This window comes from Melospiza georgiana, chromosome 1, assembly GCF_028018845.1.
Source record: "Melospiza georgiana isolate bMelGeo1 chromosome 1, bMelGeo1.pri, whole genome shotgun sequence".
Lineage (NCBI taxonomy): Eukaryota > Metazoa > Chordata > Aves > Passeriformes > Passerellidae > Melospiza > Melospiza georgiana.
The window spans coordinates 75,984,097-76,128,275 of NC_080430.1; the positions used below are offsets into that span (position 1 = coordinate 75,984,097).

The window sequence follows — 144,179 nt, forward strand, 5'->3', positions numbered from 1 at the left end:
TTAATTTTTCTTGGAGGTCTTTAATGTCTCCAGAACAGTAGTTCACACAGACCACATGCTTTTTCTGAAACACTGAGCAATTTCCCAGGAGACCTTGTTTTGCTCCACAGTACCACAAACAGTTTTAGGCAGCTTGACATAGACTGAGTTTTATCAGTGGTCTAATTTCTCTAGGATTTATATTCTCCTTAACGCCAGCACGGGTATTTGTCCTTGGGATAAATTGCACATAGGTGGAATTTTTAATAAAAAAAAAAATTTCATTAGGATTATGAATGGCACTGTGGTTAAAATTGCAGTGATAATATATATTTTAAAGCTAATCAGTAACATGTACAATATTATCAAATTCTTTTCTCACTCTCCCTTCATCCCTAACTTGAAAGAGGAACAAATTCAATTTAATCTTTTAAGAAGCTTGGCAGAAGGTATATAAACTGAAAGACAACAAGACAAATAATTTAGAATTGATAAAAGAGAAGTGAGCCTTGAAAAAAATCCCAGAGGTTAGTTTTAAAGGGATGCAACTTACACTAGGGAAAATCTAGCAGCCCCTGGTAAGCTATTCCCCCACTGATTCTGGCCACAGGTCTGAAGGATAAACAATCATCTCATTTTTCCTGACATGAAGGACCCTTTGGGTGCACTAGTTTTGCAGCTTAGCACAAGAAAATTAATTTTGCAATGCAAGCTCTTCAGACTCATGCAAATGAAATTCATTTAATTGAGCCCCCTTTTTAACAATCCTATCACTGTTTTAGTGTGCTATAAAACATTCATTTGCAAAATAAAGAGCAGCAGAGTGGTTCTTAGGGCTTAGTTGCAGGAGAAGAGAGTGCAGTTCCCCTCATACCTTCTCAGAGGGAAAAGGGCAGAGGTGTAAGAGGAAAGCAGGTGTTGAAGCAGGATTGCACCAGGGATCTTGTTTGAAGGGACCAACAAAAGGGTGGCTGCTCCTTTTTTAATCACAGAATCACAGAATATTTTGATTTGAAAGGGACCCACAAGAATCATCAAATGCAGCTCTTAAGAGAATGGCCCATACAGGGATCAAACCCACAACACCTGTGAGATTATCACTGTGCTCCAAACTGAGTAATCTCAGAGAAACTGAGCCAATCTTCCTGTCAATGTGTGAGGAGAGGAATTGTGACAGGCAGTATGGTAAGACCAAGCCAGTGACTGCGAATTTTATGGCAAAAGAATTGTTAATGGCACACTGTATGAACGCTGAACGCACTAAGATTACAGCACAGGCATTTCTTTCATTCTTTTCAGTACTTACACTCTAAGCTTTGCTCAGAGTCATTTTCATAAACAACTGCATAAGTTTGGAAAATTACATTTACAACAGAAAATCAGCAAACCCTATGTCAAAACAGTAAAATAACACAGCTCTATAAAAACGCTTTGTTATCTATTTGAACAGATAAGAGTGCCTCAAACCTGTGGATTTCCTTAGTACAATACCCTCAGCTCTGCTTGACATGACAGGATAGAAGAGAATCACCATCAGATCACTAAATACATCAGTTTATCCTCAAGGCAATGCTGTAACTTATCTGCATATGATGAGGGTGATTTCTTAGTAGCAACTGGACAGCAATGAAGTTTGAAAATTTGTACTGAAATTTGAGCAATAACAATTCTTAATAATTCTTTAGTCTTCATGTTATTTGACCAAAATATCTACAATCAAAATTACAGACAGAGTGAGTTTCTAGAAATAACTAAGGTTGTTAAAAATGTTATATTGTTATTTGTAAGAGATAGAAATTATTTGTTAACAAAATCAAGAAAAATGTTGCCGGCACCTTAATTATTGCAGCAAATTACTTGGAGCTTGCATTGCTTATACCCATAATTTAACGTTTTCAAGAAAGATGGTTTGCTTTGTTTTAATTTATTTATTTAGTTTTCCATACTGCTACAGCAGAGGTAGTTTTAATTCTAAATTTTCTTCTTTATTTTTTCAAAAACAAACTTTTAAATGGGATGTGCACAACAAGTGAGGTCCGAAATGCTACCAGTTAGCTTCTGTGGCTCATCTTTTCAGAGCAATGACTTTGGATATATTTTATTTTAACTCCAGTAACTTCATGAGTTTTGCTCTTCCAGTGGGTGCATGCTTCTGGCCATTCTTTTAATTAAGTAAGAATATTTCCTAAAGACAGGAGAGCCCCATAGAGAAAGAAATGGGAAATTGGTAGGATTTGAATAGATTTATGTGAGTGCTGTGATTTGCAACTTGACAAAATGTGCAAGTCAATGGAAATCTTTTATTATTACTTTACCTTCCTGACCAATGTGTGTAACAGTCGTTAGACCTGAATGCAGTGGTTAGAGCTGGGAAATACTGAATGTCTCCTGACAAGATGGAAGACAGCTCAACATTGTCAAAGGTGTGCTCCATTTTTGCAAATGGTTTAATGATGTATGAGGAAAACACACTCATTTATGCACAGGTGGTACTTGTACTTCAAAAAGATAGCAGCAATAACAAAAACAAGGAAACCAACAAAAACAAGCAAAAAAAAGCCCCAAAACCCCCCCTACCACTGCCAGCAGAAAAAACCAGAAAACAACCCAAAAAAACAAAAAATGTAAATAATACTCCCCTTCCTACCAAAAAAACCGCCACAATCAAACATAAAGATACAAAATAGATCCATAGGAAAAACTCCTGCTGCTCAATTGGTAGGCAGTGCACTAAAGTTCTGCTGTTATGTCAAAGAGCAGAAGGCACACATTGCATTCCCACCAACCAGGGCAAGGTGGCAACAATCTAGCTTGGAACAGGTTCCTGTTCAAAGTGGTCTGAGATCCATTATCATCTAGGGAAGATACAGCACACAAAGGGAAATTCTCCTCACTTATATGACTGAGACAAGTAATTACAGAAGTCTCATAGTGCTGTTCTTTCCCATTCCTTCCACTCACACTAAGAGATCTATGACTATTTAAACTGCAAAAGGGAACCATAGAATAGTTTAGTTTGGAAAAAGTCATCAACCATTAACCCAGCACTGCCAAATTCACCACTAAACCATGCCCCTAAGCACATCTCTATAGATTAAATACCTACAATCTGCTTCCTGGGGCAGCCTGTTCCTGTGCTTGACAACTCTTTCCATGAAAAGTTTTTTCCCAATATCCAACCTAAACATACAGCCAGTAATGTAAATCAGTGTCTTACAGCATGCTTTCAAAGCATCTAGCATAATATGTTGCCAGGTCCTACAAAAGCCCACTATTCACCACAAAAATAGAAACAGGTAAGAGTAAAGGCTGATTGTGACAACGCACTATTGGAGATTCACTCAAACACAAGTTAAAAAAAAAAAAGCTGCATCTAAACTACATCTTGTATGTCTGCTACAGCAATTTGAATATTTTGCTGTTTAGAGGGACTCAGAAACAAAGTACTCCAGCACTCCATCTGGCCTCCATCCAAAGAGGATGCCTATTCAATACAGGATGATATTTTGAAGCTTGAGTTTTTCTGTGCCTCCTAAAATAATTCTGTGCCTCTTTGAGCAACCTATATTGCTTTTCACTAAGATGCTAATATCTTTTGGATTTTGAATAAATAAATTTGAATCTGCATAAATTTTGAATGCTTTATTAGACAACAAGATAACCAGATGATCAGGCTGCACATTTGGATACATTTATCTAATCTGTTTTCCTCTCATTTGCCGCTTCTTTTTATTCTTATTGTGATCTATTCTCCCTCCTGTTTGTTTTTTGTTTTTATTTTTCCTATCCTTATACCTAATTTAAAATGTTTGGAAAGCAAAAGAGATACTGAATCCATGTCGTGTAAAGACAATATGTAAACAAAATATGTAGCACTTTTTTATTAACCTTTACAAGTTCACCTGCTGCTATGTGCACACTTACAGAATGTGGTAATGAGGTTTCTATTAACCTCTTGTAGTATCCAGAAGTTCAGTATAATTTTGCCAGTATTCCCTGTGATATTTGCAAAGAACACTTTAACTTACATAGAGCCTCCCAAAATGGGAACTCTTTTAAAAATTGTGCTCCTCTGTCTGCAGTAATATTTTCCAAAAATGCATGTATATTAGAGAAAAATTATTTCATAGAACTTGAGGCAACATATTTTTTCTAGTTAAAATAAATCACGTTAAATCAATCAAAGCTTTATGAAAATAAAGTACGGGAAAGCAAGCACTCTGTAGTTTACAGTCCCATAAAAGAGAGTATAGGGTTTTCATAATAAAAGAATAGAAATGTAAACATGAGAGCACATAATTAATTCTCTTGCTTCTCTTCTCCCACCAGAGAGGAATGCCAGAGTTGACTGAAAGAGAATTTTTGAAGATGTTGGGAGTGACTTTAAAAAACAATCAAACAAAAATTAAGGTCAAAAAAGATAATAATAAAAAAACCCTAGAGGAATAAACATGGTATTTTTCTTTCAATGCTTTGCTTATTTTCTACAAAAAATATTTTAATATTTATATTTTATTTAATTAGCAAAATCTCAATCATATGCATATATCTTATGCATGCACATCTAGTAAAATCTATCTATGAATTCACTAGAATTAACTGTTTTGACCAGGTCAAACTATTTAATATCAATGATTTTTTCTCTCAGTATTGATACATTTCTATTATCTACATGGCTATCTTGTAATTCATCAATATGGCAAACCCAAGCTCTGAGGTAAAACTGCCCCTGGTATGTTTTAATAAATAACAAAATGCTAAAATCTTTTTTCTTTACCTCTTTTTTGGCTGCATTTTCATTCTTCCCTCCCTATCATGATGACTAGGAACATACTTGGGTAAAAACCTGGGGAAATTATCTACCTTGGATAATTGGCATCATGGATCACAGTCTTTTCAGACCTCTGGGACCTAGAGGACAGGATTCATCTCACCTACCATAAGCAGTTGGAAGGTAGGCAAACAGTTGACTTTCTCAGCAAGGTTCCCTCCATAGTCTGTGAGAGCAAAGAAATCCAGATGAGGTTGCTTAGCAACTTGAATTTTCTTCAAATACCTATCTTAAAATGGGATGAATTTTCCTCTGGAGACCTCCTTCTCCTTCCACTGATTATCCATGAAATAACTTCAAGTGGCTGTCTAACTTCTGGACCAGAGGAAAAGGTGGAATTAATTTCATCTCAAGATCCAATTACAGCACAATCAGAGTTCTGGTTGTGCTCCAAGGACTACAGTGGAAGAAAACTTGAATATTGCTGCTCAGAAGGTGAAGAATTTAATCTAGATAACCTCAAGTAAAAAGAATATATATTTCCCAAACTGGGGAAGCACAATGGCATGTTCTGAGAAGATTATGCATTTTGGCACTGTTTTACAGCCATAAAAAGAGAGCAATCCAGAGGAGGTTTGGGAATTCTCTGCGCCGACAAAGATCATTGTTAATAGACTTATTTATCCCAATTTAAAAAGAATGAAAGACAATTTATTCTGTTTTGGTTTCATCCTTTACCTTGTTGTATCAAGGGGCAAAACATCATCTGACAGAGCTTTGTTTCATTTTAAAAAAAGGTACTGCTCCTGCTTTTTACTGTGTTTGAAACCAGCTTCTTCTCCAATGTTAGAAGAAAACAACTCTCCTCCCCCGATTTTCAGTAGCTTTTCGCAGCTGTCAAATGTCACACACTCTGAGCAAAGAATTTAGGCATGAAGTTTATGAAGAAATGACAGTTAAATAGTTAGCAGTTTGTCTTAATCAATATTTGAATGCACGTACAAAGCTCCTAAGGACTCTAGCTATGGAATTAAGGATGGAAATTTCATGTGGAGCTAAAGTGCTTTCTAACTGCTCTTTAGCAAGTCACAAATATTGCAGCATTTATTTTCAGAAATTTTCACTCTGTCTGTAGTTAGAAGGTGATGTTTACACTGCAGAGCACTTGTGCCTCTTCTGAACCACAAGCATTTCCACAGTTGCCCTGAAAGGGTTGGGTGGAGTTATTTATTTTGTGTGTGTGTGTGTGTGTGTGTGTGTGTGTGTGCGCACCTGCACGAGGCTGGGAGCACTTTTGGATCAATGTGTCTGATCTAAGATGAGGGATTTGCTGTGGCCCACTAGAGACATGTTTCTCTAGCAAGAAAGGTAAATTGGCTTATGTTTGTCCATGTAAATGACACAGTTTCTAAAAGGCATTTCATGCTTTGCTCATACACTTCTTCGTGGGTTTAGTCTTCTCTTCTGTAAGCAGTGCACATGGAGGTCCACTTTGTGCTGCAATGTATGCTCCTTTGTACTGCCCAGGAAAATTTCATATTTTTATCAATATTTAGGAAGCCTTATCTTTTTAATATTTAGAGGTGGGGGGGATTTTTTTTTTTTTTGTTGAAATTGGACCTAAGTTATCCAAATCAAATTATTGCCTTGGCTTTATTTCTTGTACCAAAAGAATATATTACTTCCTTATTTCATCTCTGCAGATTAAGCTAATTTGTTTTACAAGAACACTTTGAGAAATTGTATTGCTGTTGCAATTAAGTGGTTAATTAATGTAGAAATGCCAAGAAATTTTCCATTCAATATGATTTTTCGAATTTCTCTGAAATGAGAAGTCTTATCCCCAAGCATAGCAGTTTCAAAGTATTTGCAGAATAAGACACAAACAATATCTAGATCAGGTCAATTAAAGCAAAGTTAATAATTTTGAAAGATTTAATTTCAGGCAGGAATCCTATGATCACTGTTTTGCCCCCAAAGCATGGATAAAGAAAATGAAAAAAAAAGCAACCAAGATTTGTCAATACTTTCAGTGAAAGAGCATTTCCAAGAAAAAAAATTGTATTAAAGACTGTGACCAGGATTAGTTACCCATGCAAAAAATCATTATATAAGACCAAAAAATAATTTTCTAAGTCAGTTTATAAAAGAATTGTGACTGGAAATTCAGCTTGACACTCATACTTTCATGTACACAGCTTTTTTTTTTCACTTTCTCTTCATGTATTTGTACTTTCCATCTAATACTTGTCAATTTTATTTTAGTATACTGCACTTCACTTTTTGTGCATGTAATGAATCATTCTTCTATGGTCATTTTGGCAAATTGATAGAAAATCTGAACAGTTAAATTTTTATACATAGTTAGATTGGGTTTATGTACTTTCAGAATCTTCACCAGTTTTAAACTGATTGAATGCTTGGAGAACATGAGGGCTTTGCTGCTATAAAATCTGGTCTGATGTTTTACAACTTCGGTTCAGCAGAACCTAACCCAGATTTATCTAATTTTAATATTTCAAAACAGCATATAGGCAGACTGAGGAAAAAAAAAAAGCAAGATAAGAATGATCAATACGATTGATTTATAGATGACTAAAAAAAAAAAAGAAAAAATAAATTTGAAACTACTAGGTATTTATATGAATTTTTTAATGTATTTAACCCACAAAATCAAAGTAACTGTCAAGGTAACTAATTCTTGAATCTTGACTTACTGAGATAAACAAAGTTTCTCATGGAAATAAAGGGACAAGAGGTTCATGTATGTAAATATGTATCTGCATGGCAAATAAATCAAATAATTTCGTGCCAACTATCTAAATAAATTATTGGGTTTTTAAAAAGCTGAGGAAAAAAATCACATTTCAAGATTTAATTTACCTTAAAATGCTGTAAGGAGAAAATACTTATTAGGCTATAAAACTGATTACTGCACATGTTCATAACTAAAGCTTTTAGTACTGTATTTTTCAAATCAGAAGTACAAGCGACCCTGGAGATATCATAGCCTAATCCAATGATCTGTGTGACACAGATTGCTTTATGCATATGTTTTTACTTCATTGTTTTTAAAAACAGCTCAGAGTTTAGCAATGTCTACTTGTTTTTTATCATGTTTTGGTCTTGATATGGGTTCCTTCCCACGTTCATGCCTTCCCTCCTCTCATGTCTTTTTTGGGAACTTGAAGTCATATACAGAAATATAACTCCACTTCAAACAAGACAGAGTGGCTGTTCCTTGCATAATTTTATCAAAGGAAGAGGCTCAATTATGGGAAATAGAAGATTTCTTATTCTCTCTTATGTCCTATCATTTGGATAGTATACGCATAGGCTGGGGGAGCCAAAATCTCATGCTGATTTAGTGATAGTTGGGAGGAAATTGTTAAAAGCAGAAGAATGGTGAGGAGGAGGATATAGATTCTCCCAGGTGCAACTGGGAATGCCAAGGCCTAGAGAATAACAGTGTGGGAAACCTCTCATATTACGCCTACTGCTGTTTGTCCTCTCTGTTTTGAGAAGAATCTCAGTGTGGAGATGATGTAGGTGTTTTGAGAGACTCAAAGGCATTCTCACAGACATGTTTGAGCTCCTTGTCTTGGGAGAAAGAAGCCCAAAGCTGAGGAGATTTCAGGATGGTGGCAAACCACACATGCACAGGCCCTTGATAAGTGTGTGCAAACAACAGGCTCACTGCTCACTAGGATAAGCCGAGCCCGATGGTGGCTGTGTTCTGACTTGGATGTCGCCGTCCAGGTGATTTAGATCCTCTAGTCAGGGAGTAAAGAAATAAATTTACTCTGTGTTTGAGCCGTGATTTTGTGGTTGTTCCAGCTGCCTGCCTGTGTTGACTCACACAGTAATGTTCCAGCAATCTTTCTAAGTCATACACTTGATCATATTTTTTAACAAACGGATCATTTAAAGACTTTCAAAGAAAAATAGAAGAAAGCTTGGGGAAAAGCTGGAAAAGAAGCTAATAGCATTCTTCTAATTAAAAATACAGATTTTTTTATGACTAGTTTTTAAACTAGTGGTAATCATTCAATCCAGTTTCTTTATGTTTCATAATCTTGAAGTCTCTGGTGAAAATTAGCAAAGCTGAAGTTACAAAATTTTTGGCATTGTTCTTGTGAATCTCTGGAAGCCTTTATTTATCTATATGTTTCTTGATTGTACTATTCTGTTCATCACTGTTCTTTTTTGTCGTCACACAGTCTCTTATTTGAGAAAGATTAAATACATATTTAAGATTTATAACAAAGGAAAAAACTCATATTGAAGTGTCATAATTAAGAGAAGATTTACTACCAACTGCAGGCCAAGTTTTCCTTACAGATCCTAGGACATGTGGGAACAGAGATTTGTGAAAATTCAGGTCTGCCCTGGCTTTTCAGAAGTATTGGAAAAGATGAAATAGCAGTCCCACCAGCAGACCTAAACATCATATTCTGACTAAATATAGATGGAAAAACCTAGGGATAAAAATAGATCATTACTCTCCCCTTCTGAAGTTTTATTTGCACTTAGTTCTGCTTAAACAAGTTAAGTGTAAATATGTCAGGAAAAGAAAAACTGATGGGAAAAAGTGATTGAACTCAGAATGATTTAACATGGCAACCAGCCCAACTCCGTGTGCTCTTCTGAGTGATCTTAGCCTCTGTGAAACAAGGAAATGTTTAGAATTTCAATGAAGATTAGGTATGTAATCACTGCTTCCTGCTTTCCATGGATGCTAGCAGACAAATCTTTGTGAAGGTAAAGAAACAAAGATGAATAGGGGTGAAAAGAGAAGAGGCCTGATTCCAAGAGACTTCATAAAATATAAAAGTGAAGTACAGCCTGTCTTGCAATAGAAGTGTTCCTGCCTTTTCCTTTTGGTGCACTTTCTGCTTTTCCATCTTTTTCCACTGCCCACTCTTTTTCAGAAGGAGAATTTTGTATTCCTCCCCTATACAGAGTAGCCTTCTGTGTGTCAGAGCACAGCCTTAGATTTCCACCCATCTCTCCCTATTTGCTGTCACACCTACGCTTTTTCCTTTTTGGCCTACTTTTGATGTATATTCCACTTACAGTGTATATTGCAAAACTTTTTATCCCCATCATGCAACACTATTTGCATTAGAAGTGCTCCTTTTTTCTGTAAATATTTCAATATTTCCTCCCGATAGTGGTTACAGTGCTGCATTTAAAAGACAATAATAAATAGCTATGAGAGAGCAGGCCTTATGCTGTCTAATAAAGTTGTTTGTTTTACTACAAACTTGTAGATGGCATCAGCATCAAATGGAGCCATTTCCATTTATCTGAGTGTTCTATGACTGGTATTGAGCAGACGTATGCCTACCTTTAAACAAGGGCCAGTTCCCCAGATGCCACTGAATAACCTCAAGAAAATATTATGAAAAGGTACTTTGTTCATCTTTGCAGTTTCAGGGATTCCTTAATATCTGGATGGTCTCCTAATATTGATTAGAGTAGCCACAATGTTCCCGAACAGAAGCCAAAAGAATGAAAAAAAAGCAGTACAATGAAAAAAAGTAGAGCCATTACTCATGCCTTTTTATCATCCAGACATCTTCCTATTAAGAAAATACCTTTTAGGATCTGCAAGATTTAAATCTGCACCAGGACCTTAGGACATCAGAAATATACACTTGTCAGTAGCTTTCCTTTTTGTTCTCCCATATATTTACTGGGACAAAAATTCTACTAAACATTTTTTTTACCAGTAGTTCCATTGCTGAAGTGGACATAATGTGGAATGAAAATACTAATTAGAACTTTGCTTTATATGTTTTACCTAAACTACAGTAATTGATTTTGTTCTAGTTCTGGGTTTAGCTTTCTGATATTCTAATATTAGACCCAATTCTGCACACTGTAACACATATGCAAATATTACTTTCATGGACATGCAGCATTCAGAGAAGACCTAGTTTGTTCAGATCCCAATTTAACTGCCATTAAATTCAATGGAAAAGCTCTGACTGGTGTCTGTAAATTTCATCAACCCCTTAATAATTTCACATGGGATCTAATCGTGAATTAGTTCTCACTTTGTGCAGTGCACTCTGAATGTGAGTCTGTTGAGCTCCTCAATGATAGTACTAAAGCAATAACAAGAGCCTAAATAAACCCTTGGATTTCTCACTTGGCTATTTGATGCAAATCTTCCTTTTGTTGTAGTACAGTTTCAGCACCAGATTAAACCCACATCTTTTTTCACTCCAACTACTGAAAGCACAGCCCAAATAAAATTTCATAACTAGCCTCATGATTCATCTTTTTAAGAAAGTGTTGGTACTAAATTAATTATGCTACAAGACAACTGCACCTTGCAGCATTTCCTGCTATTCTGCTGGTGCCCACAACAGATATCATCAGGGTTTGTCAGTACAGAAAGTAATGGCAAGCAGTTTCTAGAAGTTCCATCACAAATTTTTATCTTATGTCATAGACTGTAATAGTCTTTAGCACCCAGAATCCACAAAAAAAGCACAAATAGCAAAAAAAAACCCGAAAAAAAATGAAAAACAAAACAAAAAAAAAAAAAAAAAAAAAAAACAAACAAAAAACCAAACCAAAAAATCCCTCAAAGCTTAGGATACTCATTGTTCTTTAGTAAACAATGTTATTCTTTAATTGAAAATGATAGCTCAAGCAAACCACAATATTGTGTAATATTGAACATCCAGTGTCATAGTAGTGATCAGCGATTACTTGTACTCAAACAGGCTGCACCAGAAACCAGGAAATTCATTATTGTTGCTGGCAAAACTGTTTATTTCTGTGAATGACTTGAACATTATTAGTCACAATTCCCAAAACATCCCTTGCAACTTCGTATTATGTTCACTTTCAGGTACAGTGACAAGCCTATCATTATCATTAGCTGTAAGTGACGTTAGAGCTGTAAGACTATTGAGCACACAGGGAAATCTCACACACGTTGCTTTCTTTCACCTTAAAATCATTTGTCACTGTAGTAGCATTAGACGATAATTTTGCATTCTCCAATGTGTATTGCACACCAATGACACTGTGTTGCTAGTATAGATGTTTAGAGTAATTTGTTTTTCTCCATATGATCCACATGTTAGGGGGTATACCTTTACCCCTGTTATTAAAACAGACCAAACTGAGCTGGTTACATGAGCCTCTGTATTTAAGCCTCAGTTAATAAGTGGGTGCTTAACAAAGCCCTCCTCTCTGAACCCTCCCACTGCATTCACTTGCAAATCAGTGTTTGGCTGGCAAAGCCGCCGTGCTGTCCCCCCAGCCCCAAACCTGCTCCCGCTGAGCACTGCGGCTCTATCAGCAGCAACATCTCTCTCGGCGAGGGGCAGCGACGCCTCTCCTTGCGAGGGACGCTTTTTAATAATCAGGGGCGCTGAATGGAAACCAATCAGACAGAGAGTCCCTTTGGCTCCTGCTCGCTGCCTGCCTGACTTAAAAGTGATGCCGGGAGAGAGGGAGCCCCGGTGAGAGGCGAATGCGTTCGGCGCTGGAGGCACGGGAACATGCAGAAGGCTGGATGCAGGTAGAGAAGCAGCGCTGAACGGACAGAACTGGGCTCACACAGACAGCCTGGGTGAGTACATCAACTTTCTGTAGCATGAGAACTGCCGGCAACCAAAAGAACAGATGCTTTCTGTAAGAGTGTGCAAAATGTCGAAGATGCCGTACAGATACTTTTTAAGCAAGGGGGAGTGGAGGGGCAGTGTCAGCAGAGCACACTGGGGATATTTCTCTTACAGAGTTCCCAAAAAGATCCCAACTCATTAAATTGCTGAAATCTAAACTTCTGATACTGTAGATGTGATGACTACTTGTGTACATTAAAATATTAGCAATGTATATGCTGTTTGGAAATACTGTTTGATATTAATCAGTTTTTCCTGCCATATAGTAGTAACAATATAGCCTAACTTTCGTGCAGGGTGCTTTTTCACCTGTCCAGATAGAAGCTATTCCCCTTTTCTTTTTTTCCCACAAATGTGTTTGTCAATACATCTAATAAAAACAACCCTGGTTAAGAAGGATGAAAAAATAGAATGTCTTTGTTGCTACTAAGAATGAAGTATTAATGTTTTTTTTGGATTTTCTTTAGTGAAACTAGCAAAATTAGTGGGGTATTTTTAATATGTTTTACAGAGGGAGGTACAGCTCAGGGTTCAGAAAGATTGAGAGCCTAGGCAGATGTCCCTTTGGATATCTGTGGCAGAAAGTCAAAGTCAACAGGCTTAAAGTGCAAGGATGCTTTCCAGAAGTCCTTCCAAACTACCTTGTCAGCCTAACATGTATAATCAGAGAGTCCCGCAGAAAGCAAGGCAGAAAGCATAAAAGGTCATACTGACCACTTGACACTGAAGTAACCAGCAGAAAACAAATGAATGACATTTTGCCTTTTCACATGCAAGAAACATGCTGTCACATGTGTTCAATTTCACTTTTTGAGCTTGAAAGAAAGAATGATGTACATGAATTAAAAGGTAATTGATATCCCTTCCTGTTGTTAGGCAATATGGATACAGCAGCCACTCACCTTGTCACAGATTTAAGTCATAGCTCAGAAAACAGAATGGTATTTTCTTAAAATACTTCCCATTTTCAGCAGACAATTTTGCAACCAATGTATGAGTCTTGCTCTGATTAAAGGGATAAAAGTGATAAAACTAATATTTTACTGAAACCACAGCAGGATTATGCTTCATTGCTCAGTACTACACTAGCTACCCTTGCTAGGGATAAAAAAGGATAAAAATGCAAGTGTAATACTTGCACTAGTTTTGGAGATGAGATCAAAAGGTTTGTTAAGTAATATTAGTCATAGTGATGGGAATTACCAATGACAGATCTTTAAAAATCATTGTCTCCAAGTAGTTCTCCATATCTGAAAGGATAATTTTATTCCAAAAATATAGTGAACTAATTAAATATTCAGAAGATTTGTGTTATAATTTGTCTATGACGATTAAGAAATTTATTTGTGAACAATGTTAGTTGTTTAAAAAGGCGTATTGCTATCTGTATGTCAATCTGACAGATAAAATATATTGTCCTGTCATTTGTGCTTCACTGTGTAATGTAAATTCAAGGGAGAATTATATCTGTTTACAGCTAATATGATTTACTATTAACAAAAATATAAAACATTATACAGTCAAATGTCTGGGAAATAAATAATTCTTGGTTTGGGCTTTTTTAAGTTAGGTAAATTAGATTAATTTTAAATGGAAAAATGTAACTGTATCTGTATCAGTGCTATTACCACTTGTACCTAAAACAGTTGCCAAGTCTTTTTGAACTTGATGGAGTGAGTTCAAGAATCAAAGTTTTTCATATGTTTATTGCCTGAACAAAGTAGAGTTTTTCATTTCAGAGATTGTCTTGTAGCCATTATTGTAGAATGTTATGCTTTGTGTGTAACTGGTACATCTCACCTAACCACAAAAAGAAGTTTGGTGATGCAGTTCACAGAGAAAATGTGGGGACACCTCTGCCATATGCTTTGAGCAGCTCCATGTTAAAATTGCTTGAAGCTTTCAGAATTTTCATGCTTTTCTGCAGAAGTGACCATTCTGAAAAGGGTGTCCTCCTCTCCAGACAGCAACTCACATACAGGGATTTCTGCTCTCCTCTCACCTGGCTGTTGCTCCACAAGGATGCTGATCTCAGCAGCAGTTGCATGGAACTGGCAGAGACGCCCTCTCATCATGGGATCAACCAATAATGATGATTTCATTCCCTGACCTACCCACCAAAAAAAATGTAATAATTGAAATCCACTGGTTTAAATGTCATGACCCATAACACTGCTGAAAGTTAATTCTGCTTACACAGCTTACAACTTAATTCTGACATTCTCTTACCTCTGGCATCAGTAATTGTTATCTGAATCTGCACAACATGGGTTGTAGGGAATCTACTGACAGAAGCATTTGAGAAGTAGAGCCAGAGAGAAACAGGACTGACAATTTTCTCTGAGGATGAGTTTGTTCAGGAGATATCATATAAGAAAACTGGGATACGTAGGCTAGACTATGAGACAATATAGATGTTTAAAAGTATGTGTTTCTTCCATGCAGTCAGAGCTATTTAACTGCAGAAGGTAACTGGAGCAAAAATCTAGAGAAAAATGCATCTCCCACACATACCAGAATGGGTTCAGAATTTCTAAGGCTTGCAGCAGGTGTTATATTCAAATGTTATCTGCAGAAGAACTAATATTTTAAAATGAATAGAGTTGCCCAAGTAAAAGCTGCCTGCATTCTCTGTGTGAGGGAATTTAATAAAATAATTCATAGGAATAAATCCAAAATTTTGTGAAAGGTGGTAGGAGGAGAAGGAAAATAAAGCAAAGGGAAATGAAGAAAAAGAATTTTTGCAAAAGCAATCAGAGTAATTTCTCTTCTTGCCTTTTAAACACATAGGAAATTGCTGAATGTTAAAAGAAAAGTTATTTTCCTGACTTTCAGTGACTGATCCTGATAAAAAATACCCCAGTGGCATCAAGGACTACTTGCCGAGCATGACTGAGCAGGAGAGGCATACCTTGATCAAATCATACTTTGTGTCTGCAGTGCAAAATCCTAGCAAAACTGAGACTTGGTTACTTCTGGGAAAATGCTACTAGCTTCAGGAAAGAGGAAAAATGTTGCAGCTCACTGCAGCTCAGAGGAAGGCCCAAAATATTTTAGAAAAAAATTATTTTTTAACACACAGTATGTAATTTTATTACAGAAATGTCAGGAAGTGAAGTATGATGTTTATAATCTCTCTTCTGAAATCTTGGGAAGATTACAAGAGGACATGGGTGGCATTGTTGTTATCCCATAAACACACAGTGCCACACAGAGACTGTCTCAGTTACAGAGTACCTCTGTGTCAGAGACAGGAATAAAATGGGGGATCCACTTTTCCAGTCCTCCAAGTTCTCTGTAGGATTACATCAATGTTCAAAAAATATATTTACCTTGAATCCTTAAATAACACCATCAATAACCACAAATGTTTCTCAGAAAATATATTTCTGCAACTTCAAAACTGAGTGCTTTAAGTGGTGTCCAGTGTACTCCTTTGCTAGCACCTGTTAGCAGTAACAGTAATAGCAACATCAAGACATCATCACTTTGGATTCTGTTTCCCTATCTCAGAAAAACATTTTTTTCATAATATGTTATCTCTTGATATGCATATATCAAGGAGGTTTAGGTAAGTACAAATTTTATAGATGCTAGATGGTGTTCAGGTTGCTTTGTCCTCAAAGGCTGTATTTGAGAGAAAGAAGGACCATCTTCATAGAAATTATGCCTGTAATGATATTGCAATTTTGGGCCATGCATGTTTGCATGTTGGTACTAAAGGATTCAATTTTCTAAAAAATACTGGCAGCATCTCACCATTGTGCATAAATATGTTGAGAAAGAGCTCCTAAAGCACTTGCCCAGATTCAAAACATGATCTTCATAAATTACACCCAAGAATAGATTCTGTGAAATATAGAAAATTGTGGATAATGCATTTGTATTTGGGCATAGAAAGAGTAGGCCCTTCCATCATTTAAACAAATTGCACAACAGCTCTCAGAAGGAGATTATCTGAATTTGTGCATTTTTAATAGTTCGATTGAAGTCAATTAATGATGTATGCAAGCCTTCTGGCAATATATACAGGTATAATTAGATTTAGCCATTATTTTCAAAAAAATATGATCTATTATATTGATAATCAATGATGCACAACCAACCAGTGGCTGACATTCATATTCCGACACCCCTTAAAAAAAGGATTCAATAAAAACATCAAGTTGTATAAAAAGTGTTCAATAAAGGAAATTTAAAAATATAATGATCTAAAAAACTCAGCTTAATATCTTACTAGAATAATTGGCTTTTATTTCCTTTGTACTCCATCATTCAATATTTGCTCCTAAGGAGATGAAGAGGCAAAGCAAAAATGGGCTGAGTTGGGTATAAGGGTGAAGTTAATCCCATTGCTTCTGGTTTTAAAGAAAAAATAGGCACAGAACAAGTGAAATTTAGCATTTTAAAATCCAGAAGTTTTATGTTCTGTATGATTTGAAGGTTTCAGTGGTCTAATCACATCCGATTTTAACAGATAAAAATAGCCCCAGTGTATGAACAGAACTGTTATATATATGCACCTTTGTACATGTACACATGCATCTAGAGACATAAACTGAAGTATAACTCATGCAAATGCTAGAGAAAAATAATGCAATATTTGTAGAAAACGATATATTACAATGGGTTTGCTTAAGTTTATAGTGCTACATTCTGGCTGAATTTTCCTGCTTACTTTGTTGTTTATTCCAATACTTTCATATGGTTTGCATTATTCTTTGTTATTAGCTTCCATACTAGTGGATTTAAATATCAAGCTTTGCACTGGGAAGCTATTGTAAAAATGTTCTTAATTCTTAAACCGCAGATGCTGGCTGCAGGTAATCTCATGGAAATAGTTTTGCCTGTGTAGCAAAAAGAAAAAAAAATCAGGAAAACATACTTATTTCAAAAGGAAATTCTTGTAGTTGTTTAAGCTATTTGTCAGGAGAACTGTTTGTGCTTGTGCTGTGTTCCAGAACCTGTATTCAGACCGGGTAACATTTTGCAATAAGACTGGTCCCACTGAAACCAGCAAAATTACTTTTGTGCATTTCCCTTACCCTGAGTAAAAATGAGTGTGGAATCTGTGTTCTTATGCTATCTGATAAAAAAAGATTCTATTTTCCTCAGAGTAAACATAAAAATATTAAATTGCAGAAAATATTTTCCCATTTCCTGGAAGATTTACAACAATCCTTACATTTGTTTCCAAGATATAAAAGGTAAAAATGAGAATTCAGACTTGTAAGAAAAATGGATTTCGATGTAAATAATGTAGTCTCTTCATTCTTTCCTGTTATCTTCAATCTATGGCTTTACTGCAACTGAGCTTGATCTTGCTCTTAATGGCTTCAAATTTGTGTTATATATGACTTCTTTCCTAGTCAAGACAGCTATCTCGTTGGATTTACATCTTTTCTAGAGTAAGATAATAAGTAAAAGCCCCTGTGTTCTAAATAAAATTAATTAATCTCTTCAAGTTCCTTCATGGAGATAGAACAATATTGAAGGTAATTGTTCTTTGCTTAGTAGTAGTAATAATAGAAGTAGCATCAAGGCTTAAAACTCACATATTAGTTGAAGTACTGATTTAGTGATACTTTAATTACATTTGTCCCAAGCTTCTGGTCCTGCCTGCTCTTCCAGTTATTGTCTTCTTGAAAAATCTACTTATGGTACCAAACCATCCCTGCAGTAAGCAGAAGGACCTTCAAATTAAAAAATGTATTGTGCTTAGTGTTCTTATAATCACTTTTAAAGGCAATTAAAGAAAGGAAAGTCTCAAAAAGGTTGGTACAACTGCTGTCAGCTATCACTGGCCAAAAGAATCTACTGGTTGAGAATCTTTCCCTGAAGCTTTCATTCAGGAAGGGAAAAAACATAATTTAGCTCAAAAATGGGAGTGAATTAGGAAGTCGCTAGATGCACCACAGAGTGCAGCTTTTGCAAAAAAAAAAAAAAAAAAAAAAAAAAAAATTAAAAAGTATTTATCCCTACAAGGTTGAATCTAAGAGATAAAGACTTAGGAACATGCCTAGTGTTGCACATTTAGACACATAAATGTGAGTACAGCTAGAATGAAAGATTTAGCACTTCTGACAATGACACTCTAATAATTTATTTGCCATTTGAATTTGTGTTTAGGAAATTCACATTTACATTGCAGAGGAAAATTTTCTAACACCTCCATACAATAGAGATACAAAGAATTTAGAAAATATAGGATACAGAAAAAAAAACCCTAAATGCAAAGAATAAACTTCTCAAATATACAAAGGCCCTCTATGGTTTTTTTTCCTCTCACCGATGTGTTGAGACTCTACATAACGGTGCTCCCCAAACCAGAAGCCTACAGGCTGAATAGTTTTTATAACTATTTTATGTTTGCAGAGCAGACATATGATTAAATAGAGAACTTCACTGTTATATAGAGACCTAGGATCATGGTTCCCTTGATTACCCAAGAGAAATACTGTGTAATTCTAGCAATACATAAATCCTGATTTCAAAGGAATATACAGCTGAAGATTTGCCAACAGTTGCACACAAGAACAAAAGGTTCCTGTGCAGTTTGTGTACTGGTCTGTGTGTGTACCATACTAGGAGCAGAACATACTCATAGTTTAACTGTTGGTTAGAATGAAAATGAGTCTTAAGGATTACCCAATACAGGATTTAAGTTCCTGATCTCATGACTTGAAATGAATGTCAACTTGTATTTAAAAAGTATTTCACTATTTTTAAACTGGCAGATAAATTTTATAAACTCAGGATAAAGTGATATTTTTCTGCAAGTGTGTGTAGTTTGAAATAGCGGCTATGTCTTAGGCATCTGACTGAGAACTTTTCTAAGATTTACATGTGGGGGTCCCAAATAATAAAAAATATGGGGCAGAAACATGGATTGAGTAACCCAGGGTAATTGTTGAAGAACATGCCTAGAGCTACTGGAAGAAACCTTTTCAACCTGATTGAAAGCATCTCTAGTTCTCGGAAGGAAGGAAGGAAGGAAGGAAGGAAGGAAGGAAGGAAGGAAGGAAGGAAGGAAGGAAGGAAGGAAGAAAGGAAGGAAGGAAGGAAGGAAGGCGTCCTCTCCAAGAAGAATGGATTCACAAAGCTGAAGCAGCATAAACATTTCTGGATTACTTATTTTAAGTTTATTTAAAATGCAATACTGTGGGTAGCTACAATAATAATAGAACCAAAATGATTGTTGTAGTTTATGTCTTTTGTTCACAAATAGTATCAGAATCAATATTTTTTTGGACTGAAAGCTGAACTCTGAAAATAAAATATTATAGAGGAACATAAATAAGGAGACATTGTGGTGGAATGAAAAAATAAATGAGTCACATAAATTTTCTGCTTCCTTCACCTCTAGTTAATTAGCACTAATTAAACTTCATGCTAGTCAGCCTGTGGGTCTAGTAGAAAATTTAAAAAATCATGAAATTCCATTGCCTGTGGTGAAAATTTACATGTATTTGTGTATATATGTATCTCTATCAGTATCTGTGTTGATATAGTTTTATCATTATTTTGATGTAATTTTAGAGACTCAGGTTAGATTAAAAGATCTAGGGATCTAAGTATACTTATATCTCTATATATATCTACATATATACCTACATATGTCAGTGTAAATATAGCTGTAATGCGTAATGACAGATATGTATTTTTAAATTTTTTTGTTGTTTTACATTGTGCACAACATCTCTGTTATGAAAGTCATGCATATATTTGCATTGTAACTTTTCCAGAGCTATATTCTGTAGTTACTAACAGCTAACCAATATTCTTATGTGCCGAGTTGAGGAGGTCTTTGCAGGTCCAGATTTTACTCTATAACTTCAGACCTAGAGTGGTAAATATCAGAGAAAAACACAGAAAAACATCTGCTCTCTCTATGCTGCCATTCCAGAATTATAGAATGGTTTGGGTTAGAAGGGAACTTTGAAGTTCAACCACCTTGCCATGGGCGGGGGCAGCTTCCTCCAGGTCAGGATGCTCAAAAGTCCATCAAACCTGGCCTTGAACTTTTCCAGTGATGGAATATCCACAAATTCTTTGGGTAACCTGTTCCAGTGTCTCAACATCATTGCTGTAAAATATATTCCCCTCATGTCCAACCTAAACCTTCTTCTCTTTCAGTTAAAAGTCATTATCTAATATTGAGTTTCATCTACCAGTGTCCTAAAGTCTTTATCTACAAAACTGTTCTTAATCTCTTAATCCCACAGTCTATAGTCATGCTGAGGATTGCTCCAGTCCAGGTGCAGCACCTTGGACTTGGCCTGTTTGAACTTCATGAGATTTGCATAGGCACATTCCTGAAGTCTGTCAAGGTCCCTCTGGATGGTGTCACTTCACTTGGGTGTATCAACTGCACCACCAGCTTGGTGGCATCTCCAAACTCACTAAATTGTGTGCTGTCTTCTCACCATCTGTGTAGTTAAAAAAGGCATTAAATGACATCGGCCCCAGTAGAGACCCTTGAGGGACATCAGTCTCTACTGGTTTCCACTTGGACACAGCCATTGACTGTAAATCTTTGAATGAAGCCAAACATTTGATTCTTTCTCCATGTAACAGTCTAACCATCAAACCTGTATGCCTCCAATTGAGCACCATGACTCTTGTGGGGGTGTCAGGGGCCTTACAGAAGTCTAGGCCTTATGATATCAGAAGGTACCTCGTCCACTGATGCAGTCAGTCCGTCACTGAAGGCCATGAGATCAGTCAGACCGTGAGATCAGTCAGGAAGAGTTTGCCCTTGGTAAAGCCATGTTTGCTGTCTCTAATCACCTCCTTGTCTCCCACATGGTTTAAGACATCTTGCAGGATGATGTGTTTCATAATCATACCAGGTGCAGAGATGAAACTGATGGGCTGGCAGTTCCCAGGGTCCTCCAGTTCTTTCATGATTTCTAGAAAATAATTCCACTTCATTCAACAGATTTGTTTTGAGGCAAAAATTCCATGAAAGAGGAACTTTTGACTAAATCACATTAATAAAATTACATGGCATGACTTTCAGTGAATTACTTAAATACCTCTGCACTTTGTATCTCAGTTAAAATATTGACAAAATTTGCACCTTCACAAAATTTAAGCTATAATTTTGACATAGAGTTTTAAGCTTCCTTTCCAGTTTCTCAGCTCATTGAGCAAAGGTTCAAGAAACCTGAAATCTTTTTTCTATGATGGAGTTTTTTTAATACTTCATCCTTACTGTATGATCATCTAAATGATCAGCCCCAAGGTAAACAATACCTCTGTTAACTTTAATTTTAATGTCCCTTCACAATGCAAATAAAAGTTGTCTTCTTATTCCTATTTCAATTAATTGGTCCTGAAATTTAGTTTTATCCTGATAATTGAAAGGTCAAATAATGTGAGCATGCTCCTTTTAAACAGAAATTTCCATCCCAGTGACCAAGTATCTGAAGAGCAAGAAGGAAAACATAGACATGTTCTTTGGTTTTTTGCATGTAGTCTGTAGTGGCTCATTCTAAGGCACACTGAAGGAAGCATGAGGTTTCCAGCATTGCCAAAGAGCATCCAAGATTTTTTTTTCTATTTATAAAAAAGAAAATGGAAGATATTAAGATTTAAAGATAGTGTAGTCATAGGACAGAGTCATCACCTCCATATACATGCAATTATTTTTCCAGGTGTGGTTGACAACAGCCTCACCAATACCACCAATACCAGGAAAAAAAAAAAAAAAAGGTATTTACCCTGAAATATAATGGTGTTCATCTTTGAAGGCAGCATGTTTTGTTACTTATTTCCTCAAAAAATGAAATGATACCATATGGTATGTTAGACAGTTGAGACTGGAAATTGATTTATCTTAATAAATTTTAATACTTCACCAGCCACATTCTTTAATGCTATGAATGGATGTTAAAACTTCTTGGTTATCTCAGTGAGAATTTAAAAAGTATTTGTCAATGTTCATTTGTTTTACTGCTGACAGTTCTCTGAAATTACATGCGAAGGGTATTTCAACACAATCATGGTTAAAACCATCAATATTTAAAAGCAGAAACATACCAATGTTTCCCTTAGGTTATATGTGTGTGTATATATATGCATGTATCTATGGGCTTAAATAGGTGTAATGAAGAACTTGAAGTTGAAGGTCTTACTTGTGAGAGTCAGGCACATTATAACCTCATTGAGTTCATCTGGTAGTGAGCGGGAGCACCATGAGATCTCAGTAGAAACTTAATATGTGTGAAGCCAGTTACAAAAATTATTACCTGCACGAATTGCAGCACTATCATAGCACTTCCAACATTTATCTCTTTTCATACTGTGTACCCTTCCCTAGGGTGTAGCTTTACTACCTTCTTGCACAACCAGCAACTGGTCTCTCTGTGTTTCTGCTGTGGTTTGAGCCGGAGGGCTATTCAGTTTTTTGGGGTCAGAGGAATTTGTTGATTTGAAGAGAGGACAGTAAAGGGTTCAGATGTATCTGAGTGATCCTCAACCCAATGGAAGTGAGGAAAAAGAAGGTGGAACCCTTCGCTAAAGGATGATCTGTCAGCAAAAATTCCTTTTCCTGTGTTCTGGAGACCAAACGGGTTTATCAAGTACAAGAAAAGATGCTTCTCCCTGTTCCAAGTCTTCCTGACCTGTTGTCCAAAAGAATTAATGCCACTATCATGTTTGTCTTAACACTTTATTGATGCTGAAACCAGGAAAGAGTGAGAAGGGTAAGGGTAATTACTGACATTTGTACTCCATCATGAGGAGGACTCCAGAAAAGGAAGGGGATCGGGCTAAGCATAGGATCCCACCTGGCCTAAGGACATGCATCCATATCACTGGATATCCATAGCTTGCTGTGCTATTACAGCAGTCATCAACAAGTCAAGTTACATACTCCTCTATCACATTTATTCCCAACAATAGTGACTACTTGGCACAAATTATAACTAATAACTACTAGAAATATTGTTAATATTTCTTTATTCCCCTGCCATGGAAAATATTGCCTATTACTTAAATGAAAGTCAATTGTTATTTTTATATTAGACGCTGAAGCCAGCTCTAGTAGAACAACACAGCACTACCTAGATGCCTAGGGATACACTGGTTTAAGCAGTTCTTACCCTGTGAGTCTGCAAACTTCTCAGGAGCCTGTTTCTAAGAGAACTACACAAAAAATATATAGCCCAATTACAAACAGCTTGAAATTTTTCATACAGAATTGCACTTTCCTGACAGAAAATATTTATAGTATCTGTAATCTGTAGGAATCAAAAAGGAGCAATTTAGAACCATATGTGGCTACTGCATTTTCAACAGATTAGAGGTTTGCAAAAAAAAAGGTATGTGGCCTAAGTAACCTTTTTTTTTTGTTAGACCATAGACTGTAAAAAAGAAAAAGGAAGAGATTATAAAAGAACAGGGAGTAGAGAATTTTTTATTCATATTTTTGTTGGGATTGTGCTATCACTAAGAAATCTGAAGGACAAGAGGATAATGAGGAAGTCACAGACAGTGCAGCTTTAAAAACAAGCCATTTGAACCCTTCTAATTTTAAAATGAAGCTATTAACAAGTTCCAAAGCTTGCATGGATATAATCTTGCATTGTTTAAATTTAGATTTTGCCTTAAACGCCATCTTTTATAAGAATAACCAAATGATTTTACTTTTGAAGTCCTGTTAATTTACTGGTACAATGGGAGAGTGAAAACAGTCATAGTTTATTGTTCAGAAAAAAATATTTGCTGGCTTGAACAACATGTTTTTTCATTGACCTCAGACTAAAATACTGAATTTAAATCTTGAAGCAAGAAATAATACAACATAAGAAAATCATACAAATAATATGAGGACATCACATGCATTGTCTTTATAATAATACAGTTCTATCTCACGGATCTGAAAGAATATAGCTGTTTTATTAGAGACCACAGAAATTAGTATTCCAGTGGTGACCCTCAGAAATTGCCAATTACCAGTCAGTAATTGCAACAAAGTATTTTAAAGTGTTCTATGACAGCAATCAAGTATAAGCTTCAGGTAAACAGCAGAAGTGCGCATAGTTCTGATGGAAAACTCATCATGTTCTTGCTGAATATTCCCATGGACATCGGTAACATTTAGATCCAATCTTGATAAAGGGAGGAAATATTGTCACAGTCATTAAAAGGCCAAGCAGAGGACTTGAGGGCTGCAAAGGGACAGAAAGGGCAGAATGCACTGCACAACTGAGCACCAGCTTTTTCACAACAGCTGAAGTTCCTGCATGCACCAGGCTCCACGAGCTCGGCAATAGCAATAAGTGGGGAAATGGTCAACATGGTTGTGCAATCATATTAAACTATTAATATTAAACTATTACAAATCTTCCTTTCTGGTCTCTTCACATCCTTCTCCCTGCATAGGGATTGGTATGTGCACAGAATCCACATTATTTGTATCATGTCCATGTGTATGAAATGTGAGTAGATAGATAACATTAAATGAAAAAGCCAAATATATTATATATATTATAGTATATATTATATATATATACTATTATATATATATAATAGTATATATATATTATATATATATACTATTTGGATTTTTTTAATGTGTTTTCTTCTGCGCAGAAGTCATCAGTATTCAAGCAAACAAGTGGAAAAAATCCATGTTGCTTTCAAGGTAAATGTCAGACAAAACTATTGCAAAATGCCAACAGATAGTGATTTCTGATACAGCAGAGGATAAAGTTAGATGAAAATACAGATAATATAAAGAGGCTTCTTTCTGCATAGGCTGGCAGAGAAAGGGAAAGTATATCTTCTCAACTATCAAAATGAGATTGCAATATAATTTTAATGTAACTTTAAATGAGATAAATATAATATAGTGAACATAGTGTTTATAAAAGTAGTACGTTCTTTTGTTAAAATAAAATAATAGATTGAAAAAATTGCTATACATGAGTACGACATAACAAGAACAATAGACAAACACAAATTAAACACAGGGCTAAAATTCATCAGTTTAAAAATTCAAAATCAAATGTATACATTACTAATGTGTTGAAGAAGCCATGACTTTAAAAAGCATTAGAATTTATAAATTTTGAAAAAAAATTCATTAAAAGGTAGAGACAGAGGCAAAGTGAAAAAACCATAGAAATGCAACAGCAACCTGACTGCAAGCCATTGGAGACAGCAGAATGTTTTTACTGACTTAGCTAAGAAGAATGTTCTCAAATGTCGTGCAAACACTAAAAGAGAGAAAAATATCAGCGGTATTATGCACATGTGGGCAGAGCAAATGCAATACATGTAGGTAAGAGAGAAAAAAAGAACAAAATTCCCCTACAAAGATTAATTGGTTATTGAAATAATGTCCTATGTAAGTGATGAAGAAAAAGAGAATGGAAATAAAGAGCACCTTACCATGTTTAACCTTGAAATGCAAACCAAAATGGGATCTACTGAAATAAATATGTTAGAAAAATGCAGAATACATGGCTTTCAGAAAGAAAATATAAAATTATAATTTTATACATTATAGAAAAATCACTAGAAATTGGGAATTCTGTTTATGAAGTCACTACCTAAATTCCTATTAAAGCCACTTTTTAGTGTAGGTGTAGATAAAACCTGCATTAGAATCAGAAAATAATTAAGTAATCTTAGTTCACTGTATGACAGAGGACTTTTATCATTAAAACAAGATGATAAATTGAAAGTATGAATGTTATTGACTTGATTACGGAGTATTTAAAGTAGGTCTGATGATACATGAAAGAACTTTGTTGAACATAAAGTAAATATGAATATATTTCCAAATGCTAAGAGGGAAAACAAAAAGTGAAAACATGGCTAGAGTAAGCACTTTTGTTTTAATTACATTCCCAGTGATCACACACATCCAAATGACGAAAGTTTTACACATAATATAATTTTCTACGTATTTTCTTTTATAATTTTAGCACGTTCAGGGTGATGTTAGCAGAAGTGTTTTCTTATGTATTCAAGACAAAAAGGGAAGGCCCAAGACAAGAAATAAGTTTACCCTCAAATTCTTAATTTATTTTGTGACTACTTAATGACATTTTTTATGGTATGAAATTATCGGCTCTGCAAGATTACTCACTTTCTTTATGACACAAGTGGGAGATGGATCCAATATGGAAATTAGATGATGTATTTAATTTTTGTATTAGATAGAACTGATTTTATTGTTTCATATGAATTATTAAAACATTTCATGTCACTATGAAAATGACAAAGTCGAAAGTTGTTTTCATATTGTGAGGCCATATAATAGAAACTCATAAAATATCAATAGTAAAACTGAAAAATTTGACTTAAATTTGAAAATATACCAAGTGTAGAATTTTCCTTTCTTGGGAAATTTGAAAAAAAATACTGGTGATGAGAGTAAATTATGGTGAATTCTTTATTTTGTTAAATTCTTAACAAATAATAACTTTATGAAGATTAAAAACTTCTCATTTTTGTAAATTTTGAGTTCAGATATGTTGGTGGAGAAAATTACCTGGAGGCCAAGTCACAAGCTGTTACGTCAAGGTGCATCATAGGCTGGATTGACTGCTTGCCACAAGAAGATAGGAGATAAGCAAAAACTGTCTAATGAATTTCAGAGTGGAGAAGAAAATGCCTAGATGCTTTTTTTCTGCTTTTTTCACCTATTTTTAGGTGGAATCATGCTTTATCCATTTTCTTTTCTTAAAAAAATCTGCAGTCCTACTTGTCTACTTTGCAGTGAACTCACATCATAACCTCAATAACATAGCAGTTTTCCTAAAAGTTATCTATATATTTTATTAGAGTAGAAATTTTTATGTGACATCAGATACAACGGTGGTAAATACCAATTTGTGTGACTGATGGTTATTCACAGACAAATGTTATCTTTAAAGTTTCACAGAAAGTAGCAGAGGCTCTAAAAATACATTGAGAAAGTACTGCTGTTCCAAATATTTCCAGTAAGAAAAATCTTGAAACAAATGAAACAATAGGTCCAGTGTAACAAAGACTTTTGTCAGAATTTCTGAGCATGTATAAAACTAGCTTAATTCATGGACTTGCTGATATTTTGCAGCTATGAAAACGTCAGACCCACATTTCTTGAGGTGTGTAACTGGAAAGTGTTTCTAACAGACAGCCATGATTCATCTAACAAATAAATGCTACAAATGGAATGTTTAACTTTATACTCTTCTCTGAAGAACACTTATTCTCCTTTCCTGCACCTTTGTTGTTCTCAAGTGTTTGTATCCCCTCTCTTCTCCTTTTTCCTCATCTTCTCGGTGCTTTCCTCATCTTCTCACTTGCTCTTTCCCTTTCCGGTACTTGCCTTCCTCTTTTTCTTATTTATTCAGCATTCATCTCACTAAAGACAAAAAAAACAACAACCAAATCAAGAAGAAACTGAGGGACATAATTACATTTAAATTACATAACATATTATTCTATGAAGTTTAATTTAGGCATAAGAAGAAACATACTAGAAGAAATCGCATTCCATACAAGGGGGAGCATACTTTTACATTTACGCTTTCATCCACAGAATATGCATTTGGACTTGCATCTCTGGAACTTTAACTTGGCATGTCTTTTCTCATTGGCATGTCATTCTCATTTACAGACCAAATAGGTCTGTAAAATCAGCATTTATTTCCAGCCAATACATTGCTACAAAATACTGAGATGTAGTCACAGACAAACCATAAAGAGAGCTTCCCCTTTGTAAATCAACAGGAAAACCAAACTGATACTTTAGTCAAAAAATATTAGAAAGGGATTAAACAACTATCAATACTCCTCTGATGCTGAGAATACCATAAGTCTTCCCTCACAAAGGGTTACAAGGCTGTGTTGGAATCCCAGTGTGGCGCATGAAACTCATGAAAAGAGAATGCTGTGAAGAAACTGTGAAAGTAAAGCACACATTATTGATCGCTCTGTGCTTTTCCATTCTACTCCTTCAGATACATTCTTGTCCACTGACCTTTCAGATATGAAAGCAATCTAGCCTATGTTTTCCAAAATACAGGCAACACCTTTATAAGTGCTGTGTTCCTCTAATCAAATGTTTAATAACTGGAAGTCTTGTCAGTTATATAGAGTGATATTTTAAGTCAATCTCACTTTTTACAGAGACACGTAATCAAACTATGTTTAGAAAACACCCTTAGGCACTTTCATTTGATATTTATATGTATATATATTCCATTTCAAAAGATGTGAAATAAATAAAAAGAGATTATACTTTTTTCTCAAAATTGGTAGAAATGCATGTGGGTGAAAGCAAGAGCAAGAAAATTTATTTCAACTTCTTCTTTTTTCCATGACAGGATGTTTGCTAAAGCATATTTGTCTTTACTGTAAACATTTCACTCAGATGCAGTAAAATTATTAGCATGTATTATCTAGTTCTGAGTTACACTTATTAATAGAAAACAAACAAATAAAAGACACCTCAAAGCAAGCATCATCTTTAAGAAAGAGGAATAATAAGAATTTAAGCAGCTTCACTGTCTCAAAAAGTGCAAAGGTATAGTATAATGTTATGGCTCCCTCTTTTGGATAACAGATATCTAGTATGCAATAATAAAAAAACTCATCATGTCTTTAACATCAAAAAAAATCTCCACAGGGTGCTATTTTTCCCAAAGATTTTGCTTAGAAATTATTAATGAAATCAATAAAAATATGCTTTTATAAGTTTCTTGCAAAATGCAAATATATTATAGGTGTCAATTTTATAAAACAGACACACATTTCCAAGATATCTCTGTAGTTAGAATATTTTTGAAATATGTTAAACATTAGTCTATCAAGTACCTATAAAAACTGGAGCATGAAAATCTGATGGATTGCTCCTTATTTTAGCAGTCTTGTTAATACTAAATAGAGAACAATAAAAAGATGATTGATGAAAGCACTTAATAGAACTTACCTTCTAAAAAAGTGACCAGAAAGGGACAAATTTTACTCTTACACTATTATTACTTCATTTTTAACAGTGAGTGAAAAATGAAATGAATGGTCACTTGGGTTCTTTTTTTGGAATTTCCATTTTAAATGCAACATATTTAAAAATCCACACATTTATATGCATTCATTTTGGGAAATTTTTGAAGATACCATTGAAGAAGAAAAAGAAATTTAACATTTTTAAAATTTAAAAAAAATTATTGTAAAACAAAATTCTTTTTATTAAGTGTTAAGAGTGAGGAAAGAGTAAAACTGTTGAAAGGCATCAGTTGATACAAAATAGGGACTCCTGACAGAGGTTAAACTTCCATGGCTTAAGATCTTTTTGTAATGCAAGATTAGCAATCATTGTTGGATTTATAGATATTGTTGTATTTAATTCTGAATTTGGATTTTTTTTCCCCAAGTATTGGAAGCACACCACCATTCTTCTGCATAACTCCAGGCTCAATTTTCTTCATGTATCTCTGCTGCTGTGAGACAACTGGAAATGTTTTTTTAAAAAAAATGCTTTTGCACAATTCAGCAGCACTATTCAATTACTTCAGCAGCGTCAGCTAGAAGGCAGAGTTTATTTCACTCAAACCCCCCTCCTATGGCTTCCTTATTGCCTTTATTAAAAATATTGATGTTGGGCAGGAACATATAAATGAATGGATTTAGAGGTTTTGTTTAGCACTTTCTATTACTAAAATATCCATTCCTTTACATTCATTAAGATGTTAAGCTGTACAATTATAAAATTAACTGGATTTATATCAACTAACTTAAAATTATTGCATGATGCTCATTTTGGTTACACCATTGCAATGTGTTTTCTCTTCTCAACACCAGAACTGCAACAGGACAATTGCATTTGATATGCTGGGTCATTATTATTCATTCTATTTGTTAGTAACAGTTGCTATAAAATGTTTATTTTATAATCAACACTGCAGTAATGAGATTTAGATGAAGGTATATCTTTCCCATGAAGAACTGCCTGTGGATAGTGCATATAATGACAGTGTTTCAGAGTTAGGATAAACAAGGCAATTTAGCAACCCTTATTGAAAATAGAAATTAGGCTGTTTCACTAAGTGATGCTGCATACTCCCAGCCATACCACTGAAACAAAACAGCAACATTTGGCTGTAATAAAGATTGCAGAATCCAAAAGATAAAAAGAGGGAAGAAATTCACTTGTACAAAGCATAAGTTTGTTTCATTTGCATTATCTACTCCTATTTAAACCAAGAAAAGATTAGAAGATTAAAAACTATATCCTGACACATTGCTATGAATAGATTAACTATGCACCTTTTTTTCCTTTTATATGCTTGAGTTAATTTGTTTTCTATGAAGTCACATATTTATGACTTGTCTTAGCCGTATGAAGCCCAGATAAAGATATGTCTCCTCATATATCAATATCCCTTGATTTTTTAGGAATGAAAGAAGGGAGCGAGACTATCACAGGCATTTGAGCTTATGCAAAAAAGTTTTAAAGCCAAAGGTACTTTGCCTTTTCAGGCAAAGCTAGGCCAAAAGTACTAGACCAGAAACCACAAAGCAAATGCTTTGCTATATAAACTCTTTTGATCATATTTCTACTCTTTTTTTTACTCTGAAACTGCAAGCATATACATGGTTTCATGTAGTTATAATTTTGCTTTTTACTGACTTTTAACCAAAAGGACAAGTACAGGAGGCAATTCTGAAGTGCTGTCTGAATAGCCCTCTGAGTGTTTTGAATTAATCCAAATAAATCACATGAAAGTCTGAATGTTCTGGAAATTCATGCTGAGATATAGATTATTAAACTCTCAGTTCTGGTTCAGGCATTACTAAGGAAAGTATGTCACATGCCATTTTAAAGTTGACTTGTATTTTAAGAGAAATAAGCTAGTTATTTCCTTCTCTGGTAGCTAGAAACAAAACAAAATAGCAAAACAGATTGCAAAATAGTTGGTATAAGCAATAACAACTACATCATCATCAGAGCACAATTAATTATTAAAGACATATGCAGGTGACATATTTTTCTACCTTTAGATTCAGTTCCAGGTGGGTCTGAATTATTTTGAAATTTCCTGCCATGGGAGCAACAAATAAATATGTTTATAAACATATGAAGGCTTCACTAATCATACAAATTTGAGGAGGCCAATTTCAGAAAACACTACAGGAGATCTCAAAACCTCATGGGGAAAAATATAATCAAATTTTCATTATGAAATTGAACATTAAAACCAAACTCTGAGCTACTCATTTTTCTTGGTAGCCTTCTCTGCAGGACTTTCAAACACCAGAGGGCCACAGCCAAGCTATTAGCCCTTGGGAGAGAATATAAATATAACCTCTTAGGGAACAAATTGCAGAACAGGCTCCACTAAAAAAAGCATATTTACCTAATGTCCAGAGCTATGCATTAGTGTGATACCCTTTCTGTCGTTTCATCGGAGAATGGAGAAACAATTTAACAAACTGCTATGATTAAAAGCTTCTTTGAGAAGTTCCTTGAAACATTTTACCATCAGCATTGTGTTTGTGAATACCCAGTGTTCTGCGGCTCATTTGTCACAGTTTTCAGGGGAAAAAAGACAAGGAGTATAATTCCTAAAGGAATAAATGCTACATAGGGTTGTTTATTTGTTTATTTATTTATTTGACCAGGGGCTCAGCAGAAGATTTCATTTCAGTACAGTGGGATTTCAAGTTGGCAGCCACTTCACATATACTACCATGAATCCTAAAAACGTCAGTGTTGAAGCTGCTAAAATATTCATTATTTTCTCTAACTTTTCACTTGAATTTCTTTGTTACTTGAGTGTTTCAAGGTATCAAAAGCAATACTAAGTTTTAAAAAACTGTTCCTGCAACTTGTTCCTGGTAGAACTGAAACTACACCTGGGCCCCAAATGAGTGAAACTGTTAACAATACTCATAAAGAACATAATAGTTAGACACATGGGGTACTGGGGAAAAGTCAGTGTAGCTCTTCAATAGGAAAGTGCTGCCTCCCAGACCTATTCAAGTTCTCTGAGGCGTCATTAAGCATACAGGTATCTTTGATCTCTTTGATATGATAGAGTTCTGCTTCCAGAAGGCTTTTCACAGGGTGAATCACCAAAAGATCTTAAGCACCCATGAGCTAGAAGTGAAGGTCCCTGCATATATCAGTAATGCATTATATAACAATTATTTTATAAGTTATTTTAATTTAATTAATAAACAATAATTAAAAAAAAAGATAATCCATTCATTTGATTAAATGACAGAAACTGGCAGGGAGAAGTAAATAATGAGTTTTGACATTGAAGTATCTGTTTCAGTGTTCCACAGGGACCTGTACTAGAGCCAGTACTGCACATACCCATAAATAAACTGAAAGCAGTCTTGAATATCAAGGTGAAAAGCGCTGCAAGTGACATTCAGCATGTGCTGGGATTAAATTAATTTTCTTTACAATGGCTAGTATGGAACTGTGTGTTGGATTTGTGGCGGAAGCAGCGTTGATAATGCAGAAGCATTTTCATTACTGCTGAGCAGGGCCTACCCAGGGCTAAGGCCTTTCCTGCTCCTCACAGCCCCCCAGCAGTGAGCAGGCTGGAGGTGCACAACAAGCTGGGAGGGGTCACAGCCACAACAGCTGACCTCAACTGACCCTAGGGCTATTCCAGATCATGTGGCATCATGCTCAAGATACAAACCTGGGCGGAGAAAAAGAAAAAGAAGGGCGTTCGGCATAAAGTATCTTGTCTTCCTAAGTAACCATTAAATGTGGTGAGATGGAGACAGATCTCCTGGAGATGGCTGAACGCCTGCCTGTGGGAAGCAGTGAATTAATTCCTTGTTTTTCTTTTTTTTTGTTTGTAGCTTTTGTTTTACCTAGTAAATTGTGTTTATCTCAACCCATGAGTTTTCTCACTTTTGTATTTCTGGATCTCTCCCCTGTTCTAATTATGGGTGAGGTTTAGCTTCCACCTGGGGATAAACCACCACAGCAGAGCATCATGAAGTTAAGTGGGTGTTTAAAGGAATCTTATGACTGTGGTTCTACTAACACACTTCAACTCTGAAACTTTGTAATGTACTTTGTATGTAACTTTTCAATGCAATTATAGACTCTAACGTTATTTTATCTTGTACCAACTGTCACTCTCCCAGAAAACTCCCATCATGAAATTTGATAGACAGTATGGATGTGGTAGACACACCTTGGACTGAGGTAGGGAGAAAATAAGGAAGTTTAGTCATTGATTTGAGCCTTGCTATGCCAACAAAACTCTACCTCACAATGGTCTAATAGCTACAGGAGTTTGACATACCTACATTTGAAGTCTATACAATAAAATGAGTGGGCATCCAAATGATAAATGACACAAATTCTTATGAAACTACGTGAAATCACACACAAGGCAAAACCCAGACTATATGTTTAAAATAATAAATTCTTTCTACTGCCATTGGGGAATAACACCATAATGTGACAAGAGATAATACAGGAAAACTTTGGCCCAGGGCTGTGTGGTCAATAAAAAAGCAAGGTATGCCATATATCATGATGAAATTAAGTAGAGAAGGCGATTAAGCTGCTGTTTATAAATTCATGAAGCAACAAATTATGATTGCTCATCTCAAGAGATATAAAAAAAAAAAAAAAAAAAAAAAACAACAGAAGAGATTCAGAGGAAGGCTACAGGTGCAATTGAAAATCTGGCACAGCTTCCATACAAAAAATGATTAAGCAGGAAGTCCCAGAGCTTTCCATCTTGGAAAATGACAGCTGAGGGAGAAATTGATTTAAGTCCATACATTCATCAGTAGCAAAAAGAGTGGAGAGGGAATAACTGTTTTCCATGACTTCCAATGGCTGTACTCGTTGTCTAATGAAGATGTCATTTACAACGTTCAAAAACAAACAAAAAGAGTTTGTTCTTTTCACGGGACTGGTAAATATGAGTCGCTTTGCAGAATATTGTTTCTCTGAGACACATATATGCTTTCAAAGGAAACTTTGAGAAAGTCATGGCAAGGAGAATCTATGGGGGACCACTACCTTGTATTTGGAGACTAAGAAAACACAGAAGTAAAACTATTATAGGCTTCTCCACACTTAGGTGTTATCATGAGTGTCTGCTTGTTGAATATACCCCTAATTGTACTGTCAGGTTACTAACAAAATAGGCACTACTTTATTACACTGATTTTGAATTTATTCATGTTTCAGGTTTGTTTTTCATTAAAATGACATCCGAGTGAAAGATTTTTTGGGGTCTTTTTTTAGGGGAATGTTTTTAATTTTTAAGAAGAGATTCAGACCTAGAAATAAGAAAAAGTAAATTTATCAAAATTTATATTTCCAAATTTATATTATTATCGATTTTATTCTTGCAAGTGAAAGAATAACCATTTGTAGGTATTTTAAAGTGTTTTTTATAGAAATATAGGATAAACCTCAGCTGCATCAAACTCCTTTCAGACTACCTGAGATAAACTAATAGCAAAAAAATATGTTAAGGTTATTTATGAAGAAATAAGCATTTCTGTGTACGAATTCCTATGCTTGCAAGAGTCCTGCTGAGCTCTGAAAATAAGACTTTAGATTTTGTGATCCCATTGGAGACAGCAGAAGGACATAAAGGAGGCTGATCTCTAATAAATGACAGCGTTCAGCAGCTGCTCAATTCCCTGAGGAAGGAAGCAGCAACAATGGGCTACAATTACATTCTGAATTTGCTAACCACCTTTAATTGGTCAGCAACTCAGTTTTTGCAGTCCAGAGGAGTGAATGCATAATCCCTTGCAGGCAGCAATTAAGTCCTTCTCTATAGGAACAAGATTTCTTATGACTCAGATGTACATGAACAAACAAAAAAGAGAATGTCAGAGATTGAAGTTTTTAAAAAGACCTTGAGATACTAGCTTGAAGATATATTTATTCTGAGAAATTCTAGCTTGTATAAACCTCTTGTGCCATTATACAAGCTGTAGACTCAGGAAGTTTAGCAAGCTCTCGTTGTGGTACATGCCATGCTCAGGAGATATGCAGAGATAGGAGGCACCAGATGTGGAATCTCAGTACGCTTCGTTAGGAGCTTGATGTGTGACCAGAGCAGACTGATACATAATGAAGCAGTAAGAAAAGGAAATTTAGAGAAAGTGTGTAGTCCCAGTTATCAGGAGAACTGGTAAATCTTGTCATTAACAGTGTTGCCATAGATGAATCTCATCTGTTTCATGCAGAGAGAATAATGAGAATCAATATGTCTGGAAAATAGGGGCCTATACCTCCAGATTTGGTTTGGGTTTGTATCTGGCAGATAGAAAGCTATGCTGCTTATGAAAAAAACAAGAAAACAAAAAAACAAGAAAACAAGAAAACCCCAACTCCTGAAAACCTCAACCCTCAATAACACAGCAAAAATAAATGCCTTAATTTAGACACCTGTAGAGTATCAATGTCAAAGTACAGACAACCAGGTTCTGAGTGAGAATATGTGAAACAATCCTTAAGGGGAGGAAAAGAGAAAAAAATTTGCTTTTATGATAGCACTTACTTTTCCTCATGTTTCTAAAGGCTGTTCTTTAAAACCCTGAATGTGATGAATGTGTTGCATTTGTAAATAAGGTGTGGCATAAAAACATATAATACAGCTTAATTATGTGATAAGAGTGAAATGTGTTCCCTGTAGAGAAAAATCAATACTAAAGATCAAAGGAATATCTTCAAAAGTCCTTGCTTTAAGGGTTCACAAGTGCTATATTTCCTTGTTCTCCTCACATTGATGAAAAGGAGATCCTGTAAGAATGTTCATTATTGGAGAAAAAAATATTTTTTTATTGCAATGAGAAAATGCACATTTCACATGCCTATTCCAGTGGCCTGCCTGGAAGCAGATATTTTAAAAGTCACTTTTAGCTTCATTTAATACTATTGCTAAGAATTGAGAGGCCCTTTTGCATGATGGGTTGGGAATACTGCAGGCATCGTTCTCAGCTGAGGGAAGGATGGTTGAGCAAGAAACTGTCTAGAAAAAGTTTCATCTGCTCCTCAGAAGATACTTGTTCCAGAGAAGGGCAGATGGTATTTGCATTGCCCAGGGAGAGTTGCTTTAAACCACAACTTTGCCTCTGCACAATTCTGCGAGTGGGGTTTGTCCAAATACGAATCAACATGTTCTCTTGCCAGATCCATCCACCCAGGGGATTTGAGTTGCTCACTGTGAGTGCTATTGAGAGGGTGACTCAGGCCATGATGAGGTGAATTTCGACCTGTATCTCCAATTTAGATACCCAAGAGTCTGGAAAAACTCTAAAATAAACGCTAACTCTCTCTTGTCACAGCAAGAGAAATGTTTATCCTAATGCACCTACAAACCATAGATTCGTTTGCCTAAAGACATTAACTCAACAGACATTCCAATACAAATTGCTGTTAGTTCAAATTCCCTATTATTTTTATTGGTATGACTCATGTAGCTGAGGGAACCTGCACTGATGTCCCAGAAATAAAGAATTGCCTTCAGCTGTTTCCTGGCAAAATTTTCAAATGAGCTTCACCGTATTCAGTGGTGAACAGATAAGCAACCCGATAGGCAAAAAACAGTTCTGAAAGTCTATTCTGGCAGGTTTGCAGTGGGAGATGGTGAGTGGGAAAGTGTTTCTTTAGTGTGGCCCATGTTTCTGTGCCTGAAGAGGATCTGAGTACCTGTACTCAAAGCATGGGCGTTCATTACTTAAAAAACCCTGTCCCTTAAGCTTTGGGCATCCTCAAAACCTGCGTCAGCTCTCCTAGAAATAATTTCTTGGTTACCTCAAGTTTTGCACATTGGTTGTTTACTTTTAATCTTTTTATCCTTAGCTCAAACCTCATCTTTATCCATGAATAGAAAGAGGGAAGAAAAAAAGTTTTTGGACAGAAGAATGCTAAAACATAATGCTTTTTTTAGAAAACCATACATTCAAAGACTATATTCCGGTCTGCAGTATGACTGCACTCAGAGAATTTGAGTGCTGCAGCCAGAGGGAAGCATGTGTATGCATCCTGGGATCTCTTTAATTGGTTGGGGAAGTGATAAAAGTAAAGCTACAGTGGCACAGATCCAGCCTCTTCCTAAATCTTGGGATTATCGGTGCCAGTGTGCTGTTTATAGCACAGCCTTTTGTTGCTGCAGCTTCACCATTCTGAGTGCTCAGTCTAGGTAGATTAAAGTTGCATTCAGATATGTTTTTTTCCAAAAAGGGCTGACAAAGCCAATGAGACTGCTCCCATGCATGCGGGCTACACAAGATTTATATTCGCTATATCTCGTTAAAATACATACTTAGTTTTACAGATTGTTCGGATCATCCTGACCATTAGTTACATCTTTCTTATTTAGAGATAGGAGTGCAAAATGAAGCGCTGCTGCTGCAGTTAACTCTGCTATTTTTAGCTATTTTAGCACCAGATTTTTTTCTTTGAGAACACAAATTTTGCTTCACTGTTAACAAATGAAACAGACTAATGTGGGATACATTATCAAGTTGCCGAAGGTTAGCTTTTCTTCGTGTCACGCTTAAGAGTGACTGTGCTGCACTAATTAAAAACATTACCATGGCAATTGCTATAGAAACATTTAAATTGGCATCATCAGTAACAAATCCGTGCTATTGATCCCAGCAAGGCTTATTTCACACTACACCTGAAGAATCTAAATAGAATATTTTGCATTCAAAAGGACTTCAAGAGATAAATTTTTTCCAGTTGTTACTGTGCTCAGGAGAATAGTGTTTTTCATACAGAGATTATTCATTTACCTAGAGCTGTTGTAGGATTCTGATACCAAAGTCCTTACTGCAAGGAGAGACTGGAATAGTTCTATGCTACCACCACATTTCTCTCAAACCATACAAATAAAAAATACTTATTACCTCCACTCAGATCCACTGTTTTGCAAAATGAGGAAGAAAAGCAGGTTCTCAAAAATGTTTGGCATTCATATGTTTAACATATTAATGCCCCATCTTAGGAGAAGTTTCCAAGATAACTAGAAAGAAAATAATTTTCTATTGTTTGACAAAAACAAGTAGTTGACATTTTACTGACTAAATGATGGGAGCAGAAATAAAGTGAGAAGAGATTACATGTAGAATATTGATTGGTCGCTTGGAAAAAAATAGATTATTCTCTAAAGATCTTTGGTCCTCTTAGAGGGGAAATCAAATTTGATGTTTATCATAATATTCAGTAGACACATTGACCCAGAATAATAAATGCTTCTTTACACCTAAAAACTCCAGTCTTCTCAAAAATAAAAAGCAGGAAATCATGGGCTGTAGCTTAATTTTTTGTTTTTGTTCTTGCTTCATTCTTCTTGACATTAAGGATGCTACCTTTATGTAGAAAAGTTCTACTAATTATCAAGGAAATCAGTAGAGGGCAGCGCTACACAGAAAACCACATGTTTAAAGCAATCTCAGTTTAACTTCTGCCCTGGCTGGGACAAAATATGGGAAACTAGATTCCTTTCAGAAAAAGACCTCTCTGAAAAATTGGTGTTGTAAGAGATAATTTCTTCTAGCAGAGTCAGAACATCTGTGCATGATGCAGAGTTCCTTTGAATTGTAAAAGTTGGTCTTACTTTTCCAGACCATACCAGAATCCTTTGTTTCAGCATTAAACTCCACCTTCTGAGACTACAGAGCACAACTCCTGACCCCTTGAACAGCTGACATGAGATAAGATGCATAAGCCAATGACAACCTTGAAGTATTTCTCTGAGTACAAAGAAAAGAGCAGCATAAGCCCCTCCTGCATTTAAATGAGTAGGGCAAATAGTCTTTGGACAGAAAGGAATGAGGGCAATTTCAGGAAATGAAAAATGTGCAGTTTTGAAATAACAAAAATGAAGCATTTGAAATTTTATTTATATTTTAAATTATCACCAGACTGAAGATGCAATCATACATCTCTAGAAGGCCAAATGAAAATATATTGATGTCACCCACTCTCTGTTACAAAAAGAATGTAAAATCAAAGTAGACTAAATCATCTGAGTGTTAGATTTGTCTAGGTTTTGAATTAAGGACAATTTGAAGCAAAAATGTTTACTCTTTGGCATTTTTTAATACCTTCTTTTCCACAGCAGTCTTTCAAGACTTAGAGGTTTTAGAAGATCACTTTTAGTATTTTTAATAATTTTATGGATTCAACTATGCATTGAAATTCCACCAAATATGCATGTTATTTTAGGAACTTTTGCTTAGTTTATGGCTGGTTATGCCTTACTGCAGAAAAGATGGTAGGGCCCAACCAATTAGAGAATTAAATCAGTCATGACCTTAAGTATATAAAAACATAATCTTTATCAGAATAGTTACATTAAAACACATAATTCATATCAAGTCAAAAGTAATCAAATCCAAAATTTGATTAATATGAACTTTTGAATATAATCATTCAGAATGTACGGAAGAGGATTCTTGAGCTACAGTCCAAATGCAAGGGCAAATGAAGGCACTATTTGAGGACACATCAAGCAAGAATATCTCCAGAAGAGATAAGAGACTCAGGAAGAGTCAATGGACAAAGTTGATTGTCTGATTTCTGAATACAGTATTTCCAAAGGTTCCTGTTGCTGCCTACTTTATTCTGCAGTACCTTAAGCAGGATCTAATTTACAAAGCATGAAGAGGCCCTTCAATCTGCCTCAGATGATGCAGAGGAAAGGATTTGAAGTACAAACAACTATGTCTTATGCTCTACATTAATAAATAGCTTTATTCAGTGATAAAACCTACTTCAGTCTAGTATTATACAAGGAATTCAACTCATCAAACTTAAACATGGACGGAAGATTGGCTGACTTCAAGGTTTTTTTCTTTTGATCTGTATCCAGTAAATTTCAATCACAAGACAGGATCATCATGTACTAAACATGTTCTTCAGTTAATGTCAAAATTTCCTGGTATTAAATTAACCACAGAAGAGTTGCACTTTGCCCCTCTGCCTGCAGCAGTGACATACTGAGCATTAAAAGGGAGAAAATCGGAATTCAAATAAAACACATTCATGAATGCATGCCAAGATCTATGTACCTTCATGATTTTATGCAAATTAATTTACTTAGTGCTTTGATTCTTCAATTAAAATAAGAAGCAAAAGAAAACATCTTTTCCTGCATGATATACATGATCTTCTGCATAAATACGACACCTATTAAGTAGCTTTCTTTTTGTTTTCTAACATGATCTTAGAAAGTGATAAATATTCCAAGCCTTCACTTCTTGCTCAGCTAAAACTCTTTTTGAAGTTGCTAAAATGCTTATACTTTGATCCTCCTTCAGAATTGCTGGTTAAGACACTGAGTCCATGCAGAATATCATCATTTTAAGACAATTTCACACAAGGGTACAATTCCAGTAATTTAATCATTAAGGCCTTTAGAGTACAATTCAATAAATGTTTTCCATTAAATCGTCTTTGTTCTCAACTGACTAATAATTTTCACAAAAGCATTTTATTTCCAAAATGAACTTTTGTACAGAAAACATTACCTTCCCATCTTCTACAAAAATCCCCAACAGAGTGAAAATAGTAGTTGGCAATATTGGGTTGCAGAAGAAAGGGGGATAATTTTGTATGCTTTTTTTTAAATTTCAAAATATCTGAGTGTTGTGGCCTCACACTACTATCACTGTTAGTGGACCAGGACTCTCAAACAAAACGTACTTTTGCTTCTGAATTGTTTCTCTATGATTTCTGTAATATACAATGACAGCTCAGCTAAAGATAACCTAAAGCAAAACTAGAATTAATGTGAAAAAGTTTATGGAAAACACTGGGACATCAGGCACTTCAGTTGCACTGTCAGATAAAGAGTATGAGATTGATTTTGTTTGAATAAATATTGCTTACAAGCTTCACAGAAAATATCAGAGTAATTTTCAGAAAAACACTAATTACAGTAAGGTTCTTTATAATGAAAATTCCCATTCATTCAGACCAATTCAGGGAAAAATGAAATACATTCCAAATGGAGAATTCTTTTCCAAATGCAGAGTTATATTAACCCCAGCAGGATTCTTATGAACCTACAGTTGTCTAACAAGTACTTTTTGTTCTTGTTTAAAGCATCTGTGGAGGGCATCAATAATACTTAACAAATTTCATTTTATGACTTCCTTTCTGCAGAAATAGAAGATCCTCTGGACAATTGGGGGCTAGCAAAGGGGAAGAACGGGATGTATTAATCATAAAGTAACAGAGAATTTAGATTTGTAGACAGTTCTGAACAGATACTAAGGGAAGATAGCATCAGGCTGAGCTGGAAGAGATTAGGTTGGAGGAGTTCTTATTTGGGCTCTTTCCTTGTGTCAGGATGCTGCTGGGAGCTAAAGATTTCAGAGAAAGTATTATACGCAGCTTGTGTTTTAAATTAATGTCTATGTACTGTGTGAGTGAACTAGTATGAGATGAAAAAAAGACATTAAAGAACTTGACTTAAAACTCCCTGAGTAATTTTCATGGTTATTTGTCAAATATTGGAAAAAGGCTCCCAATATTCCCATGGGTTATTGTTGGGATCACTAGACTGTGTTCCTGTTTCATTAGGGAAAAGAGTTATTGCAACTTACACAAACACTTTTCTCTGTCCCCTAGGTTTTTCTTACAAAAGGAATATAACATTTGAAAAATTTGTTCTGGTGAATTATTAGAGGAGTGGAGGCTAACAGCGTCTCTGGAAATGATGAGGACTCACTCTTTTCTGACAGTTTTGCTTTGGAGCTCTGTGTTTTATGTGGTTCGTATGACGCCATCCCAAAAAAGGACTAACAAGCACTCACACAGTGAAAGGATAACAGGATTGTCAGAGAATGATGGCAAAACACTGCACCGCACCAAGCGTGGTTGGATGTGGAATCAATTTTTCCTGCTGGAGGAATACACAGGTCCAGATACTCAATACGTGGGCAAGGTAAGCCTTGTGTTTAAAGGATTCTTTAAAGGTGTTGCATCTAACACCCTTGGTACTTTCACTCCTTCTCCACAGCTGTTTTGCTTTTTGTGCAGCAGTGGTCCTAATTTCTCGTTATGTCAAAGCGCACCACAGATCACCTGAGGTGCCATGATTGTTCAAAGGTGTGAGAGAAACAAAGAAGTTCAGTGAAAAAAGAAAGGAAACTTTTCAGACTAAAAAGTTCCAGTTTCTTATAACATATGCCTATGCAAGTTTTATCACTTTCTCAGCTGTTAAGCATAAATATTAGATAAGAGAATATAAAAGCTATGATTTCATTCATCCACCTTATGGTTTTTTGCCAGAGTGCTGGGCTGTATGCTTTCTCAAGTGAAATATACAATTCTGTTAACAATAAAATTACTGTCTCTCCATGATTCCAAGTAGGGGTGTAATGTTTGAGGGGAAAAAAATCTGGAGTTTGTGATTTCTGAAATAAACTGAAAATTTTATTAATTAATTGTAGGGTCTTACATTCTTTGAGATCTGTCTATGTCAGATAACATCAACAATGGCATCTCTGAATTCCTGTTGTCTCCAGTCCTACCTTTTCTGATAACATGACACTCAAAAATTTCTAGATATTTAGCCCTTTTGTCTCAACATCCACAGATCTGACTTATGGTCTCGTATAACCAAGTCATCTTTATCAAGATCTAGAATATCAGAGACCTAGAATACACTCAGAGTGACTTACAATTAAGGAAATGTTTATCTTAATGGCTTAAATAAATAAATGTCCAATTCCATTTCTGTCATTCATCCACAATGCTGTCACTAGTTCTTATTATCAGCTAATTCTCATTTTCAGATGCCTAGCTACTAAACTGATTAGGACATTTGTAGATAAAACCTCCAAAATATTTTGAACATTAGCTAATATCTCTGGTTCTGGGAGACACGATCATCTGGAAACCATGAAAATCATCTCCCTATATTAAGAAACAAATGTCAAAGAAGTCAGCCCTTGTAACTAAAAACTTGATTCTTACCTTGTTCATGCCAAGACCTGTACAATTTTGTTTTCTATTAAATAAATCTAACGTGAAGTAGCAGAAATGAGACAAAGGCAAATAATACAATTGGTACATCTGCTTATCAGTGTGTAAAAGTTTTTTTGTAGGCAAAAGGGTCTCCAATAAAGGATGAACTAATTGTATAGAGATACTTCTAAAAACAACATATTTACAAGTATTATTGAATATTAAGTAGACTTGTGAAGAAGATATACAGAAAGGTACACAATAATTCAAACTCCATATCTGTAAATTTACCTAGACTGACAGAAATAGACTGATATTTTAGCAGAAATCTGTCAGAGAGGAGAAGGGAATGTCAAACATTAGGGTTGCTTCTAATTGCAGTCCCACTGACTATAGATGAATGACCACAAACTACTTTAACCCTCAAATAAGTTAAGCTTACATCAAGACCATCACCACCATCCCTGTTTCACAAAAGGAATGCTTACATGTTATACTGCAACACATGCAAACTTATCAGAGTAAAGTAAGATTGCATCTTACTTGTTCTAAACTAACAAAAAATTATTGGACCTTATTACCGTAGACTTAAGTCCAGGAAGAAAAACCAGAGGGCTGGAGAGCAGACGGATCTGAGATGTCTCACATCTTTTAACTCAAATTACTTGTTGATATTTTTTACCCTTCACTACAAAATATTACAGAAAGACCCCTGAGAGAGGTCAGCATCATTGATTCTCTAAACAGGTGAAAATTACCCCAAATATTATCCTGTGTTCCAAAGAGGAATTGCATTGAACTGATGAACTCCATGTGTTTTCATTGATTTTATAACAGTTTATACCATGGTGAAATGATCCCTGTTCTTTCCTCAGTGGTATAAAACCACAGTAAATCCATTTTTAGTTAGTTCATATTATCACAGGTACATGTGACATGTGACAGCACCAAGAGGGAGCTGCTACAACAAGAAGGATTTTTTTTAAAGGAATAAAAAGCACCCCAACAACTTCATTGAACAATATTATTCTGAGAAAGGCTTAAATCTCAGGTTTAGTATTCTCCTCTTCAAAGTGATGGTAATTAGCAAACTAGTGTGTGTGAAGTAAGAGCACTTTTATTCCAACCCATGGGGACTAGTTCACAGCAAGCATTCTTATCTCTCCCCTCTTTAATATGGATATGCACAGGCAGATGGGTTTCTGGGGTAGAATAACAAATCTGGTACTAAAATTTAAATAAAATGAATTAAGAAACTTTATCATAAAATAAACTTCTAGGGGATCATAGCCATAATAATAAAAAATTAGTAATTTTTACAGTTGGATTGCTTGCAGCCACCCTGCAAGGATGGGGGATACATGCAGAACAATTGCCTTGTGAATGTGATGGGAGTCAAGGTAAATCCAGACAATTTACAGTATGCCCACCTCACATCCTTCTTTCCTTCTGCAAACTCAGAGGATTCATGTCTCAAACACAGGTGAATGCATAAAATACATTGTTTCTAAAATGCATAGGGAGATAAACATTGCTCTAGAGACTTTACAAATGAAATATTCAGTCAGACATGTGTAAGGTAAGCAGTAACAGAGTCCTCTTTAAAAAATTAGATAGGAACAAAAAATAAATTCTAAAATATAAAAATGGTTGCATTCTTTCAAAATGCCTGTTGCCTAGTGAGATGCATAGCTAAATCAGATTATTAGTGGGAGGAAATTTCAGAGGATGTAGTGAGAGAAACTTTAAAACCTGATTCTGCCTACTAAGAATTCACAGAAAAAGTGGATTACAATATAGTATTACCAGTTAAATTTGTGAAATTATTTTCTTTTTGAAGGAAGAAAGACAACCTGATAATTTTTTTGTTACAAAATAAGGTGTTGAGAAAATAAACACCTGCCTGTATGTCATATCTGGGAATCTCTTTTTCTTTTGCATGGGAGGGGCCATAAAAACAGCCTCTTAGCTGCTATTAACTTTAAGCCCCTTGCAGAACCTGAAAGTCAAAACACTGATCTTTTATGAGAAAAATTTACCAGATCAATTCACTTCCTACCAACCTATCCAAAGACATTATTATCTTAAAAATGGACAAGTAGTTCAGGAAGTATTAAAATGCTGATGAGGAAAAAACTTGCACAGAAGGCTCTAACCAAGTACCCCTCAAGGAAAAATTAGTTTTATTTTCCAAAGATAATATTGATTTTATGTGTCTCCATTTCTAAATGACGTAAGCGATACCCACTGAATGGACATCACTTGTGCAAAATTCCAAGTACCTTTAACTCCACTCCTTATGAAATATCCGTGCACAGGAATAAATAGACCTGATCAAAATCATGAGCCATTTTGGAAAATATGGCTTTATGTTTTGCAACAGTATATTGAAATGATTTCAAGAGATGAGATTTTCCCTCCTTTAAGTCACCCAATTACTTTTTTTTACATGGAAGCTCTACTCTCCCTGTATCAAACAGGCACCTTGCTAATAAAAGGCTGCTAATTTGATGGACGGATAATGGGTGAAGCACCATGCAATATATGTCAGAACCAATCATAAACATTACAACCCTACACCTGCCATATCCCAAAATTTTAAAAAGGAAGAAACAAACAAGAATAAAAATATTTTTTTCACACCACCTGCAACTCTTATTTCTCATAACATAGGAGGAAATACAAAATAAAAAATAAATATCACGGCTCAATTTTAGCTGCTCATGAGTAACCTCCTGTTTAACAACTTCCATACAAACAAATTAACTAGGTTCTGCATCTCATAAGCAGCATTTAAATTGGGTGAAAACTCAAGAATTATCTCTCTTCTATCATCAGTTAAACCAAGTAATTTGTTTCATGACATTTGTTTGTGTGTCTTAACAAGATGTAAAAAGTGAAAAGAAAAATAGTGAAAGAGTAGTTTTCTGGTGTTTTTTTTTTGTTTGTTTGTTTTTTTTTTTTTGTTTTGTGAGCGGGAGGAGGTGTTTGGTTTTGTTTTGTTTTTGGAAGGGCAGGGTACAACATATATTTAAATGCAGCCATTTCTTTCTTGTAATCTACATTTATAAATATTCAGACATCTGCAATAAGGTTGTATGCTATAGCAGTCTCTCTTAAAACAGAGAGACAAAACCAAAAGAACTCAATTAAACTCCATAAATAATTACTTAGATAATAACAATTTAACTTAAAAGCAATAAAAGAGGTATCACTGAATTGCCAACCTCACCAGACTTGGTTATTTTTTAAAAAAATATTCACTCAAATGCCCCTTTGTACCAAACAGTTTTGAGGTTTTTTTCCTTATTATTTAATGGAATTTGATAGCATTTTCTTGTAAATATAGACTGTAAACATATTAATGGCTGAAAATATTGTTTCACATTACTTGGCTCTCTGCCTTTGGTACACCTACCAGTCCAGAGCAAGCTCACTAATAATATGAAAAGCAGCAGAGAAGTTGGAAACCTGAGAGCAGTAAAGCACTTTCTTCATTAGTCTTATCCTCATTTATTCATGTCCTCTGAACATGTTGCTGAGGCCTTGGCAGCAGGGAGGAAGGAGCTTATGGCCACCAGAGGGGACCCAAAAATGCTGGCTCTGGGCAACACTGCAGTGCCCAAACCAGCAACAACCTTAGCTGCTCCATCCTGAAACATAATGTTCTCTTCTACAGCAGTTTTTACTTATTGCCTAATACTGTTTTCTTTGTGTTCTGAATTTTTATTTTTATCTTGCATTTATAGTGAGAGAGAGAAGTTGCTTTTTTACTTGCAACCTAAATCAATTTATGCATTTTTTCCTTAAGGATTTCTTTATAACATTTGCTACTTTTCCTCTACAGAGACAGTTTAAGAGTGACCTGTAAGGATGAGAGAATATAAAGACGCACAATCCTTTCGGTGTTTCAAGTGTGCTCTCTACTTTGCAATAACTACAGTCCATTTGTCCTCCCTGTAAAACTATTGCAATCAGGACATCAATAAATGCAACTAGAAACAGAATGGTTTTTGCTATCTTTTAACTTAGCACTATGGTAAATTATAAAAAAAAAATTACAAAAAACCCCACAGAATCATAAAAGAATCATATGCTTCTACCATTTAAAGATATAATTCCACTGGGGGAAGATTTCATCATATTCTTATTATATTCCATCTAGTATGCACTGTATCCCAAAGCCATCTAATAAATCACAACTTTTGAAGAAGGGATAATAAAATATTTTCATTAGAATCTTTGTTCCTAAAGTAAAACAAATATTTTAAGATTTAATAAAATATGAAAATTAGTAGGGTCTCCTTTTGTCTTTCCTTTCTCAGACCTCAAATTTTTCCTTTTATTTGAGTAAATACAAGGAAATAATGATGTATCAAAACAGAAAAGGGGAAAAAAATGAAGACAGTAAATGCCAAAGAATTATGAAAAACAGTCTAACCAATATTTAAAAAATACAAAAGAGAAAACTTCTTTGATTTGGAAATTAATAAATCATCTCCATTTACACTGCATTCTTCAGTTAGCACATTTTTCAATAAATATTTGATCTAGTTTCAAGCAGCCATATCCTAGGCAGATGAACCACCAAAATGAAGCTAAAATTAAAACAGACAAACAGAAGGAGAAAAAAAAATTAAAAGTGCCACAAGATGTCCCTGTTTTAGACACATTCATAAATTAATTGCGGGCACCAATACGGAGCCATAGTTTTACTTGTTTAAATATTATTTATTTTTTGGAGGCTTTCAACATAAAACTTATTGAAAAATTCTGGAAGTAAAATTTATTTTTGTCAAAAAAAAATAAAAAATAAAGCCTTCAATAAATTTTGCTATTTTAAAAAGAAGGCTGGAGGGCCAGGGAAGAAAATGATGAAAGACAAATGTTACATCTTCCAAACAAAATGGGACTCTTTTTCTAGAAAGGGCAGCAGGAATTTCTGACAACACATGTTTGATTTAAGTTTGAAAAACAGTGACAGAGATCACTAATAGTGATTAGAGATCTAATCACATCATGCATAACCCAAGTATAAACTGTTTAAATAGGAAGATCTTGAATGTTACATTGAAAGAATGGGCCTAAGCTAGAATTTTGCTGTCAAATTTGAACATCATATTTCACATAAAATAAAGAATTATTTTTGAAAACAACTGCAATGATCAGAGGCTTCAAAGACGTGAATAACAAGAGTGAGTTGGCATTGTTTGGTACAGATAGAGCAGCTGTCATGAGATCTGACAGCTTCTGTTTCTTCAGCTACATAAAAGGCTGTTAAAAAAAGTTCTTGTCATGTTCAGGGTGAGAAGTTGGGTTCATATTGTCATAAAGTTGATTTACACTTATCATCAGGAAAAAGTTTTTTGACGGTAAATACTGTCAATACAGTTAAGTACTAGGTAAAGAGCTCTCAGAGAGACAGCATTGTATTGATAATGGAGGTTTTCATGACAAACCAAAAAAAACACACATGCCAGAAAGGTGTCAATGATACTACCTGGAGGCTGAAGTCTGTGTTTCTCTTTAGGGCCCTGGCTGTTCTGTTCTGTTCTCAAGGCTTCTGTGCGTGTTTTTCAAGTTCAACTGCTGAATCAGCTAAATTTGTTTTGAGGCGAAAAATTTAAATAAAAATAAAAAATAAAAAAAAATCCCCCAGAAATATAAGAAATGAGGAAATCCTCAAAGTTTTCATTGCAAATTTCCCCTTTCTCCTTTCCCTTGTTTTTTCCATTTCCTTGTCCCTTCTTCTTCTCCTCTTTGGGGACAGAACATCCAGACTGCAATGATTTTCAATTTAAAAAGAATAAAACAGGAAGCTACAAAATACACACCTTTATGGATATATAATGGAAAAAGGGGAGTTTTCAATGTAATTGTTGAAAATTTAGCAACATTAACTGAAAAGTTCACCCACAGCAAAAATACAGATCTTCTAAAGAACTACTAAGCTGCTTTTAAAGCTAAATTCATGACAATTCAACATAGGTAAAACCAGCAATATTTCTCCAATTCTTTTCCCTTCTCCCTCTCTCCCTCTATGCTTCTCTCAGGTGTGGAAAAAGTTCTGTTCACCCAATACTGAACCTAGCAGCAATGGCATGGAGTCTACTTTATAGTTCTCCTCAATGCTTGCTCTTGGCTTAGTCACAGCCACCCTTCCCTGGGGATGTCCTGAGTGCGCTCAGAGCACCAAAGGGGTGGGTCCAGGCATCAGGAATGAGAGGCCCTCCCCTGTAGAGTTCACTGGAATTGAGCATGTTGACAAACTAATAAAAAAAAAACAAGGTTTGAAGTAAAACCACCTATTTTAAAGACACGGTGGGCATGGAGAATGGAGTTGTCTTCTGTCTTCTGTCTGCAGTGGTAATTTCCAGCTGCCAGTTAAAACATAATTTTCATTTTAATAAAAATGCTTTTTCTGAGCTTAAATGTCTCTTGTTCTTGTCAAGGTCTATATGTGAAAAGGCCTAAGAAGGTCTGGCTTGAAGATCTGTCTGGCTCAGGAAGTTGGCACAATAGGTAATTGTTATCCGTAGAATAGCTCTATCTTATTAAAGATCCTTGGCTAGTATTTCTAAACCTTGTAGCATTAAGCCTGGGAAAAAAAGATTAGACCAGTGGCAGTCTGCAGACCTATCATTATTTATTATCAGGCAATCATTTATTGTGCATGAAAAGGTGGGAGGCTGAGGAAAACACGTTTCGTGAGATATTTTTCATTAGGTTGCTTATTTATTCCCTTGATTACATTATGGGAATGATTCTGGAGAGGGAAAGTGCTTTGACTACATTGTGTTTTACTGGTACCTGCCAGCCCAGTGATAAGAGTGCAAAAGCCATCAGAGCAAAAGAGTCTGTGACTACCTAAAAAGGTCGATTTGGCAGCATCAGAGGATGGTATTGTGCAATGTCTTGTCTGTCAGGGAGAGGATTATGAATAGTCATCTTGACAACAAATAGCGAAGCTGTCAACAAGCAACTGCCAAGAACAGCAAGTGTTTTCTTCCTATATGTGCCCAACACATCAAATAATGTGTATTGCAGGAATCATCACACATTTCAATCTTCTGGAAACTGGAAAAAAAGAAAAAATGTTGATCTAGTCCATGCAATTGGTCAATTTAACACTATGCTGGGTATAAATCAAAAGAAGAACTTGTGTGCTCTTACCAGTTTTGGAAATACATAACCATGGTCTGATCGTTGCTGTATGTATTTCTGTAACAGCACAAACACACTGGGCAAACTTCTGCTCACTCCTACATCAACAAAGGGTCAAGAAACACTGCTGAAATCCCTCTTTTCTGTTTTTACATAACAGAATGTAGTAAAAATAATAAGAAAACATTACAACCTCCATGAACATTTCAGAAGTCACAGTTCCTCTCTGTCTTTCTTCACATTTCAGACACAATTATGCCCATTTCAGACGGAAGCCACTATAGCAGTTTTTTCAAATTTTGAAATCAAGGAAATGACAACCAGGGTGATAATATTAATTGAATCATTTAAATGAAAAGAAAGTTTTGTTACGCATTCTCCATTTCCATTGGATGAACTTAAGAAGAAATAGCACCAAATTATCTCTTACTTTAGTTGTAAAGCACTTGCCAGAATCTCAAAGAGGTTTTAGAATGGTTGATTCTAAGAAGGAATTTTTATCCCATATCTTGCCATAAAAAATATTAGTAGTGCTGGAAAAAAATATTAATAAAATTTGACTAAATTTTTGTTGTATGTAAATTTTACTTTATTTTTTCCATCTGTAAATTGTAATTGCCAACAATTGTCTAATGAAGCATTTCCTCAGAACATGTCTGTGTACGAGTTATTCCCACAAAATATTACAAAAAAAAATTCTGGAATAGAATGACAAACGCTATGAAGAATTGGGCTAAATGGTATACCAATATCAGGGTATACTACGAAAAGAATGAAGAACCAAATATATACTATCTACCTGCTTGGGGAACAGTACCTGAATTTGTGATATAATTGATTGCTTTAACTTTATCTAAAGGATAAGGATAACTAAAAAAGATACTAAATGTGATATTGTTATACTTCTACTCAAGCATTCATAAAATTAATCTAACCTAAAATTTGTATTTGCTGTCACCACCTGTAGCCATTTTTGATGTTTGAACTTCTAGCATTTACTACATATTTCTGATTAAGAGATGAATTAAACTACATTTCCAAATATTGAGAATAAATTTGCTTCTTTTAAAAAGTTCAGGTTTACATCTTCTATGAAGTTAAAGCAGAATTAAACACTAATATATCACACTGATAAAATTTTGTAAGTACTGATGTAACCTTTAAAAATGGTGCTCTTCAGATAGCTGAGTCTTGCAGGGATTGTGGAAGTAAACATATTTTTCTTTTTAATAAGCATTTCTGATGAATGAACACTGTCAAATACCAGGAGGAAACAGAGCATTAAATGTTTATATACACCAGGTAGCTGACTGATAAGAACAAATTAAGAAATGAAAAATCAAATATCAAAAGTATTTTCTTTCCCTTTCTCTCTACCATTACATTATTTGCATTTAAAAGATGAGATTAACATCCCTGTAAAACAATAATTTTTTAAGAAAGAGGGAAAAATAGACTGCATGTTCTGTGCATAACAAGTGACTAAAAGAAATAAACATTTGTCTTTCATTTTAAACCTATATAAATTATATATAAGCAATTGGTGTGAACAATAAAATGAATTTAAAGAGGAATTTGGCATGGAAACAAATATTTCTGTATCCATCATCACTGAAGCAAATGGAAGGAAGTTTGTTGCAAGAAGGAAAAATAAATCATTAAAGTATGTTGAGTTATTTTTTAACTCTAAATTTCATGGAACATGCAAATACATTAATCTCTGTAAAGGCTAGTAATTATGAAATGGAAGAGGTCATGGTTTGATTGCCACACACTCCATATAAAAAGTTTAGAATCACATACAGAAAGGCATGAAGTGAAGGGAAAAATATGAATCTGTAGAAGAAGAAATTATTCAGTGCCTCAAAAATACAGAGGGAAACAGGAATCACCCGTTCTATTTTCATCTTACTATAGATACTGCAATTAATTTTCTTGGTAGCTCTGGTGGCTAAATCTGGTCTAACTCCATGTTGTGTAAAAGAAAAAGAAGAAATACACCCCCCCCCCATAATTTAAAGTCCTTTTATTGTCATAAAAATTTTGAAAATATATCTGTGCGTATATATCCATGTAAATCACTGGTTTGTCTTCAGGATAAAGAAAGGATTTACATTGATGCCTTTGATGCAAATATAAGAGAAAAGGATAAGTCAAATGTTAAAATAATGTTTCTAGGATTAATAATTTCCACATCCATAAGTATAATTCAATGAAATTTATCAAAGTACTTTACATTAAATGAACATCACCTATGGTGAGACAGACACTGACAAAACATCTCTTCTGAGGAGGAGAAAACTGCAATAAAGTCGCTGAAACAGTAATTTGAGGTCACAGAACAAGTCAATGACAACAGTTTGATGCAGAATGGAATAGGGACAAATTCACAGAATGGCAAGGCTTATCTATTTGGAGAAGTCAAGACAGAAAGGAGAGCATTCATCAAGAGTGAAAACAATTTGAAAAAAGCACTTCTGTTCCCTTATTTTATTAATAACAAAAACTCAATTTCTATCCTAAAATCTATTTTCAAATGATTAACAAGGTCATGGTCAACATTTGACTCCAGTTGAAGATGCAGGATAATTAACAAAACAATCAGTTTTATTATGCGTGTTGTGTCCTTCTCCAAAGGACAGAGAATTTTCTTAGACAAAAATAGATTTCAGAAGAGAATGGAGACAGTCATCATTGAATTCTCCAGTTCTCCCCCTACAAAATTTTTTCATAAACTTCTTACAACATTAGCATCGATGTATTCAGAATTTTATCTGCCTTAGCCATATGCAAATGCTTTGACTATCCTTGCTGTTGAACTAATAATATAAGTATTCTCTTATGCGCCTCCTGCTGTTTTTTTCTTTTTCATTATAATTTGCATTAAAACACTTTTTTTTTTTTTTTGAATCCTTGCTAAATATCTCCTGCACTGTCTAATTTCTACTTAATCTCACTTCATCTGACCAGTTTGCAGATTCAGCTATTAAATTAAACATGAAGCAACACTGCTGGTTTGCAGGGCTTTAGGCTTGGTTTGGGCCTTACACTTTGATTTCTCTAGGCACTACTTCTCTTTCCTGGAGTTTTCATCTGAAGCCCCAGGGAGCTTTGTCCTGGCTCCCCTCTGAGCCACAATCGTCATGTTTGATCAGACAGGTACAATCAGCCTGTGGCTTATGCAGAACATGAAGTCCATCTCAGGCACCCTCCAAATGCAGTTGCACTCACCAGTTTCTGTCGTGCCATGGAAGTCATTAAGGAATTTTGATAACTATTCCAGCCACTGCCTTGTCTTTGCCCTCATTACAGTTATGACTTTTCAAATTTTGAAACAAGATTTAAAAGAACTAAATGAGTAAGTAATGCAAATTTCAAAAAATGCAAAATGAGTGACAGACAATAATAAGAAAGAGAAAAAAATAGACTAAACATTTTTTTCTTAACTACTGGTTTTCATGACACTCTTCTTCAAAAAATATCTTCCCCTACGAAGCTACCTTATTATAATACAGATTCAACACTTGGTTCTTATTATGTCTTTTCCTGATTATAAACTTTTTCTTTGATATACCTATTTTTGAGACTCTCCCAGATTTTTCCAGGGGTTTGGGCATATGCCTATCTTAGAGCAGACATGGGGCAGGGGAATTGCACTCACACTGATGAAGGTATGACATGGATAACTCTACAGGATACTTTCGCTGACTACTCTTGAGTTGATATGACAATTTACATTTTCGAGACAGCAGAACAGAGAAACAGTATTATTTAAAAGAGTTACAATTATAAACAGTTAATTAAAATTAACTTCAGTTTGTGCTTTCCTTTTTTTCTTTGTTTCTATCAATGCTGTCAATAAATAAGCAATAACAAAGTACCTTAATGATAATTTCAACAATGAAAAAAAATGACATTGCCTTCTTTCAAGTACTGTTCATTTGAAAATTTGTTTTTAGGTAAACATTTAAGATATTTAATGTACCACCACATAACAATGGAATTCTGAATTAAGTATTGAAGAATGAATTAATTTCTTCTTGTGAGGTGTGCACAGTGTCCACAAAATATTTTGTTTACCAGTTTGCAAAGCAGGATCTTAGGAAAAATATATAATTTTAGAATTAATCTTTGTGGTAGACCTCATTTGGAATCAATAAGCATGAAAAAACATAATAACTTTTCAGATTTGAAATGCATTCATGTAAAAAACAAGTATGTTTTAAGGAGAGTAAATAATATATTTTGAGTATTTCTGGAAACTACATATCTAGGACCTTAAAAAAAATTCAGTCAGCAGACCTATAGTCTGGTTTTGTTTGCTTGGTGCTGAAATCCTGGATGTCTGTTTACATATTTAAGGCCAAAAAACGTCTGATCATATTGGCTTACATCTCAATATCCTACTATTCCATTATACTGTATGACTTCCTAAAAACCATGCAGTCTCGATCAGTGCACAACTGTCTATATATATATATATATATATATATATATATATTTATGCACATGAAATTATGATCAGAAGTGACAAAATACTCAAATATTCCTATTAATGATATATTCTTGAGGTTGTTGTGGATGACCCCATTCCTGGAAACACTTAAACACTCAGTATATTCAGTCAATACAGTCCTTGTTCAAAGTTAGGGCAATAAATACCCAGACAAGTTAAAGGGCATCATATTCCTGAAAGAAAATAGAACAAATCATGAAACCAAATACAGGTCTAACATAATCTAAAAGTTCTAAATTCTGGGGTCAGGGAGGCAGGGACACTAACATAATCAAAAAATAAAATGGTCAGAATGACTGCTCTCTTAAACCAGCACCTCCTGTTGCCTCTGAGATAAAGTACTTGGCTAAAAAACCATTGGTCTCCCCTATTAGAGTATTTCTTATAAGCCTATTAGTATAGAGCTGAGCTCAGAGCAATTAGTTCTGCAGAGAGTAGGGGATAATCCATCCATATGACAAACTCATGCTCCTTCTAGGCCAGAGCTTTTATTCCTGCCAATCTCTGTGCACATCTTTTGGAACCAGAGGACATTTTGAGTGCCTCTGAAACAGCAAGGAAAGTCATGCACGCAGACATTTCACTCAGGAGTTTCTGGTGAAAAAAAATTGATATCCTCTGCTATTGTGAAACGTTTAAAATAATGATGGATTTTGCACCTTTTCCAGAGATTGATTAAAGTGGCAGTGGTGGTGTTATGATGTCATAATTTCTGACCTATGGACACAATTGATGACTGGAGTTACTTCCTCTAAATCTGTACCTTATGTTATGGAACTGACAAATGTCTGTGTATGGCAAGCCATAAATAATAGTAAAAAAAAATTGGCTCTTTTCATCAGTCTGAAAACCTATAACTCAGGTGTTGATTTGGAGAGTAGAGAGAAAAAAATTTTGTGCTCTGAAATCCAGTTCTTTGTGCAGGAGTAAGGATGCAACCATTTTTGCGGGTTTGAGTACAACTTATAAAGGGCACAAGAGACACAGAAGGTAAGAAGTGTAAGGAGGTGCATGAGGATACAGCTCTGATTTTCAGGATTCCTTCCTATGTATGCGGAATACATATATGGAATTTCCCCATCTTATGTTTGTGTCATTCTAACCAAAAGACTACTAAGAATTCTGCTGAACTCCTCCTGAATGGAAACAAGATTTGCCCTTAAGTATTTAGCAAAAATCAGAACCTGCAGCTGATGTTAGCGGTGTTTTTTGCAATATCGTTCTTTAGAGAATTGCTAACAATAGACAGCTGAACACAAGAACCAGATGCTGGAAAGCAGAAGATAAGGAAAGTAAATGTCATTTGTCTTGTTTAATATACAGTCACTTAGGTTACCATCACACAGAGAGTCTGGTTGTTTAATTAAGAAGTTTGTGCTGATGTCACAAATTCAAGTCAGGTAAATACATTGCCATTTAGCATATACATAAAACTTTTGATTAAACACACATAAATAAGAAATTAAAGCAATTCATGCACTGCTACTTCAATCCACATTGAAGAACTACTGCAGCTATTAAGATGTCTTTAGAGTTTTTAATTACTTAAAATGCTAATGAAAGAGAATATTGGCTGAGCTGCTGTTGATGTTGTATCCTAACTGCTGCAGATCTCACTTAGGTCTGAAATTATACAGTAGGGGCACTAGCTAATATCCTGCCTGTCACTAGCACTCAATACATTGTATGTGAGATTTTAGGTTTGGCTGAGATGATACCAGCCCTTATTTCAAGCACACCACTTTCATTTTTTGATTAGAATTAAATTATTTTGTTTCAGGTAATACTTATCCTCTTTCACAAATACTGTCGTCTTTCCTACCTCTGTATACGCAACCTTCTTTAATTGGAGCAACCAAGAACGATAATTACAGTCAAATTCCCAAGCTCAAATCAATTTGTGTTTTAATACATACTGGTATAACTTGGAAAACTCAATTTCTTTCTGTTTCACAGTTTCAGAATAAATAGCACTGTATAATCACCATATATGAATAGAAATTTGATGTCAATAGACACATGGCTTTGTAGAAGAAACATACACACATTTTCCTTTACTTAGCATGTTTTTTCCTTCAGGCTAGGAGCTTTAGCTAAAAACTGTGATTAAAAGATTTTTGAAGAATCCTACAAATAGAGAAAAATTCTTAATTTTTCTCTAGTTTTAGAAAGGGTCACTTTGGACACACCTGAATAGCGCATGCTTCCATGTGTCTTCCCATTGTTTTCTATAATACTTAGTGTTTTAAAATTTAAACAGATATAAGGATATTTCAAAGAATCATGATAAATCTGACAGTTAATAACATAATTCATGTTGATAGTTCATTCCATGTACAGTCTATTCTTCTTTCTCTACACATTTCCCAGATCCAGGAGTTCTGGGCACATAAAACCAAACCCCAAAACTTTCTAGCTATAGAGCTATTGATATAATGCTTATGGCTTATGAAACATCTGAAATTTCCTCCCACCTTTAAAATATTTCTGACTTTAAAACTCTGCACCTTTTCAGCCTCCCATGCACATCTCTATTCTAACTTTGCTGTGCCACGCAATCCTGATTCATAAACAGACCCTTAAAGAGGGTGTTCACTTGTGTTGTGGTAGTAGTTTCACCAGGACAATGTGGAAATTAGTCTGATCTTTGTCTCCCTAAAATATGCAGATATGCCAATTTAATGACACCAAAGAGTTTGTTTGCCCACAAAAACCCCCCAGTGTATTTTCTTCACTTTAAAAGTAAGGAAAGAAAATTGTTCTCTCCTGCTAGAAAGTATTTTCAGGCAAATAAACCACAGGATTCCTCTGCAGGATGCAACTGTATGGGTGGAGACAGTGGAGGTAAGAGATCTGTAGTAATAGATCTTTTTCTAAGCCAAGATACAGAGGCACACTGTAAACCTCCTAATTTGTAAGCATTAGCAGAGTGCCTACCTAAACATAAACATGAGTCTGCCCTCTCCCAATGTGTCTTTGTCTCTAATTTCCCCTCTCCCTTCTCCACAAAGGAGATTATACCTCTTTTCTGAATTTAGGCAACTAAATAAGTGTTTTCACTGTATTTATTCATAACCATCACTAGTAATAAGTAGCTCTTATTACTTTTTTTCCCTCCTTTTCTTCTGCTACAATAGTTGTATGGAAGAAAACTGCAAATAAAATGAAATCTAAATGAAGTCTGGTGATTTCTTTCTTCTCAATGCAGTAAATGCATTCATATCACTATATAATTTGTTAACTGTGTCCATTGATTCTCTCCTCTTCCATTGATTATATGTCTGCCTAACTTGAAAAGAGTTACTGTCTATTAACAACAGTTAAGAGGAGATCAACTGCAGTTTACTGGAAATTTAGTAAATTAAAACAGAATTAATAAGAAACATGGACCTTTAAGGAACTCTTTTCTAAGATAATATTCCCTTTTTTTTCTTACACTATATTTTGTTTGACATTCCATACCAATTCCTGAACTTAACAATTTGAGATAAATTTTCACTTCAAAGAATACTGATATCTTGTCTACTGTGCATAACAGCACTTTTGAGAGAAGTCATAAATTAGCCTCAGACATACTAAGAATGCCTAGTAAAAAAAAATACTGCCTAAAACCAAAAATATATGCCATAAACACCTTTTTTGATAAATATTGTGTACTAAATAAGGATGAATTGTAAACTAGTGGAGCAAGGTACTTGATTTAGGGAAAATAGAATTATGCTTCAGAACTCTGAGATAATCTCTGCTTGCTGCTTGCTTACTCATTTTTTCCTTGAAAAATAGAATAACAGTGATCCACATAAAATTATGTCAAGATTTTTGAGAATATCAAGATTTCAATTATCCCATCACATAAAATTTAGTTCACAAAACTGGATAGATAGCCTAATTTGAGAGACACACTTCATCTGGGTAAAAAAAAAAAAAAAAAGAAAAAAAAAAAAGAATTGTGAGACTATTTATAAGAGTGCCCATATTCATAAGATATACATTATTAAAAAATAGATGATTGCCATTCCCCTAATCATTACTAATATCTTTGTGCCTGGTGATCCACAGGAAAATTTTTGTTGAGAATTTTTTAGCCAGACACATAGAAGACTAAAAAGAGAGCAAAGTGTGCAAAGGAATTTTAAGAAATCCAGGTTCTCAGCAGTGTATCTAGGTTATGTCTTCATTCCAACATGCTTCAAATTAATTATGGGAGTGGCTTTTGTTATCAGCAGTAAATATGTACTATATATACATATTAAGAATCAAATGTATTATCTGCATTTGTTTGGGATTTTTGAGCAAGGTTTGTTTGGATTTTTCTTTGTAGGTTTGATTTGGGGGAAGCAGGGGTGTTGGTCATGGGTTTTTTTTGCATTTATCAAAGTGTTTCATGTTTCTGACTTGCAGAATGATTAATTTGTGATATGAGAAAGGAAATGTTTGAAAAGTTTGTGCTCCACCCATGTGAAGTTTTTGCTTTCTAGCCTACCTCAATCCAATTAGAGAAAGGTCATGTAGAATAAATAAAAGGAATGATGCTTTGCTTTCTGTGAATGGTGGTCATTCCCAGACTTGCTGAATCTGCAAAAGGTAGAAGGAGATTACAGCAGTCAAGGATTACTTCAGAATCATATGTATTTTTCCAGTTTGAACATCTGATCCTCTTTCACATGCCTGAACAGCTTACGAATGAAAAAATTCAACAAATTATTTTGTATGTAAATTTATTTACTGTAACAGGAAACAGGAATTGGAAAATTCTTATGTTCTTGTTCCTTGGTTTTAGTCAATAAAAAGGCATGATTATTATAACACAACAAATTTTTGCATGTGATTTACTGCAGGCCATTTTCTGTAGATTTTAAGTAGAATAATTAGTATTTGAAAAGCTGGAATTATGTTTTGTATTACAAATTCAAAATACTTAAGCAGGTCATACAAGATTACTCTTCATCAAGAAAAAGAATAGATTAGTCAAAATTACATTACAATCTCTTTACAAATATATATATATATCAGTATACTAATTTTGCATAAACCTTCCAAATGCTATTTGAAGTCACTCTGTCTCAGAAGTTGAAAGCATATTTTATATTTATATAATTCTAAATAGTAAGAAGATGGTTTGATTGCTCTGTTTTACACAACTAGTATTTTATTTTTATAAGATGCTAGATAATATTTTACTTTATTTATTATTATATAAGAAAATGGTCTCTTTTCTTTCTCACAAGTTATGATGTTGCAAAATTGCTTCACAGATAAATGGAGATCCCTCTAATGTGAAGAGCAAAACAAAACATTGATAGGAATTGGAAATTGTCACATTTAGGACAAGCGATAGCTTGCAAACATCCTTTTAGTACTTCCTAATAGTAAATTGTCAACAGGTAGTAGAACTCTTCATTGCTAGGAAATCACATTTTAGTCAAAGTTTCATCATGCTTGAAAACTCTGTTTATCATTTGGTAGAAACTTGAGACAAGTAGGAAGCTTAAAATGCCTATCAAAGTTTGAGTTACCTGACCTCTTTGTAGATAGTTTGAACAGCTGGATAAAATAAATGAACCTAATCTCTGGAGGGTGTGTATATTGTTAGGAAGATGGGTAAAGGAATGACAATGGACAGATATATTTTTTGTATTGGAACCTCTTGTTAGAGAAAAACACTGCTCCCACCATTTGCTTATTATTGTCCCTTTCAAAAGGTTGTAGACCCTGGCTGATGACCAGAAGAGTTGCTCATACAAGCAGTCAAAATGAGGTTGGCAAGTTTGTAATATTTATGTTTAGAGCCTGCTATTCATCTGCACCTTTTCATGTATGGAGCCTTTTTTTAGCAGATGACCATGCAATCCTTAATAATTTTCATGGGTAATTATTACAGATAGACACTGAACGCAGTAGGCACTAAAACTTACTATGAGACGACCTACCTTGGATGGTTATCTCATCCAGTCTTATCTCTGGAAGACCAAAACAGTAATCAGATAATATTTGGTGACTAGTGTTATGATACATTGTTAAAAGAAAAGGAAAAATTAAAGTGAATAATTTGGACAAAATCTACTGCAATTATTCTTCATACAAGTAGAATAATAAAAATGTTCAATGACTCAGCTATGAAACATGGAGGTAAACACGGACAGGAATACAGAAACAAGGCAAGAGGTGGCAAAAATACCCTTATTGTTCTAGTGACTCTCTAGAGTGACACCATTATTGATACTGAACAAGATTTTCTCAGGTTGTTGATACACTACATTTTTCTATTCAGAGAAGTAGAAAACATGCCAAGATAAGATTCTCTCTGTCCATGCTTGAGAAGCACTCAAGTCACCAATTTGTGGCCAGATGTGACTGTAAGGATTTATATAAGGAAAATTTACTGCAGAAGCTCATAAAAATGAACTACAGGGCCATGTAAATGAAATAAGAGGAATAGACTCCTGAAGAAGAGCATTATGTGAGAATTTCTAGTGCCTGGGTCAGATTCAATGTCTTGTTTTGATTTTTATTGTACACACTTTTTCATAATGGTGCTGTATGGCAAATCAATCAGTGCCTGTAAGTTCATAGGGACAGAATTTTGAACTCTTACAGAGGTTGAGTAGGAAAAGATTGTTAAAGCCCTCTCTATGCTTTGAACATTTACCTCCCAGTGCTCTTGAAAATTATTTCTTCTGTGTGGAGAGAACTAGAAAGAAGGAAGTAATCAGCAGAGGCAAAATGTTCCTTAAAAAAAATAAAATAAGAAAATAATACAATTAGAAACATAAGTTACTTAAATCAGAACATTTATAGGTGATTTGGAGAAGTTCAGAATCTCTGATACTTAAAACTCTTTTTTTCTATTTGGTTTCAAGGTAACCAATTGCCTTACCAACAACCAGTAAATACAAGGCAAGAGTTATTTTACAGATAGAAATTTGAGAGGTTTACAGTTCCTGTCATTTTCTAAAAGTAGAATTCTGGTAGTTTCTGGTCAGACTGTTAAAAGAAATAGAATTTTTTGTTATAAATTTGTTATTTAAAATAGCATTTCAACATCCTCTACACCTTCCTCTGTCCTTATGGGTTTGTTTGCAGCTATTTTTTTGTGTATGACTGAGCCTAAAATTTTCAATTTTTCCAACAGACTGACAGAAGATAACCACTACTGACCCCAATTATAGTCAAGATTGTACAGACTTATTCATATGTGCTGAATTATTTGATCTGTAATAACAATACATATATATTTATAAAATTCTTCTTTTCTACCTCTCTGAAGCTACACACTGACCAAGATAAAGGAGATGGAAATTTAAAATACATATTAACGGGAGATGGGGCTGGCAGTCTGTTCATTATAGATGAAAATACAGGAGATATTCATGCTGCAAAGAAATTGGACAGAGAAGAAAAGTCCCTGTACGTGCTACGTGCCAAGGCTATAGACAGAAAAACTGGAAGACAAGTGGAACCAGAGTCTGAATTTATCATTAAAATCCACGATATCAATGACAATGAACCAAAATTCACCAAGGACATGTACACCGCCAGTATTCCGGAGATGTCTGGAGTTGGTAGGTAAAAACTCTTTATGTAAAATACAAAAATATTTTATCTGATTGGGAACTTATAAATAATTTATTATTTGAGACATTTGCCACTAGCTGCTCTGAATATCCATGGAAAAATTTCTGTTGCCAGCAATGTACCATAAATAATTGATTTCTGCTTTTATTAATTTGTTTCATCTTTATCCCCTTTTTAATCCTTTTTCCATGCTATAAACTACACTTTAGTCTTTCAAGCCCACTGGGACCATCAAGAAATGCAGCTTGTATGGCTGTCTCATCAGTTACTACATAGTTTTGTCACAACTGACGTTATCACTTGCATGAAGAGTATCATCTTTGTATTTTAAGGTCTAATTTTTCAAAATCATTTGTACCTTTAGACTGAAACAACTTTAAGTGTGTAAGTATGTAAATCAATCAATACATCAAAGTGGTGAAAAAATATGTTTTTATGATTTTTTCCCTTCTTTTTTTATCAGTATTAATAGTCCTTTTTGGCAGGTTGTTTGTTTGTTTGTTTGTTTGCTTGTTCATTTTAAGATGGACATTTTTATATTATATATTATAATATATTTAGAATATTATTATTATATTTTTCTTTATGGGTAAAAACTTACAACTATTTATAACTGCTGAAATGAAAAGTAAAAATGTGGAGTTACAGTAGATGTGAGAAATACAGGATAACAGGAAAATAATTCTCTGAGTTTTTTTCAAATAAATAAAGTGATAGATAGTATTCACCAGCACACATTCATCAGAAGTTATCATGATTACCTAAGTGCTTCACTTTTTTACAGCAGAGACAGTTTCTCTCATAAGATAAGTAAACATAAAATCCCTAGGCTATGGGAAACAACCAACAGAAAATTTTTCAAGAGTTATTTACTTTTCACAATTTACTGTAATGGTTTGCAAAATCAGTCATGAGTGATGGCATTGTTAAGAGAAAGTAATATAAAATAATCTTGTGATTAATATGCACCTTCACAAAATAATTCCCAGAAGCTAATATCTCTGAGAGCAGTAGAAGTATAAGAGAACTAGAAATTATTTTACAAACATGAGTATAAAATACTATTTTTATTTATTTTATAGGATAAAATAATTTATAACATACTTATAAAATATTTTAAAATAATAAAATAATATTTTATAAGCATGAGAAAGGAACAAATACACTACCATGTACAATGTGTGGAGCCCAAGCATGCTTCTTTTAAAGATATATGGAAAACAGGGTAATCCTTTTCATACAAAATTTACTTTGCTGATAATCACTGAGAGAAAAATGTTGGCAGATCACCTGTCATATTTAATTTGAAATATATTTGTAAGAAGGGAACTCTATGGGAATAGATGGTGAAAAAAATGATGTTCATGTTTAATATTATCACTTAGTCCAACTTTATTAAAGTCAATGGAGAGGCATGAATAAAAGAGACATGAATACGATCCAGTGCCTTGGCAGTGCCTGAGAAATACTAAGTCTATGAAATGTTTATATATGAGGAAGAGGATGACAGCATAAATACCAAAATGTACTTTAAGGTTGGAGAGTGTCCATAAAAGACACAAGAAAAGGTGAGTTTTACTTTGAAAAAGAATTTCCTTAAGAAAAAGAATATAAACATAAAAATGTCCTTTAGGTTCTAATATGAAGACAAAATAACGGATCAGGGTTACTCTTTCCTCTGCTTAGTTGACATTTAATTGGCATTTAGGAATATAAAAAACACTGGAATGGGATGTTTTAGCTTTTGAATTTGAATGAATAAAAGTAGTTTTGTATTTTTTTAAAGCGGAATAGAATAAGAACCCAAATCCCAACCAGTCCATTCTAGAAATAGATATTCTATATTTCTGAATTTCAGTCATGGGAATGCTAATTCAAGAGTCAGGATGTACATACAGATGTAAATAAGACTACAAACATATATATATTTCTACTTGGAATCCCTTTTGTACAATTTTTTTTTTTTTAAAAAATCAACCTAACTAAAAGCCTAAAAGTTAAAGTTTTTAAAGTAGTAGCCCCTAACATTTTACTTGCTTCTCTCCTGTAGAATTTAAAGTGTAATTTGAGGTTGGAGTGTTGTGTAAAACAAGTCATAGAACCACAGTATCACGGACTTTCCTGAACTGGGAGAGAATCTCAAGTGTCATTGAAGTCCAACTCCTGGCCCTGAGCAGGACACCCCAAGAACACCTTGCTCCTAAAAGCATTGTCCAAATGCTTTTGGACCTCATCAGGCTGGTGCTGTGGCGACTTCCCTGGGGAGCCTGTTCCAGTGCCCAACCACCCTCTGGGTGAAAAACCTTTTTCTAATATTGAACCAAAACCTCCCCTGACACAATTTCAGTCCATTCCCTCAGGTCCTGTCCCTGGTAACCACGGAGAAGGGATCAGTGTCTGGCCCTCCTCTTCCTCTCACAAGGAAGTTGTAACTGCAATGGGTCCCCTCAGTGTCCTCTTGTCCAGGCTGAGCAGAACAAGTGGGTTCAGCCATTCCTCATGCAGCTTCCCCTCAAGGCCCTTGTCCATCTTTGTTGCTCTCATTTGGATGCTCTCTAATAGACACCTTCTTTTTCTTTTCTTTTCTTTTCTTTTCTTTTCTTTTCTTTTCTTTTCTTTTCTTTTCTTTTCTTTTCTTTTCTTTTCTTTTCTTTTCTTTTCTTTTCTTTTCTTTTCTTTTCTTTTCTTTTCTTTTCTTTTCTTTTCTTTTCTTTTCTTTTCTTTTCTTTTCTTTTCTTTTCTTTTCTTTTCTTCCCTTCCCTTCCCTTCCCTTCCCTTCCCTTCCCTTCCCTTCCCTTCCCTTCCCTTCCCTTCCCTTCCCTTCCCTTCCCTTCCCTTCCCTTCCCTTCCCTTCCCTTCCCTTCCCTTCCCTTCCCTTCCCTTCCCTTCCCTTCCCTTCCCTTCCCTTCCCTTCCCTTCCCTTCCCTTCCCTTCCCTTCCCTGGAGATGCTGTGCCTCATGCACCCTCCTGACGTGGCTGGCCCTCCTGGCTGCCCTGTCATGAAGCAAGAAAAAGAAAAAATATTGATTGAGCAATACATATTAGGGCTATTGCTGGTTTGAAAGTAATAAATCTCAAAAAAGCGAGAACATATAATGTGAATATGAAGAGAAGAAAGAAAGAAAGAAAGAAAGAAAGAAAGAAAGAAAGAAAGAAAGAAAGAAAGAAAGAAAGAAAGAAAGAAAGAAAGAAAGAAAGAAAGAAAGAAAGAAAGAAAGAAAGAAAGAAAGAAAGAAAGAAAGAAAGAAAGAAAGAAAGAAAGAAAATCCCAAAATTGCATTTCAAAAGCCAGAAGATTCCAGAATAAAAATTACATGCTTTTTAATTCTATATTTTTCTCTATAACAAATGGATGAAAATAAGAATAATATAATAAAATAAAGAATCTGCAGAAGAGACTGATAATTTTTATTAAGACTAACTGAAATGAAAAAGTCAAACTATTTCTGCATTACCTACATAAACATTGGAAATTATGAGGGACATTTTTAGACTGTATATAGGCATTCTTGTATACCTATTCAGTGAAGTTTTCTGACTGAAAATCACGATATGGTTATACTATACACACTATAAGGAATAGATACACTCATGAAAAGCAGGTCAAAAATTTGCAGGAAAATCCCAGTTTCATTAAACTTTTTATCTCTTCCCAATTTTCTGTCTCAAACCAATTTTTTTTCCTTAACTATTATATTTATTATGTTTGCCAAGTCCAACAAACATGACAGCAGATATTTATGAAAGCTCTGGGAAATGTCACTAAGATTGAGAAATTGAAGAGGAATCATCTCTAGCAATGTTTCCAGCTGTGTGTATATATCAGTTATTCAAATTGCAATTATACTATGAACCTCTCAGTGTGTTACTGAGTGTTTCTTGGAATAACTATGTCTAGAGCACACAAGGGAAAATGGTAAGTCAACACCTCTGACAGAATGTGTGATTTTCAGTACCAATGAGCAAACTGTTGTCATGTTTAACTAGTTTGATAGTAAGAAGAGTGAAAGCATAACATGGATTTTCAGCACAACCTAGTCAAGCCCTGGGGAAATATGAATGCTTATTTGTGCACTTGTGTATGCAGTCATCAAGTTATATATAAATTAGCCCTGCTACGCCTAAATAGGATCCAATCCAGCAGTGTGATGGGTAAACCTAAAATGCTGTGTAGCAAAGTTAGTACTGGGAGTAATCAAAACCACTGAAGTGAGCTGACTGCAGAGTCATTTTAGATAAATTTTTATGGAAATGATCATATTAAACTGATATTGACTTCAAAAGTTGAATGAGAAAGTTAGTTTAAAACATTCTAAAACTCAATAACATGGAATTTCTCATTAAAATCATCTGCTGTACTGAAGTGCTCAACTATAATAAATGTTGTAGCTATATTTTTGAACAATACTAGAGTGGACTGGAAGAATCCTGTCAATCATGTTAGATTTAGTAAATTGAATAAATTAAATATAATTTCAAAAAATTAGAAAAAGAGGCTAGGAAGACCCATAAAGGTTAGTCAAAACAAAATAAAAGAAGAAAATTTTAAAAAAGAGGTTGAAAATTTTAAACTGTTAAAATGCCAAAGTTCTATGGTATAGCCTTGGTCTCAATGAAGAATTGGTGGATTTCAAGCATGACCTAGTCTGAACTACCTATCCAAATCCCCCAATACTTCAGAAAAATTAAATATATATTATGCATCATGAATATTGTTTTTATTTTCACTTCATGTAGAATGAAAAATACAGCTTTAATCACACTTAAAATCTACTCTTTTCATTTTCAGGGCTTACATGAGCATAAGATCATTCCAAGTATTTTTCCAAGCGAAACATTGCTAAAAAACCCTAAATAAAAAACCAATCAAAAGAAACACCACACCTCACTGAGTAAACTACTTTTCTCAGGCTATAAGTAAAGTTATTATGAACTTTTTGAAAACAGAAGTTAACAGTGAGATGTTCTATGTATTTAATCCCTTTTGGCATCCAGGTCAATATTATTACATCCCTCTGTACCTGCTTTGCTAATTTTAATGAGTAAGGCTTACCAGTTTTATCTCATTAAGCTTCTTTAGCATGCCACTGATGAGAATTTCACAACAAATTTAAATCTTTGCATTGATTCTATTAGGAAAAAGGACAATGACTAATTTAGTTTACCAGTCATTTCTTTAAAATGCTACTATCTAAATTTATAGTTGAAAGACCCCATAGTTCAAAGACACCTAACATATTTTAAGATTTCTACACAGGAGGATTTCTACACAGCATAGAACATTTTAAATGGTTAAATTTAGAGCATACAATTTTTCCATTTTATCATTTTTATTGAAAATAATCAGAATACAAGATTTTTTTCTTTAGCTAGTCAGTGGGGTTTGTTAGAAGTATGTTATGTACAAAATATAAATATAGCTATTTTCAACTGAGGTGTAGAGGATTGTAGCAAGACTAAACATTTCTTGTATTGAACAGCTATTCTAAATAAAATATATAAATAAAATGTATATGTAAAAGACATACACATGAATAAAAAGGGAGATGAACATGCAGTAAAACCCACTGGGTAATATGCATTAACATTGCCCTTCTTACTACTCTGCTGTTGTCTTTGAGTACATTAGTATATCCTGAAACACCAATAATACAATGATTATCTTAAAAGTTCCATTATCATTGTTCAATATTTCTATAGTATCTCTTGGGAATCTAAAATCATCATGACTACTACTTCATTTAAGTAAGACTGTGCTCCCTTCTGATATTATTTTTAGTTACACCATATTTTCAGCATCACATAATCTCAAGTGTATTTCTCAAGAACAGTTTGTTATTTTGTATAGGAAGCTCTTAGAAGAAGAAGTAGGACTTATGGTTAAAAAAGTTAAAAAAAAAAAAAAACAAGAGAAAAGGAAGAAAATGAACCAAATGTGGTAACCATCACATTTTCTATTTTTGAATTTGCTTATGTCAGTAACCATTAATCTACAGATGTGTAAAAACAACTAAAGAGAAGCAGCTCTCATCTTTCAAGTTTCAGCAGGAAATATTTATATTTTCTCTTTTACATATTTTCCCTAGTTTCAGATGTTTATAAAAAGAAGCTATGAATGACTGTTTTGACTTTGACACAAGCTTAAAAAACTAGTTTGCTCACTTGCAAAACTTCAGAATTCTAATTGTTTATGTGCACTCTATTTTAAAATGAATTATTGAGTTAGCTTTAAGAGAAAGATATATTTCAAATAAATATTTCATCCACAACTTCATATTTTACAAGATAGAATTAGAATTCCTTTTAGTCAAACTAAGCATGATGGCAGAAATTCTGTAACTAGAATACTTTCAATATTTTTTTTTGCATTAGCCACTATAACTAAAGAATTTCAAATGTCAGAATCTTTTTTAAATTCAGAATTTTTATCCTATTTTCTTTCTTATTTTCATGCAATAAAATTTATTTACTATGAAATAAATAAAAATATAGAAAATAAGATTTCAATGTCTAGCAACATTTTCTTAAGCCATCAAGTTAAAAGTCAAAATCCTCTTTTTATTAAGTAATCAAAATCATAAATCCTTCCAGAATATTTTCAAAGAATTTTGGAGAATTTGGGTTTTTTTCTTTCATTTTTGGGCATGTCTGTTAAGGACATGAATAGTATTTTTATTAGGAAAATATATAGAAGTATTTATAAGCAATTGGCATGAGGCAGAATTGTAAAATGAATGGATGCTCAAAATCTTCATATTTCTTACATTCAAAAGAAAACCACTAGAACACCAAAAGAGTCTTATTTAGATCATTATTAAATTCTTCTATTCATTGTCTACACATTTATCTACGTACGTAATATGGACAGCATCTTCCTAGCAAAAAGGATGTCTGCAAGGAACCAATTACAGCTCTGGTACTGTAAGCAGGTCATTTTGAGCTTGTACAGCTCCACTGATTTCAAGCTGTATGTTACAGAGGTGTTAGGATTTTCCTGTATGTTCTTCATTCCACAATCAATGTATATAATTTCTGTAAAATTTAAATATCCATTTAAAACTGTAATTTTTCTTTCTTACAGACTGAAGATAAAATAAACGCCTAAAATACAATATAAGTATTTTAATCACATCTAAAACTGATATGTATGTATTGTGTACATAATGGAATCACAGAACAGCTTGGGTTTGAAGGGACCCTAAAGGTATCTAGGCTCCTGCCATGGGCAGGGACACCTTCCACTAAACCAGGTTGCTCAGACTCCATCCAATCCAGCCTTGAATACTTCTAAGAATGAGGTAACTTCTCTGGGGATCTGGTTTCAACTCCTCACCATCCTCAAACTAAAGAATTTCTTCCTAATGTGCGATCTAAACCTACCCTTTTTCAGTTTAAAATAGTTCCCCCTTTTCTTGTCGCTACAGACTTGTGAATAGTCTCTCTCCCTCTTTCTTACTGGGTCCCTCCAGGCACTGGAAGTCTGCAATCAGGTAGCCCTGAAGCCTTCTCTTCTCCAGGCTGAACAATTCCAATTCTCCCAGCCTTTCCCCACCGGAAATGGGCTCCATTGCTCTTATCTTTTTCATGGCCTGCTCTGGACTTGCTCCAACTGGTCAATGTTGTTCCTGTTCTGGGGATTCCAGAAATCCCCATGCACCATTACAGATGGTCTCTCACCCTGCTTTTGATGCAGACCAGAACATGTTTGGCTGTCTGTGAGTGTAGATTGCTGGGTCATGTCCAGTCTCTCATCCACGAGCACCCTCAAGTCCCTCTCAGCAGGGCTGCTCAATCTGTTCATGCCTCAGCCTGTGTTGATGTGGGGCATTGCCCTGATCCAGGTGCAGCCCCTTGCACTTAGTGTTGTTAATCTTCATGAGATTCCTGTGGTCACAGTTCTCAAGCTTGTCCAGATCCCTCTGGATGGCATCCTGTCCTTCAGATGAGTCAATTACATTACTCACTTGGAGTCACCTACAAGTTTGCTGAGGTTACCCTCGAGTCCTTGGCCTATGTCATTAATTAAGACACTAAATGACACTGGTCCCAGTAGAAACTCCAGTGAGACACTGCTTGTAACTGATGTCCATTGGAGCACTGAGGCATTGACAACTACACACTGGATGCGTCTGTCCAACCAATTCATTACAGACCTAACAGTTCACCTATCAAATCCCTCTCTCTGCAATCTGGAAAAAAAAATGTTGTGGGGGACCATGTCAAAGGCTTTACAGAAGCCCAGATATAAAACACCTGTAACATTGTGAAGATTTCAAATAATTCACAAATTTAAAGTTTACAGAACATTTTAACATTGCAGATAAGTCCTCAAGCTACAGAAAAATGAGTGGCATTCTTTTTCTCCTTTTTGGTCTCTCTGTTCTCTCCCAGGTCTTGTGTTTTTGCCACTGTCCTCTGAACCCAGAAGAAGAAAGTTTAAGGAGATAAATCATCATAAAGATGAATTTTTTAAGATCAATATTCCCTTTCTACTACTTCTGTTCCCTGCTTCAGATAACATGAGGTTAGATGCTAGAGCTAGTGTTAGGGAAGTATCAGGAATACGCAAAATATAGGAGGTAAAAGCAGGTGATACTCTTTCATCCAGCAATGTCTAACTTCAGCTAAATAATTGCTTGACATGTCCTTTTCTCTTCAGCTACTAAATCCTTCTAACCTAAACAGGATTCCCCACTTTCTTTCTTATTTTTTCTTTTCTTTTGAGATGGGGACAAGTTCGATTTCTTATTAAGACACCACAAATCTGAGCCAGCACATTGGGAAAACCAGAACCATTGAGTCACCTGCTATGAGTAACAGCTGCCTCTTGGTGCTACAAGAAATTGGGGTTTCTTAAAAGTGCTGTCAGCAAGGGAAAGTAACTAGTGTTTGCTGCTAACACAGGAAGGTATAAACAATTTTTCTATTTCTGTCCTGTGCGAACTGAGCCGCTGTCAACTCACTGTCAGTCTGTGACCTCTGAGCTCCCTTAGACCTCCACCTGCTGACCTGTCACAGGTCTAAAATATTTTTCGTAGCAAGGAAGTAGGTGCCAGAAGTTCAAATGCAGCAATTAGTAAGAAGGATGGGTGACTTTTATAGCACTATATGGGACTTTAGGATTCATCAACTAATTGGTCTAAATTTTAGAGATGCAGTTTTAAGCTGACTACAAACTCATTAAAACTCAATTTTCTTCTACTTCATAGAAGACTAGAACAGCTCTACTCCATAGATATGCCATAATAAATTCAGCTACTGCAGCAATGGACATTGAAATGTCCATTGGAATAGCCTTGGAATGACAGCCATCTTGCCAAATGGAATGTTCAGATCCAGGTTGTGTTAAATGTGCCTCCCCTTTCTATCTCTTTGAAATGACTCATTGCAAAACTATTTGCCTGGCTACATTATTGCAACAAATGTATTATTTCCCATTGAAATAATACATTTGTTGCAATTTTTGCTTACATTGAAAGCAAAACAAAATGAAAAAAAGACAAAAAACACTAAACACCTTCCTCCCCCAAACCAGAGGCCTGTGCATCTCTAAATCAGAGCTTGAAACTAGCATTAAAAGTTTTTCTCTCATACCTACAATAAGTACTTTTTGATGCATTCATTTTCCTTACTTTTATTTCATTAGAATTTGAGCTACAACACCAAAATCTGTGAACATAATGCTCCCGGATTCTTCATATCAGCACTTTTGCTTGCACTGCAGGGAAATGCAGTGGGATATGTTCTGCCTGATTAGAGTGCTGTCCCTCTGACTGCATGTTAAATCCTTTCATCTTTCATGGCTTCCCATCTGAAAACCAAAATTATCACTTACATTCTGAACCAGCATGTTGCCTCAGCCACTGTGTAAACCTCTTGATACACCCTTCTATACATCCTGTGATACAAGCATGTTACTATGCACAACCATGCACAACCTGTTTTCAGAGCCACAGTAAATGGAATTCCTATGCACAATGCCAGTTTACAGGAACCTAATTTATTCCCCTATGAGTCTGTGAAGCTGCCAACCACCAAATAGTTTTCCTTGTTTCAAGACGTGCTACAGAATAAGGCTTGCAGTGAGACCCTTCTCACGTTTATGGGACCATATTGAAACCTGCAGCAAGTGAACTGCTGGTAATAAGGACTGGAATAGCTGGCACTAATTAACAGCACCAATATCAGGAACCCCTGTGTCTTTTTCAGAAGGAACATGTCAAACAGAGGCATATGTGTGTTATAGCCTTCATTACAACTAAAATATGCCAGACATTAAATTAAACAGATTAGTATTGGACAGATTATGCGTTAAAAGTGCTAACATTAGTGTCACTGTTTATATCAAGCTAATGCACAGAGTTCTTTTCTGAAACCATGTAATTATGCTCCTTTATGTGCACTTTTAGGTGTCTGAGAAAACTGCTTTAGGTGTCTGAAAAGTCTGAAAAAAACTCTTTTCTTCATTTAAATGGTTTTTGGGAATGGGATTTCTCAAGTGTTTTTGCAGTTGTATGGGAAGGCTGGTTACACAGATCTAAGTCAGGAATTGCAATTAACTACATAAAAGGTAAATGTGTTTGATTTTCTTTCATATGTAGCCACAAAAGAGATTTTTCAAATTACGTTGAGAAGTCTAATTTTTTTTTAATTATTATTGTTTGTTAAATTAAACCCCATCAGAGATGCTTACTTAATCTAATCTATTGAATGCAGAATATTTTCAGGTTTTTATAAAAAATTACAGCTTTCTGAATGCCTGATACACCTTAGTTGCTATTATTATGCAGCTGAGTGTAAAGTTGAGGATTTTTTTTTCAATCACACTAACACCTGCAAGCATCTATTTTGAAACTAAAACAGAGAACCATTTCCATTGCTCTGTTTTGTTTTTTTTTTTTTTTCCCTACCAGATTTCTGTGTAACTTCTAGGAATCTCTAAAATATATAAATAAAACACAATAGATCATATTTGGGTTCGAAGTATAACCCTTTTTTTTTTCAAATTAATATAAATTAGTTAATCTTCACACAGAGAGAACACACATAAAGATGTTTTGCATAATTTTCAGTCTTCCAAAGAGATTGCAGTCCTATCAAACAGATAAATCTCTCACAAAACAAAAGCCTAGATTCCAAAACCTTCATTTATCCTGCATACCTTTTTTTGTGAGCTGTCTCACTCTATCTTAATTCTCAGTTTTAGTAGGTTTACTGGGAAGTTAAAGCTTTATCTCATGTAAATCTGGACGATTTGTACTAATTCAATTAAAAATTATTTAGCTGCAGAATTCCAGCAGCCTAAGAGTAGAAAACAAAGGGAAAGAACATTACCTACCCCCAAGGAGTCCACTATTCACCTTAATAGATATGATACAATATCTGTCCATAATGGATACAATATTATTAAATAAGGAAATGTCTCACTTAAAATGTGCCTATATATGCAAATACATATATAAATATATATATATGTATGTATATATACACACACTAGATACATATGTTTTAATATATTACTTAAATTTGATTTTTTTCAATTAAATCATTAAAATAGGTATGATAATTTATTTGAAGTTTATAGCAACACAGAAGATGAATTATAGGAATGACAGTTACAGGTGTGCTTTTCTTCATTCAATTAATACTTCAGCTTGAATTCTATTATAAAACAGCATTTTTCCTTCCTACCAATCCTATAGTCATTTTGGAAATTTTCTGTACCATACACAGAATTCAGAGAGTCAAAAAAATGAAGGTAAGAAAAGTTTTATCCTGAACTCTCTTGTCTGACTTCTGCTTATTTGAAAAGTGCTTGATATTATTCCTGCTGTTACTCATATTTTAGTAAGCATGAGAATAAATAGGTTACAGCATTCCTCATGTATTTTTCTCAATATCTTGCAAAATGTACATCTGCAAGTTTCCACAGTGCCAGAAATCCTGATGCTCACATTTATTTAATTTTGTGCTACCTTATCAGATGCTTCAGAACACTTTCCAGAGCAGCTTTTTCCTACAACCTCATAGATGCGTAACTCTGTAAAATTAACATCAAGAATGATTAAGATCTGTACAAGTATCAGTTTTATTCCTCATAAAGGTTTTCCATATCTTCATATTCAAAATACATTGCTCACAGCTAATTGGAGATTAAAAGTAAACTATCCTCTGCACCAATCCGGAACAATGCAATCTAACTTAATGTTCCCAAAGTATGTACATGTGTGAATATCTTACATTTAACTGCCAATAAACTCCAAATTCCCATCAACCCTTCCTGCCAGAAAGGCAGCTCAATAGCAGTTACTTCATTCTATTCCAAGACCAATGATAAATAACCTGTGATATATTAGGCTATGTACACAGTAAAAAAAATTGAAAGCTTTATTTCCCCATAAAGTCAAAATATGTGACAGTCATGAAAAGAAATTACCACACATCTAAAGTGTAGCCACCTTTTTAGTTCATAGGTGTGGTTTAGGAGAGAGGAAGGTTAAAAAATAATATTATATTTCATGGTCCAGAAGACTGATACTTACTGACTTCATGACTACAACTTTAAAAGACACCTTGGCTATCAGGAAGGTGTGTCTACCTGAGGAAAATAAACAAACTGCTCAAATGAAGATGTCAAATTTATTTTCACTGAGTCTTAATCACCATAGCATCTAAGCACTTTCAAGTTGTCTCAGGCATTTTTAGGCTTATTTCTCAAGCAAGTAACTTGCAGTCAGCACCTTTAATTTTGTTCAAATAGAAACATCTCCATCTGTGAGATATGTGCAAATGAGATTGTCCCCATGATTATTTACTCCATGTGAGAGGAGTTTTGCACTAAATCACCAATGAATTTCCGATTGATTTGCAGACATAGTGAAAATTCAACAGTCTTTAGCAGAGCACTTTTGCCTTTGAATCATTTGACACATTATACTTAAAGCATTTGAACAATTTGAAGGTAAATGAAGTGCCTAGTGACAATAACAGCAAAATCTCTTGATTGGCCCTACTTGATATTCTAGACATATACCTACACCAATACACTCACACATATATATATATATATATATATATATATATATATATATATATATATATATATACTTAAAACTATGTTTACTTATATATACACGCATACACACTCACTCTAGAAGTGTTCTGATTTTGTGTGAAAATGGTACTCTAATAAATGTACCTTTAAAAAGAAAATAATTTATATAATCCTGGAATTTATTATTTTGCTTTGTTTTAGACTCAATATCTCCTCAAAATTACAGGTATTTATTGTTATTTTAACAGACAATATCCAGAGTATCTAAACATTACAGAAGCTAGAGATTTTCATGAATCATCTATTATAAACAAATGTAAATTTAGGGCTGCCATAATACTTCATTGACTGCATTTTTATGGAAATTGCTGCTTTCCAAAGCTGTATTAATGTTTAAAGAGACAAACTTTATCACTACCCATAAAGGAGTTCCAATAGATGACAAAAATGATACCAAGTAACATCAAGATGAGGCCAGCCTGTCATCATAAAAATTATAATGGTCATAATAGAGATTCACATGTGGCTTTTAAATGCACCTGTTTGCAGATCTCGCAAAAATACAAACTCTGTAAAGGTTCCCATTAATTTGTATTAGGGACTAATTTTGAAAGTGCAAATGAGAGTAAGATTCTAGTTCTTATTTATAGATATAAATTCAAAAAAGGAGGAGCTCAAAAAAAGCAGGAAATGAAGAATAAGTACAGAAAGTTAACTTGTTCCTTCTCAAAAAAATTCATAACTTTTAGTGTTGCATTGCCATATACAAAACAGTACAGGCATGTACATCAGAACTGAAACTTTAAAAACAGTTTCTTTTAAGCTTGCTTTTTTCTTTCTTTTTTTAGTTTATAGAATAATGACTTAATCATAGACATGTTATTTCTTTCTACACTTAACTTCCTTAATTCATATAGTACAGCTTTAAAATGCTCTCTGCTTTTCTCTTTTCTCAAAAGTATTTGTGGTCTTCCAAACAATTTCTAAAATTCTTACTTAAAACCCTATAAATAAAACTTAAACCCTTCTTTGAAATTGTTGGCTAGGAGTAGGGAATTTTAACCACAATGTAAGTGTGCTGCAGCCTTTATGAACTACTGCTTTTCTTAATAGGATCAACAGGGTGAACTCTTCCTATGTTTAATCATAAAAGCAGCAGAATGTTGTTTCTCTCTTTTGGAGTATTCCAGAAATTAAGATGGGGCATGGGGTGAAAATTTCTGCTCTCATCTTTAAAAAGGAAACAAGCTGTGGAGCTGTTGTGATTGACCTGCCAAGGAGGGCAGCTGCCAGGTCATACAGGTGGCTTATTTCCACATTCCCTGTGGGCAGATTAGGAGTAATCAGGGTGATCTATGGCCATATTACAGCATTGCTTGTGGCTCCTTCAACATGTCGGTTTCATTAGCAACTACTTCTAGTTGGATCAGCCCTCTGTACATACAGCAGCTTCAGACGCAGAAGCATATTACCAGTGAACTTCATCATTATTTTGAATTGAAATTTTGAGGATAATTCTGTGATTTGGTATTTTAATTGGAATTTGGTGTATTTATAAACATAGACAATTGTTCTGCCTTAAAACAGGTGTTTCCTAATTGTAATGATGGACAGAGTATTGAACAAAATCAATATTTCTAAGATGTAGATCATTTATTAAGGATGGCAGATAATTTTTTTGCTGTACCTCTTTAGTCATTAGAAAATGAAATGTAAATGCTAATCTGTGTTGACACTTGAAAGAGTCTGACTACTCTTTTCTCTGTTTCATTTCTGCCATTTGATTGCATCAGTATTACTGTTTCAGAACTGACTTTATGGTGAGAAGGAGAAAAAAGGAGCTTCACAAAATAATAAACTTGCACAGAGTTGTTCACTCACCAGTCCTTCATATTATTCCTCATTCTTTTTACTCTTTCCCACTTGTTATTTCATCCATAGTGCTTTTCAAATTCTCATGCAGGGCATCTTATGCACTTCACAGTCGCAATTACTGCCAAAGGAAAACTAAAGTTACTGTATCAAGGTATCAAACAGCAGGAGGGTGAGCGCTGAAGACTTTGTTCAGCTTTGGCCGTTCTTTCCTAGTTCAGTTTCTGACATTATGTTACAACGGTATATGTATTTTATTCACCAGCAAATGCAGGCAGATTATAGACAGAGCAGTTTAGTCACATTACATCTCTCTGTGTGGTGAGACTATCACTAGTGCTTGGTTCCCGCTCTAATGCAAGCTCTCATAACACAATCTAAAAGGGGGTTTCTTTCTGTTGTAGAAAAGGATGCCGTAAACAAAACCCCAAATCATCCCAATGCAACGCACACAAGAAATTACGAGCATTGTTTTCTCATTTTGTTTACAAAATATAAAGTACTGTTTTGGAAGTAAAGGTGTGCAAAACCAGCATCTTGTATTTCTGAAATGAGTGGTTTGGCCTATATGCTTTTACTGCTATGGACTGAAATGGAGAGGAAAAAGTAGTTCTGAAGGAAAGGCAGCATAGCTTGGTTTTGTTAAGTCTCTCACAAATTACTTTTAGTAAAATTAGCAGAGATTGCAGTGACTCTTTACCTACACCACAGTGGTTCAAAATTTGTGATTCCTGGGTTGGAGGTCACTGTTTATCAAAAACAAGGGCAGAGTAACCATGTACAGTAGTTAGTATATCAACTGATTTCTCTATCAAAAACTTTGTGAGACAAGATACATGAAAAGAAGACAGCATATTTTCAAGTTAAATTAAGCTTCACCTCATAACTATGCAATAGATTATTAAAAATTGTTAAACTTGGTTAAATGTAATTCATAAATTATTTACTGAGTGTCCTCTTTTATGCCATCTTTTACCTCCTCTCTTTTGTCTTCTTACAATATTTCTTCTCAATATATATGGCTGAACTACATTTTAAAGTCCTTTCTACTTTTCCATTTTAACGCTCTTTGGGTCTAGCTCCTCAGGTTGCTTACTTGTTTTAAATTGGCTTTTTTTATTTTACTTGGTCATGCCTATTTACTCTTGTTCTGCCTTGGATCACGTATCTATTTACCTGTTGAAACTTACTCCTTTTCTGCTTTTATTTGTTCTTTTCCTTTGTTCTACAAAATCTTTCATGCTACCAACCTTCTGGCTGTTTCTAAAAAAAAGGAAGACCAGTCTAGTGAAAGCCCCACTAAATAGTAATTATGTGCAAAAGCGCACAGTTCACTTTGTGGTTCACTATTCTTTCAGCTTTTTAGGTAGATTTTCTCTCAATGAAAATATAAGAGTTGTATCTCAACCTTATTTAGTCCTGTCCTTCACACAGAAAGTATTCAGAAGGGATGTCATCCAGCTGATGTGGTAATGAGGTACTTGATGGCAAGCACAATGACTCCTTAAACTTTTTAGACTTGGGTTAGTGCCACATAGCTCCTATGCCATTGTTTGTCCAGTTCATTGTCTTGTTCTCCAGGGAGACCAACCTGCTCTCAAAGACAAAAGTGGTTTAAAACCCCTCAAAATTTCTGTAGCTCACTTAAAGTTTCATTCATGTTTTCAGCAGGGGCATCTCCAGGCTACATCTGCATAATCTTGGACAGATGTTTTCTAAGCAAACTACATGTCCATTCACCTTCTTTAAGGCTTCTAGATATACAAAATTTCCAATTTTGCCTCCAGAGGTTTTCCAGAGCTTACCCAAATCTTTTTTGCTGGTAAAAGTAATCTTCTTTTAAAATCTTCCCTCTGTAAATAAACTTGACAAACTGCAGATTTCCATTGTGTTTGAAAGCAGGAAGCAAGCATAAGAGCTTCTCCTTTAGGGAGATAAAGCCCTTCCTGCCTCTCCACTTACCCCAGCTGGTTTTCTATTTCTGAAAATTAAACAGACTTTCTGCACATACACAGACAAAACTCCTCTGTAAAAGTCAGAACTTTTCAATAATTTCCAGTTTTGACAGAAGTAGACTTAAAAAAATAAAATAGAAACAAAGCTGTGTCATAATGTGAAAACATCCTGTTTCAGCATTTTCAGACTGTTGTGTTTCCAAACAACTTTTTGAGTACTTTATGCTGGCCGAAGAAAGTCAAAGTCTTCTTATTTTTTTCTTTAAATCAGAAGTTTGAATTGTTCCGAAATACAAGTTTTATAAAAAATGTCAGAATCAAAATGCATTTTGAACTCTCAGATTTCCCTTTAAAAAAAAAAGACCTGATTCTGAATGATATTTAAATCACTGTAATTTTTTTATCCAACATTCATGGTTGAATCTTGAAGCATGCATTACTAACAGCATAATCTGCTCATTTTCTTCTCCCAAGATGGAGAACACTGTTTAAAATGAAGGTTACAGAACAAGTTATCAGTAAAACTAAAATTTTCCAGTAGATGTAGATATATCCTTCTGACTGGCAGAAATGGTTGTAATTCGTGTCAGCAAAAGGAGCCAAGTAGGAACAAGAGTTGCATGCTGAACAGCATGACTTCACATGAAAAGATAGCAAAATATGTGCCTGTCTCATCTAGTGGAAGACCTCTTTTCCAACAATTGTCCTCAAGCTATTTACTTCAGTTTTGCAGTGGACTCTGGTATCATGTTGGGAGACCTAATTATACCAGAGGGACTCTTTCAAACACTTAAAAACACAAACGAATGGAGAGAATTTTAAATATAATTCATAAAAGCATTCTCATTTCAAATGTTGTGGGGGTTTTTTTCAAATTTATGACTCACTCTTCGTGATTTCTAGCAATCTGTGTTAGTGACTCTCAATTCTGACACTTCTTAGATATGAAGGGATGCTCTTTGTAACTCTAGTAGTTTTCCTTTATGGGTTCTACATTTTTACATGCACTTACATGAATTTTTATGCATACACAAACACATGCAGAAGCACTCCTTACACAGATTTAGATTTGTCTTCTCTCAGGTTACCTTCAAAGTTTACCTTGTGCATTTTGCTGCCCCTACATTAGGGCACCATACATCATGCAACGTACATGTTATCAAAGTGCTTAAGTTTCCATTCTCAAGACACAGAGAAAGACAAGAAAAAGAATGAGAAAAGAAAAAGAAAAAGAGAAAAAGGAAAAGGAAAAGGAAAAGGAAAAGGAAAAGGAAAAGGAAAAGGAAAAGGAAAAGGAAAAGGAAAAGGAAAAGGAAAATGAATTATGGGCATTGCTCATAATTGCTCTTGAGAACTCTGCGATTGCTCTTGAGATTGCTCCTGAGAACTCTGAGATTTAGTTACCATCCTAAAATGGATTAAACTTGCTGGGTTGGATTGGGTTGAAGTGGACTTGGCTTTGCAGAAGATTAATGTTATCACTACTTAGACTGTTATTGCAGTTATTCTCACATTTTCTGTGTCATTCTTCACACCAATTTGCTCTGTGGCACGTTTGATCATGGCTGACTGCCAGAAGCCCACCCAACTGCTCTCTAACTCCCCTTCTCAGCAGAACTGGGAGAGAAGAGAAAATGGAAAACTCATGAGTTGAAGCAAAGATTGAGTGATTTCTTATCAATTGTCACAAGGCTGAAAACAGACTTCACTTGAAAAATGAATTTATTGCACATTAAAAATAGAGTTGGATGGTGAGAAACAAAGGTAAACACAAAAATAACTTCCCCCACTCCCTGTTCTTCCTACACTGTACTCGTTTCCTTCACTCCTGCTGTATTCATCCAGACAGCCTATTTGTACTTTAAATCAAGCTGATTTCCTCTGACAAATGTGGTAAGAAGCTGCTTGTGAGGTAATCTGGAGTATAAATAAATAAATAAATGAACAGATCACATTCAAGTGGGGCAAAGATAAAGCCTACTTTTCTTTGATTAAAAATTTTTGCCCCTTTACCAATTATTTCTAACTAATATTTAGTTCCTTTATTTAATTGCCTTTATTTCACTGTCATTTCTGATCCAAAAAGTGAAGAGAATTTCTTATCTCATGAAAGAAAGTTGCACAAGTACTGTCTATCATTTGTGAGCATCCTTCTTTTTGACACAGCAGACAAAGAGATTTGGCAAAGAGAGTTAACTGCCTGCTGATATTGATTTTTTTTGAGGCTATACTCTTGTTAATAATTTTTCACAGTTGTACAATTATTTTAATAGAAATAAGGAGATTTGTAATACTATCTTTTCACCACACAGAAAGTTTCTGTATTGTTACATCTTCTGTACACTCCTCAGCAACCACAATTATATGGCACTTGAGCCTCAGGAAACAATGACAGACATTCCAATGAGACAAACACAGAAGCCTCCCAAAGACTGCCCTAAGTCCCGTAATAACTGCTCTAAAAAAGAAAAAACAAAAACTAACTCAAAACAAATTCAGCACTTTTTCTCTTCACAAAACAGTACACTGGGAAAATAAAAAAAAGAACATCAATGTGCATTTGGTTGCTAAGACCATTCTCAAACTTCTATGTCAGTCCCATGACAGTGCCTAGATCAGGAGGCTGCAGAAAAAAAAGTTTTCTGATTAAGGTATTTTGGTTGGATTTTTGGTGATAGACAGATAAATTACTCTTTCCCTAGATTCTACAATGTCACACAGTATAAGCAGATTATTCTATTGATTAATGGTTTTTTATAGGCTAGCAAGAGATATTGACTCTTTCCCTGTTTGCCTTGAGGAGGCAGAGAATTTAACTTGCTTTTCTGAAAACAGATGGGACTAATGGAACTTTATGATTATCAAAGAACTGTCTTGACTTTTTTTGTCCAGATGAGCAGTTCTGCTGGGCACTGCTAGTGATTAAAAATTCCTTAAATATTCACTTTGTGATATCCTTTACAGCTCAACTTGGCACAGAGATGACCTCTAGCTGTTTAACCAGGCATAAAAGTAATCCAGATACCTGATGGCAAAAATAATCTTCAGAGTCTGATGATTTGTGACAAAGCATTTTTACAACTTTTTTTGTGGTGGTTTGTTGCAGAGAGAGAAGTATTCATCCTCTCTTTACATGCTCTTCAGATAACCTAAAATATTGGTAATTGTTGTCTAGGTAAAAGTATTATTTGTAAAGCTGTATTATGTACTATGAAAAAAGAGTTGCATCGAACAGGACCTGATAATAACATACTGTCACAAATTGGTTTTGATAACTCTGGATTTCTACTTTTCCCAATCCCTGGAATATGCTCAAAAACACCAGTACAAATGATTCACTACTGTGTCATTAATCACCCATAAATTAGGGTCTTTTAAATTTATAGTCAAGACAGACATTTGCCTGCAAGTTATCTGAGGGAACTTCGATCTGGAGAGACTGAAGGTATAGAAAAATAGGAATAGGGATATCAATTAAGTTGACAATGCTAGAACTAGAACTTTTCCTTGCAAAGAAAGTGAGATAACAACAACAAAAAAAGAAACAAAACAAAAAACAACAACCAAAAAAACCAAACAACCCCTCCCCCCCCAAAAAAAATGGCGAAAAACAAGGTAAAGAGCTTCTTCTCAGTCAGCCTTCTCCCCTGGCAAGGAGTCAAGCACCTTTACACCTCTAGCTGTTGGACTGCCTGCATCTATCTAGACATTTGTCAGCTCTAGATTGTGTGAGCAAAATGCATTCTGACATATAAGTGCTAAGGAAAAAACCAAAGCTTGTGAAGGATACCTTTGTGCTTTTATATCTTATAAGAAAGGCTTTACAGAAGCTTTCATTTGCTTCCAAACCATAAACTGTACCAAATGTATTGGCTCAGAGTACTCATAATCCCATATAACCTATATTTTCTTTTTTATGATCACAGGACAAGGGTAAACTATTGTCACATAAAATAAGTGAATGTCAAAAAATCATCAGCAGCATTCAATGTCCTATATTTGCCAAATAACTTTGACCAAGAGAGAAAGCAAGCAAACAAAATCCCACAAATTTAATTTCTTACTGCAAAATAAATCTTTTTTTTTAAATAGAACCTCAAAAATCAGTTTAGGATGAGACAAAGTGTTCTATTGAGCCAAAATTCATGACATTTGTCATCTGAGCAGAAAATGAGTATGGGGAAATTTGCTTTAGGTTGGTTTATTAATTAAACCAAACCTTTAAGTAAACAGCTTCAACTGAGGTTGTATTATTGCCAGAGAACAATCTTCATATCTGTTTGATCACCAAAAAAACTAATGCTGTGTTGTGTTTCAAAGTCCCTGTCAGTCCCTGTATGTTTATCTTGTTAAACTGAAGCATGGATCTTAAGTGATAATGATTTTAGGTGCAGTCACCAGGAAGATGGGATTTCATTTATTCTCTTGAGTAGGATAGCTCTGGATTGCTCCAGTGGATGCTGTTTGATTTCTAACTGAATTCAATACTTCAACAACTGTATATGGTTTACAAGAAGTAAATGCCTTCCTAAAATCTGCTGATTCTTTTCTTGGTACCTATTTAGGTACATCTGTTATTCAGGTGACAGCCACAGACGCTGATGATGCCAACTATGGGAACAGTGCCAAAGTGGTGTACAGCATCCTCCAGGGACAGCCGTATTTCTCAGTGGATCCAGAAACAGGTTAGAAAACCATTCTGTCTCACTGGAATCAAAATAAAAGTATGTTTTTTTCTTTTAAAATAATAATAATAATGCAGAAAAATTTCTTTTCTTGGTATAACTAAGATTTTCAGAAGATGATTGCTAACTGTAAAGGCCAAAAGTTAAAAAAAAAAAAGTGTAATATACTGTAAAGGGTCCAAAGACTCGTCAAAATTAGTCACAAGCCTATTTTTACACCAGTTTCTGGGAATTTCATCTGTTTACCTTTAAAAAACATAAATAGGAACTGGACATTTTCATACTATAAGGTAAAAAAAAAATCTCACAGGCGATTACGTATTTCTAAAAGTTTGGAATAGATCCCTGACCACTGTTTTTTCATAAGTTAATTTTTAACGTAAAGGTTTTTTGAAGCTGTATTATGCTTCCAAGAGTTATAGGAACTGAAGCAAGTGTCATTAATGCTTTTAAGTTGAAAAGAATGAATTGAAGCCTTTTTCACATTTATGCAAGAATTTGAATGAGACAAACACAAGCTAAAAAAAAAAAAGTGTGAATTTTGGGCATCTATAACTCAAAATTAGGGTTCAGAAAGGAAAGATGTCACCAGAACACTCTTATTCCAAATATCTGATCCTAAGGCACTCAAGACTCAATAGTCATTGCATTAGTTTTTCTTGCATGTTATCAAAATTATTCTGGTTTTCTAATTGACAATTTAAGTGCAACCCTGTCCAGAATCCCTGAAGTTCCTGATCCACTGAGAGTGCTGAGATGATGGCTAACTTTCTGTTGCAACAATTTGGGTTTTTTTCTAAATACAGCAAAGACATAATATGCAAACAATAATTAATGACAATTTTAAAAGGGAGCATAAAGATTTTGCATTGGATAAAAGTGTTTGAATTTCCCCCCTTTTTCAACCTCTCTCTTTTTTTTTTCTCTTTTCTCCAATCCTCTACTCAAACATCCTCACCAGGCATGAGCAGGGAAACAGGACCAGTACCACATGGGCAATAACTGATGGCAGAAGGTGTTTAGGCGGGCAGGCAGTAAGGGAAACACCCAGCCTCTCATCTTTGGTTCAGGGATTAATTTTCTTATTTTAATCCAATTTGCTGTTTTATGTTACATGTATTAGTAAGTCTAGGTATGATAATCAGAACCTGGTAATCCTGGCTCAGACATGAATGTCATAAGCTCTAAGCTGCAAAGGTTTTTTCTTTATTTCCCTCACTTGCTAGAAGTGTAAATTTTCCAGGATTGCCTTTTTTTTGTGTGTGTAATATCAAACTGAGCCTATAATGAAAGCCTTCTTCTGAGAAAGAAAGGGAAGGGCTGTGAAACCTCCAAGCAGAAAAGGACACTATGTTTACATTTTCCCACTTCACAAAAGAAAGCTCTGCTCACTCCAGCTTTTAAAAGCCACTACTCTTATAAATAAAAATAAAAAGCTTTGGTTGGTTTTCAAAAAGGAACTTTAATGAAGCAGTGTACAGCACCACTTTTGGTTTTCTCACCCAAGACATTTATTTTTTTGTGTACTGAAAAATTGTCTGAGACATTCAAATTACACTTATGAAATCCTTCAAACTGGACACCCCAAAAAGATTTTCAAAACTAATTTTAGACTCTTCTCCAATTATTTTATTAGCTGTAGCTCCTGACTTACAGTGGACATCACTGAACATAAAAATCAATGATCTATTACAGCCTAGAGTAATCAATCGTGAGCATGTTAGACTTCAGCCTTGTGCTATAATATCAAAATGTCACCAGGGCTGAAGATTATACAATATGGTAAATAATGAATGAGGATAGAAACTGCAAAATTTCATTATTTCAATGAACGTATTGATATTTTTTGTCATTAAAAGAATAATCAAGTTGATTTAGCAAAACAAAAGCAATGAATATTTTCTGTTACATTTTTTTGTCTATTTTCTTAAAATCACATTAAAGCATCCATAGATTGAAAGGCTTATTGCAGTATACCTTGTTGTGATTGCTATGGATTATCATCTGCACCTTGTATCTGACATGAATCCCTCTAAGAGCTCTGAGAATATAGTGGATGGGGCTGCTCCTTCACCTCTCTGTCTCTCCTTTTTTTCACTCCTTCAAGGCATAATCAAGACTGCTTTACCAGACATGAGCAGAGAAAACAGGGAGCAGTACCAAGTGGTTATCCAGGCAAAGGACATGGGAGGCCAGATGGGAGGATTATCAGGGACCACCACGGTGAACATCACCCTGACTGACGTCAACGACAATCCACCTCGCTTCCCCCAGAGTATGGAGCGTCTAATAGTTTGGTTTTCCCAAGAACCCCTCAAAATCAGCTGGTTTGCTTTGTTCATCTGGAATTTTTGGGGTTTTTTTTAATTGCTGTTTTTGTAGTACTTACCCACAGCTGTGTCTGTTTATTTTGCAGCATTCCAAGGCAAATGGGAATCTCTGTCTACATTTTTTTAACATCAAATTCTTTGTTGGAGTGATAAATTTCTCATTCTTACTCTGCTTACAGAAATATAAACTCTAACAATATTTTAGGCCAACTGCAGGGACTTTAGAGGAATTTAGCTACAAAATATAAGGATCTGTTCTTTTAGTTCCCTGTGTTGAAGCAAGCAAAAACATTGCAGGTTTTCTAATGTTCTGAATTCCACAGGCAGAGTTGATCAGGTAATTTGTTCTGCTGGCAGTCTAAGCATTTGGTTTAGGTACTAGTAATCTGTGTTCAGTTCTTGAATGTTTATGATAATCTAGGCCAGTCTGACACAATAAAATAAAGTTTTTTAAAAGTATCCTTGTACAAGAAAAAAAATAGCAAATAGCAGAAAGCAGCACCACACAGAAAACTTCTGAGTAATACCCTACAAAAATCTTTTTATCCTAGGACAGTGTTTAAATTTAATCTCATGTTGTTACAGTCTGTGTCTGATAACTGTTTGATAGGCTGCAGATAGGAGAAATTTATAGCCTTGGTTCAGTGCCTGCCAGAAAAGTGTCCACATAATAAAATTTGAATTGCTTGTTCACACTGATGAGAGACCTGGCTCTCTTTACGGATCCACTAAGGACTGAACAAAGAGAGCTGATTTATAAAATGCTCTCCTGGACTTGAAAAGCACTTCAGTACCATGGCAATAAGTACACCCAGAATAGTACAAACTGTTCAATCTAGTGCAGTTTTAAAAAAAATATTGGAAAACTCTGACAGCATGGAAGAATGGATGTTTGGAATTATAAATTACTGCTTTAATCTCTATCCATGATAACACATTGCTTTAAAAGAAGAGAGGGGAGGGGAAGTACTCTCATAAAGAAATATAATTTCAATTCACATTCAGAGTTCACTTAATGACAATCACCTTCCCATGGTAAATTCAAACATCAATTTTTAACCGAACTTCCTGTTCAACTTCATGAGGGGATACTTTTTAAAAATGTATAGCATAATGCAAGCCTAAAATATTTTGGCAAATAGAAATTCTGGAACCTAACCTATAATTTATGGTGGCACATTGCATTGTAAACCTCACTGTTGAATAAAATCAAATAAGATAAAAGAAAGAATGAAGAATGTATAGAACTGCAAAATAATTTAAGGTTTCCAGTCCCCTTGGCCTGTGTTTTTCTGAAAAAGAATGCTCTTTCAAAATTAACTGAAACTTCAAGTCTATGAAAGCTTTTCTAATTGTTTCAATAAACTTTGGGATGGGTACTTTTTTGGAGAAATTTACACAATTTGATGCCTCAATGTTCTCCCTAGTATTCTACTTTGAACATCACTGAAACACACTGTGTGGTTTACAGAAGGCTTGCTGTGGGATCTTCCAATGCTGCAATTTCAGTTGTGCTGGTGATCCTTCCCTCTCATTTTCTTTCTCCTCAGCAGGGTGGGTTTTACACTTTCTAGGAAATCAAAGAAAGAGAAATATCAGGCAGATTTGATTTCTTCTTGGGTAGTTACGATGAGGGGTACACCTTCAAAAAACTATCTGTTCTGGAAGTTTGCTTTTTATGAAAGCATTTGTCTTCCTTTTTCTCTTATGTGAAGCAACAATAAGTGAAATTGTTGCCCAAAGTAGCAGGTGAACGGCAATTGCAAGCAACTCCAGTTGATATCAAGGTATTTAGGACTGAAAAATGGATTTCTTAGAGGGACTGGAGAAAGTGAAATGGCACTGTGAAGTAGTGGTTTTTCAGACCGCATCAAGAAGAAGCATTTTCTGTTTTGCTTTTTTTCCTAAAAGTAGTCGTGGAAAATTAGAAGACATAGGCCTAAATGGAATTTAAATGGTACTAACACATTTTGAATTCTATTATACTGCAAACTAAATAGCCATCTCACATCCTGAAATGTGTAGCATTCACACAGCACCACAAAAGTAGGAATGCTTTCAGACAAAAAAAGCCCTGAAGGGAGGTATTTATCTGGAAGGAGTAATAAGTACCACGACTGAATCTGTTCTTATGGTAGATCTGGCTCAGCTGCCAAACCCTTGAATTTTCAAGGGTTCGAGGCTTGAAACTCATGATTTAGCTGCCAGGAATCCTACCTTTCATCCCATTTGCAGACTGGTTTGAGGGAACAATATACATTTTAGTCTGTGTGGATCACAGAAAAATAGGCTGCTGCTGAGTTTTCACTTACAACCTTGAATTTGGAACAGCAATCACAATTTAGCATCAAGCATTAGCTTCCATTTTGCTACACATCTATATAAATACAAGGTGTTTTCAGGAACTCTCTTTTGTACTTAGTCTTTACAACTGGGGACAGAAACTCATTCTGCACGTAGAATTTTGATACATTCCTTGTATTAAATGGAACAGGTCAGGATCCTTTAGGTGCCTTAAAAGAGCGTGTAAATAGAGGAAATAGCGTTGTTGCAACAAGGAGAGTTGACTGTACTTTACTACAAGTCAATACAATTTATATGTGTCTTCTTTGGATCCTTTGAATAAAGGTTGTACCCTTTATTAGGCACTAATTTTGTCACATTCTTAAGGTATTTCTCCAATGCTACTACTTCACTCAGTAAAATAATATGAATTTACATGAAAAAACAGAACAAAAGGAACATTAGATTTTGGCATGTTATGTGCAAAATATGAACTCATCAGATGTGTTTGGATTTTTTTACATTTTCTTGGTAGCAAATAACAGAAAATACTGAATTTGATTATTTTTGTGTCTTGCTAGTGAGGAAACATCTACTATGTCTCCCTCTTCCTGGTGAAGAAATTAATAGTTTTTCTGCTACAGCATGTCTTTAAAATTAGATTTAAAAAAAAAAAGTTGTCAGAAAGTACATTTGAATTCACTCTTCATACACACAAGCAAGCGTAAAGGGTCTGTGTAATCAGATTTCTTTATAGAAGACTGATTATAAAAATAAAAATAGCATTAACATGAACATGTGTACAAATGCCCTTTACCATGACTCTTTACCATGTATTATCAATAACAAATGAATTTATTATTTTCAAACAGAACACTTACTGGAATATATTTCAAAGTAATTAAAAGAAAATGTTATTCTATTTTAGTCTCTTTCCAAAATCCTCACAGATTTCTACAGCTCTTATTTGAGAACAACCTTGAGAGAAGAAAACAAAATCCTTTCCTATTTCTAAATATATCTAGGAACATTTCTAGATAAATATATATATATATAGTGCTAATAATCAGGGTAAGAACTGGTACCTCACTGTTTTGCACCTTTGTCCCTTAAAACTGAAGAAAAAAAGAAGTGTTATATGGCTTTGAAGAAAAAATTGAATATTTTGACAGTTTGTCAATCAACTCCAAATCTTGTTTTAAAGTTTAGTGTGATGACTAGTGGCATTCTTCTTACAGTGTTTGGAACTTCAAGTTACTTTAAAAAAATCTAGTTGAAATTGAAGATAATTTTTATTCAGAAAAAAAATATTTCTCAAAACAATAAATGTTTGATTTTGCTCTTCTAGGCTCCTACCAGTTCAGCTCTCCTGAATCTGCACCACCTGGGACTCCTCTTGGCAGAATTAAAGCCAATGACCCCGATGTGGGAGAAAATGCAGAGATTGAGTATAGCATCTCCAATGGGGATGGATCAGACATGTTTGATATCATCACTGACAAGGACACACAGGAAGGGATTATAACTGTCAAAAAGGTTTACTTTTTCTCCCTCTCTTTTATATGTACTTAGCTCTTCAGGTGTTACGGTTATTTTTCTTTTTCCAGGGGAAGGGAGGGTAGATCTCACAAGGGGTCAGGCTGCCAAGGAGCTGTTGTATTAGTTTTGTTCTTCTCTTTCTTCAGCAGGTATCTGTTATTTTCAAGTCTCAAGGGAAATTTATTGGCATGTCACTTCACATAAAGCAATATTTCAGGGGCTGCTGTCTGTTCAATATATAGACTCTCACACACAGTACTTTCAAATTAGGGCTGTGAAAACTTGGAGAGGTTCAGTTCACAGTGGGGTTTATCAGCCGATTGCTGTGCTAAGACTTACAAGAGCGGTAGGCTTACCTGGACCTTGATGAATTTGCGCGTCTGAGATTAAACTCTCCCTCTCTAATCTGTTCAACAGCCAGTTATCCCTAGTACCTAAAATCTGTCTTGCTTTAAGTCCAGTTTTGGTGACACTTCAGTTGTTACAAATGATGTCAGTGAAACTCCAAAGAGCAAAGACATTTACAGAAGTTTAATTCAGAATCCCATGTCTGACAACATTATTGGTTCCTTTTCAGAATTCAGCCTCTTAAACTCTGAACCCTTTTATTGATTTTAATGTTATTAAATATATCAGTAACATTAATTGATAACTACCTATGAATAAAATACCAATCTATAAACATATTTGGAAACACATATACTTGTTTATTTATATGTCTCTAAGAAGGTCTACCTACATATACATATATGGATATGCATGATGTAAATGTCATATGGATTGAAAATCAAACTTCACAGATTTTCTTTTTACTGAGGAACATGGAGACCAGGGACAAGTCTGGTGTGTTCCTAGTGCCAAACTGTAGATGGTAATGGGTGAAAGAAAGTAAAAGATAAATAGGACAGAGATAATTTAAGAACTGGGATAATTGCTCTTTTTACTGCCAATGTGATGAGACAAATAAGACTTTACACTACTCCTTGTTGTGGACTGAGTAAAACTTCCATGTTTCTATATTTTTACGTAAGTCAAAGCCTCCTGTTTTTTCAGGAACCTGAACAATTAATAGGAAGAGGGATCATAACTGCCTTGCTATCCTATAATAATTCTTAATTTTAGTGTCTAGAATAAGATCTAATATATTCCATCTTCTCCAAGATGGAGTAAAATTTTGAGCTTTTGCTCCTAAAAATGTTTCATCTTTCGATTTAGACTGTAAACTTACTCACATTTTTCTTAAGGTGATGTAATTTTCTTTATTATTATTATTATTATTTGCTCCTCAGCATCTGGATTTTGAAAACAAGGTGTTATATACCCTAAAAGTAGAAGCAAGCAACGCTCATCCTGATCCTCGTTTTCTTCAGCTGGGGCCATTCAAAGACACGGCTTTTGTCAAAATCTCTGTTGAAGACATTGATGAACCTCCAGTGTTCAGCAGACCCTGGTATTTAATAGAGGTAGACGAAGATGCCAAGGAAGGAAGCATTATTGGGCAGGTTGTCGCCCAAGACCCAGATATAGCAAAGAACGCAATAAAGTAAGCCATTATACAATATAGAATTCTTTAGATGTGGGTCAACAGAGAACGATGAGAGTGCAAGGTAGAAAGAGGCTCTTTGGGTAATTAAGCGCATGGGGGCTGTTGGAAGGTGTCCAAGGGAAATGTCTGTGCGAGCTTGTGAAGGCAAATACAATTAGCACAATGAGCAGTGCAGAGAATGCTTTTTAAGAACAGTCTACAGGAACCAGGTAAAAAGAAAGGAGATGTCAGCACTTAATTGCCAGCATGTTTTAGTAGTTTCCCCAAGCTGTTCATAAAATTATTCTTTTATACTATCTAAAACATTCAAAATTTTGTATTTCTGAGCTCCCTGATGCTTGATGACAGTCACACTTCTGTACATAGCATCCATGTTCCATAATTTAACTATTTAATGATCACAGTATATTGAATAAGAAATGATTGCAAGAAAGTAATAACAATTAGAACTAAGAGTTCAGTGCTGCGAAATTGCTGTAATTGTTACCAATCTGCTATTATTATCTGCAGTGACAAACAAGGCACTTAAGTTTGTCTATTTACCATGCAAGTGATTATGAAAATTGATCTCTGCATTTCTGAACAAGCTTTCTATGTCCTACAGCAGTATGTGTTGAAGTAGGAGGTGTGGGAGGAGGAGGAAATAAAATATTTTAAAGAAAAATATGTATAAAATCTCAGTTTAACCTGATAATGACTGCCAGCTACTAGGCTGATTAGAAAACAGCTGTAAACCAAGTTTTTTCTCACTGGGTAAAAACAAAGCAAAAACAAGCATCACAAAACAAGATTTTAAGAAGTTTCATATTAAAGAACAAGTAATTGAAAGATTTTTCTCTCATGTTTGTGGTCCTTATGACACCTCAAAAATAGATTTTTTTAAATTGATACTTTCTTGTGTCTGCAATATGTGTCCTTTGGTGACAGAGTTCTCTCAGAAACCATTAATTTGCAAAAAATCTTACCTGAAAAAGTTCACTTTTAGTTATTAGTCCTAAATTTACTTTATGAGCTAAAATGTAATTTCAATTATCAATCTAAAAACCACCGACATTAAGTTTTGTCTTCATCCTCCTCACTAGTCTTAAAATTGTTTCTAAGTATTTGTAGTATGCAGGTAGTTAAGGGAAAACTTAGGTTATTTGGAAAGAAAACATTCTTGATCAAGCACAGTTAAAATTGGAAAACTTTTAGAGGTGGCTGTGAGCAAAACTGGAGACTGCAATGGGAGATTGTGATGCTCAATTTTACTGTGTCTTGACAGATATTCTGTAGATCGACACACTGACCTTGACAGAATATTCAACATCTATTCAGGAAATGGATCCTTATTCCTCTCGAAGCCACTTGACCGAGAAGAAACTCCCTGGCACAACATCACTGTCATAGCAACTGAAATCAGTAAGATGAAGATAAAATTTATCTCAGAAGAATATTTGAACTGAGAAAATAATTAAATTCTACAGTTTCTGTGACTTACCTTGTTTCATTAGTTTTGCTCTTATCCAGATATTATTGATAGACAAGACATCTTTAAACATACATATAAAAGTCCAATTTATATTTTAAGCTATATTTTGCCCATTTTTCATAAAGATATTTAGGAACTCTCAGGCTCAATAAAGCCATGTAAAATATACATTAGATAAGTTAACTTAGATCCTTGAGAATTCACATCAAATAATTTGGTGCAGGTGTGATGCACTGACTCTATCCCGAGCTAAGTCTTTGGGAAAATCTTTGGGGAAGAGGAGAAAAAAAGCCCCTGACATACAAATACATTGTCAGAATAACCTTTGTAAATGAGAAAAAAATTATGCTTTACCTCAGCTGATTTAACTTATCTCAGAAAATGGCTTTGTTTGAAGTCAAGACTAGGGAAATTTTTTGCCCTCCATATCAGAAGTAAACTGTGGGCTTAATCTTTCACCTGGATTCTTTACTATTCTCTTAGATACTTTCAGGCTAGATGTCTCTTGCCTACCTTTTTTCTGAGGCAACAGTCATCAAAGGGGAAAACATATGATTTTAGGGAAAAACTTTTCTGCCTTCCTTTATTCTCCTATAGATTCCCCTGGAGTCAATGTGCTTAAGAGTCTGGGAGTTGGGTAATGTGGAGAGATGAATCATATCCCCATTTTCAGAAAGATTTATATCTTTTACCTTTTCCTCTTAAATACTTTTCAATGTTTGGTTAAAAATGTTCTACATTTTCAATATGCATAGTGTGAGAATCCTCTCTGGCAATACCTTGAGTTTGGAGGTTTGGGAAGATTGATTGATGATCATATCCTGCATAAATCATTTTATTATTTTGTTTTTTATAGTTAGGGGAGAAAGGAAACTTTGGTTTGAGTTTTTTACGGTTTCGTGTTTGTGTGTGTTTTTGGTGGTAGAGTTGTTCACTGACACTCTTTTACTGCTTTATTGATTTGAAAAAGTAAATGTTCTTAACAGCTCAGCCTCATGGAACAACTTTTGCAATTAATTATTTGTCGAACTGATATAAGTAATACAACTCCCTAACAACTCAGTGATCTGTTTTTAATGTAAATCAATTTGAGCATACTTTATATGATATGTACACATATATATATATAAAACAATAGAAAAACTTGTTTCAATTATACATAGGACTTTTATGTATATGTAATGTATGTCATCAGAAAATGAAATATAATTGTTTTATTATAATCAAGAAAATTGAACATTTCTAATATCTTTTGGAAAAAAAGTATTGGAATTTTTTCATATACATATCTCTTTTTATTGTAATATTTTTTTCTTTTTTTCAGATAACCCTAAACAAAGTAGCCAAATACCTGTCTTCATACGAATTTTAGACATAAATGATCATGCACCAGAGTTTGCCAACTACTATGAAACATTTGTTTGTGAAAATGCAAAAGCAGGACAGGTAAACCAATACTGATATTTACCAAAGGAGTTGTAAGGAAACTATCCTGCAGTGCCATCATGAAGAATTCAACATATTAGTTTGAACAGCAGTAGACTAACCCAGCCTCTTAATTTCCTATCTTCTGCAAAAAATACAAGTTGATTCCAAAAAGGACATAAAAGATGAAAGATAATATCCTAGTACAATAGCATAGGATATAATAAAAAAATGATACTTTTAGGTGGTTTTTCATTTATAATACCAGAAAATATTTTTCAGAAATGGGTTTGCATAATGCTAAAAAATGCTTTATGCTGTACAATAATTACATTTATTTCTGGATTTTTATCATTGGCTTAGTTAATGTAGCAACACCTTCAAGTACATGAGGCAGGAAAATCTTTATTATGTCTCAGTTAAGAAGGTGTGTAAACCAAGCTTTTTCAAAAATAAAGGGCAGTGTAACTGTTTCCATTGTAGGTTATAACTCAGTCTGGCATTGTGTTGAGTCTGGTCAAAGATCACGTATATACTTTTCTTAACTGTCTCAGATTTCTGTAAAATTCTAAGAGACAAGAAAAAAAGTTAAGGATAAAACAAAGTGATTATTTGGATTCAAGTAAGTAGATAAACCAAGAGAACTCAGAGCCAGCATATTACAAAAATGTCTTAATATTGCTGCCTTCACGACATCATCTATTTATGCTAATGCCAGTCAGTCCTTCAGTATAAAATCTTGTGAAGAAAGATTTTTTGTTTACAAGATTTACCAAAGAAGTGGATTTTGTAACAGAGAGGGTACTCTAAGATTATCTCTCTAAAATGGCTCACACGTGAGCCTCTTCTCTAGACTGATTGATTTTTGACTGGAAGAAAAAAGTTGAGATCATTATTTTCACTTACACAAACATGAGTGGGTTTCTACTGTAGGAGAGCCAAGCCAGGATGAAGCCCTAAGAGGAGCTTAGGTCTATCCTCGTGGCTCACCAGCTTTAGGCTGGCATCATCCAGCAAAACAGTCTGGCTTCATGGAAAATATGTGGAAAGGATCAGAATGTATAATATTTTGTTTTTCTTTAGAGCACAGTGACCACGCAATATTCAAGGACTTCATGAAGATGGGAGATATGGATAGGCATCAGGAACCATGCTCATGTTTTACCTGATTTTTTTTACCAGTGTTTATTTAAGTCACAGAGGCCTCACTGAAGGTAGCATAGATGGTACCTAAGAGGAGTTTAGTTTTTCAGGTATTGCAGAACCCTATGCAGAGCAAGAACACGTGTTCTTGTTCAATTCTGATCCAATTCAAGTGATGTTTTATAAATTTTTTAACAGATAGAAAAATAAATAAAAAATGGAGAAAAAAAAGGACACAATGGATTATAAGAAGACCGCATAGAATTCTATTTATTTTTCATTCATTAAATATAATATCAGAATTCAGGCAAAATGGGTTAGGATGGAAGAAGATACCTTGATTAAAAAAAATCACTTCCCTTTGAAGAGGTATTTGACAACTTTTTTATTCTTTTTTTAAAGAATATTTTACTATTTTTCATGTAAATGATATAAATAGATGAATATACACTTCAAAGGAAGTGATGAATTAAATTAAAACAGTGGAAGGAATTATCATACCAGAAAATTGAAAAGAGAGTGCTTTTCACAACAACTAAGGTTTATAATCACATCGTCCTGTCTTAACCAGTGACATAAATTGCCACTTAAGACTACAGTTCAAGCCTTACAGAAGGTACAAAAATTCTCCAAGCTTTTGGCTGTTAGACCCATAGAGTTTTACTTTATGACTTTTAAGCTGAACGCATTCAGATAATTCTAGCTGTTATGTTCAAACAGATGCCGTAGAACCTAAATTCTGTTACTGTAACAATGTCTCATTACACAAGACAAAATTGAGGTAAATAAATTTTAAAATCTGAGTGTGATGACTGGTAGAAAAGTGAGTCATGTATTTTATTTGCATAACACAAAGAATGTTTCAAAAGCTGAGAAATTAAGATCTAATTGAAATTAATCTTGTGCAATTTCGCCAACCAGCAAACACAGGTTTTGTCATATATTTGAAGAAGTTCAGTTCAGTCCAGGCAGACTGGTTGTCAATTTCCTTAATGCAATTTCCATCTAGTCTAGCATACTTGGTGAAATACCCATGAATGTATGAAATATCATTTACCTTTCTGGTAAATTCTGTACTTACTTAATAGCAGATATGACAGAGACCCATTCAATAGGTATGCGTGTCGTTTTTCAGGCCTCCTACACATCTAATTTACCAATATAATTTCAGAAATTATTTTCCCTCATTGGAAAATCCCACAAAAATACTAGAAATAGAGTGTGCACCAAGTGTAGCCATAGAAAAATGAGAGATTCAATTTGGCTTTCTATTTCTTAACAGCTGAGGTCTTCAAGAGAGGCACCTGAGTTTGTATCTGAACATTTATGCATAATTGGCTTAGTATTTCAGAAGAGAGACTACCTTCAATACATGAGAGTACTTTTATTTTGGTGCTTAAAATAACAATGAATATAGATATATGAACTTGAATGTTTTGGCCAAGTGTGCTAAGTTCCAGAGAACCTGTACTGCTCATGCCTAGCAGTCCCTGTATAGTACAAGAAAAATGGAAACATATTTTCATTTATTACTATTCCAACCCATTTTAGAGATCTCCCAAACCAGCTTTTTGATTATAACCATTATTGTTTCCTGACACATCACAGCACTGCTTCTGCATCTGGTGCCATAACAAAAGAATCAGGCTGAGAAGATAAATATATTTAGGTTTTTGGTTGGTTTTTTTGTTTTTTTTTTAAACCAGGACCAGCTATTAGTCGCACACCTTTCTAAGTTTCAGGTACATGCATGAGAATGATCAAATATTGCTTCTCTGCCACCAGGCAACAGTACTCATTCTCAGCATCAACAGATATTAGATGCTTCGCTTGTGGTTTTCAGATAGCCTTAGGAGGGTCAGAGGAAAGAAAATCCTACAGTGTCTCCTACTCTTTTGTGTCCAAGCAACAATGGTGTGACTGGGGATAAACCTTATCATAAAAGGTTAATAAAAATGTGTGTTCATTAGGCTGAAACACTTTTGTCAACATGAGAATCTTATTTCATTGGCTAGTATACAGGCTAAAGAAAAGTAGGGAGCAGACTTCCTCTCATGCAATTTAGAAACCCCTAATCCTGAAGCCCCAGGGACTGTTGTGGGGAAGGCTTTGGCACAAGGTCTCTCATACCCTTGTCACAGGAATTAATTGGGTCTTTTTAGCTGGATTAGAGGATGAGTACTCTCCATGGAAACCAGGCAGATATACTCGAGAAGGAGACTGATTTAACTGAATAACTTGTTGGTAAAAGTTTAGCTCCATAGTTTATTGCAAAGTTTTTTTTTGGCAAAAATTTAGCGAATTTCAACATTCATCAAGAATACAACAAGGGTCACTACTTTTCCCCACTGATGCAATATTTTTCCTGCCATTCACAGGTTTTGAGACAACAGAACGTAGAAAGTTTGTTTCCTCCTTCAGAGACCTGGCTGATTTTTCTTTTCATTACTCTCCATACCCTCCCTCTCTTTTTAAAATGAAGCAGAGCGAGATCACTTTTTCTCAAGCCTGCATTGCTAATTATCAGTCATGTCTTTATATACATTGTAGCTGCTTCACTAGGTAGACGCCTTTTGGCTTATTTTAGTGAGAGACCCATGCTAACAGTCTTTCTTTTTAAGTAAGAATTGAAGTGAGAGTTTTCCAAATTTTGATAAGCATTCAGTCCTGCTTAAAACTGCCAACACATTTGTGGAACAGAGCCAAGCTCTGGAAACCAAACTGCTTTGCATTACTGAATGTGAAGTTTTGTGCAGTGACAGGCATCTCTTCAAGCTTGCACATGTGTGATGGAGACAGTTTTCTGCAGCTAGCACCTTACAGGGGTACAGCCTAGAATTGTGTCTGTACAAGTGTGATCACTCAGGCCGCATAATGGCAAGGTGGACATCCACTGACAGCTGCATTGATTTTTAAACACTCCTATGGGCCATACCATCGCGTCTTTTACTTAACCTCTGTGATGCTTATTTATGCTTGCTGTAGTAATACATTAAAGGTTAGCTAGTGATTGACCCTACCAGATCATACAGGCAGGAAAAGGGGTAAGAGGAGGAAAGGATAGGAGAAAAAATCTGTTCTTCCATTGTTTCCCCATAACATTTGCACATATTGTTCTCATGATTGCCATACATTGTCTCTCTCACAGGATTTTTTTCCCCCATAGTTTATTGCAGACAAAGTGGTGAGGTGTTACCAGATTCCTAGAGAAACATTTGCAGCACCAAAGAAGTTCAACAACTTTCAAGAAAGCCAGTGCTTTGAGATACAGAATTTCTGTTCTCTTCTATACCACTTCTTAAAAAATGTTAGACAAAAACCAACACTAACAGTTTCTAGACATTTCTTTCTCAAGTGCTTAGAGATACCTTTAAGTCTTTTATTACTTTTATTTCTCTGTTGTACAACGACCAGGTTTAACTAAGAGCATGATATAATAAAAAAATGAAAGCCTAAATGCTTCAAGTGGATTAAAAGCCTGGTCCTCTCTTCTGTTACATACAGAAACAACAAAAATTCAGAAGTTATTACTGTATCTGTACCTTAACAATATCTTTCTCTAGTAGTCTTTGTAAGTGGAAGTACAATTTTTATATGATAATCATGTTGTATTTAAACTTCAGGAAGGTGATCTACAACACAGACCATCTTTAAATTTCTGTGAAAGTGACATTACTTTTCACCATATATAGTAAATTTTGAAAGAAAGAATTTTGAAAAAGAAAAAGGTGTAGAAATAAAATAACAACCAACAATACATTACTCTTTTGAAAAGAAGTAGCAGCAAACTTCTTTGCAAACATTGTATTTGTCTCAGGTTTCGTTTTATTACTAGAAATGTTTAACCTGAAAATATATTGCATTTGCCCACCCGTGGATCTCATCTTGTTCATGTTTCTCCAAGGAACTTTTCAAAACATGTGGCTGTAGTTTTTAAAGAGTACACCCTGGAGCCAGTGTGCAACAGCCATTTATTTGCATGACATGCAAGCCAGCACACACTGAAAAACCCGTCTTAAAAGCGTCCAGATGGTGCTGACCTCTGTGCTATAAAGCTTAGTGTTTGCTTTAATGGTTCCTACATTTCTTTTAAAGGCATTCTCAAGGCTGAGCCTACAACCAAAACCTTCTGCTTGTGCAGCTCTCTGTGTGTTCAAGTGCAGCCTCAGGAACTGTAACAGCATGCTCTGAAGTGCACAGAGACCCTTCCAATTTCAGAATTCCCCCAGCCAGCTTCTACTTGCTTGCTGTCTTTAAAACATCTTGAAGAGTAGCCTTTGCCTAAGGATGTATGAGATACATGGAAGGAATCTGTTTTTAGGCCATTCACTCACCCCCAACCACTTTTTCAGACATGAGTACGAATAACTGTAAAATAGCCTGAACATAAACTACAATCATAGTTTTGACTGTGGTGCAAGTCCTAAAATCACAGCATCCAGGTCAAAAAAACCAAACAATATGAAACAGGACTGTAATTGAAGTATTTCCATGTTTGAAAAAAAAAAAAAATCAGTGGAAAATAGGTCCAAACCCTTTAGCAGAATCTCTGTCTTAATCATGAAAGAAACAAATAGAATCATGGAATCATACAATGATTTGAATTGAAAAGGACCTCAAAGACCACCTTGTTCCAACTCCCTTGGCCATGGCCAGGAATATGACCCATTAGACTGGTTGGGTTTTTCAGGGCTCCATCCATCCTCACTTGGAACACTTCCAGAGATGCATCATTCACAGTGCCCCTGGGAAACTTGGTTTAGTGTCTCACAGCCCTTTGAGTGAAGAATTCCTTTCTAACATCTAATCTAAATCTTTCCTCTTTTAGTTAAAAATCTTTCTCCTTTGTCCTATCCCAATCTGCCTGTGTAAGAAGTCAATCTTCCACTCTTTTATAAGACCTCCTAAAGTACTGGAGGATGACAATAAGATCTCTCTAGAGCCTTCTCTTCTCCATACTGAATAACCACAACTCTCCCAGCCTGTCTTTGTAGCACACATGCTCCGTACCCCTAACCATCTTTGTTCCCCTACTTTGGACTCACCCCAACTGGCTCACATCTCTATTATGGTTAGGACTCCAGACCTGAATTCAGCACTCCAGTTGGGATCTCACAAGGGAAGAGTAGAGCAGTAGAATCACTTCCCATGACCTGCTGGCCACTCCTCTTTTGATGCAGCCCAGGATACAGTTGGCTTTCCGGGGTCTTTGTTGGCTCATGTCCTGCTTTTCATCAACCAGAACCCTCAAGTTCTTCTCTACAAGGCTGCTGTCAATGACATCTTCTCCCATTCTGTGCTCTTGTCTAGGATTGTCCTAAGCCCATGTGCAGCACCTTGTACTTGGACTTGTTGAACTTTGTGAGATTCTCACAGATTTATTTCTCAAGATTTCCCAGGTCTCTCTGGACAGAATCCCTTCCTTCTGTTGTGTCAACCACACTACTCAGCCTTGTGTCTTCTGCAAACTTGCTGAGGATACACTTGATCTCACTGCCTATGTCATTGATAAAGATATTAAAGACATCAGTCTTTGTCAGAGCACTGTTAAACAGCATGGCTAAATGAGCACTGGTCCCAAGATCATCAAGAAAAGTTCCCATTGGGAATAATTCTTCTTGCTACTTTTTCACATTGTCAAACTGCTACAAATATCTTGTCCTGAATGTAAAAAACTTGATGTCAATGCCTATGTTTTAATTTTCATTATCTTCAAAGAAAAGTGACCCTAAAAACTTGAACTGACCCATTAAGATCCACTCAAGAGTATGATACTGTTTCTTTTTAAATACACAGAAGTGCTCATGCACATGCATAGGCAGCTCTCAAAATAGTGACAATACTGCTGTATTTTCTAAAATATGCTCATTCACATGGGAAGGTATGAAAGAAAGAAAGAAAGAAAGAAAATAATGAGAATGGTTTTGTTTTCTCCAAGCTTGATCTGCTTGAAATATATTTGAGTAAAAGTATTTTTCTTGAAATAACTCTTCTGTCATAAATCTTACAGCATCAGAGACGTTGCTCTTAAGTCCTGATGAAGAGTGATCATACCTCAATGTCCCTAAGTGCATCAAAAGGGGTGAATATATTACTGAAATGAAATCACAAAATGTACACAAAAGAATACTAAATTTTCTTCATATAAATGAGATACTTAAAAATAGCCAGACTACTTTCATTTCTGTGGTGATTATCACTGACAGCATTGTATTTTATTTACAGCTATAAAAGTGAAAAAGAAAAATCCTTAATTAGATAAGATTTCTAATTTCCTTTCACCTGTTCATCATTTGGAACAATTCACCTGCAATCATGGTTTCTCATTGTTCTTTTAATCTCTCATTTTTCTCTGCTAGGCAAACAGCTGGTTCTCAATTCACGTTGCCAACAGTTAGATCAGGTAATGAGGTTGGGTTTTTACCCTCAGCTTTACCCTCAACAATAATTATTTATTGTAATTAGGTTCCTCTGTGCCTGGTAAAATTGTATTTCTACATGTGATTTGCACATGAAGGGATTCAAATCTTACAAACACTGAATGATTACATCTCAAAAAGACCCAAGATGCTCGATTACAGTTTCTGATAGTTATTGCAGCAGGACATTTTCTCCTTGGGTTTTTCAGCAAGTAATTGTAAACCGCACAAATGTTGTCACTTACTCTAATTCTGTCTTCTCCCTGGTACTTTTCTATTTCTTCGGTATTTTCAAACTTGTGCTAATGTGAAAGGAAAATTTTCTCATTTAAATTTGATGTCGTAGCCCAATCAAAAAATTTTGGGTGGTTTTTAGCAGTATTTTTAAACTGTGGAAAACTAAACTTAAACCCAATCCTGGTCTTGCTTTCTGTACTAACACTTCCAGAGGCAGATTACAGGAAAGACAAAAGCAATTGAACATTGGAAAATTATTGAAATAAACTGCAATGTAGAAACCCTCTAAACAGGATACTTCACCATAAACAAGGATTTGATTAATCTTGTGAAGCAGCTAAAAATTATAAAAAAAAAAAATAAATCAAAATATCAGTGAACATTAAATGCTTTAAAAGTGAAATTATTATTGTAGTATATGTAGTTATTACTCTAATAACACTTAGAAAAACTGCATTATCCTGCTTTAAGCATAGTCACATCCTTTTGTGCAAGGCTGATATTTACAAATTACCATTCAAGTTCCTCAATATACCTCAAAAATAAAAAGAAATTATAAAAAATATTTTGTGCTTTTTTTAGAAAAAGGTGTTGGAAAGTGAATGAGCTAAGCACAGATCCCTCAGCTGTTTCTGTGTTGTGTTTTGGGTTTTTTTGCTTTGGGGTTTTTAAATTATAATTCAATATTATAAACTGCAATCCAATCATCCAAAGTTAACTAGAAAAAATGGGTCAAATATTCGTGGTGCAGTGCAACACTAGCAGCAGCAACTTTCTGAATGATAACAGCAAAAAAACACTTTAATAAAATGATTCATTCTGTGAGATACTACATACCTTCAAAAATTTAACTGTATCCTCAAGTCCCATTAAGGTCAATGTTCCAAGACAATATATATGAAAAAATAATTCCTTATTTGATAGCAACAAAGTTTACAGATTATATTAGTGCTACTTTTCAATTACTGTATTTCTGGAAGAAGTCAATCTGCGCCTTCTCTGGAAATAAAAGAAAAACAAGGTCTTTGATAACAAGTGGCTTTGATATCTGTGGGATTTCAAGACACCCTGAACACTGGAAACACCTGAAGACTCAAGACAGTCATTGGCTCTCATTGGCTTTGAAAGAAAAATGTTTAGCTGCTGAACTCATTCTGCCTTTAAGTGGCATAGTAATGTACCTGTACTGAGTTACAGCATCCTCAGTTGAGACTCACTCCTATTCTCGTGCTACCAGTTTTGTCATCTTGTGATTGAATGCAAGCCTGCGCTTGCAAGCCAAGGTGGACTATGGATTCTCTCTCGTGTGACACCCACCAGGAAGGGCAAATGACAGAACAGCCACTCCCAGAGCTATCTGGAGTTCCTGTGACTCATGCAGTGTGGCATGGTGTTAAATGTTGCAAGTCAATTCATAAATCTCAGTTGTTCCCATGTAACTTTTCCTTCCTCAGTTCTGTAGCTGTTTCCTTTAGCCTCTCTGTCAGTCCAGCAGAAGATAGATTAAAAAAATAGTCAAATTTTTAGCATTTATGTGTGTCTACATAAACGTGAGTACACACATTTGCACATTTTGATGCAAGAGGAAAGCTTATGCAATCCAGAGGTACTGCTGAAGCCTCTCCTTTTTCAGCCCACTCTGCTCTGACCCTATTCTGGCACTATTATCACTCCTTCCCAGCTGGGCTTGAGTGGCCTTGTTAGGGCAGCTATTAAGCTCCACAGCCAGAGGTTTCAATTTAGGAGGGAGTAAAGCTTCTCTTTTTATTACCCCAGGAGAATTGAGAATCCTGCCAGTGCAGTACTCCAATTTATCGCCAGGAGCAGATGAGGTGGACTGAGAATTAGACCCACTTAACAACTGGTTTACACAGCACTCTCTGTCATTGCTACATGAAGCCACAGGAGGTTTATGGCTTATTCAGAAGGGCAAATGTTTCTGTATCACTGCAAGATACTGAGTACAAATCAAAGCACATGGCTGTTCTGCAGTGAGGACTGGACTCTTTTTCATCCTTTGTTATGTGTTTAAACCATAAAATAATTTGTTTACTGTAACCTCTACTGTATTTATTTGGGAAACATTTGGCTTAGGACATCAGTTTTTGTCTTCAGATAGAGAGTCTTTGGATTTTTATGGGACATGAAAAGCAGAGAATTGAAACACAAGATTTCTAAAATAGCATGAAATGCTCTTTTCTTTATAGCTCATACAGACTGTGAGTGCAATCGACAAAGATCAGCCTGCTCGAGGACACAAATTTTTCTTTGAGTTGGTGCCAGAATTTGCTGTTCATCCAAACTTCTCTGTTGTAGACAACAAAGGTAACTGCTGACCCTAACATCTCCCTCCCCAATATCACATAAAACTTAATTCAGAAACACTCATTGATTCTGTGTTTCCATTCTAGATAACACAGCGGGAATTATGACCAGAAGAAACGGATACAGCCGTAGTAAGACGAGTACCTATCTTCTGCCCATCATCATATTTGACAACGACTACCCGATCCAGAGCAGCACGGGCACGCTGACCATCCGCGTGTGCGCCTGTGACAGCCGGGGCAACATGCAGTCCTGCAGCGCCGAGGCCTTGCTGCTCCCTGCCGGCCTCAGCACGGGGGCTCTGGTGGCCATTCTCCTCTGCATCATCATCCTGCTAGGTAGGTACCTATTACAAGATGCTTCCTTGACCAGAGAAAGAGCTAGTCACTTTGAGAGTTTTGATACTCTTAAAACCCTTATTCACATGACCCTCTAGAAAAATATCATTATTCTTTAGTAGCTTGCGTGAGAAGAGTGAGACTGTGCTATTCAGACTAAATACAATTGAAAATACAGGGTCAGTTTCAGTTACCATGCTCATTTGAGTAATGTTCATACCATAATCAGACCTTCATTTAAATCCAGAACTTTAAAATCCTATTTCTGAGGCTATGCTAAGTTTTGCAACAATGTTATGAATTATATTACCTATTTAATGAGGAAAGATTTGGATTTTTCCTGTACAGAAAATATTTAGCTCAAAAGCGTAGGATAGAAATACTCAATTTCTTGCAAGTGATAGTGAGAACTGCTGATTAAGTAAGTATAAGAACAGAAGTCAGACAAGTGTTTGGAAGGTAGAAACATTAGAAAGATATGGATACATATGAAGGAAGTAGAATAAATGTTAGCTCATTATCTGTGTTAAGAACATAAAAATTTCAACTTGCATGTTTCACAAGAAAAGTATCACCTCTACTTTCCAGTAAAACTCTGCAGAAAAGCTCTTTACTTTTCCACCTGTTCTAGCAAACATAGCTTGCCAAGGGGTCAATGGGAAGCTACAGGCGTTAGTTTATATAATTATAAGGGGATATATTTTTCTTTTTTTCAATTTTTACCCTAGATTCAAGATAATTCTGTGATCCTCCTATATATTTGCTATAGGTATTAGAAGAAGGGCAATATCTATAAAACATATCTGTACTGTGCTTAAGGGAGGGAAAAGACTTGAGCTCTAGCAAACTGATAAACTGCTTAGATTCAGGAATTGCTACTGGCCTGGTTTTAGCATCAGCCCCCTTGGATTCCCCAGGATGTTGTCCAGGCATAGTCAGGGAATCTGCTGATATTCTGCCAAGAGGCAGAACTTGAAAGGCACCATGCTCATGAGAAAATTATGGTTCAAATTCTGCCAGGCCTAGCTCTTCACCTTGCACATTTCTTATCATCATGTCAACAAGCTCTGCATCTTTAAAGCGATCCTGCATGCCCCGACAAGAGCAGGAGAAAAGGGAGCGTGAAATACACGCCCTTACTAGCTCAGAATGAAAACATTGCTCTGATTGGCTGCAATGCTTGAGTACAGATTGGACAAATCTGTACTAAACTTTGGACTTATCAAATTTAAATGACCCTTGGGGCCACAGCAACAAAATATGAGACTCAGAAGAGGGTCAGGGACCATTGCTGTGCAGGACAAGTTTGACCACTTCTTGTCTCAGCCCCAGGGCTAGAGGCCCTGCTCTGCTTAGCACTGCTGACGTATTTGAATTCAAATAAATATGTGGTTGTGGAGTATCTAAACATAATTTTTAGTCTACAGCTAGTGTGATACTCAGCATCCTATTTAATTTTTCAACAAGGTTGTGTGTTATAATAGTAAAGTGGTGCCAACATGCCCAACATAGGTGAGACATATTAAGTAACAGCCTGTGAAGCTCACTTTACAATAACCTCTCAGTGATCTGCCCTTTTCTCCTACATGGAACTCTTAAACTTACTAAAGTGTGTAGTTTAATCTAGTATTATGAAAAGAGCCTCTGTACAGGTGCAAGGAAGAAAATCAAAAGAATACTGAATGGAACATATTTCTATTAATTTTAGATTCACAACATAATATCATGGCATGTGGAAGATCTCTATTTCACTCTCCCCACCTGCAACATGTCAAACCTTAGTTTTTATTCACCAATATTCAGATGATTCAGAGTAAAAACTTAGCTCCTAAACCATTCAGCACTGTTGTAATTTATGGTTCAGCAATCACTGTTATGTCTCCTTGACAGATGATCTTTCTGGCCTCTATTATTTACTCCAGCTGCTGGAGAGAGAGTCAGATTTGTACATGCACTTAAGCATTGAATTGCTACTGAAATCAATACCATTTAGACACCAGAATGTATTTAAAAAATCCTAACTTCATTTTTTTATCTCCCCTTAGACAGCTTCATTTTTGTATCAATCCTTACCGCTTCAGAAGAGTTATTCAACTGGAGTTTCATAAACTAAGGGAATCATGTTTTTTCAAAAGAAACATTTAGTAACAAAGACTGGATTTCAATTCTTGCAGTCATTGAAGCAAAAGTAGTTTTGTCAATTATATTGATAGCTTAAGGTCTTCAGGTTCTTATTTTCAGAGGGACCTGTAGATTTCATATTCAAAAGTGAATTAGACACTTGGGAATACCTAAATCACTAGCTTTCAAGAGTGTGAATACCTTTTGCCTAGGAGATTCAAATACTTTTGATGAGAGGACCCTTAGTGACTGCCAGAAAGGTGGTACTTAGAAAAAGAAAATCAAAATCAGTAGTATAATATTGTATGGTATTGTTTACTTTTCAACTTCAGCTTAGTTGCAAATTTATTTAAAATATAAAATATTTTTATCATTTCTCCCATAGGTTTTTTAAAAAAATAAGTTTTTAATTGTATAAAATCATTAATACTTTCCCTTGTTAACTTGGAGATGGATTTTATCACTGCATTCCTACTAAGAATCCCATTCCAGCCTTAAAACCTTTCCTGGTCAAGAGGTGAGGTAAAATTTTGCCTCATTTATTTGCTTTCTAAAGATCTGTTCCCTCATTCACATTTTTTTTCCTTTTAGTATTAGTTGTATTGTTTACGGCTCTCAAGAGACAGAGGAAGAAAGAACCCTTGATCATCTCAAAAGATGATGTTCGGGACAATATTGTGACCTACAACGATGAAGGAGGTGGGGAAGAAGACACACAGGCTTTTGACATTGGCACACTGAGAAATCCAGAGGCAAGGGAGGAAAGTAAGATGAGAAGAGATGTTATCCCAGAAACAATATTTCAGATAAGGCGGACTGCGCCTCTTTGGGAAAACATCGATGTTCAAGATTTTATTCATAGAAGGCTAAAGGAAAATGATTCAGACCCAGCTGCCCCTCCTTATGATTCATTAGCAACATATGCCTACGAAGGAAATGATTCCATAGCAAATTCTCTCAGCTCCCTGGAATCCCTTACCACAGAAGGCAACCAAGACTACGATTACCTCAGTGACTGGGGACCGCGGTTTAAAAAGCTGGCAGATATGTATGGTGGAGAGGACAGTGATCGAGACTGAGGAAGTAATCTGTGACCTGGTCAGTGTTAGTGGAATTCATGTCTATGTTCCTAGATAAATAAAGTGGCCTACTCTCTTACTTGGGAATAAAATATTTACAAAAAATAGGTGTTGTCTTAGTAAGGGTTTGCTTAATCAATAAGTCAACGTGAATGAATATGAATGATTGAGATTTTAAAAAAACACTACAACCAACCTTCTATGCCTAGAAACCTCTGATGAAAGGGTTTTATAGGGAATGAAAAGACAATAAAAGGCTTTTTGTGCCTTTGAGAATTACATGGAAACTCCATATTTTTAAATTGCTTTGCTTTACCTTTCCTACTATGTTGGATAGTGTGCATCTGCATTGTAACTTAATCTCAAAAATATACTTTAAAAAGATTAATATTACTGCCATATTTATTGAGTTAAAAATGTCTGTGTGTTGATTCATCCTGATATTTTTATATATGTATATTTATATTTTTGTATTTTTATTAAATAAATTAGAATTTATAAAAAGACCACGTATGTAGTTTGTCAATCATAAAGAACTGTCCAATCTTTCTGAACAAAGGAAAATTTGTATTGTGCAACACTTCATTTTTGAATGCATCTTCTTATATCAGATTAGTGGTTGCAATGTACTGTGCAAGAACGATATGGAGAGAGGGCTCTGCAATTGGAATGCAGTGTAGAAGGCAGAAAGGACTATTTTGAAAAGGTGATTATAAATAAATGCAGTCTGACTCACAATTTGTATTGCTACATGGCAGAATAATACAGTTTCGTGGTGAAGCTCGCTCACGCATACCTTCTTACATGAACATATGACCACTGAGAGGACTGAACAGATCGATGCCTAGGGATCTAAGGAACTATTAAAGTTCATTCTGGCAGATATGAAAACAATTTTTAATATACCTTCAAAGAAACTGGATAATTGAGCTAGCATCAATAATAAAAGGAAGGTTATTATATACTAATCCTATTTTGGAGCTTTGACACAATAAGAAAAATCAGGTACATTACTGATAGTTTCTTTCAAATAAAGGGAACCAAGAAACAAAAACAAAGTCTAGCTAGTATTTTATTAAAGTTGTTAATGTTCTATTCCTTCAAAGAATTGTGTACATTCGCATATTTCCTACAGCCTTAATGACAATCAGCAACTATATTTTTTAAATATATTTGTTGGATATGGTTTTCCAATGCACTTATTTTTTCACAACACAGAAAAAAGGAATATAAGTGGACCATGTGATCTAACAAAGTTGAAGGGTTTATCCATATTTGGTAAAAAAAGAAGTATATAAAACCTCAAATTTATGGAAAAGGAGAAACAGTTTTGACAATATAGGAAGTACATTATCCATAGCATTTCCATTTTTTAATGTTGACTTTAAAGAAAATCAACACCTACAGATGTTTCAAAAAAAAAAAAAACACCTACCAAATAATAACGTTTCAAGGTTTTGTCTCTATTGATGAACCATTTTCCATGTCTTTTTATAATGAAACTTAAGATACACATTGACAATGTTATGTGGACTATTGAGTCACTTATCTCTTACCATAAAAATAATAAAGAGGATTCAACCTCAGAGACCCTTCAGCCAGACATAAGAACACACTCCTGATTATCTTTTTACTATGTTGACTTTCAGATTATTTATAAAAAAATATTTCTTTATTATTCTTTGTTTAGTCCTTCTACCATACTCTTCTGCCAGCCCCGAGGATGTGTCTCAAGTTTCTTTCGCACTGAACTCCTCTTTTTGCAGGGGAGGAATGTCTGTGTGTTTGTGGTTCCAAACAACCACCTGAGTAGCTTGCTGTGAGATGTGCATCAGGTCTGTGACGCTCTGTTGAAAACAAAAAACTTTAGTGTCACAGGAATGTCAAGATAACCTGCAAATATGTAGCAGCTATTTACATCGATGTGATGCAGATACAGGGCATTAGTGTATAACTTCATGACATAACAATGAATATTTCTGTTTTGTGTCTTTTGGAGGTGAAAACAAAAGAGTTATGGAGTCTATGTTCTCAACCTGTTCCTGGGAAAGTGAAAGTACACAGGAATCCATTAGTCTTTGAATTCAATTTCCACAACTTTAAGACATTACCTCAAGATAAGATAGAGGAAAAAGCAAAAGGAGAATAAAAACCCCTGTGCCTGAAGAGAAATGACTAGGGGAGAGGGGAGGAGTGACACCCAAACAAAACCAAAATAGAAGAAAATATACAATAAACTTTTCTGACTTATAGAAAGTGTACACCAAACTTCATCTTGCACAGTGCAGGACATCTTTCAGCAATCTTGTAAATTGTCATCAGAAGCCTGAATATCGCACAGTAAAGTGAAATGAAAGAGGAGAGAAAAATGAAAATCTATCCTCAAGCAAGAACTGATACATGCAAGGTATATACCCCTGGAGTTGACTAAGTTTATAAATTGTCAAGACCTGGTGCAGGACACGTCAAAGGATACCAGTGTGACTTCAAAGAGGCTACTAGCAAAGGCAGGAAAACAGGAACAGGGTGTGAGAAATTCCTCTTCCTTGAAGACACAAAAATATCTTAAGAATTATATATTCCACCTAGAAACAATTTTATTTCTGTATTTTGGAGGGTTGGGGATTTTTCTTGTTGTTTGTTTGTTTGTGGGTTTTTAAATTTGTTTTGGTTTTGTGGGTTTGTTTTATTTTTTTGGTTTTTTTCAGTTTTGTTTTTTTTTTTTTTTCTTCAGTAACAGAAAGCAGAAAGAAGTATAATAGAAGTCACCCTACAGAATGCTCTCATAGAGACAAGTGCTCAGTATCACCATGTCACGGTACCACTGCGGTAATTTGGAAGAGCAGAAAGTTCAGAAAATCAGTCAAAAAAGGTATCTCCCTCTCCTTCTCTCACCCTAGGTTTTCTCATCCCCTGAGTCATAGCCACTAAAGAGAGAGAGAGAGGCAGAGCCTTTGTTTTCAGAATGAGACTCTCCCATGCTTTCCGGTTTGTTCACTGGTGAATCCAAGAGCCCTGTAATTCTTTAGCAATATGTGTTTAAAAAATTACCTACATGGATTTACAGATCACAGAAATTCATGTAGTTGACATAGTAAAACAAGCAATTTCACAAAACTATTGGGAATTTTGAGCATTCATACAATACATAAAAGTAGTTAACAAAGTTGATTCCCAAAGACACAGAGGAGGAAAAGAAGGTTATGAGAAGTCTCTTAGAATTTGATGGCTATTGCTGGTTTTACAGGTCCATATTTGGAAAACCTGGATGTAGCATTGCAGTTCCTGGGTGAGCAAGGATAGGTTGGATTCAAATCTACACAGGGACACTCAGCCAATGTCATTCAGCCTTAAATGCAGATGCATCACAGGCCAGAGAGCTGGATGGTGCTAAGACCTCAACCAATCACATGTGTAAGTGAAGGAAATTGGAGCTCCTACAAAAGGAGCTGAGGGAATAAACTCATGGCTGTTTGTCACAAGGACCATTGAGTGTGTGTCATCTTTGTCTCTGACCACCAACTCCAGGTTACACCTGGATGCAGCATGGGTACTCCTACCCTAGTGTGGTGGAAGGAGCTAACTGACACAGAAAATGCCTTGGAGTTGTCCCATACAAAAGGTACTGATTAAGTTGTTAGCTTCCTTGACATTTCTAGATGAGTGACATTGATGTGTACAGTTTAGAGAAAGTACAACAAGAAAATAACCTCTAGAGACCAGGATTCAGCTGGATATACAAATAATATAGGTCCAATAATGGGCACAAGTGCTGATTGGCAGTGGGATATGCCATACTGGTTGAGCATCAAAAAACAAAGTGAGAGACGAGAGGGAGGTCAGAATTCCTTTCAGTGATACTTCTGCAGATTTTCCTTCCTCTGTGAGAGAACTGAGGCACTGAAGAGCTGGGCATTTCATAATTATGCCCCTCTTCATCCTCTGTGAAGTCAACTGTGCTTGTTGACCAAAGTTCTGGGTCCATGGGACTGACTAATATGTCAGACATCTCTCACTGGGGAGTTCAAGGCTTTGGGACCTTAGAAGAGGCTTAAGGGAAAGGGGAAAAGTAATTTTTATTGCCAATCTCACCAAGGATCTCTTTTCTACCATTCAGAACCACTCTCTTATGGTTCACTGCAAAGGAGAAGAAGCAGTTGGGAAAACTTGGAATTTACAAGACTAACTCAATCTCTAGCAGAAAACTTACTTGTGATTGCTAAGGACCGAGATAAATTTAGTAACTCCCAAGGAAATACTGTTAGATTTAGTGATCATTCTGAGCAAACTTAAATCGATTTTGAATGGGCTCTCTCCAGAGCTAAGAACAAATAAGCTTAGAAAAAGAAGTAAAAATGAATACAGAAAAATGTCAAGTGAATGTTCCAAGGAAAAAAACCCCAAACAAACATAAAGCTGTTCCAGCTGGATGGAGGTCTTTTTTGTAATATCGATGTATTTTCTATTTCTTTTTTTCACTTAAACTGCCTTTTGTGCTATTGTCATAAACTTACAAGCTTATTCTGATAAGTAGTTTTTGTACAAAATAGTGCTGGAGATGATCTCCCACAGAGGGTTACATTATTCAGGGAAATGCCAAAACAGGCTCCTCAATATGCCAGGTTAAGTAGCCTAAATGCAACCACAATCATGCATAAAATGCCTAAAATTTTTAGTCCTTTTATCATTTGGCTGTCTTTAGAACAGAATAATCACACAGAGAACAAAGAGAAGTATATGCAACTTCCATTGGCATATTTCTTATGCATTGATGACAACAGACATGAACGCCTTTTGTTCTACCAAAGGCATTTCAACTTCTAGTGGGGTAATTTACAGTGAAAGTCATATTTTAAAGTTACATTTACACTTCATTTCTCACTTGTGTTCAGCAGACAGACAGTGCACATAAGTGTCTGGGTCATGCCATATTGGAGTATTGTTATATTTTATGTTTTGCAACTGATTTTGTAGACAAACGAGAAGATTAAGAAGCAAAAATAAAAACCCAGAATGGGGATATCACAGTTTTTGCTTCTGCCATGGGAAGATGAATGGGAAATAGAGGAATTTTGGAAGAAGTTTTCAGGAAGAGGCATGGATTATATTTTATAGGCACCTGATTTTTTTGTTCTATATGCATCTGTGAATGAATGTATATACATATATTAGAAAAAATCCCCACTTTATCATCTAAAAGGTTTACCAACAGCAACTTTAGGTACCACATCTCATCAAATGGAGATGCCCATCTTAAAGGAAAAAATCCATAGCAGAACACAAGACACATTCAACTAAGTGCAAGATGGAAAATATAAAGTAATCTCATTTCACAGATTGATTTATGCTGTTTTAGTATTCTTTTGTTAGAAGGTATATTTTACACTTCGGTTCCATTTCAGTTCATGAATCAAAATTCAAATGAGGAGAGATCTGGCCTGAACTCTACTTAAAAATCACTTCCAAGTTTGGGATTTTTCATCTTCATTAAAATCTCACAGGAAGTAAATGCAGAAAAGAATGCTGTGAATATCAACGATCTTGTGTTCCAAAGAAATCACGTTGACGTTATTTCTACAGGGGAAGTGAGTGCCTTTGCTTGGAATCAACCCACTGGCTGTCACAGGGCGCCCTGCAGCACTGGAAATCCAGGAACACGTACTTCTTTCCTTTTATTATCCACCCCCCATCATCCCCACTCAAAGCAAGAAACCTTTCTCCCACTCCAGAAAAATTCATTAGAATACTTTTTAGAAAAATTTCAGATCACCAGTAAGAGCTGTAAAAGTGACAGTGTCTTGTCACAACTCCAATGTCTTTTTCTTGTGCACTGTTTTAGAAGGAAATACACTTTCATAACAGTCTTCTAACTTAAAATATGAGCACATTCCTGATTTGTTCATTTTATCATGGAATTTGACACAGCTCCTGTCATAACACATATTAATATACCTTTATCAAGCTTCGAATGAACTCTGTAATTTTAAAAGCATTTGCTTTTAGAGTCAGCAAGGCAAGCATTTCTCCCATCACTTCTCACAGGGGAATGACAGGCTGTACAAAGTATGCCTGCAAAAACATAGATCTTGATTTTAGTGGGAGTAAAATAATAACATTTTTCATTGCTTATAGTTCTGTCCTTCATTTTACTAGTGGAGTTAGGGGTAGATATTTAGCCCAGACTAGAAACAGTTTATGATCTGTTTGAGCAGTGCAAGGATATCTTTGGAGGAACACAGGATCCTGAAACCTGTCCAGGATCATTACAGCCTTCCCTTCCCTCTAGGAGCTGGAGGCAGAATGACCACCCCAGCCACCTAATAATGCAAGTAGATTTTTGGAACATAGTAGTGGAAAAAGGAGTGAAAGAGTTTCATGAGTAAAAACTGCGAGAAGAAATTTAGGAATGGGATTTTTGTCAGTTGAAACTTGCTCTTTCAGCTGTCAAGAAGCAGGCTGCTGGTTGCTAGGGTTGACGATAATAATACTTACTTCTTATATAATGCTTTTATCCCTAGTTTTTAAAGCTTTCTTACAAAGAAGGTCAGTGTCATTATCACTGTTTCACAGGTAGGAAAAGCTCTTATTTGTGCACCAGTTCCCCCAAAAACACCCAGCAGGACAATATTGAAGATAAGAAAAAACCTGTTCTTCTCTCCACAGGCCATACTGCCTTGAGGAGAGCTAATAATTTAGGAGACATTAGTTTATGTACCTCCACTGATAAAAGCAGTAATTTGATTCCACTGCCCCACAACTTTGAGACATCTTAAAAGTAGTAAACCTTCCATACGACTGTGAATCAAAGATTATTTCCAAACTAAGTTGCTTTTTGGACAAGTATGTGTTTTGGAGACAAATACAAGACAGTTTCAAGGGGAAAAATTCAGTTTTTTTCCTGGCCTTGCCTTGTGCATGAAGGTGAATGAAAGAGGCTTTTAATTCCAGGTACAAAGAAAAAAAAAGGAAAGATAGAGAAATGTGCAGTAAACCCTAAGGACTGCAGGACTATGCTCAGATTTGAAAAAGCAATAGCTCTGTCCTTAATCTCTCACTTAAAGCAGATTACAGTGGTACAGTGGAAGAATATCAGGTTGTAGTACCCAACACCAGCTGGTCTCCACTCCTTCAGAACTGATTGGACTTTATTCCTAAGGACTCCTTCCACGCCTTTTCATTTGATTTCTTGATGAGACATTATCTCTTGATTGCTGAAAAAAATTTAATTTTTCTCCAGCAATTTCAGATTTGTAATTTAATGACAAGTCTTTAGGAACAAGCCTGAACAGCGCTCAGCAGGGATGCAGAGAGAAAGCAAGACATGAAGAGGCTTTTCAACCCCATCCCCTCTGTAAATGAAGGGCTTTGTTTCAACTAATGCTCAAATTAGGATACAGAATGGGCACCAGGCAACTCAGCAACATCCAACGGGAGCCAGAGTGAGAGCCAAAGAGAGTAAACAGCTTCCCCACCTGCTAACACATATGCTGCCATCTGCAACTTACTGACCAAAGGGGAAGTTTGATCTTTTCCAAAGCAATGCCAGCGTGTTTTCTTCTGTGCCATGGATGAGTGCCTTCAGCCATCCTGCACAACAGTGCCAGAATATTTGTTGTCACTGATGTTCAGCCAACCCTGCTCTGTTTTACAGCCAGCTTTTGCACAGCAATAACAGTAAGGGCCAGAATTTCACCCACTGCATTTTTCTTCCCAAGTCATTGACATGCTGCTGTACTTACCAACACTAAACTCATTGCAAGGTGTTATAAACACTCTAATTTTTAGAGGTAAAAATCCCCATGTGTTAAAAGTCTTCCTCTAGATTTTATGAAAAGCCCTGAAAAATAAACCAAAAATTAGATTTTCATTACATCATTGATACAAGCACGTTCCTACTGGTGATGCAATCTAATTCATACATTTATACATTTGTGATAGGGTGAAAGCCGGAAGAAAGAGGTAGCATCTTTTATCCAGCTATATTAACTGCTCTAATGAAGCCAGACATGCTTTTAGACTCATGAATCCCTTCTCATAAGGGGATATTTTTGCAGTCTGTAGGGCTTATTGCACATTTCTTTGTCCATCTTTTTTCCTGATTTTTTTTTTTTTTTTTACTTTCATACAATAGTCATACTTGGAGAAGGAACAAAAAAGGACTATTTATATGTGAGTGTTTTACTAATTGCCGTGGATCACAGATTTCAAGTTACACTTTGGGAAACATCTGAATATATCATAAAAGAGAGACATTTTTCAGAATGATATCATGGAAAAGGATAGATGTGTGGGAAGATGAGAGATAATGAAAATTAGGGAGCAAAAAATCAAAAAAATTTTGGCCATATTTTAAGAGCAAGAGTCACAGAATGCAAATGGACTGATCAAAGGACCAAGAGTGGACTGTCAGAAATTTGGTCAGGGGCAAAGAATAGAAATTGGCAAACCAGAAATCTGTTTATATGTCTGCATTAGGCTATTGGTTTTAGCAATAGGGACATCCACAAAACTAGAAAAGACTAAATTTGTGAATTGGTATTGTTTATCATTGTATCAACAGCAATTGCTTTCTAACCTCTTTACACCATTAATCATAAATAAATTTATATAATTTGTATTAGAATATTTTTAATTATAAAAAAAACTATATATTTTTTAAACTAGCTTGGAGTTTTCTTAAGGATTTTGTATAGTAACTTCTAAATAATTTCAAGTACAATTTCTTCTAAGACAGTATCTTATATTTTGTGACTGTTAGCAGACAATATAGATCTAGCCTAGAAAATAGTTCAACAAAAATGGGAATTCCAAATTTTATTAACTGGCAATGTATTCAAGATTATATTTTCTCAGTATCCTAGTAGAAATATTGTTTGCATTCTTAGTCGTGCCTCAAATTCAGCACAGAAGAAAAAAGTCAAGTTGTGTTCCTTTCTGCTCGTGCATCACCCATAGTTCTGAAACTAAAACTTCTCAAGTGAAAAGTGAAACAGAAAGAAGGAGAAGATTTTGTGGCATAAAAATAATTGTAAAAAGATAAAGTCTCTTCTGATAGCACATAGGTTAAGAAATAACTTGGCCTGTTCTTGAAGTATAAAATGCTTAAAATAATTTAAACAAATGAAACAAGAAATGTCCTTAAACCCAAGCAACTTTCCACCGTCAAATTGCACCTTTGAAATTTGAGAACAAAGGAAAAAAAGTCTAAATAACAGAGTTGGTCTACAAGATACTTCTCTTAAGAAACAGAAGACATTCAATACAGAAGTATGAAGAGGGATATATAGATGGACTATAAGGAAATTAATATCAAAACACTGATATTTCTTGCACTATAGAACTATCTCCCCTAGAAAAATGTAGATGCTCATTTCCTCCTCACAGTTAAACTTACAATGATAAAATCAAATAGTAATTCTGTGGAAAACCATTGTACTAGGACATAAGGAATGGAAACAGAATGAAGGAGTAAAATAATATTACCCTTTTACAGAGTATCATCTGCATCATTAAATAATTGTACATAGATTCCTTTTATTTTATTGTATAGTATTGAGGTGCAGACCTGCACCTCAATAATCTCCAGTCCTGCAGAGATTCTCCACTGGAAAACTTTTCTATACATCCAAAATACCCATATTAAATTGTCTTTTCTGGTTAATTTTTCTTTTTTCTTAAAGAAAAGGGTCTCCATTTCTGAGCACTGGCACATAAACATGAAGCCTATGGGGCATGGGAATGTCAGACTTACAACCCTGCTGCAATTTTTATGTGTATATTTTCAGAAAGAAACGTCTATGCTAATACAGCAATATGCTCGAATCAGCCAGTATGTGTCTTTTATAGGTTCTCTTGCACTCCCAAGGAATATTAAAAAAAATATGATGTTTCATTTGCTTTAATTTCAACATTATACAGAAGAAACCACAAGAAAATATTAAATATTTTGATTATGTTTGAAAAACATTAAACATGACATTCAATGTATCAGCTGTTAACAGCATACATTTCTTGTGCTGCTTCTCGGGATGTAATCAAAGAAAAACAAATCACCAATATGTCAGATATGGAAATTTAAATCTCAGTACCATAAACACATTTCGTACACTACATTCACATATAAATATTATCATTCCCATGTGGACCTTTCCTTTATTCTTTCCCATTTTTTGTATAATATAGCACTGAAATTATTTGCTGTACTGCCATTATCATACTGAGATATATGGAGAACAAAAGTATGAAATAAAAAAAAAGAAGAGTGTCTGATTGTTTTCTGTAGGAAAAACCTAGTGGGCACAGGCTTCTGCTGTTTCTATGCCACTTCCTCTGTCACCCAGAAGGCTACCAAAAATATCACTCACAGACAAAACTGCTAACCCTAAAAACAAGAAAGGATGGGCTTCTGGATTCAGAGAAATAGACCCAGGGCTCGCTGCCCTGAATCACAGTCTGTGCTATGGGGAGGAGGGTGACAACAGTGAAAATAAAGCAGAATCTGAAAAACACACTTAGAAACATGGATTAGCTCTTCATGGAGCTTCCCACACTGAAAGCTGGGGAAAAATGTTCACAATTTTGTTGCTGTTGGCTTATATTGACAACAAAATATTTGAGGTCAAATCCTTTATTTGAAGCCTGTTTAATGGGGTGTGTTGTAACCCCACACTGGAAGATGAAGATATCTCAGTTCTTGTTAACTGACCCCTTAGGCAGATTAGAGTGAAATGACACTGAATGATCAATGTCGAGATATATATATATATATATATATATATATATATATATGTGTGTGTGTTTGTGCTTATTTTGGAAGAATTTTTTTGCAATGCAAACAAGGTAGGCATCAATTTTGGTTATTATTATCTAAATAATAGATATTTAGACAGATAAATAAAGATCCAGCTTAAGAAAATCTATATGGAAAAGACAAATTATGATAGTAAAAAGATCTGACCACCCATGGATACAAGAAGAAGAGCAGATTGTTGCAATTTCAATGTTTTCTGGTCGAAGTGATGGTTGCAGTCTTGATCCAGAGGGGGCAAAAATCTGCCTAGAGCAACTATCTGCCGTAGGACATCACTCAACAAGAATGTGATTTCTACAAAGCCTTGTGTTTAAAGAAAAGAAACTACTCAGAAACTTGCCATTGTCAAATCCATCAACTGAACTACCATATAACACCATGCTCAGCATAGAAATCTGGGTGAAGAAGAAGAGGGAGACACTTGCATTGATGGTGTTTGTCTTCCCAAGCTAATGTCACACATGATGGGACCCTGATCTCCTGGGAATGGTTGAACACCTGTCTGCCCATGGGAAGCAATGAATGAATTCCTCATTTTGCTTTGCTAGTATGCACAGCTTTTGCTTTCCCTATTAAATTAACTTCCTCCCCACCCATGAGTTTTCTACCTTTTACCATTCCTATTCTTTCCCCAATCCAGAGGGAAAGGTGGTGTAGTGACTTGTGTGGGGTCATTTCACAGCTGGGGTTAAACCACAGTGCAGAAAAAAACACAATCAAGGCCTAAAGCACCAACTTTGAGCTAAATTGGATGTATTTATGCTATTTCAATACATTTCTCTCTATTAACCTAGTCTCTAGTGAAGACTACTGCTTTCCCCTACCTTTCTGCAGTATTTCTGAATCTTTTTTTTTGACACATGCTTCTTACCAGAATCCATACTCAAATCTGTGATATTGTATCCCAATACAGCTTTCCAGTTGAATGAATATTTAGATAGGCAGACAACTTCAGAAATACATTGCAGAACCCACTGCGCCTGCTGTGCTCCTCAGAGACATTTGGCAGGATATGACATTCCACTCTGCCAGTTCCCCAGCTTCATGGAAAAGGATGTGGTTGCCCTTGGCAGGGCTGTTCTGCCCACCTGGAGCAGCTTGTCTGAAAATGAGGATACATGCCAAAGAGTCTGCTGCATAGCACCATGCAGCTTGGGCGAAAGGAACACGTGACCGATTTAGAGTGTGGTTACATCATCCTCAGAAATCAGAACTCTCAAATCCGAAACAGCTCCTCCACAGTCAGTCTTTATGCTTCCTTTTCTTCTTTTTGTAGAAAAGGGATGTTGTTTTGCGTTTGCTACATAAGTTTTATATGCCACTTCTCTTTTCCACAGGTTAAAATTTTGTTAGCTTCAGTCTCATAGTGGGACTTAATGAATAGAGAGGGAACCTGATATGAGGAGGCATTAATAGAATAAAACAAATATAATATTATATAAATAATAAAATATAAAAACCTAATTGGGATTTTGTAAAATTGTGCTACATAACTTGTTGACTCTTCTCAAATTAAAAAAAAAAAAAAACAAAAGAAAAAAAAATTATGAAATCAGCTGTTGTTAAGTGAAGGTACACCTAGATTTTTCTGTAAAATATATCTGCATTCTTCTTAGAAAAAAGTTGTATCCATCTGCATATGCATCATGTGGGCAACTCCCTTCAAATCTTTGTTCAATATAGGTATTGAAAAGCTCTGCTGCTAGAGAAAGTAAAATTTAATTCTCCATTTAGAAAGATAACACCTCCCAGTTCACCAGGAAAAGAGTGTAGATTTAGGGATGCATCAATACAACTCTTAGTCCTTATTGGTTCAGCAAGAATTCTTCCAGCATCTTGGTGATTTTGTAACACTGAAAGGATTTGTTGGGTCAACCTCTAAAACTGTTAAGCCTATGCTATCATAAATGTTACTGCCAGAACATTCATTCATTTATTCTAGAAGGCCATATGACCACCTCTTATAACCTTTCACAGTAACTCAATGCATCTATATATAAAAAAAAAAAAATAAAAGAAAAAAGAAAAGCAATGTCAGTTCACAGTCATTGTATGAATACAGCTGTGGTAAAATCATTGGGTTTTTTTCAAGTTTTTGAAAAATTATGTAACCACTTTTTTTATAGCTACTTTACATTATTTGCATGTTCTTTGCAAATTTTTTGTGATCTGATGCCTTAGTAATAATTATGATGCAAACAGTTAAACTTTTAACCTGGTACTCCTGTCCTTAAAACATGTAACAAAACACTAAGAACTTATTATTGTAAAACAATAATGGGAACTCAGTAAATGTAGACAAGGAAAGAGAGGAGGCTGTATAGCTGGAATGTACAGAGGAAAATCGTAATTCTAACTTTGAGGTGTTCTAAGCAGAAGGTTTTTTAACACAAAGAAGTGGGACAAAAAGGGTTTAGATTGGTAGGATAACTAGGATTGCTATGGAGATAATTAAGGAAGATCGGATTATCAACAATGCCAAATACTGAAATCAGGTTGATTAATCTCTACATTAGCAGAGAATGAGAGGACATAACTACTTCAGGGAAAGTGGTTTCAAAGGAAGCCACAACAGAACCCTTATTGAATTTGGACAAACAATTTGCCCCAGGGTAAGAAAACACATCTAAGAGCTGTGATGAAGAACATTAGATTTCACACCCCAAAATATCCAGACATTAAATGTGAAAGAATTTCATGGTACTATTACACACAGAAAGCACCCTGAGCACCATGAGCAAGAGTGAGAGAGGAATAATAAAGAACTTTCTCCCATGCTACTTTGCTTTCTTCTTGACCTGTCTTGTAATGTCCAGGAGCAAGTTTATAAGCAGGACATTGTTAACAGATAAATTAAGGGGGGGAAAAAAAAGTAAGAGACAAAGAGGTAAGAAGGAAAGGGGCTGGAGAGAAAAATGGTGCAAGCTCTTTATATTTTTCTGGGAGATGTAGCTATGGAGGATAGTGGGGTCAGAAATAAGTCAAAGGAAGACAGGCTATTTAATTTGTCTTTTTGAAAGAGTTGTAAATTAGATTTTGTAGTTCACAGGATATACCTGTGGGAGATTCTAGTAAAAAAATCTCACATTACTCTCCAAAGCCAGTTATTTTATGTCAGCATGAAAAACTAAAGCTCACAAAAGCCATATACATTAAATATATTAACTCTTTATTACACATTTGTGAACCACAATACAAAACATAAGGAAAATAATTGCCACCTGATCTCATAATTTCTTTGAAGTTACAGAATTTTTACATATAGTTTAATATTTACTTTTAAAAGGCTGAGAATGTTTAGAACAGATGTGTCAAAAAATGCCTTTGGTTTCACCCTCAAGCATGCTCTTTCATGCCCTAAGCAAGAGGGTAGCATACAGGAAATTCTGGTTTATTGGTAAAGCACCATGGGAATGTTCTCAGATACTGGAGAACTTCAATTACTTCTTACAGTTGAGGGGTGCAGTCTTCATTTACTGACATCAATCACAAAACTAAGACTTTTTTAACTATCATTAATATTATTATTGCTAGAAGAAAAAAATAGCAAAAAAGATGAAAGAAAACCTGCTACACTTCTGAAACCGTGGATAAAAGACTTACTATGTTGCTGCTTCCACTGTTAAGTAGCACATTAAAACTGACTAGGATAAATATACACAGGAAAACAGGATCTAATTTTCTGGGCTAGTTAGTTAAGTGGCAGCAACTTTACTGGTATTTTGTTCAAACTATGACCAGTATTGCTGACAGCTGTATAACTAGATAATGACATCAATGTTACACTTTATTTTTAGGTGTTTGTCTTGACTTAAGATGTTCTGCTCTAATAAAGAAAAATATGCAAACAAGAAACCACTTTTGTTTGAATTTTTGAATTTCTGTTAAGATATATTTTACCATTATAGTGAATGGCATCAGTAAGTTCAGGTTCCACAAAACCTGAAATCTTAATGTTTTTACAAACAGATCAATATAAGGGAGAATTTTGTCATAATAAATACACAGTTTTGAATGTCCCTGTGTATATTAAATTCTCCTATGATTTATCTAAAAGTACGAATCTGTCAGAAATGTGTTGCTCATGTTTACCAAAATAATGGTTTGTTCTAAACAGCAGTCATTAGTAACATATTTCTGAGAAAAGTGTCCTCTTTCCCATTGTATCTACAACAGTCAAACGCAGAATTTTTTTTACTTTTAATGAAAGAAAGTTATATTTTTTTGTAAAGCTACTCTAAAAAATATAGAAACATCTCTACTAAGTTTAAAGACTGCATACTAAAAATAAACTTTAAAAAAAGTAATAGCACTATTTATACTGTATATACATCTGCTGCTAATACAAATACAGCAGAGATCGCTATTGTTTTCTTAGGAACAGCTTCTTCTACCATCCTTCTTAAAATGTAGGCAAATTTATTAATTAAAAAAAAAAACTGTTTCCGATTTCTCAATAAAATATATATTTACTGTGAGGGTGATGAGGCAGTGGAACAGGTTTCCCAGAGAAGTTGTGGATGCCCCATCCCTGGCAGCATTCAAGGCTAGGTTGGATGGTACTCTGAGCAACCTGATCTAGTAGAAGTTGTCCCTGCCCATGCCAGGGGGATTGGAACAAGATGGTTTTAAGGTTCCTTTCAATCAAAACCATTCTATAATTACAGAAATTGCTTATTAGTCTGGAAGAAAGTCAGAACCATGGAGAGCTAGTACATGCCACTAAAAATGCTTGCAGAACTTACGTTTTATCCCCTAGTGTATATTCATTACAATACAGTATTTAATTTTTATTTTATTTTATTTTCCCAAAGGACTTTCTCTACCTTCCCATTTCATATATACCATTACTAGCTTCATAAAAGAAGACCTCTTTCATATTTTCTTATAATGTAACTACTTAATGTTTGCCACATAAATTATCTGCTGCATACTCCGCAGATAAAGCAATGAACACAGAATTTTAAATTTTCTCACTCTTGATTCACTGAGATGGATCTGGCATATCAGATGCTTTTATTCCAGAATTCTTACAGGGTAGAAGCCAATTTTTTAGGCTACCATTGACAAATGATATACTGTGCATATTATGCACTTCTCTATCTATAGCATACTAATTGCAGTATACCTCAGCTGTAGGAATCATCTTTCCAAGAGGGTTTGCATAAGCACTAAAAAATACAAGAAAAGAAGACACATTACTGTGGGATGCTGCTGTGAATTGATATGATGTGTCAGAGAGTTACTAGATATTCTGTTTTAATCATTCGGGGGTATAAAATCAAGGGCCTTGGAAAAAAAATAATTTAAAAAATCCCTAATATGAGGATTTTTTTTGTGACTTACTTGAAACGCTATTTGAGAAAATATAGAAAGTGTTCCGAGTCAAGAGAAGAATCTGAGCTTGCCCTTTTTTTAAAGAGATGGTCTCAAAAAATAAGCTTGTTAAACTACACTCCCTTCAAATCACTCTCTTCATCTTAGGAAACTTAGTTTTGGTTTGGTTTTTGTTGGTTTTCTTTTGACTAGTGCTGGCGGAGTTTCAAATATACAAATGAAACATTTCCATTCAACTTACTGTGTCCAACTTCTCTCACATCCCCTCCTCACCCCTGCAAAAGTTTTTTTGGTTATAGCAAGAGGTAGAAGTTACAGAATACCACATGCTATTCTCAGCATGTGGAAATAACACCTGGCCTTGGAGCCTGGAAATTTACTTATTAGCTTTTGTTTATATGTATATGTGTGTATATATATGTATATATATATATATATATATATATATGCATGTGTGCGTGTGGGTGTGTGTGTGTGTGTGTATTTATATGCACACACATATATAAAAGCTGCCATTACCTATCTTTTAGGAGAGAGCTAAGATCTCTGTTCAGTTCTGAAAAAGAGCGTTTAACAGACGGTACCTTTCCCAGCAGAGGTGGAGGAAGTTAATCTACTGAAACTTTGTAAGAAGATCTCCCAAAAATATATTTCGTGTAGCTCTGCATCCCAGTGCTGTGAAAGGCTTCACACTGCATTTGTCAGGTTCAGAGCTAGTTGAAGTTTCTATATGTGCACTGCATATTTAATAAATACACTCACCTTGTTGGACAGAAGTTTAGAACACAACTAAAAAGTTTATAGGAATAGAAGTGCCAGATCCATCCTACTTCCCCTTCACACTCTTCCTCTACTCCCCTCCTACAGAAGACAGTCCTCTGTGAACCTCCCCAAAGTGATCCCATCCGATGGGCTGCAGTTCTCCACAAACTGCTCCAGTTCCTTAAAAAAGGTGCAGTTCTGCAGGATTAGATTTCCTCAGCATTATTTCTCACAGGGTCATAAGTATTGCTGGCAAATCTGCTCCAGCATGGGCTCCTCTCCTTCCAAAATTCCTGCCAGAGGCCTATTCCAGTATGGACCTTTCAAGGGATCATAAGCCTCCTTTGGGCATCCACCTTCAGTGAAGTGGGACATTCCAGAGGTGCAGGTGGATGTCTGCTTGCTTGTGCAGATCCATGTGCTACAGGAGGAAGTCTTCCTCACCATGGCATGCACTATGGGCTGAGCAGGAGAACCTCTGCCCCAGCATCTGGAACAGCTTCTTTGACATATTTTCACTCCTCCCTTCTCTGGCTGAAGTCTCCCCTGAGCAGTAACTTCTCCCCTTTCTTAAATCTGTTTCTGCAGAGGTTTTACCACCAACACTAATGGTGTTGGCCATAGCCAAAGGTGTGTCTATCTTGGAGCTGGGTCTATCAGACCGGAGATGGAATTTCCAATAGTTTCTTGCAGAACCCATCCCTGTAGTCGCCAGTGTTACCAAAATGTGGCCATCCAAACCCAATACAAATCAATGGGTGGCATACACACACTAGCTAGTGCTGCATAACTCTGATAAATGTCATACAGTTTTTGTGCTAATGGAGTTAAAGTGCTGTCCTTTATCTTTCACTCTGCATATGCAGTGAAAGGATATTACAGAAATGATTTTGGCTTGATGAGAAAGGAACAATAGGCATGAACAAAAAGCAAGGGCTCCTTACTGTTCCTGAACACTAGACCACCTTTCACTGAACCATAATTTGTCATTCTGGCTGTTATGTTTCAGAAGGTTGCTAAAACGTTGTGTCTCACAGCAAGTGGGTAGAGAAAAAGAAACCCAAGAGCCATTTGGTCTGTCTTCTTGCCACAATATAGTTGTGAGCTTCTAGATTTGCAAAATGTCAAGAGGCAAACTTTTGAGTAGCTATTCAACACTTAGGAATGATTGTAATGATGTTTAATTCCCTATTTCATAATTGTTACTATGGCAACTACCAATTCTGATCTGGTGAAGCCAAAGCTGCTTTAAAATTTCAAAATATTTCAATAGTATGTTTGCTTTTTTTTTTTTTTTAATAATGCATTTAGACTTCATATGTTTCAAAATATGTGAATAATAAGAGCACAACATTATGTGGACATAGTAAACAGGCACATGATAACTTGGGACAGAATCATTGTAAAAGCCTCTGATAAGAGTGTTTTTTGGCAATTAGGACATGCAGCAAAAAAATCCTGTGCCTAATCGGAGCACAAGTAAGCACATCAAGTCTTTCATTTTTGTAAGGGTGGTCAGGCTAAGGAATTAATGCCACACTTTGACACCAGCATATTATTTTGTTTCCCTTTTTCTGCCTATATTTTACAAAAATCACTTTTTTGTTGTTGTTGTTTTTGTTTTTTTTTTCCAAAAATCATCATCCAATAATTTGGTTATGAGGCATCTGATGAGAAGTGAATTGGCTTGCTGCTTGTGCTGAGAAGTGCTACTTTATTGTCACTGTACAACCTTCGTCTTCTCCTGTAATGCTATTGCTTAGACTCAAAGTTGCATTGTAATTTTAAAGGCAAAACTAAGTATTCCCTCAGCATCCTCTGGCTTGGTCTATAACAAGAAATATTCACTTTGAGCACAAGTCTAGATTCCTTGTAAAAGTAACTTGCTTGATGGCTTCAGTGGGAGTGTTACTCGCAGAAAGAATTCAAGATAGAGCTTATAAATATGATGTGCAGCGCTTCTGTATTCCTCATAGGACAGCCAGAAATATGGAACTGTACATGCACATGCCTCTTTTCAGAGGCTACTTAATAGAATTACATTGAGTTTTAATAAATCCAAACTATGCCATTTACAAAATATGTTGGGATCACTCTCGAGGAAAAATACTGTAGTTTTTTGTAAGATATTATTAAACACAAGGAGAGAGGAAATGAGAGAGGAAATAAATGGCATCATAAAGCAATGCACCTCTCTTTGAAAACCTCAGTAGATCATGAAAAGCCTTACGGACATTTTAAGTATATAAAGCATCTAAACACTTTTACAGAGTTGTTGCTCATTTCAATGCTTTGATAATATTAAGAACTCAAAATATGGCTCTTACAGGTAAATAATTTTGATACATATGAGTTTGGGACAGACAATGGAAACAACTGGAATCTGTTCCGTATTTGTTTCTTTATGGTATCACGTCTAGCGTGGATAGCTGTAGTCTCTCAAACAGCTCAAAAATCTTCTTAGACTCTTCCTGGCTCCTCGCTGCAAAGCACCAAAGGACCCTGACTCAAAAGCAGATACCACAGACAAATTAGGGGGTCTTTCACGCTCAGTACAGTGTATGGTAAGAGCTGTTATGTGACTTCAGGTGCAGAAAGTGGCAAAAGAGACACCTCACTGATGGTGCCTATAGGTTTGACAGGAAGACTCCAGACCTCACAAGACAAAATCCAGTAAGCAGGTACAGAAGACTTTAGAGTGACAACATGGAAACAGTAAAGAAGCAGAAATTGGTTTGCTAGCAGAATGGTGTAGTAGCAATTGCTACTGACTGTGAGTGTTTGGGACAAATTGAATTCTGAACCAACAAAATTCATTCTCTCTCTGGGCAAGATAAGCTGGAGACAAAACAATTGTGACCTATCTGAGCACAAACCATGAATGGTTTTGAAAAAACCCATAAAGTGCAACAAACAGAAAGTGAAAGAGTACACAGAAATAAGTTCCATGAGAAATTCACTGCTGTTTTTGGGGAGGATTACTTACATTCACCTGCTTGAACAATAAATATTAGTTATTTCGTTCTCTTTTCTTAAAAAAAAATATTTTTAATCTCTCTTCAACACTTAACAACAATGTAATATTTCAGTTACAAACACACAAAACATCAAATATAACTGTGAGGCTATTGTTTTGTTTCACTTAAATCGGGGTGGGGGCTGTTGTAGTGGGTTGACCCTGGCTGGCTGCCAAGTATCCACCAAAGCCTCTTTATCAGTCGGAGAGGAATATAACAAAGGATTCCTGGGTTGAGATAAGGACAGGGAGTGATCACTCACCAAATATCATCATGGACAAAACAGGCTTGAATTAGAGATTAATTGAATTTATTGCTAATAAAATCTAAGAAAAGAGCAGGATAATGAGAAATGAAATAATACTTTAAAAAACACCTTTCCCACAACCCTCCCTCCTTCCCAGCTCTATCTCTTTTCCCCAGTGGCACAGGGATGAGGGTTATGGTACATGTCATCCCTTCCACTGCTCAGGGAGAGGAGTCCTTCCCCTGCTCCTGCGTGGGGTTCCTCCCATGGTGGAGAATTCACCTTTAATAAATGGGAGTCCGTTCCACAGGCAAAGGTTCGCCACAAACTGCTACAATGTGGGTCACTTTCCCTGGGTCACAGCCTGCTCCAGCATGGGCTCCTCTCTCCCTGAGTTTGCAGGTCCCTGCCAGGACTCTGCTCTAGCATGGGCCTCCCACAGGTTTACAGCATCCTTTCAGATATCCACCTGCTCAAGCATGGCTCTCCTCCCTGGGCTGCAGGTAGATCTCTGCATCCCTGTAGTCCTCCAAGGGCTGCACATCTCTGTCGTCATGGCTTGGACCATGGGCTGCAGGGGAACCTCAGAGCCAGCACCAGGAGCACCTCCTGCAGTGCCTTCTGTGCTGACCTGGGTGTGTGCAGGGCGTCCCTCCCACATATTCTCCCCTCACTCTTCCCTGGATGCAATTATTACTGCACAATTTTTCTTTTTCTTCTTTTTGAATATGTTATCACAGAGGTGTTACTGTCATTTCTATTTGGCCCAGCCCTGACCAGTGGCAAATCCATCTTTGGCGCTGCCATGCACTGGCGCTGCCAGACATGGAGGAAGTTTCTGGCAGCTACTCACAGATGCCACCCCTGTAGCCTCTCTGCTACTTAAGTTTGGCCATGCAAACCCAATACACAGCACTTTTTCCGTTTGCTTTTGTGACTTGCTTTACATTTTTAAAGAAAACTTCAGAAACGCAAATCTTGATCTAAATTTAACCTGACATCACCCCTTAAATTAAGGTAAAAAAAAAAAAGAAAAGACAGAAAAAGGGAGAGAAAGATGCAAGCTGAATACATAGCTCCTTAAATACCCCAGAAGACATTGTAATTGCTTAGGAGGGAGTGCAGTGAAATCCCAAGTTTGGCAGTACACTCACCATAGTAAAACCAAAGGAACTCTCTCACTGTCAAGTGCCACATTGTAAGCCTGCTGCAAATAATCCATAGAACATTTATAAAGGGACCTTTAGAAAATACCTAAATTTCACATATGGTTTTAGGCACCTAAAGGCAAAGGGTGTTCTGTTGTTGCATTTAATGACACACTATATCATATGCAAGTTATAGGTACACATCAACATCTTGCATTGTATAATCCTACCATACTTCACTGAAATGTTAAGCTTTCAGCACTTTCGCCCACAATATGATAATTACAGCCATTCAAGCACTAAAACTGGCACATTTCTTTTCCACGGAATATCATGGGTTGTTCAGACATTTCACACCCCACCTCCTTCTACAATTTTCTAAGTAGCACTAAGATAGATATAAAAAGTGAAGATGGCAGTGTGTGCCAGAGAAGACTGCAAAGCAGGCCTTTATCCTCAGTTCTGTTCTTCACCTGCGACACCAAACTCCAGAAACTTGTTCTCTCTTCTCCCTCCCTTCTCCTTCCTCCATCATATGATAATGTAAGATATTCCTTTTTGATCTTTCCAAACATATTTCAAGCTCTTTTGATGACTGTGCATATGTAGTTTTTATAAATCCTTTAAATTTTTTATAGTTTTAAAGGCTTTCTGAAGTATAAGAAGCTTTTAAAATTTAATGTTCACACACCCCATTCTCTTGTGTCTATGTTCCAGAATGCTGTAAAAAGCATGCCGACTGCCCTTGTTCTTTGTGTTACCCTCCTGGAATTTCATGGCTCCCTGCCTGCACAGAAGTACAAATTTAGTTAGTAAGGAACACCTTGAATATTTTCTGCTAGAAAGTATGCATCTGTAATAGATAGTCACTCTGATTTTAGAAAGCCTCTGAAAAGGGGTGTGCTATTTCTATTTGTATTATAGCAGTTACATGGGTTTACCAAAATATTTTTCTCCTTTCTTAAAAAAAAAAAAGGCGAGAAACCCCACATCACTATTATAAAAGTGTTCATGTGTAGATGGAATTGAGAAAATTCCTAGACGTGCTAAAGCCTTAGAGAAAAGGCTAGAAAAGAGTGATTTCATTATTCCTGCAATTAGTTTAGCTATTCATTCGAGTTTGAATTATATATCTAAGTGGTTTAAGTTATACAGAACATTATATTCTCAGAGATTCACAAGACCCTTGTGAATTCACTTAGGTTGGGAAAAAACCTTTAGTATCACTGAGTTCATTTGGTGTCACACCAAAACAGACCATCTTAAAATGTAAAAACATTTGTGATGAATTTTAGATGTCATATGCAAGGCAGAAGAACTGGGGTTAGAGAAATAGTGAACTAAAATTTTATGTCTTTTGGAATTCATTAAGATTTGCCAACAAAATTGCCTTAAAAATCTTAATAAAAAATATTCTATCATACTCAGAAATTAGTATGATATAACAATTCTCTGCAGCCTGACATCCACAACCCACACAAGAGCACAATGATGATAGTCTTCAGCATTGTGATTAAATTGACAGATGTAAATCAAAGTTACAATGATCACAATAGAGATGATAATTTTATAATTTTTTGGCAGAAATTGTGTTGTCTTCTGCAATATCCTTTCAGTAAATTTACTGAGATATAAATAATCACACTCATGCAATTGAAAGTAATTCATTGGTCTTGTAAAGAAGTAGAGGATTGAAGTAATGAATGTTTTCATGAATCACAAACAATGTTTTTCATATTTCATTGTTTTTACAATGACCCTTAACAGAAAATTAATTAGAAAGTTAGAATCTATGCAATGAAGAAAATAAAATCTTTTATAGCAGTATGGTGTGTTGATTTCGTATTTCTCCTAAGAATATACTATTAGGGTCATTTTGGTTTTTTTGTAGAAGTACTTCAAATGTTTGCAAAAACTCAACATGAAGGAAATTTGTCCCTGAAAAGCATTTCACCTATGCAAAAAAAAAGGAAATTTTATAGAGGTAAAGGGACTCAAATAGTAAAGTGCAAAGAGCACTATGCCCTTAAACTTGTGAAGAAAATTGTGCATTTTGAAGAAATAAAAAAAAATAAAATATGCTTATATGAATTCAATTTAATATTCAAAACCAGACCAGGACAAAGGCTTGTATACCCCTTTCTAGTTGCAAATGGGGCAATTTCCAAGGGTGAACATAAATAATTGGTAGAGAAGTGGCTCGGGTGAGATGACACTATTGTTTGAAGCCACCATTATCAGGGAATGCTTCTTCTTCCAAACAGCATGCAAGTAATCTACAGATCATTAAATTCAATGGCATCCCATTGCATATTAAGAATAGCACTAGACTGACTTGATGCCAACATTCTCTTTTTCCATTATACAATATATAACACTAGATCTACACAACAGCTTATTTTAGCTATTAAAAGGAATAAATAACCACGCTCCAAACAAGAAAGCCAAGTTTGCAGGACTGTGCCAGTATTAATTTTGTAAACTGTCCTCACACTTGCTATCAAAGTCGGGGTGATCCCTTGTTATCCTAATCATCTGCTGTGAGCCTCTTTACGGCTTTACTCCTCGTTCTCTCCATGCTCCACAAAGGGAACCAACTGGCCCTTTACCAGTGGTTTCTTCCCACTCCTACCCTGCCAGCAGCTTTCAGAAGCTGCACAAAAACACAGGGGCTGCAGGATTACAGCCCAAATAGTCAGGAACCATCTTTGCTTTGCCCTGCTGCCTGCTAGCCAAAACTACTATTAGTATGCACTCCCATGCTGTTTTAATGTGTAACAGACCAAGTAATCACGACTTTGTTTCAATCCAGCAATTGCCGTGATATTTGCTTCATTTTCTACTACTTATAAGAAATCCTCATATTCCTCATTTGTTTGAGAAACTCCTTCATATTAAACTATCAAATCAGAAGGTTCTTGATGCTGTCACCATAAGGGAATGGTAATTTACCACAGGGCAACAGTAATTTATTTCCACAGGATTTGTTTGAAATATTTCATACTGCAATGATTGCTTTTACTTTGCTGTTAGGGATTGCTGTCTGTCTTTGTAAGCTGAATCCTGATTTTTTCATCTCTGTACACAGATATTTGCAATGTGTCCATTGCTTCATTACCTACAAGCGATACTGACTCCAGCAATAAGGAAAGTGGAGGCGGTAGGATTTTCCTTTTCAGGCTTGGCAGCATCAGAATTGCAGGTATAAGCTCTGTCTATTAAAAGATCTCCTTTCTTTTGTGCTGAGGAGCCAGCCAACATTTGTCACTAGAGTAGCACAGAGATGGGAGCTGCTTCTTTGTTGCTGCACATTCAAAGGTATCTATTTTCTTTTCAATAGGTCCAGCAACTCCCACTAAAAATCAATGAGGCTTAAGCAGAGCCCCAGGATTTCTTTCTAAAACCAGTACCACTTCTTAACTGGACCACAGAAGAATTGGTTTCTTTTGTGTTGATTTCTTTCAAAAATTCCTAATAAATCTTTTGGGTTGACCTTGATCAAAAATACTGAATTTGCAAATTAATTTGTGTGGATAAATATACTTAAAAATACAGGAACTAGCAATTTACAGTATTATGTACTCATTTTCACTTCAATGATGTCTCTATGAAACAATATTAAAAAGGCTAACATATATTACAAATGAAAATTATTTGAAAAAAAAACATGAAAAAAAAATTGAATCCTTGAAGAATTACCTTGCCCCTTTTACATTAGAAACATTCAGTCAAAGAACCTTCATGAAGTGAGATGAGACTCAATAATACATCACAAGGACCTACACAGCATGGATATTACAAGGAATCAGGGACATATGAAGTATTTTTTTCTCATTGATAAAACCCCATATTTTACCTATTATAATCCATATCTTGTTCTTAGGTCAGATGATGGAAAACAGGGGTGACAGAAATGTAAGTTAATGTCTATTAGTTTCAAATGGGTTTTGTACATATTTAATTTGGTTTATTATTTGTCTAGCCCAATTCTTCCATTAACTTTTATTTACCTGTCCTCAATTCCAATGAGAATTGAATATACTTGAGATTATTCATGCATCTCTGCCTCATCAGAGATGAAATATAACAAGGCACAGAAGAGCTGTCTGTACAGGGAAAAATGAGAAGGCAAAGGAGGAAAAAGAACAAAGAGAAACAAATGAACTTTAATTCTGAACCTACTGTTGGAGAAAATATGAACAATTTCAGGCAATGATTTTTAGAAAATAGTGAAATACAGGAAACACTCTCTTGTGGAAAGCAGATTATTTTTTTCATGCGTATATTCCTTAAAGGTGATCTTTGAATATTTTGGGAATTATGCAGGACACTCTTCTGATCTGCTCTCAAAATTCATGCAAATGCTTTGCAATCTTGGAAGAAATTGTTAAAAGGCCTCAGCTGAATCAGTTATTGGTAGAAAAAAAAAAAAATCAGGTTTGTTCAAATCTTGTTGGATTCAAGATTTCCAGAAGGGGAAAAAAACCAAACCAAACATTTCCAATAAAACCTGTAATTTCTTTTTGCCCAAAGAACCCCATGATGCATTTTAGCAGTAGTTAGAGATGGGACCAGTTTGCACAAGATCACTTGTCAGACTGTACAATAAATGCAATTTCGACAGAAAATTTCATAAATAACAAAAAGACAGAAAAGAAAATGAGATATTGCGTGTAAGTGGAGCCGTGGAAACTCATGCAACGGTAGCAAAGATTGAGGCTGGGAATGGAAGGCTTTTAGAAGTTAGGACTATTAAAAAATAGAACTCCAAAGGAAGGAAAAGATCACAAATCTGTAACAAAAAAAGGATCTAGAGAGTGGAAATATTTGGCAGAAATGACAAAAAAGAAAGTCATTCAACTGATCAAACTTTTTCATCCATATTCATCTACTTCCATAGTCTTCCTTTCAATTGCTGCAGCATTAAGTCTTCATCCCCAGAGACAAGGAAGAACATTGCTGCCAGAGATAATTATGACATAGCTTTTTGGACTTGTCTCTGAACATGCTGAAGAAGTTGAGCATTTGGAAACAGCTAGTTGATAAAATTAATGGCTGCCTGTCTTCTCCTCACAGGTAGAATTGATTGACGAGTTCGTCTTCCAATCACATCTAAAATCTGGTTACAATTTAAGAACAGTTCAAAAATTACTGATAGATGAAATATGAGCAGATAACCTTAGTGCCACAGGAAATGCAATTTAAAACTCTTTCAAGAACAAAACAAAACCAGATACCATACAGGGACCTTCAATTTTACAGTGCAGCTGAAGTGATCACCTTGGCATTCATATGGTATTAACATACAAAATGCTTCAGAGTTTACAATCAATGCCATCTATGTCACATTGAGACCTAGAAATAGATGCTTTTGAAAGGTACCTGGAGAAGGAAAAAAGAAAAATAAGAACAAAAAAATCTATGAGAAAGTAGTGGAATATCTGTGAAATTACATTGGGGAAGATGGGGAGTATGCAATGCTGTACAGCATCTTTACAATTTCCTTTTTTTATTCCTATATCTTCCTCAAAATTTCTATCTTATGCTTGCGCTGAATGTTCATCTTCAAATAATTATAAGGTCTTTATGATGCATTTTTCCAACACATCTTTATTCCATTGGACAGGCAGGATTATTTGAATCTATATAATATTCTTATGTCTTGCAGACCACAAAGAGAACTAGGTAATTCAATTCAAGTTTTGTGTTGTTATAGATTGACCAAAAGATTTTACCATATATCTACTAAATATTTTTGAAAATAAGTAAATAAATAAAAATGCAACAAGATGCTGCATGAATACAACAGAACAAAAAAAATGAGTCAGACAGAATTAACAAAAGAGAACAGAAGCAGAGACTTTTCTATGTAAGGAACAGTTTCCAATAGGGCATTATTCCCTTCCAAAATAAGGCAGCTGTTTTACTTTCAGCTCTCAGTCTCCTCAGCTTCTCTTTAGTAGCAACTGGAATAATGAGTGGGTCTCTCCACAGAAAAACAAAGACCAGTTAAAAAATCCATCCCCACTCCCTCTTGGTCCCAAGAGACAACACTCCCAAACAGTCAAAACCAAAAAGAAAAAGCAACCACAAAACTGCCTTTCATAATCCACCCAACATCCTGCTCCCTAGTATAATTAGTGCATCTCCTTTTGCAGCCAGAAATTCGTGACATACTTATTAACGTGTCCTATATACAAAAGAGTTTTCTGGGAAAACTTGAGCTTCTCTTTGGTGTCCTTACAGGTATAGACATCCAAGTGGGTTTTGCCTTGGCAGAGTAGGGAGCTGCTCTTGATCAGTTGCTTCAGCAGAGCAGAGAAGGTGTCTCACTGAGGCCAAACGCGGTGGGAGAACCGAGATATCAAGTTATCTTGTGAAAGAGTGGCTATATTAACCAAACTAAGCAAGCAAATTTTAAAGTATGGAAAAATACAGCTCTTTAAGAAGGAATGTATCTTTTGCATAAACTAAACCAATGTCCCTCCTTGTTAGAGCTGTTCAAAAAATTAAATTTTCATCTCTCAGAAAGACTAGGCTTTTGTTTTGCCATTATTTGTCTGGAATCATAACTAAGCATTGCTGTTGAAGAATTTCTCATGCAATAGAAATTCCAAAACATTTAATACAGAGCCATCAAAATATATTGAGTCAGTATTGTTGAAGTGGGATCATAACAGAGCCTAAATAGAACTGATTACTTAAAATAAAGCATTATCACTTCATAGATTCATTACCATTATTGATAGAGGCATTTCCAGAAAAGCCAGCACATGTGCAACTGATCAAAATCCTAACTATTGCAATACCTGAGCTTCAATACCTTCTGAGTGAATCTACATGGCAGTGTGTCAGCAACCTTGAGGCCAAGATTTATGTTGCTCCAGAATATTTACTCTTGGAAACACAAGGGTAAGACCTAATGTGAATTAGATTGTATGCACAAAGTGAAAACCCAGGGTAAACCCTGTGTTTAAAAGGGCATGCTGCTACCTGCCACATAGGGAAGGTTCCAGAATGCGTGATCATGTCCTGCTATGCAATATTCGCAATAGCTTCATGTGATCAATATCTAGCTAGAAATGCAGACTGGCATACTTCATGTAAAGGCACAACATCATTTGCTGTGAGGAGTGGAATTTCAATCTTTTGCAAGAGCAACATTCTTAGCTGGAGTATGTCTTGGGAGTACAACGGGACTTTCTAGCCCAGAGATCCAGAAATTGTCTATTTGTAGGCAAACAGTCACTTATGTTCAGTAACAGTATATTTTTAACAACTACCAACTAAAATGTACTCAGCCATTCTTTCTGGAACAGTGATGCTTGAAACAATAAGGATTAGGGCAAAGCAAAAAAGAAACATATGCTGCATTGAAATGACCTTTTCGAACAATGTTTCAGTGTGTAAAGAGAACTCATGGTGCAATTCACCTGCAACTAATGGCTTTACTGTAAAATTAAAGCTAGTTTATAAGATAGCTGCTTTCCTGATGTGTGTCACAGCCTGAACACAAACATGAGAATGCAGGAACTGCACATTATGTCTGAATGTCACATTATCATGATTCTGCACAACTGACATAAAAGTTTTGACAAGGATTTGGAAGAAAAAAGAGAACTGAACCTTTCCCCCTCAGCTTATGGACAACCTCAATAACTGCTGCCATTGACATTGGCAAGAATATTCAGCTTTCCTCTTAGTTTTAGAAGTGAATCTTCAAGCACATTATTACAGTTCAAATCAATTCTGCACAGCTGGTAATTCTTCCCACGACTTAGCTTGAACTGGAGTAAAAAAGAGAGCAGCTCCAACAAGACTGAAAAGAATTGCAGTTGTTTTTTAACAGCATCCTTTGAACTGAACACTTTTGCAGCTGCTCTTTGAGGATGAACCATCAGCTTGTTTCACAAGGTCTGAATACGAATGGAGTGAGCAGAAAGTGGAGTAGCAGATGTGCTGCAGACCGACCCACCCCACACACTGAGAGCCACAGGGCACCCAACCACAGGAGCAGCTCCACAGGGGAAACTGGAGGACCATGAAGTGTGACCTCAATTTCCACAAATCAGTGGATACAAACTCACAGCAATTGTCAATGGTGCATAAACTGTGGTTTCAGTTACAGAAGGGCTGCATAAATGTCTGACTGAAGTGGGTGAACAGGATCAAGAATAAATGAAAAGGTTCAATTCTCTGTGCTAAGTGAAAAATGTGCTCCAAGAAGGGCAGATTCCTCCAAGTTACATGAAGGACCATGGCTAAATCATTATGACTAAATAAAAACCCCACAAATTTGATTCTGAAAAACTATATTCACAACTTGGTATCATCTTTTTCCATTTACTTGTAAAGGCATGGGAAGAAAAACCAAAAAAAACCACAAGCACCAACCCCACACCAGCATAGTTTTAAAGATATTTTGGAGTTATGGATTTAGCCATTTGGGTTTTGGGGAGAGGGAGTAGTGGTATTTTGATTGTTTGTTTTTTTTTGTTTACTTGTTTGTTTGTTTTTTGTATTATTTTGTTTTTTTGTGGGAGAGTTTTATCAGATTAAATTGAGGGTGAAAGTGAAAAGGGAAATTTTATTTCCACACCAAAAACAACTGAATATATTATGGTATATTACTTTGTCCCCATTATATTGAATTACCATGAGAATGACTGAATCTTTCCACATCCTTTCTGACAATATCTTTATTACGAATGACATTATCACAGATGGTGATTTTTCTGTTTGTGATCATATTTAGCTAGTAAGCTGATAATGCTAGAATTAAAAGGCAAATGTTTGGCACAGAGTCAAAAATTTAACTCAAATAGAAGTTTCAAGACATTTGACATGAGTTAAAGTTTATTGAAAGAAGAAAAATGTGATGTCTCTTTATATCAAAAGACAATAAATTTGATTTCCACAACACAATTTATTACTGTCTCAGAACACCATCACTACTTTTTTTTCTCTGCTTCTAAATTTTTGTAGTGCCATTTAAGTTGTAAGTAAGAAAAGTAAATACGCTGCTTCTTTACATCTATCACTGGCCTCAAGTGGGGAGAGTAGGGAGGAAACTCTTCCTTTCAGTAAGAATTATTTCCCAACAAGGTTACACTCAGTTGCAGAAAACACCTCTCCTTCTTTAACGCTGAAGTTCATTGTGTATTGTCATGACTGATTTAATGTACATTAAATACTTGCTGCATGCTTGTCAGCAGCTGAGTTCCACATTTGTGTGGCAGCAGCTCTCTGGCCACAGAGAGCAACAGGCACAATTTTCCCAAGCATTGTCCTGGGAAAGGCTGTGAGAAGATCAGAGAAAAGAATGAGAAACAATTCTTATCTTCATTTGCTGCACCTGTTGTGAATATGTGGAATGTGTTGTGGAGATTTGTTTACCACAGGGTAGTTTCTAGATTGGCCAATGGATTGAAGGACCTATTGGTTCCACATGTATTGTAACTATCTATAAAAGCAATGGGTTTCTTAATAAGTATAGTATAATAAAGTGATTGATCAGCCCGCTGTGAATCATGGAGTCAATGCTAATTATAACCCAGTTGGGGGCCTGCAATTACACATTTGGATCCAATTACAATACCAACAATTCTAATAATTATAGTGTAGGTCTTAAAATATCTGATCTTCTTAAAAACAGCTCAGTAAAACTGTTTACATGAGAAACTTATTTAAAACCCCACCAAGTGTCCAGGCCTCATGTTATCAGAGAAAAGTTCAAAATATGTTTAGAATCAATTATAAAACTTCAAAATAAATAAAAAATAAGTATCAAAATGCAATTCTAAAAATGTTTTCTTTAAATATACCTTGATATTTTATTATACCCTGATTACTTTTAAGTCACTTGGTATGTAGATTATTCTTCAAATTTAGTGCAACAGAAATAAAAATGTCATGAAAAATTATTAATCTGGGTATTTTGTCTTGCCCATTTTGTTGGATTTTTTAAGGACTTTTCCATTTGTCCAACATCTTTTCTCTAAAATATGCAGAAGTAATATCAGAGGTGTTGAATGGCAATTTCATTGAAGTAAGGAGCCAGTAGAAGGAAAGAGCCTCAAAGATGTAATATATCCTAATTTATCAGCCATTTAGGAGGAAGGGAGGACAGGTGTGGAAATCAATTAAATAACAAGCACTGCTAGTGTTTCACAGATTCAGATATTGTTTATGATAGGGGGAGATCACCAATAATAATGGAACTCTGCTGTTGTGAAAAATGGAGGAAAATGAGCCACTTACTTCAGTTAGCAAAAGGCACAGACTTTTTCAAACCAGGCAAGAGTTGCATTGTGTAAAGCTGTACATAGAGTGAACACTGTAGTAATTTGATCAATTAACTCCTTTTTATGGGTAGCCAGTACCTTGAAACTGGAATTCTTTAGAAAGCAAGGGGAATTAAGATACTTGAAATGTTACATAATCACAGTCCTAAACTACAGTTGCTTTTACCAGCAGAGGAATGCCAGGGCATGTATACACAGAGAGTGTCAGAGTTTCATTGCTGGGTCAGTTTCTTGACTCTGTCTTGATCAGAATAAAATGTGCTATGTCATTTTGAATGACAAGCTTTTTTGCTTCTGAGATTTATTGTGAAAGCAGCATAATGAATTGGACAATTCTGAAGTCAGTTGTAAGCACAAAGGCCAGTAATTAGTGCTTACAACTTTCGACTAAAGGAAATTTACATAGTCATTGAGCTGGCATTCAAGATTTCATGGCTGAATTAAAATTAAACATTTACGATGAGGTTGTTTGCATGTAAGGCAAAAATTATAGTCCCCTATAAAATCCCCTATAGATTTACTTGTAAAAAGAAAATATCATAACACATTTTTTTGTAGATTTCTGAATTTTTCATCAGCCTTATACAATTGGCTGCTCTCCCCAGCTAAAAGACCCTTCCACAGTTACAAGCTGCCAGAAAAATAGAGTAATGCCTTAACACCCCCAGTAAAACTAGTATGTAAAAGATAGTATACTGTGTTTTTGAAAAAAGGCTTTTCTTATTATATAAACACATTTTTCCTGTTGTTACAAAATCTACTTAGGATTATCATAATAAGCATGAACTTTAACACACTTCTTGACATTATCTCTATGCCACCAAATGTTTAGATCAAAATTTTTCAATATTATTCTCTCAGGATATCAAAATAAATGAAAAAATAAAAGAAATTCACTAAGTCACAAGCTTTGTTCAGCTAGAGAGTATATTTATTCATGCAAAACTTCAGATTGGTTACTATTTTCAGAAGATCTATTTGTAAGTGTGACACATTAAGATTTCCTACATAACCAAAAAAAAAAACCCTGGCCTTTGGACAACAGTGCTGAAAGAACAATATTTACAAAACACAGGGGCATACAAGCAGTATGAACTTGATAGGAATAAGAAAAGAGCAGAATTGATAATTCTCTCTGTTTTTCAGCACAGTTGTTTGACAGGAGGGTTCAAGCACTACAGCCTTTGACAACAGCAAGAGAGGAGACAATAGCCATCTTGGAGATGGATTTCAGAACAAAAGGAGAGGAACTAAACGTTTCCATGACAGATATGTTTTTCCTTGGCCTTCTGGCCTGTATTCTACTAGAGTAAAAAAAGCTAAAAAGAAATCAAAAAACCTTTTTCAAAAGGGAGTCAATATGGTTTTTACAAGTGAGAAGCTGTCAACAACAAGATAACTGAGATGGCTTTCACACAATCCCAAGTACAGCCAACTGCCTGTGAAAACTCCTCAGCAGTACTCCTCTTATGACATCTGCCTTCAACAGGTAGCCCTCACCTGGTTCAGAATTGCAATCCAGATGTGTCTGGCTCAGTAGATGCAGCTGTTTATGCTACTCCGTAAAATGTATCACCTCCTGTTGCTAGGGCCACTCTGATCCTCAAAGGTGGATTAAAGAATTGAAGAACACTTCAATACAGAAGTATTAAGAGGTGTTGAAGAAAAAAGCTCCATGTAGGAATGTATGAAATCTATTTCACCAATCATTCCTTGAGTGTTACCACACCTTTCTTTCATTCCTCCCATCCTCGAGCCCTTGAGCTCCCACTTGTATTTCTTTCTCCTTGCTCTTCCAAATTTTAGGGGTTTTATTTTTTTATTTAACAGTCATCAAGGCATAATTTCCCATAACCTCATGACAACATATGAATGTATACCTTATCTAAGGCAAGTCAATTACCTGCTTTATGTCACATTATTAATTCTTAATCACATAAAACAGACTAGGCACCTCGTGAAGATAAATATCTTGTAAAGCATGTTATACTTTACCCATCTTGCTATATTAGGAAGACATTAATTGAAGTGTGTTATCTATCTTTCCAACCAAGAGCAATTCTAATATAAAATAAATTATGCTCAATAGGATGAACTCTAATGAAGCCTAATGAAGTAAGTTAGGGCTTTTTTTGTATAGTCAACTCCTTAAGAAATCACTTAAAATTCCTCATAATATAAAAAGACTTGGAGTATTTTTATGGGGTTAATGACTTTACTGGCAAGCAACATCATGACATTAGAATATCTCAGTACACGTCCCATAGGTCATACAGTATTTTTTCATTTAAGGTTCATCTAATCTGATGTCAGCCTTTGGTGATTCTCCTTTTTTATCAGCCTGTACACAAGCTCACACATATTTCTCCCAATATTGCTAACTTTTCCAGAAGAGAATAATCGTACACTTTCATCTCAATTATTTCCAAATTACAAAAAAAAAAAAAAAAAAAAAACCAAGAGAAATTAAATTCCATTGAGAGGGGAAAAATCTATTTTCCTATTATTTTTGATGTATTTCTGAACCATCATTACTATACTAACTAAATACCTCACAGATTCTAACACGATTGTTTTCACATCACCACCCTAAAGTAAAGCTGTGATATTGCTTCTGTTTCACAACTGGGGAACCAGGGCATTGAAACTCTGCATAATCCTGCCATGCCACTGGGTCAAATTAAGAGTGTTGAAGTCCTTGTAGCCACTGCTAAGGACCCACCTGATGTCTGGCAAATTGGTCATCCACCTTATCAGCGGGCAACAAAGCAGGTTGAATCTTGGGGCAAAGACCACAATAACAAACAAGAAATTAAACTCCACATGTACAATGATTAGCTTTCCAAATAAGTGTTTTATCCACATGGGTCTGTGACTCTTGCCAAAGAATCCAGAAACATAATAGATAAACCACAGAACAAACTTTCATTTTACCCAACATCTTGTTTCTCTTGTACATCTGCCTTCTTTTTCTTAGTTTTCAATATATAAATTGAACATATGGGAAAGACTGGGAAGCCTGCAGTTTTTTAAATATGTCAAGACCAAAGGCAGCCAATTCTGTATCTGGGTATCAATCACCAACCCCCGCAAATGACACATGAAATGCTCTGTACACATAGGGCCCCAAAAGCCTGCTAAATGACACAGAAAAATGTTTTAGTTTTTTTTATTTTCTCTTGTAGTCTGCAAGAATGAAAAAAATTAGAATATGACATCAGCTAAGGGAGGATGCCTGCTGTTCATCAGAGTGCATAATCTGAAATATTTTTTTCTTCTCTTCTCTTCTCTTCTCTTCTCTTCTCTTCTCTTCTCTTCTCTTCTCTTCTCTTCTCTTCTCTTCTCTTCTCTTCTCTTCTCTTCTCTTCTCTTCTCTTCTCTTCTCTTCTCTTCTCTTCTCTTCTCTTCTCTTCTCTTCTCTTCTCTCTCCTTCTCCTCCTCTTCCTCTTCCTCTTCCTCTTCCTCTTCCTCTTCCTCTTCCTCTTCCTCTTCCTCTTCCTCTTCCTCTTCCTCTTCCTCTTCCTCCTGCATGAGTCCAGGAGACACATGATGTGGTTGTTGTAATGTTTTTAAAGAATGAGAGCAGGACTGGAAAACCTGAAAGAGATTCCAATACAATACCTCGTTTATCTTCCTATGTAATCTAGGATGATTTCTGTATCCTGACCATGACATTCTGAATGCTGACCGTCTCTTCACTGAATGTCAATTAGAACTTAGATTTTTATCCATAATTTTCACCCTTGCACATGCTACACTTCCACAAGTAATTATTTTGTGCTAAGATGCATACTTAAAGGTACTGCTTTGTTTAGCTCTTCTGTCAGTCTCTGTGATGGAATGAATGTGTCTGAAGACTAAAAAGAAAACTCTTTCTCACCCAAAAAATTCTTCTGCAAACAAAAGAGTTAAATGAGAACATAACATTTCCTACTAAAAACATATCAGTAGAAAATCCAAATTTCTTCTGAAAATAAAAAACCTTGACTGAAAATATGGTTATTATCCAAGCTGCTTTATATGAATGTTCTAATATGTTATAGATCTGAGCCTTAAAGTTTAGGAATGCTTGTAGATTTTGAAAATTATATCAGTGATATCTACCCTGGAAAATGGCTGATAATTTGATATATC

At 35.3% G+C, this 144,179-nt stretch overlaps 1 protein-coding gene across 1 annotated transcript; it reads left to right on the plus strand.

Annotated features, from left to right (window-relative positions):
* The first annotated feature begins 12,006 nt into the window (after positions 1-12,006).
* On the plus strand, positions 12,007-109,695 carry CDH9 (cadherin 9). Its single transcript, XM_058030747.1, has 12 exons — positions 12,007-12,347; positions 42,002-42,317; positions 62,290-62,584; positions 84,045-84,164; positions 86,272-86,439; positions 90,126-90,313; positions 91,606-91,859; positions 93,127-93,263; positions 94,658-94,779; positions 104,765-104,882; positions 104,969-105,220; positions 107,933-109,695. Exons 2-12 carry the CDS (start codon positions 42,087-42,089, stop codon positions 108,418-108,420), a joined length of 2,373 nt encoding a protein of 790 aa, XP_057886730.1. The 5' UTR covers positions 12,007-12,347; positions 42,002-42,086; the 3' UTR covers positions 108,421-109,695.
* Positions 109,696-144,179: the final 34,484 nt, after the last annotated feature.

Bases quoted from the DNA above. Each gene is read 5' to 3' on its own strand.
- CDH9 (XM_058030747.1), top strand. From the start codon at position 42,087: ATGATGAGGACTCACTCTTTTCTGACAGTTTTGCTTTGGAGCTCTGTG. The intron at 84,165-86,271 runs GTTAGAAAACCA...CACTCCTTCAAG, and splicing joins CTCAGTGGATCCAGAAACAG to GCATAATCAAGACTGCTTTA. The intron at 86,440-90,125 runs GTATGGAGCGTC...TTGCTCTTCTAG, and splicing joins TCCACCTCGCTTCCCCCAGA to GCTCCTACCAGTTCAGCTCT.